General features: G+C 44.2%; 1 protein-coding gene and 1 pseudogene across 2 annotated transcripts; both read right to left on the reverse strand.

Moving 5' to 3' along the window:
- Positions 1–2,027: 2,027 nt before the first annotated feature.
- LOC147439131 (ATP phosphoribosyltransferase 1, chloroplastic-like) lies at positions 2,028–96,428 on the reverse strand. The gene is made up of 12 exons (XM_086484253.1): positions 96,086–96,428; positions 95,807–95,904; positions 54,839–54,898; positions 54,630–54,743; positions 54,458–54,523; positions 54,278–54,385; positions 54,119–54,202; positions 3,048–3,149; positions 2,850–2,963; positions 2,696–2,776; positions 2,499–2,618; positions 2,028–2,368 (listed from the first exon to the last, which is right to left on the reverse strand). The coding sequence occupies exons 1-12, from the start codon at positions 96,330–96,332 to the stop codon at positions 2,270–2,272; spliced, it is 1,293 nt and encodes a 430-aa protein (XP_086340379.1). The 5' UTR covers positions 96,333–96,428; the 3' UTR covers positions 2,028–2,269.
- A 42,957-nt stretch (positions 96,429–139,385) lies between these two features.
- Positions 139,386–141,539, reverse strand: LOC147439132 (putative CCR4-associated factor 1 homolog 6 pseudogene; annotated as a pseudogene). Its single transcript, XR_015184552.1, has 2 exons — positions 141,316–141,539; positions 139,386–140,379 (listed from the first exon to the last, which is right to left on the reverse strand). The product of XR_015184552.1 is annotated as a putative CCR4-associated factor 1 homolog 6 pseudogene (transcript).
- Positions 141,540–144,179: the final 2,640 nt, after the last annotated feature.

A 144,179-nucleotide genomic window follows, 5' to 3' on the forward strand; every position in this document is an offset into this window, starting at 1 on the left:
TAGTATACCACCTTGAGCACTAGTTGCCTCATAGAAAGTTGAACCATAGACCACACTCCATCCAAGAATCCCCATTCGTGTACTGTGAACACATGACATCCAAGATTTTCCTAGACAATGAACTTTGAAACACATCCTATCCATACTCCAGGCAACAACAATGGATTGTACGCACATCCATAGTGTTTTGTATGTGTTGCGTTGATTTGTTGTTGGCAGATGCATGTGCCTTAGAACTCCAACTCACGGGTTCACACATCGATAACTTGAACTCCAACATACGGGTTCAAATCATTTATAGGGAGCCCCTCTCTGCCACTCACAAGCCTTTCTCTGGCTGAAGCAGGGCTAGAAAGACTATGGCCACCACCACTTGTGTCATGTTGCTCTCCTTGGTGGAATCTTTGCCTTTGCAAACTTGTCCTCTTGCAAGCACTTGCATTCGCCTTTGGCTTTACATTCCCAAGCCAAACAAACCCCTTCTTGTACTTATAACAATGGCTCTCAAACCTCATAGGTATCAAGGGAACTAACTAAGCACAGTCAATGCGCTATCCATAGCCGAGAGTTGGATCAAGACCTTTGTTGGTGAAGCAGAGGATGCTTGGGGGTCCTTTTCCTAGCCTCTCAAAAGGCTGCTCCTCGGAGGTCATTTTCATTGCGTTTCAAAACATGTTGAGAAGCACCGACTGCCCCTGATAGGTCGCTTTCCTTTTCTACCCCCGATTGTCTCCCCGTCCATTGTGCGTTCCAAAATGCAATGTATTTGGAGCCCCAATCATTAACGTAGCAACAACTGCTAGGCTTGAGGCTGCCAATAGATTAAAGAGCCGAGACCTTGTCAAAGTCAGCGATGCAAAAGTGTGTACATTGGGAGAGAATGCACGAGAGAGAGACAGAGGAGAAAGAGACTATTGAACCAACCAACTCAACAATGAATCAGACTATATGGGGGTACTCCAATGCTTTTATATAATACTCCGGGGTCCTTAAAGAACCTCCCTCAAGGAATTTCCCTACCCAAAATTATTGTCAGAAGATAAGTAAAATAAATACCTAAAGACAAAATTACCAATGAGCACACATTGGGCCATTCACTTGAGATGTGTAAACTTTAACAACTTTCCATAGCCAGATCTACCTTGGGGTAGCCTCTTTTCATCATCTTACACAACTTTTCCACATATATTGAGCTGTTTTTTCATCAAAATAGTTCATTATATCGCATGACTCTCTATTTCTTTCCACTTTCTTGCAATTTCAACCGTCCCTCTTCCATCGACATAATGAGAAAGTTCTCTCCTTAACCTATGATGGCAATGGAAGAGTTTCATAACAAAGAATTGCATCATAATGGAAGATTTCAACCATTCAACGACTTCCATTGGGAAAGCTTTGTTCAATGTACTCAATGTAGGTATTCTCTTGTCCTACATGCTTGCAAAGATTGTGGCTTTCGTATGTGGAAGACAATTGCAAGCAGATGGAGAACGTGAGCACTTGAAAGAGTAGATAGAAAGAACAAATGGCTTAAAGAATTGACATCGACATTCACTTGTTTGCAATGCTGAATGTTTCACTTGCAGAGGTATGCAAGTCTGGGATTGTAATCCCCATGATACTATGTATAAATCCCCCATAAATAAAGAGAAGTTGAGGCAAGGGTCAACCGTTCCAGCTCATTGTGTGGGTTGTCTTTAAATTATACGAGTGTTTGCCCTCTTAGTGTCCACAGTGTGTGAGTCACGAGGTAGCAGATTCAATCCTCACCTAATTCCTGTGGCAACTCACATGTGAGACCAAAAAGACATTGTAACAGATTCACCACTTTGTATCAGTTTGGTCTCATAGGTCATTCTGGCCTTTTGAAGACGTTAATATAACATTTCATTTCATTTCATTTCTCTCTCTCTCTCTCTCTCTCTCTCTCTCTCTCTCTCTCTCTCTCTCTCGGTTTTCCCAAATTTCTTTTTTAAATCTAACACCTTCACAAAAGTTCCATAATGGTGACACATAAGAGCCAAACCTAACTTTCAACATATTTTAGTTAGCATCACGCGCATGAAACCAAACAATAATTGAAATTACACAGCTCTTCCAGCTGAATGCTAATATTTTGAGCATGTAAGAGAGTTGAAGAACTAGAATGTCTTCAATAACTTGCAAGATTCAAAGATAATGCCTCAAATTGTAGCTCTGAAAAGCAACTCGAGAATTTACAAAATTGGTGACTAAGAGTACACATAGTAAGTGCAACTATGGAAAATTTCTACTGAAGCTTGAGCTTATCCAGTAGCTGGCGCCAACGAGGAGGCTCTTCGTCAAAGATGTAAGTCAATGGAGATACAAGCACCCCACTTCCTCCAACCTAATTATGAACCAGTCATAAAACTATAATTCAGTCCTCAGAAGTAAGTACAAATCAATAACAATTGGCATGTAAAGAGAGCAGTTAATCCATGGAAAGAGAGAGACTTTCTGCATAAAAGTATCGGTACCTTTCTCAACTGCTTAACAGCATCATAAAGATAATTTTTAGGGACGCAAATGACCACTCCATAGTAATCCTCCTGGAGAGTCCCATTCCTTCCACTGAAAACTGGGCTGATTGTGGGACCCTTCACCAACAAAAACAGAATAAGAACCAGGGGCACTCATGAAAGGAAAATCATCAAGCTTGACTTAGATCAGTTACCTGCAATCCATGGAAATTTGTGCTCTTTAAAATGCGTTCAGCAACCTCAAGTTCTGACTTGCCACGCATATTGGCGACAACCTGCATGAATAGAGGGCTACCCGATCATGATGCAGCCAGATTTCTTTGACATAGAGAAATGATTTTACGTTACCGTGAATTGACCCCTTGCACGAAGATGAGCCTCCAAGCGCTCCAAAATCTCATGGGTTGTTTCTAATGCCCTCTCCCTATGAAGTAGAGCATGCTTGCTTGCGACAAGAACACCCTACACAGGTCAATCCAATTGTCAATCATCCTTCTTGCAATTTGATATCAAGAAAGACCAGAGTTTTTATGGCTGTTTGCTGACCTGGCTTTTTAGAACTAGACCACCATCAATTTGCTTAAGGTTATTCTCCCGTAAGGTTGTGCCACTGCTCACAAGGTCCAAAATGGCATCTGCTGTACCCATCTGCCATAACCATGCAGAAACTCTAATATTTTTTTTTTCCTCCCAGAAAAAGATCCTTCCATTAGTTAATAAAACTGCCCATAGGGCTACAAACCACCTCTACTAGAGAGGGCTACATCAAAAGCATGGGGAGACTCTCCCAGTGAGTAAACAAATTATGTACAATGAAATCACAGAATGGAGGAGGAAACTCTCCAAGTGAGTAAACAAAATATGTACAATGAGGCTAAATCACAAAATGGGAGGAGGAAATCTCTGCGCTCCCCCATGCGGTCGGAGCTGCCCTGAAGTCTCTCAAAATGACCCCTGAGAGTATGGATCATCTCCAGCCAAAAGTCACGAACAGTCTCTATGGGTGGGATAGGGCGAGCCTGGAAGATGCAAAAGCAATGGGCCCGCCAAATGAACCAAAGTGTCAGGCCACAAACGAGCTCCCAACACACCTCTCTCTCACTGCACCACTCTTGGGGGGTAAGCTCTGTAGCAAGCTGAAGTGTAGGTCGACCCCCCTGATCACTATCATCCTGCTGGTGGAAGATAGCTCAAACTGGAGCACAAGGCCCGTGAGGGTGGACTAAGCAGCAACACCCCAAGTGTACAGTCGCGCTATGGAAAGAGCTGGCATCAGCCGAAGAGCCCGAAGCCAAGCTTGCTGTGCCATGGGGCAGTCCCACAGACAGTGACATTGACTCTCCAAAGGATAGTCGCAAGCTGCACAGGCTGCCGAAAGGCCACTATGTACCAGCAAGCTACCCATTGTCGTAGCTCTGTGTGCAACTAGCCCCTGGAACGAAGTGACTCGCCTCGCTGACTGGAGTGCCACAACTGCGCCCAAAAGCCTGACAAGAACTCAGCTGTGAGACCCTCCTCCTGCCAATGAAGTGTTGCAGCAGAACGAGCCTCTCTCCGTGCTGCCAATATGTGACGTGTCGAACAATGTACTGAAAGAAAGGGATCCCAGGGTGGTCGGATGAAGAGAAGGGGTGTCTCTCCAAAACCACTCTCCAGGGTCCCACTGCGCTCGTGCCAGAGGGCAGCTCTCCCAAGCCCAAAGCCTCCAATGGTCTATCTCAAGGTTTGCAGGGTCGGGATCTGTGACACAGGTCCTCCCACAGATGCCCACTACTCGTATCCTCTGATAACAGCACTTTGCAACCTGTGGAGCCTCTGCTGAGACTCTGTGTAGTCGACCCTCTCCCTGGATCTTGAAGAATATGGGGGGTATAGACTCCGAGCAAGCACGAATTCCAATGAGGACCTCTAGTCGCGTGAAGGCCCCCATCCATCTGGGAGCTGTTGTCTCTAGAGGGGTGAGCACTCAGCTGGTAAAGCCTCTGTAATGTCCTGGCACATGCTCTGCACCCCTCTCATGCCCCGTAGCTGGATGCTCTGTACCTCCTCTGGCAAACCTGAAAACTGCAGCCAATCACCTACCGTGCGGGGTGGGCCCTTTGTCATGGGACCAAGAAACATGAGGCCTACTACCAACCAAGTGGCCTTTCTGAGTGCTAACCATGGGGTTCCAAACAAGGGGCTGTCTCAAGTGCTCCTCCGTGCAAGTGGGTTGGTGCTACTCCAAGCCACTCCGTAGTTGCTCCCAAGAGTAAAGCACGCTTACAGCAAATCGATCCTCTAGTCTCCTTCTCAGACCAACTGTGCGCATCTCTGTAAAGATCCACCTGATGGAAGGTCTTCAAGGGCCTTCTGCATGAGGCATGGACATAAGGATCATAAGTGTACTATGCACTAAATGCCCACTCTACATCTACATCAGCATTACAATCTTCTTTCACAGAATATTCTACAATAGCTACACTTGTAGTGGAACCAACCTCTTTCTTCTTGGCCTCTTTTGCCTTCAATTTAGGATACTAATTAATCAAGTTATCATTAGCCTTGCAATAATGGCAATGCATCTTCTTCTTGTCTTTTTCACCAGAATTCCCAGACGAGGTGCCGCCAGCAGAAGCATTAGGAACAGGTGATTTACTACTCCGCGAAGAACCATGCGAAGTGGCTACATTGTTGTTACCACCTTTTCTTTGCTACTACCACCTTTTCTTTGAGTAGCAATAAAAGCCTATTCAACCGCACAGTGTTTAGCCCTGTTTTGAAAGTGACTCTTGCAATAGCAATGTGCATAATGCATCAAACAAGTTGACGACAACATGATTTCCTTGGGTCATAAGTCTCCAAGTACTAGCAATAGTCTGGTAAGAATCTGGCAATGCATCAAGAACAATCTGCACAAGTAGACTGTCAGAAATGACTTCGCCTGCAGAAATGAGTTGCTCATTAATATCCTTAACACCAACAAGGAACTCGAGCTCTAAGCCGCTGTAGCAACAACTCCTTCCAGGGCTCCTCCCCTGGAAGTAGTCCTTTGACAACAAACTTCCCAAGAAGGGTTCTGTTCTCCTTTGCCGGGTCTATGATCCCTACCTCCCCCTCCCCCCCCGAGAATATGGTAGGGTGATGACATGCCAAGCTACTTTGGCCCGGGCTAACTGAGTGTCGCGCCCTGACCAAAGAAAGTTCTTGATCAACCTCTCTAACTGGCTGATACAGAAGCTCGAGAAGATCTAGCAAGAAATGGTGTACCACCTAGTAGCCAACAACACCTGGTTAGCCACTACAACTCTGCCTGCCAAAGAGAGCCGTGCCAAACTCCAATGTCGCAACTTCCTCTTGATGGACAAGAGGAGGGGAGCAGTCTACTGCTCAAGGGACAAGTCCACGTCCCTCGGGGAATCCATCTGAAACCCTCACCTAGAGACGAATCAGGTGTAGGAGCACTGCCAACCCACAAAGCAATGCCTTCCTCCAATTGATCAATGCGCCTGATGCACAATGGAACACCTCAAGAGCCCGCTCACACCTTTGCAGATTGGCCTCTTGGCCCTCCAAGTACAAAGCTGAGTCGCCGGCAAACTCGGCGTCAAGAAGCTCATCTGCTCTAATAGGGAGCTCAAGACCACACAAGCCAACCTGCTAAGAAGTCAAAAATCTGCTCATCGCCTCAGCATAGAACAAAAAGAGGAAGGGGCCAAGAGGGCAACCCTGTCTAACCAAACGCGTGAGCAAGAAGCGTTCCGTCAAGAGCACCTGACTGTGTGCACACCTGTAGAGAGCCGACACACCTCTGATCCAAGCATCAATGACACCTATCCTGCGTAGAGTGCCCTCCAAGAAGTCCCAGTCAACTCTGTCGTAGGCCTTCTTAAAATCGAACAGTATCACCAAATCCTCTCCTCGGAGACGCGCGAGGGCAAACGCCTCTAAAAAAGTGAAGATGTTGTCAAGGATGTTACGCTCCTTGACAAAACCTGTCTGGGTCCCATGTATAATGCTCTCTAGTAGTGGCTGGATTCTCAAGCTCAGAGCCTTTGCTAGAATTTTGTAGGATGAGTTGAGGATGGTAATGGGTCGCCATTGTCGAATCTCATTCAAGGAGCCGCCCTCCTTGGGAATCAGGTAGATCAAGCCCTCACTCATGCTGTCAGGCATCTCGCCACTGTGCAAAACGTACTGGAATGCGCTGCAAGATTTGAACCAAGCAAATCCCAGTACTCCAAGGAAAAGCTCGGAGTCAAATCATCCTCCCCTAGACAACTACCTCGGGGGAGTGCTCTGAGGGCCTCATGGAGCTCCTCTAGCTGGAGGGGAAGCTCGAGTCTATGTCGCATCTCCTTGGTAACAAGGCAAGGCATCTGTGCCCCAAACCTACTCTCTGCATGCATCTTGGTGCTCTGACTGAGGCTCAGTTGACAACAGATCGCGGTAGAAGTCACTAGCAACTGCACGTATATCCTCAGGCTCTAAAGCAACTGATCCATCATGTCTCCTCAACTGACTAACACTCGAATGCGCATGGCGTGGCCCCACTGTCTCAAAAAACACCCTGGCAACTTTGTCACCCACCTGGGTCCACTGAGATGCTTGTCGATGGAAGGCAAACTCATGATGCCGCTCCTCAATGCTAGTCAACTCTTGCCTAGCTTGCTGCATCTGCTCCTCCAACCATGGACTGTTTGAATGCTGCTCCTGCATCCTCTATAAGGAAACAATGCCCCGTCGAAGACGCTTCTCCTCCTCCCTAGCTGTAGCCAAGCGAGTTGCACACTCCTGAAGGAAGAAGCAACTAAGCTCTGTCAATCCAGAGGTCACTCTACCAGTAGGGGTGTCCTGCGTGTCCAGACTCTCTGTTCAAAGTGCCTCCACTCGCTCTCTAAGCTCCGGATCCAGCAAGATCCTCTCGGGGATGCATAGCATCGCACCCCCCCTCCTCTTTCTGTCTGTCACACTCCAATAGAGGTGTCCTGCGTGTCCAGACTCTCTGTCCAAAGTGCCTTCACTCGCTCTCTAAGCTCTGGATCCAGCAAGATCCTCTCTGGGATGCGTAGGATCGCACCCCCCCTCCTCTTTCTGTCTGTCATAGTGAGAATCACTGGCGTATGGTCGGAAAAAGTAGTCCCTACCAAGATGCAAACAGATATCCCCATGTCACAAATGTGGTCACTGGCGTACAAGCGATCTATCCGACATAGATTCACTCCTACCCTACGATTAGAGCGAGAGAAAGAAAGGTTGTTTGGGGGCCTCATAAAACCTGAGTGTTGCCAAACATCAGAAACCCTCATAGTCATACATAGCCGCTCCCAAGCTGCCAACTCAGCTCCGTGCACTGTAGCATGGCCACCTCCAATCCTGTGAGATGGGTCCTCCAACATGTTGAAGTGTCATAAAATCTAATATCTAACCAACCCAAATGATTTTCTCATATTAAATTGATCACTTAATGTGGGAGAATAAACGGGAACAAGTGTTAAGATATAGATATGTGCTTATAGATCTATCTCAACACGGGGCCAATGGTAAAGGGGCCCAAATGAGAGATGGTCTATCAAAGAGCAAGGCTAACCAATGGAGCATAAGACCTTAGGGTTAGCTTCATTGAAGACCTCCAATAATGTGTGTAAAAGTCCTTTGACCTTAGGTAAGCTAGGGCTGAGCTTGAGGCGGGAACCCGGCCCAAGCTCAAGGTGCTTGTCGTTCTTGAGGTGCTTGTCGTGCTTGAGGTGCTTGACTTGCTACTTGATTAAGGTGCTCGAGGTGCTTTGACATGCTTGCCTGAGATGCTTGTGGGAACACCCCTAGTTCAAGTGCATTGTCATGCTTGATGACTAAGGTGCTTGAGTACCAAAAGTCAAAAGTATCCCTACAAGAGGGGGGGCGAGCCCTTTTCCTAGGGGATAGAGAGAGCACACACACTCACACATGCAAGGAAGGCCCAAGCTTGAAGAGGTAGCAGGGACACATGTCGGGCCCCTACCTATGTTACCTTCATGAGATGCCTGAAGCCTATTGGTTGGCCACCCAAGGGGTCCAATAGTAATTTAGGAGATTTAATTAATTGATTTAGCATTTATCTAGCCCTCTCTCTCAAAGGGGAAAGGGGGGGCACTTGTCTCAAGGCTACCCCTACTGCTTGTAATGCCTCCTGCTTATGATTGGCTAGGCGTGGAGGGGTCCAATGAGCTTCAAGCATGAGCTACAAAGGGGGGGTCGACCCAAGCAAGCTAGGGGGATGCTTAGGGGGTATACTCACCCACACACACTCACAAACACTCTCATTGTGTGTTATGCAAAGTGCAAGAGCTCCCTCTCCAAGCAAGTAGAGGTTGAGAGCCTACACCAACACTCTTGGCTATGGAGTGCAAATCCAACCAAGAGCCATACTTCCATGCTTAAGCTTGCCATCTCCTTCTTCTTCATTACTATGCTATTATGTATGCTAGCAACAAGAGTTATGATAAGTGAGGAACTAATTCTTTCTCCTACGAAATGTTTCTTCTTCCTCTTCCCTACCCTCATTCCCTGCTAGCTCTCTCCACCTTCGAAGGTGTTTGAGGTCTTGGGACTGAGGCTTGGGATAGCTAAAGCTTTCTTCAAGTTTATGTTATGTTTGTGATGCATGAAGCTTTCCATCTTCATTGCATCACCTAGGTCACAAGGAACACAAAGACTGTAGTGTAACAAGTCTCTCTTTATGGGAGAAATCATAATACAAATACCTATTGGAGGGGGGACCGGCTCCACATAAATCCGGTCCTCAACTGTTGTCATGTTCTCTAAATTCTCTCTCTTGCAAAAGTATTGTTCATGCCAAGTTAACTAATTGCTATGATTATGTTGCTATCTTCAATTATGTTCACCCGTTATGCTCACAAAGTTATTTCTCAAAAGTACTCTCATTAATTTCCGCTATTCTCAAGTTAAATAGGCCAATTACATTACATTGGTATCAGAGCATTTGGTTTCTCTTTTCTTACTTAAGAAGAGAGGTCCTTAAGTAGCCTATAAATGGTTGATGTTGTTAATTATAATAGGGTAAGTGGAACTGGGATCTATTATCGGTTTTGTTGAGCCCACTATGTGGGGGATGGTGCACACCTCGGAAGCTTTGGACTTAATAATGGAGTCTTTTTAGATTTGCCTACGGCTTTACCATTATTGAGCCATAAGAAGTCCGAAAGGAGCTAGCCCTTGACAACTCTGCTATGATAGACCTACTCCTCTACTCTCTATAATTAACCACTTCGAGCCGTGGGTGTAGATACTTAAGAGCCGATTTTCAAAGGCTAAGAGGAGTGGCAACTAAGGTTTTGAATTGCCAAAGCATACACTAAGTACATACATAAATTTTGTTAACATGGCTGACAATAATCAAGAGAGTAGAATGAACATTGATAGCTTTGATTTTGCACATGAAGGTGCTAATGATGATGCTCCCATGTTTGTGAATTATCTCGTCACTAGGTTGCAGCAAGCTATGGGCAACCCTGCTTTGCAAGCCGAAGTTACTCAACAACTTCGTGCTTATGGAATTTCCCTTCCTCTCCAAGAGGAGAGAGAGCTTAGGAGGCCTCTTGAAGAGACCCCCAAAAGAAGACTCTCTCCCATTCGAGAGGAGGAATCCAAAGAGCAAGAAAGCAATGAAAGTTTAAGTTCCTCTGAAGATTTGGCTCCACGAAGACGGCGGTCTAGACGATCGCCTACTCCTCCCAAGAGGAAAAGATCAACACATAGTCCTTCTCCTCGTCACTCTGAAAGGCAAGAGAGGAAACAAAGGAAGAAAAGAGCTAGGAAGAGGTCACCCTCTTCTCCTTCTTCTTCACCTTCCTCCTCTTCCGATGAAAGTTATGGCTATTCTCCTAGAGAATACAAGAGGGGAGGACATCGCAAATCATTTCCTGCATGGCGAAGGTCACAAAAGCTAAAGAAGTTCAAGGAGGGAGGAAAGAGTATCTCTTTTCTCACCTATGATGGCACCTTCGGTGCTACCGACAAAGTGTTGGCCTTCATCCAGCAATTTGATGCGGCCTTTGGAGATGAGGGCTTCACAGAGTCCTTCAAGCTACGCCATGTAGCTATGCACTTCCAAAAATCAGCTCGTCAATGGTGGGCTAGCCTTCGTGAAAATGGTGAAGCCCCATAGACATGGAAAACTCTACAAGTTTCCATCATGAAGAAATTCCTTGCAAGCGATGCAAAGGACAAAGTGCTTACCGAATGGCGCAGCTTGAAGCTCCTCTCCCATGAGTCTATCCACAAATATGTAGACAAGTTTTGGGATTTACATCTCAAGGCTATTGTCTTTCAAAAGATAGACTTTGCCGAGCAAAGGCAGCAATTCTGTGCGGGATTACCTGAAGAGATGGCCGAATACATCAACTCTCAACGGCCTGGTACTATTAGTGAAGTAATCCATCACACCATGGTTGCTTCACGCATCAATTTCCATCAAGGGGCTAGACGTAATGTCAAGCCCATGGAAAACAAAGATAAAAATGATGCAAAGGGAAAAACCAATGTTCAAAATACTTCCCAAGCCAATTCCAACAACAACAACAATCGGTCCAAGGAGAAGGGAGTTTACAAAGGTAAAAACAAACTCTCTCCTGAAGAGCTTGAAGCTTTTCGCAAGGACCATAAGTGTTTCAAGTGTGGGGAGCAAGGACATGGCTATCATTCTTGCCCCAAGAAGAATGCTCGCAATGAGACTTCTAGGGCCTCTACCATCGAAGCTCCAAAAGAGGATGCTCATTGCAAAGGATCACCACTTTCCTATGCTTGGGGAAAAGTAAGAGAGCATGATGCCTTTATCTTGTTTGACCCTGGCTCTACTCTCAACTTCATATCAATAGAGTTGGCCACCAAGTTGAGCATTTAAGCTTTTGAGATGGGAGATATAGTAGTGGCTGATGCAGCTTTCAAGGGACAACAAGCCTCCGTTTGGTCTTTATGAATATCTAGTCATGCCTTTTGGCTTGACTAATGCACCAGCTACGTTCAATCGTTTGATGGAGAAATTTTTTAGACCATATCGTAAATTCACTGGAGTGTTCTTTGATGATATCATCATCTACTCCAAGTCTTTGGAGGAACATAAGCAACATCTTCAAGTGATTTTTCAAGCATTGAGGGAGAACAAGCTTTATCTCAACCAAAAGAAAAGCGAATTCTTCCTTCAAGAGATTCAATACCTAGGTCATATTATCTCTAAAGATGGTATCCAAATGGATCCATCAAAGTTAGAGGTAATAAAAGCATGGCCTAACCCAAGAAATCTACATGAGCTAAGAAGCTTTGTTGGTATGTGTGCATACTATAGACGCTTCATAGCAAAATTCTCTCAAGTAGCAGGACCACTACACGACTTAACTAAGAAGAACGTTAAGTTTGTATGGACTGCTAAGGAGCAAAATGCTTTTGAAAAGCTCAAAGAGAAACTTACTTCCCAACCAGTCCTTGTGCTTCCGGATCTCTCAAAGCCATTTGAGGTCCAATGTGATGCTTGTGGTGATTGCCTTGGATCAGTTTTGCTTCAAGAAGGGCATGCCATAGCATATGAGAGCCGAAGGCTCAATACTGATGAACGCGTCTTGGGCATTTATGAGAAAGAGCTTTTAGCTGTTCTACATGCCCTAGACACATGGAAGCACTACCTATTGGGGACTCCATTTATCCTACGAACCGACCACTAAAGTCTCAAGTATTTCATGACGCAAACCAAGCTTTCCGACAAACAAATGAGGTGGGCAAATTTTCTTTCGCAATTTAACTTCCATATTGCTCACATAGCTGGTAAGCACAATCAAGTTGCTGATGCACTCTCACGACGACCAAAAGTTAATGCGGTGTCTATAGCTACTCACAATGATCTATCTTCTATGATAGATGAGTATGCTACTGACCTTGACTTTAGAGACATAATGTCAGCCCTTGCTTTGGGGAAGAAAGAGGAACCATTCACCTTGCAGGATGGTTATCTTCTCCACGGAAATAGGCTATGTGTTTCCCATGCTCCTCCATATGCGGGGCATAGAGGTATTCAACCTACTCTCCGAGGAGTAGAGACGTACTTCTATTGGCCTACCATGCAAGTGGACATATAAGAGTGTATCAAAATGTGTAGTATGCCAAAAGACAAAGTATGATAGAGGGAAGCAACCTGGATTACTCCAGCCATTGCCTATTCCAAATTCACCATGGGAGAGTATATCCATGGATTTCATCTTTGGATTACCCAAGTCTATCCATGGGAATACAGGAATATGGACAATAGTCGACAGGTTTAGCAAGCAAGCACATTTTATTCCTGTCAAAAAGACTATTAAGGCACATCAAATGGCAACTCTCTTCATATCTCAGATTTTCAAGCACCATGGATTACCCACATTCATCGTGTCAGATAGAGATCCTAAAATGACCAGTAATTTCTGGAAAGGTCTCTTTGAAAATCTAGGAACAAGATTGAATTTCTCTTCGGCCTATCACCCACAAACGGATGGCCAAAGTGAGATAGCCAATCTTACGATACTCGATCTACTCAAGACTTATGTTACACAAGTAGATCAACGCTCACAATGGGAAAAGTATTTACCTCTTGTAGAGTATGCCTACAATAATACTGTACATACTTCTACGGGAAAACCACCTTTTGAGATCATTGAGGGAAGACCTAAAAGTCCCTTGCTACTCAAAGTACATGGGAAGATCTTCGCCGTTGATGAGTATAGCCGTGACCTACAAGAATCTTTTCAAAAGATTAGGGAGGCTATATCCATCTCTCAACAAAGGCAAAAAGCTGCTGCTGATAAGCACAGAAGAGCCTTAATGTTCAAAGAAAATGATTGGGTCTTACTCAAGTTTCCTAAGGCTCGGCTAAGGCAAACGACGGGCAAAAATCCTACGGGCCATCAAAAGTATTATGCTAAACTAGCAAAAAGATACTATGGTCCTTTCCAAATCTTGAAGCCCATCAATGAGACGGCTTATCAACTCAAGTTGCCCAACCATTGGCTCATACACAATGCCTTTCATGTAAGCCTACTTAAGCCCTACAAAGGAGAGTCACCAACTGAACCAATTATTGAAGACCCTCACGAAGTTGAAGACCAAGAAGAGGTGCTACAACCCGAAGCTGTCCTTCGGCATGAAGACAAGGTACTACGACATGGTAAGATTATCCGACGGTATCTTATTAAGTTCAAAAATTATCCTTTTGAAGATGCTAAATGGATGCAAGGAGTACAACTTAAGGATAGTATGAACCTTGTCAATGCTTACAATGCTACATTAGAGTAAGCAAATGTACAAATTTCTTTTAAATGACTCATGTTTTTGTCTTACTCTTTTTAATTGTGCACAAATTTAACTAGTATGCATGCTTAGAATCATGTTTGTGATGACGACGTCTCTCAAACACCAAGTAGAATTTGTCACTCTACTTTGGGAGAATGAAATGGACTAACAAGCAGACATGCTTGCGGCAGCTATGTCTCCCAAGCACCAAATGGATTAGTCATCTATCTTGGAAAGATGTCGTAGGGTAAAAAGGGATCCTCTACTCGCTAAGTAAGATTGACTAATGACTAAGGCTTTAACTCTTCTACCTCATAGTCGAGGACGACTATGATTTCAAGAGAGAGGTAATGTCATAAAATCTAATATCTAACCAACCCAAATGATTTTCTCATATTAAATTGATCACTTAATGTGGGAGAATAAACGGGAACAAGTGTTAAGATATAGATATGTGCTTATAGATCTATCTCAACACGGGGCCAATGGTAAAGGGGCCCAAATGAGAGATGGTCTATCAAAGAGCAAGGCTAACCAATGGAGCATAAGACCTTAGGGTTAGCTTCATTGAAGACCTCCAATAATGTGTGTAAAAGTCCTTTGACCTTAGGTAAGCTAGGGCTGATCTTGAGGCGGGAACCCAGCCCAAGCTCGAGGTGCTTGTCGTGCTTGAGGTGCTTGACTTGCTACTTGATTAAGGTGCTCGAGGTGCTTTGACATGCTTGCCTGAGATGCTTGTGGGAACACCCCTAGTTCAAGTGCATTGTCATGCTTCATGACTAAGGTGCTTGAGTACCAAAAGTCAAAAGTATCCCTACAAGAGGGGGGGCGAGCCCTTTTCCTAGGGGATAGAGAGAGAACACACTCACACATGCAAGGAAGGCCCAAGCTTGAAGAGGCAGCAGGGACACATGTCGGGCCCCTACCTATGTTACCTTCATGAGATGCTTGAAGCCTATTGGTTGGCCACCCAAGGGGTCCAATAGTAATTTAGGAGATTTAATTAATTGATTTAGCATTTATCTAGCCCTCTCTCTCAAAGGGGAAAGGGGGGGCACTTGTCTCAAGGCTACCCCTACTGCTTGTAATGCCTCCTACTTATGATTGGCTAGGCCTGGAGGGGGCCAATGAGCTTCAAGCATGGGCTACAAGGGGGGGTCGACCCAAGCAAGCTAGGGGGATGCTTAGGGGGTATACTCACCCACACACACTCACAAACACTCTCATTGTGTGCTATGCAAAGTGCAAGAGCTCCCTCTCCAAGCAAGTAGAGGTTGAGAGCCTACACCAACACTCTTGGCTATGGAGTGCAAATCCAACCAAGAGCCATGCTTCCATGCTTAAGCTTGCCATCTCCTTCTTCTTCATTACTATGCTATTATGTATGCTAGCAACAAGAGTTATGATAAGTGAGGAACTAATTCTTTCTCCTACGAAATGTTTCTTCTTCCTCTTCCCTACCCTCATTCCCTGCTAGCTCTCTCCACCTTCGAAGGTGTTTGAGGTCTTGGGACTGAGGCTTTGGATAGCTAAAGCTTTCTTCAAGTTTATGTAATGTTTGTGATGCATGAAGCTTTCCATCTTCATTGCATCACCTAGGTCACAAGGAACACAAAGACTGTATTGTAACAAGTCTCTCTTTATGGGAGAAATCATAATACAAATGCCTATTGGAGGGGGGACCGGCTCCACATAAATCCGGTCCTCAACTGTTGTCATGTTCTCTAAATTCTCTCTTGCAAAAGTATTGTTCATGCCAAGTTAACTAATTGCTATGATTATGTTGCTATCTTCAATTATGTTCACCCGTTATGCTCACAAAGTTATTTCTCAAAAGTACTGTCATTAATTTCTGCTATTCTCAAGTTAAATAGGCCAATTACATTACATGAAGTCCCCCCCAACACACCACTGCTTTGCATGCGGCAAAGACTCAACAACATGAGACCAAAACTATGCTCATGCACTTGCCACATTGAGCGCATATATGTTCAGGAAACCCATGAGGCAACCCTAAACCTGCATAGTAATCCAATGAGCTCTGCCTGACACAATAATACCTCTGCCCACAATGGCCTACTGCCAAGAATCCGCAATAATCATACATACCCCTCCCTAGATACCTCCAGGTCCAAATGCAATTGACCAAAACGTCTCCTAGCGACCACGCAAAATCTGACCACATCGTCTAATACGGCTCTCACACAGATGATGCTCCTGTAGCATAAGAAAATCAATCTCACCACTCACAAGGCATCGTTGAAGCTCATGATGCAACCGACCCCTCTGACGCTGAAATTGGGGCCCTCTTAATCCCTGCACATTCCATGAGACGATCCTCATGAAATCAATGAGAAAAAACAGATGCTGTAGCAGCAGCCAACCTCGCTATCTTTGAGGCCGGTTTGGGTGGGGGGAGTAATCCGCATCCGAACGACCTCTAGACAACCACGTCTGAAGTGACTATCCCACCCAGGCCCAAGGCGAGTGTGCAGCCCGTAGGGCTACATCCTTTGTCCAAGAATCCTCATGTACAAATACATAGGAAGGGGGACTCTGAGTGTCAGCAAACAAACGCACCACAATGTGCCTGCAACCTGCTGCATCCAGCGGCGTCACACTGAACTTGGCTAAAGGCCAAAGTGTTTGTACCAGGTCTATCACCCCTAGGTCCCCTATGTGGTGTGAGAACTCAATGGCCTGGACCTGGAGCTTGTCAAGAATTGTGTGCAGGGTCCACTCTGTAGGATCCCTCCTGCACAGCAGAAAGGAGAAACCTACCACTGTATCTAGAGCCTCAGTGCCTCGGGCTGCTAGAAAGAGGACGTAGAGTCGAAAGCAAGCCTCCCCCAGAATCACCAAGGAAGCATGTGAAGCTGTAATCGAAGAAGTCACTTCATCTGCGAATGTCAAAGCTGGTTAAACCCCGAGAGACTGCTGCAAAAGGAGAGGTCTAAACCTGAAGAGGCGGCCTCAGATAGGGTTGTCCCTCCCTAGCCATGCGACTCGTAGTGAAAGCACCACCAAGAGATCATCTCGCTGCAGATGTGTGTCCAATCCCCTGCGTCTGAGGAGGAGTGTGGGATGGGTCAGGAGATGAGGTTAAGGGCCCCACCGCGGAGACAGGAGCGGGAGGCGGGGGTGAAGGTGGAGGAGGGGGAGGCGGAGGAGGGTGGGGAGGCGGCCAAGCTGAGGTGGAGGGAGCCTCCTTAGGGGGGTCCTGTTGAAGGGGGTCAAAACGGTTCCATGTCGGAACCCAATGCTGTTGAGCTACAGGAGGTCAGCCACCAAGGGAAGTAGAGTGGCGAGCCCATCCCTATCGGCGGCGGCCAGGCACTTGCTGCCAACCATCAGTTGCTTGATCGTTGGCCTCTGTCGAGGTACCAGCCTGTGTGTCCTGGGTATCTATCTATTGGGCATGCTCAGCCTTGGCAGTCTTCGCATGCGCTGTGGGTCGAGATCTCCTGCGAGGACAAGCCTTTGCTGAGTGGCCCATCTCCCTGCAAATGAAGCACTGATTGGGGAGACCCAAATACTCCACACTTTGTCTAATCCAACCCCCGCTTACACGAGGCAACAGTATCACCTTCGGGAGGGAGTGTGTGTCTTGAACAAGAACCCACACAATAGGTAAACCTGCGGCCTTGGCCACAGCTAAAGCTATAGTGCGCGGTGACTCTAGAACTGTCCCGAACATGGAACCAATCTTGGGAAGAAGAGGGAGGTACTCTCTCCTCAGGCTTGGGAAGCAGACCGAGATAGGCAAGTCGGCCTCCTCCTCAAGCACATCTATAGTAGGGTCGAAATCATGATGCTGTCGCCTAAAGTAAGCTCTAGCTGCTCAGATACTGAGCCGGCTCATCGATATCACCTTGACCGTCATCTCTGGAGACTCGAACTCTATCTAACGATACCCTCTCCCGAGGATCTGGACATTGGTGATCTTGCCCACATCGGAGAGGAGTCGGGCCGGAAGTAAATCCCGAACCTCGCCTCGGCTGGGTCGAGTGCCAATATCTTGCAGATAACTGAGGAGGCTTGCAAGAGTTCCACCTTAGCCATCAAGCTCGCTTGCTCTTCTAGAGAAAGAGCAAGTCGAAGGGTCGGCTCCGCGGGGTCGGGCGAGGGGGCTTCTGAGGAGTTCCTCTGTGGTGGAGCAAGGGCCACCATTATGTGTCTGCTGCTGTAGAGGAAAGGGGACTGAATGAAGACAACCCTCTGCGAAAGCTCCGGCGAGCAATGTCAGAAATCCATCACTGTCGAGGCAGAGGCAAAGTGAAGTCTGGGGGGGGGGGGAGACTGAAGAGCAAGCAACGCGAGGGGGCAATGTGGCGGGCGATACACAGCAGCAGCGAGCGTCATGAGTTCTCTCGTACATTTTCACAACTCTAATAAATTTTCTTGGCCAACGTATTAAATATGATGAATCATTCCCTGTAACACAACATGATCAGACAAATGACAGCACTTGCATGATAAGAACAAATACCTGCCACTGTTACTTCTGACAAATGTAATACATACTGCAAATTGAGAGGTTGCATCAAATGACATTTCTATGTGAGCATGACATTTTCTGTAGAAAGATTTTACTGATGTCTTGAAAAGCGGGACTTGGCCTATGAGACGAATCAATGTACAAGCACAGTATGTCCTCTGTCATCCCCCCCCCCAAAAAAGGAAAAGCTGAACTGAAAAAAAAAGACTATAGCTAACTGATAAGCTGATGCTAGGACTCAAACTGGAGTATTCAATGAGTGGGTAAGTGGTACTGCAAGGTGACATGATGGATGGATGGAAGATGGAGCTCTACTGCTAGGGGCTCGGAATGCAGGACTGTATGCATATGGTATTCAAGCATGATGTGCAATCTAGCTAGCTCCATCCAGTACTATACTTTTACCCCTAACTTAAGGTCTTATTCAGGCTAGAGCCGCGACAAGGGGAGATCTCCAGCCGTCGGCAAGCCGTTGGGGCCAGGAAGCAAACTTCCCCTTCAGTTTTTCATGCCATGTCATTTATTCCATGTCCCCTCGTTAGTCACGCCACCTGGAGGTGACGTCCAAGAATCACTGGAGTGTCACCCCACACAGTGATGCACTCAAGGACCAAGGCCGAGAAGGACCTACCCTTTTTGTTGAAGTCCCCGCTGAATTTGCCCTGGTACTCCGGGATTCGTACCCAATAGAAAAAGCCACGTCCAATGGATGTCTGGAAGTTGAGCTAGGCGTTCTACAATCTCTCGGTGGAACTAGTCTCTGATGTTTGACATCTCTCGCTGAACGACATCACTAAAAACTCGTACAATCCAAAGGACATCTATATACATCTCCAGGAGCGATCCTGATATGATACAAATTGATTCTACTAAAACAGGTAGAACCTTGCAATCTATCAAGTCATTCATTCCATATCTCACGCCACTCACAGGTGACATCCAGGAATCATTGGAGTCACCCCACACAGTGATGCAATTATGGACCAGAGCCGAGAGGGACGTACCCTTTTTGTTCCAGTCCCCACTGAATTTGCCTTGGTACTCCAGGATTAGTACCCGATAGAAAAAGCCCCCATCCAGAAGGATTGCCATGCCCCAAGGGGGCGACTGGGGGTGTCGACAGCTCCCACAAGAATATGCCTTGATCTGATCTGAGTTCAGCTAGGCGCTCTACAATCTCTCGGTGGAAGTTGAAGTTGGAACTAGTCTCTGATCTTCGCTGAACGACATCACCAAAAACTCATACAATCCAAAGAACATCCTGAATGTGGTCTTGTATACATCTCTAGGAGCAATCCTGATATGATACAGATTGATTCTACTTAAAACATATCAAGTCATCTATTCCATGTCCCCTTGTTAGTCACGCCACTCGGAGGTGACGTCCAGGAATCATTGGAGAGTCACCCCACACTGATGCACTTGAGGACCAGAGCTGAGAGGGACGTACCCTTTTTGTTCCAGTCCTCACAAAATTTGCCCTAGTACTCCAAGATTCGTACCCAATACAAAAAGACCCATCCAACGGATGTTTAGAAGGATTGCCATGCCCAAAGGGGCGACTGCGAGTGTAGTATGGTGTACATCAATGAGGCGGTGTCAACAGCTCCTCGAAGCCTTGATTTGATCTGAGCTGAGCCAAGCGCTTTGCAATCTCACGGTGGAACTGATGTCTGATCTTTGTCATCTCTCGGTGAACGACATCACCAAAAACTGTACAATCCAAAGGACGTCCTGAACGCGGTCTTGTATACATCTCTATGAGCAATTTTGATATGATACAAATTGATTCTACTAAAACAGGTAAAACCTTGCAACCTATCAAGTCATTTATTCCATGTCCCCTTGTTAGTCACACCACCTGGAGGTGACGTCGAGGAATTGTTGGAGAGTCACCCCATAGTGATGCACTTAAGGACCAGATCCGAGAGGGACGTACACTTTTTGTTCCAATCTCCACAGAATTTACGCTAGTACTCCAAGATTCGTACCTGGTGAAAAAACCCCTATCCATCAGATGTCTGGAAGGATTGCCATCCTCAAAGGGAGCGACTGGGGGTGTAGTAGGGTGTACATTAATGAGGCGGTGTCAACAGCTCCCTAAAGAATATGCCTTGATCTGATCTGAGCTGAGCCAAGTGCTTTGCAATCTCTCGGTGGAACTGGTGTCTGATCTTTGTCATCTCTTGCTGAACGACATCACCAAAAACTCGTACAATCCAAAGGACGTCCTAAATGCGGTCTTATATACATCTCCAAGAGCGATCCTGATATGATACAGATTGATTCTACTAAAACAGGTAAAACCCTGCAACCTATCAAGTATATCATCGATCCTGGGTATTGGAAACCTATTCTCGATGGTAATCTTATAAAAGAGCTCTACGGTCTATACATATCCTCCAAAATCCCTCTTTCTCCTACACAAGTGGGCCGGGTGAACAAAAAAGTAAAGATCTATGCTCGATCAAGCCCTTCTCCAAAAGGTCATTAACTTGGCTCGTGATCTCTTCTTGTTGAGCTCTACTCACTATGGAAGATCGTCAGTTCAAGGGGTACTCCCTCGAATCCAAGTCAATGGTATGACCTTCAGGCCACTCTGGAAACAATTTGCATGAGATTGAAGGGAACTAGGGACAAATTCGAATCCTTCAGATTCACTCATTGGTTTAACAAAGATCGAGTAAGCAAAAGACTTGATTTCATTGATTTGGAAATGGTCAAATGCCAATACAATAAGGACTACCTCGCTCTTGTTTAACATCAATGATCACATCTTAGCCTTTGTTGTTCTTTAACTAGAATTTCCTAGCCCTAGAATCAACCTGCACATAGTTCTTGCGTCACAAACGGGAGCGCATGACAATATCAAATATACTCTGATAAATAGACTTTCACTTAAGACCGAAGCTAGTTGCAAAATCGAGCTCAGAAGATACATGCATCTGGAATGCAGAGCTCGTTGCTGCCCCCCCCCCTCTCGCACAGCCCGGACCGCCCACTGTCCTAGCTTCACATTTCCCTCACCCCACCTCGTAGCATCTTTTCCATCCAGCCCCCTTCACCCTCGCGCGCTATTTGTGGGATCTTTTCATCCTATTGGTGGTCTTCATCAACGTCCTCACCTTCTTATTTTCGCCAGCAGACACAAAATGGTTGCCCCTGCTTCACCTCAGAGGGATTCTACTAAAGCCTCCTTGTCCGACATTGCAGAGCCGACCCACCCTTCGACTTGCTTAGAGCAAGCGAGCTTGATAACCGAGGTGGAAAGGCTTCAAGCCAACTTGGTCATCTGCAAGATTGTTGGCGCACAGCCCAGCAGAGGCGAGGTTCGGGACCTACTCTAGGCCCAACTCCTCGCCGAAGTGGGCAAGATCATTGATGTGTAGATTCTCGAGAGAGGTGAGTCTTTAGAGATGGCAGCCAAAGTAATATCGATGAGCCCGCTAGGCATTCGGACGGGTCAAGCTTACTTCAAACAATGGCACCATAGTTTCGACCCGACTTCAAATGTGCTTGAGGAGGAGGTAGATCTTCCTATCTCAGCTTGCTTCCCAGGATTTGAGGCGGGAGTATCTCCCCTTACTTTCCAAGATTGGTTCCATGATTGGGATGGTCTTGGAGACCTTGCGCACTTCAGCATCAGTAGTGGCCAAGGCCTCAAGGTTACCCACTGTACGGGTTCTTATTCAGGACACACATTCACTTCCGAAGGTGGTTTTACTGCCTCAGGTGAGTGGTGGTTGGATCAGACAGAGTGTGGAGTATTCGGGCCTCCCAAACCAGTGTTTCATTTGCGAACAAATGGGCCATCTTGCCAAGGCCTGTCCATGCAAGAGAGCTCGGCCAACTCCACAGCCACATGCCCCTAGGGCTGGTCCCTCTTCAAGTTCCGAGGTCCCCCCTACAAGGGCTTTGGAGACCCAAAGACATCCAGCTCCAACAGCAACAGACAGCAGACTGAGGAGGGATGACACCAGGTTTGTGGCCGCCATCAGACAAGGCTAGGCACCTCGCCTGGGTGGCCGTCTCACAATTCCTCGCCAAGAGTGGGTTCCTACGGGAAACCGCTTTGAACCTCTGTGGCAGGAGACTGCCTTAGACCCCTCCACCTCTTCTGGGCAGGAGAACCCAACCCCCCCCCCCCCCCCCCGAATCATAGTCAAAGCCCATCTGCTTCAAGAAGTCTAGATGGATGAAATTTTCAATAGTTCCTCGGTCAACGAAATCAAGGCTTTCAAGCCATTGACTTTGCCATATGCTCGGCACAATTCATTTGTACTTTCGAGGTTTATATTAGGTAAAAGTCCAATAGCAGGTCTAGCTCTTTTAGCCGGAGGTGGCCCTAAGGATCTTTCTGCTGTCGGAGCGGAAGGTTGCTCTAAAGACGTCAAGTCTCTTTGAGGACATGTATTGAAGGTATGCCTAGTTTGAAAACATTCAAAGAATCCGCCTTCTTGTAGTAAGGTTTCTCGTTGACGCTGTGTCAGACGACGCCTTTGAGGTTGACTTTCATGAGATTCCTAGGGATTTGTTCGTCTTTGTCGGGAGTTCTGATTGTTTGCTGGAGTTGATTCTGTAGTGAACCCAAGCTTTCCTTTCGTAAGTTTGTAGCCGACCGTTGCATGGTCCATAAGCTCTTACATGGTTGATACTGTAACAGGCTTGGACACTCAAAGCGAGAAATCAATAGCAACACACAAACAGAAACTTCAAAATCACTGAACTTTAATAGAGAGAGAGAGAGAGAGAGAGAGAGAGAGAGAGAGAGAGAGAGAGAGAGAGAGAGAGAGAGAGAGAGAAAAGAAAGAAAGAAAGAAAGATTTTTAACGTCTATGTCAGGCCGAAATCGGCCTATGAGACAAATCAAATGTACATGGTGTGTATGTCATCCGTCTATCGGAAAGACAAATGAAACAAAACTGATACAAAACTGAACTGAATGTAGGTAGGTAGGGGAGTATCTGAGGAGGGATGGAGCTCTATCTCTAGGGGTATATGCATGTCTATATGCTCAAGGTAGTACAATCATGAGAATGAGAATGCATCAAGCTATCTAGCTCCATCCTGTACAAATGGGGGGATGTAAGATGTGGTACATGGGCGGGGCTGGTGCCAAGGCTACCCGGATGAAAGCTGTCGGGTCGGCCCTCATCTGAGCTACTCGCTCCTCAGTGGCACGGCGCTCCCGGGCTCGGATCTCCTCGATCTGTCGGTGGTGGGAGCTCGCGCCCCTGTAGCCTGTGACTCGTGGTCGTCGTCTAGCTCGGCTCACCTCCGCCTGTGGGAGTGTCACTCCCCTCTGAGTGTCTGGTGAGGGAGGGGCGGCAATCCTCTGAAAGAAGTCTGTGAGCTGCGACTGTCTCCCCTCTGTCTGTGTAGCTGTGCGTGGCTGTAGTAGTGTGTCCCGATGGCTCTGTATCTCTAGTAAGAAGCGTCCGAGCTGTCTCTGATCTCGAGAGTCCATGATCTCTCGGAGAGTGGGCTGTCCTCTGAATAAGGCCTCATACCTGCCTCTGATCTCAGTGTATGCTCTGCATCTACATACAAAGTGCTCCTCACTCTCCACCTCCTCTGTGCAGGCTCTGCAGACTCGCTCCTCCCTGGGAACACCAGTATGTCTCCCGATCTCAATCTCTAACCTGTGTGAAGCCACTCTCAGCTGACCAATCGCCACCCGTGAGCTATGTGGCATATATGTGTCCATATAGCGTGGTCTCTGTATGAACCCCCCAGACAGTATGGTGAGAAACTGGTCTCTGTAATCTGACATCCTCGTCCCCAAGCCAGGTGACTCCCAGACTCTCCTGGTGTATAGCTGCCACAGATCCTGTCTCAATACCAAGTTCCTCTCACTGCGAGAGAGGTGAACAGATGGTGAGTGGGGGTCGTACTGGAATGGTGGTAGTCTCTCCATGTCAAGACCGTGTCCCTCAAACCATGCTCTGACCTGTGAGTACCATGCTCTCTCATGCCCACTCTCTGATAGCTGTATAGCTGCCTCAAATGCTCTACGAGTAAGTCTGTTAGGAGGTAGCTCTCTCATCCTCTGGATGAAGCAGACTGTCTGGAATAGTGCCTCTACAGCCATAGGTGGTGTGGCGAGCTCGGCTCTAATAATGTCATGTGGCACTGTCTTCTTGCTGCGGAGCAAGCGTGAGATCATACATACCTGTGGCCTCTCAAGCTGTGTCCACTGGTCAGCTGTCAATCCTGGTGCCCATACTGCCGCCGAGTACATCAGGGCCGGGGTGACTAAGGTGTCGAAAAGCCACCCCTTCGTGCGGGGCTCCTGAAAGTGTGCCTGGTGGCATCTCCGCTCTAGCATGGTCAGAGCTGCATATCCTCGGGTGAGCCTGTCAACAGCAGCCTGCCTCATAGTGAAGGGTCCTGGTAGGCTGGTGAATGTGATGCCAAGGTAGACATAGGAGGTGACTACATCAACCTGTCCTCCTGCTGCTCTGAAGGTGGCAGCGCTCCTCACTGCACTGGATGTGTGAAAGATCATGACCTTGGTTTTGCCAAGGTTCACAGTCAACCCCCTGTGTGTGCTGAATTCGTCCAAGGCCTCAAGATGGCGTTGCAAGCCCTCGGGTGACTCTGAAATCAACATAATATCATCAGCATATAACATGATGTGGACCGGAGTACCTGCCAAGTCGCTCCCCTCTCCCCCTGCTCGTAGTATGTAGTCGGAGATCTCGTCGATGTAGAGCCCAAAGAGTGTCGGGGAGAGTGGGCATCCTTGCTTAACACCAATGGTGCTAGCAATGGTCTCTGAAAAGCCGCCTGGGCAACGAACTCGACGCGTCACCCTCTCGTAGAGAGTATATATGGCCCAAATCATCTCTGTTGGTACCCCAATGCTGTGAAGGCGCTGGAAGAGTCTCTCGCGTGGGACTGTGTCAAAGGCCTTGCGGAAATCCACAAAGCAGCAGTAAAGCCTCTTCTTCCGCGCCTTTGCCCCATCAATGAGGCAACGCAGAACGAAGATGTGATCAGTGGTGGAGAAAGCTCGTCTGAAACCTGCCTGGCCTGGAGCTCGTAAACCCTCGGTCTCTGCATAGCAGCTGAGCTGTGCCTCAAGTACTGCTCCATATAGCTTGGCCATCGTGTGGCCAATCATGATAGTCCTGTAGTTCCCTGGGTCCAGGGTGTCGCCAGATTTGTGGATAGGCACTATGGTGTGCTGTGTCCACTCCTCTGGGAAGCCCTCCCCTATAGCCCGGTTGAAGACATGTGCAATCAACGGGGCTATAGTGGAGGCCGCATAAATGATGTGCTCACTCTGTAATCCAGTATGGTCAGCTGATCGTCTGTGCTGCATGCGGCGTATGGCCCTCTCTACCATCTCTGCTGTAAAGAAGGAGGAGCACGTGGGGCGTGGCCCGTGTGGCTGTGGGATAGGAGGCTGCCCTGGCACCTCATAAAGGCGCTCTGCATAATCATGCCATATCTGTGGATCCTCAATAGCTGTAGTCGGACGTGGCTCGCGCAGGGTGCGCCAAGCCGTCGCGCTATCTATGCTCATGAATAGGTGGTATAGCTCAAGCTCCTGTGCCTCTTCGAATGCTCGCCGCTTTTGGCGCGAGAGAGAGAGAGAGAGAGAGAGAGAGAGAGAGAGAGAGAGAGAGAGAGAGAGAGAGAGAGTCGACACGGCACGGCGAAGTTCTGAGCCTAGAAGTATTGGCCCCAAAGACTGGCGCCCCTTTCGGTATTTCTTTATCATTAATCATTGCAAAGTACAACTTCCGAGGAACCTTTGCTCTCAATACTCTGTGACCAGATGCTCTACAAAATGAGGCCCCAGGGGCTCTTTTATTCTTACAAGGGATGCTCAAAAGCAGAGCCCCAAAAGCATTGTATCAAAAGCACTGCTAACCCAAAAGCGTCTGCTCCCAAAAGCTGCCAACATGAATCGCGGAAATCCGTACAACCTACCACGTGGCATAGCCAGCGCAAAACGCGGAATTTTTGTACAGCTTGCCATGTCAGCATGTCAGCGCGATTTACAGAAGCCTCTTTCAAAGTGCAAGCTTTTGGTCTTTAGGGATTTAGGCTCCTTGGCCGGGGTACCATAAGTTGGTACAACTATGAGCTTCAAGTTCTTTAATTTAGGCCTCTTGGCTAGGCTATGTAAGTTGGTAAGACTTTATTTGCATCTTTCACTAGAGGTTGGACCTCCCTCTGTCCGGAGAGCGTCCAGTCGGCCATGCTACGTCATCACTTTGTGACATACCCCCCTCTTGAAAGAATTGTAATCGCCCTTGATTACGTCTGTAAAATCAACATGAGCCAGAAACCAGTTCAGTACACACTGACTCTAAGCACTGACGCACTAGACAACACATATCCAGCACCTGCACAAAGATGACAGTCACTGAACATTCAAATCGCATCACACAAAGTCCATCGAGATATTGGATCATGATCTATCGGCAACGTGTTTAGCAATCACATCTAGATCTACCCCAGATCTCCACAGATGTCTCGATTGACTAATTCTTATTGCTACTCGTCTGGAATCACAAGACCGAAATGCTGCAATCATTTCGTCTTTCAATCATGCACTCAAACACTACTCACATGAGAGAGCACATATATATTGGATTCATTTCGGGAATTCCCAGTTCGAAGTACTTCTTTCATAAATTCATGTAGCAGAATACTATAAATCTATGAGACAAATAGTTTTGCCAAATAATCGGGCTTAACTGTCTTCTTTACCGGAATAAGGTGGGCCCGCTTATTGAATCTGTCGATGACTGTCCAAATGTCATCATGCCCACTCTGAGTCTTGGAAAGATCAAAATAAAATCCATGGCGATGCTTTCCCACGGACAGGAAGGTATGGGTAAAGGCTGTACGAGTCCTAGGGCCTTATGCCCGTCAAACTTGACCTTTTGGCATACTAAGCAACTGCGAATAAACTCGTCCACATCCTTTTTGAGCCTCGCCGAGTAGTAGTAGTGCTCAACACCCTTCAAAGTGGTATCTATGCTGTGGTGGCCCGAAAACAAAAAAGTAAACAATGGCACTCTATCCAAACCTTTTCCCTCAAAGGTTGTGTAACACATAACATCGTTTTCCGCATCAAATAGTCGTCCTATATGGAATAGCCTGCAATTGTCTCCCCACTATGTAATCAGGTAAAGATGTTTGCAAAATCAGGATCGGTGGCGTACTGATCTACCATATATATCCTCGAAGCTTCTATGATGAATCACGGAAATAGCCAAAACCAGGGGATTGCGAGACAACGCATCTGCCACTAAATTGTTCTATCCCTGAACATGGACTATCTGGAAATGAAATTGTGACAGAACGTTAGCCCATCTAATCTGCTTGAAAGCTGCTTCTGAGACAAGAAGTAGCGTTAACTCTGATGGTCCATAAAGGCAGTAAAATTGGCTATGAGTAGAAAATCTCGCCACTGCGTAAGAGCATGGATAACTGCCAAAAGCTCTTTCTCATAAATCTATGCAACCCCTTCAAGACGTGAAAACATCCTACTCTCGTAAGCTATGGCATGGATTTCTTGCATCAAGACTCCTCCCAAACTGCGACCACATGCATCGCAATAAACTTCAAAGAGTTTCTGCAAGTCTGGCAAGGCCAAAACTGGTCCCGTTGTCAACTTTTCCTTGAGAATCTAAAAAGCTGCAAACTCCGACGGTCACCCAAGTAAAGGGAACCCCTTTCTGAGTTAGCACATGAAAACTCTGCAAATTTTTGAATGAACCGCCGATAGTATGAGCACAAGCCCAGAAAGCTTCGAACTTCATGAACATTCTTCAAATCAGGCCAATCACAAATGGTCTCAACTTAGACCGGGTCCATCTTTACACCTTCCGCTGAGATGATGTGTCGCAAAAAGTGTATCTCTCACAAGAGAAACTCGCTCTTTTTTGCATTTACAACTAATTTATGTTGCCGCAATGCCTGGAAAACTTGTAACAAATGGTGTATGTGCTCTGCCTCACTCTTGGAGAAGACGACAATGTCGTCAAAGAAAGTGCCCACAAATGATCGGTACTCTTTGAAAATCCTATCCATCATGCGGTTGAATGTAGCTGGAGCATTGGTAAGGCCAAATGCCAGCGCGAATCACAAGGTCCGTACTGCTATCCGCGTGTGTCTGGACAGAACTGCCACGTCATCAATTTGTGACATACCCCCCTCTTGAAAGAATTATAATCGCCCTCAATTACGCCTGCAAAACAGACAGAGGCCATAAACCAGTTCAGTAGACACTTGACTCTAAGTACCAACGCACTAGACACGACATCTCTAGTACTTGTGCAAAGACGACAGTCACATCACTGCACATGACATCACAGGACATCACATGACAATCAATCACAGAAACATTCATTCCAAATCTCAAACCATGACTGCCAGTATTTAGCAACCACATCTAGATTAACTAATCTCAAAGAAACATTCATTCCAAATCTCAAACCACAGTATTTAACTAATCCCATATTGCGATCATGTCTATAGAGATTTTCGACTCAAGCACTATTGTGTGCAAGTAGTCATTCGCCTCAAGCATTGTCGTGTGCAAGAATCATTCGCAGCACTGTCGTGTGCGAGAAATCTTTTCCGGAGATCCCAATCCATCACTAAGTTCATACTGAACAGAGTGGTTCAGTCATTCATTCCATTGAATCAATCGTGATTCATAATTCGTTATCAGGTTCTTTCGGGAGTTGTCACTGCTCCAAAATCATGGTCTCATTCTTAATGCTGCTCTTTGTCCAGAATTAACAGATTCTTTCATAAAACATTAGTTTTATTCAAAATTTAAAATCATCTTCCAAAAAGTCTTATTTCACAAATTCATAAAGCAAAATAATGCTAGTTCATCCATCATTTTCTATCTAAAATCTGTTCTGAAACGAGTATCGCCTCGTTCCGCTAACCTTTCAATCTGCTAGTCATCTTGATTTGTGTGTCTTTCTGGGCCACCGTGTAGCGATATGTCCTTGTTCTCCACATTCAAAATACTTTCCTGCTTTGAAATATTCATCTCTCTCGTCTTTTGTTAGTGAAAGTCGTCTATCTCTTCGTCGATTGTTTTTGCAATGACTTGTTGGAGGTTCATCTGATGGGTAAGTCAAGTTACCCGAATGTCTAGCAAATCTCCGCTTTGCATGTCCCATCAATTGTTGTATAGACTAGGACTTCCTTTCAAGTTTCAAGACAGTAGTCTCGAATTTCTTTGGGAAGTCCACAACAAAACCGCTCAATCTGCTCCTTAAAACCGATCTTCTTAAAGGATGAAACAGATAGAAAAGTTTCCCAAAATCTTTCGCAGTAAGAATCCAAAGATTCTGTCTTGATCATCCAAATATGGTTCCAGTCAGGAATCATGTCTCGTTCGTATTCTTGCGTGAGCCATGAAGAAAAAAAGAGTTTCTTAAATTTCAACCACTTTGTCGGCGCTTGTTTCCTTAACAACAGAGTGGACCACCATGTCCGTTCATGGCCTTTCAGAAAGGATGCGGCCCGTTTGATCTTGGAGTGCTCAGTATAGCGGCCTCTAGAAAATGCTATGTCAAACTGTTGGACAAAGGCTAAAGCCTTGGTGTTGACCGCTGGGTCGACAACACAACATAACTCAAGTTTCGTACCAAAGTCTTATCTTTTGCGAGTTATGAAATGCTGCGGATTATGGCTATAAACGTCATTTGTAATGAGTAGTTATTCTAGTTTCAGAAGCCGGGGTGCAATGGCACTTCCAGATTGTAAATACAAAGCCATTTGACCCTTTCAACCCCATTTTTGGTTAAACCTAAGGTAGCCTTAGTATATAAGGTACCTAGGTCATTTTGTAAGGAGACTTTTAATCATAATCAAAAACTTTAGCGCTGTCGTGTACTGTGTGTGAGAGAGAAAGAGAGTGAGCGTGAGCTTCATCCTCTTGCTACGCCCGGCTCGCTCAACACATTGGAGATCCGACTGCACCATTGCTGTAGGCTCGAGGAGAGCTACGCGACAACGCCAAGCATTCCACGCGAGACGAAGCGCACACGCCAACGCATCTACGAGCTATTTGTGGCCGTAAGTGTATCAAACGATGTCTGTTTTCTGCGTGCTAGTAGTCTATAGAATCATGGCGACATAAGCTACGCATAGGTACTCATAAATTTCAGTTTCGGACACTTTCAAAATTCTGCTTTGTCATCCTACGCGTTTTCCGCAGATGGGTTTAGACTGAGGGTTTTGAGTGTAGAAGCTTAGGGACAGGTGTATCCTAGTGAGGGGATGGTGTTCCTTAAGTTTCGTACGAATCTGGCATGATTAGGTGAGTTACCTTCCGTATGTGTGTATGTGGCTAGGTGGTGTAGTTGAGAGCAGTGAGGTTCTTGATTGTGGTTTAGTTGGCCTTCCAGAGTGTTGTATGTGTAGGATGGTCTCAGCCTGACAAGCTAAAGAGATTTCCTCCGTGTGCCTATCGTGTCATCTGTGTCCTTGATTGACATTATGTTGATCTAGGTAGTGTTTGCATGCACTTCATGGGTGTGTGAGTCGCTCCAGTCCAACATTGGCGCCGCTGCCGGGGACACAAGGACCTAAGTAGGCTTCCTACTAACACTCGTGTGATGGTTGCTTGATTTAGTTTCGGCTAAAGAAAGCGTTTTTCTTAAGTGGATCCGAAAGAGGATATTCCGCGATCAAGTGGATAGCCAGGAAGCGTGTGTCTTGCTGAGGGTCTGCGACTAGATAGGTTTAGTTAGGATCTGTGGATTAGAGTAGTTGTTGGTGGTCGAGTGATTTGTGAGGTGATAAAAGCGTTTACTAGTTCGCGTGTGGCAGTGAAGTGTTTTTCTACTCATAGATGCAAAACTCCATATGATTTATAGGAGTAGCTTTAGGTAAGCGATCCGATTCTGATCTAGAGCTATTCAGCATTGAATTATCTAAAGTGCTTGATTGTATTTGAAATCACGGAAAAGTGTGCTTTTGAGGGTAAAAATGCATTAAACAAGCTTTTCTGGATATTTTTGTATGATTGATTGATGCCGTGCATATAAAAGAGCATTTGCAAGGGTTCTGTGAAGAAAACCTGCAATTCTGTAAACATACACATCCTATGCGTAGAATGTCTCAAGGGGGTTCTGGAGACCAAATTTGAAAATTTTGACTGCACCAGTGGGTTCAGAGGGTAGGTTTTACCCTAGTAACATATTGACTTGGGTGTTTTTCCCTATTTTTGTTGACCAAAAGCCAAAAGGCGGAGTCAGAAAACGTAAAATTTCAGAAAAGGCATAATTGAGTGATTTTTGCATGTTTTTGCAATTGTGAAGCATACTTGCACTTGCTCAGAGCATAAGGAAGCATCACGGACACTTCAATCTCAAAAAATCAGCAGTAGACATCCTACGCGTAGGATGTCTACAGGGTGATCTGGTGGAAATTTTGAAAATCTGAGGTTACCAGTGTGTTTAGAAGGTAGGTTTTACCCTATTTTCACCTGGAAAGTGAAAATTTGACCAAATTTTGACAGATCAAAGCCAAAAGACGAGAATTGCCAGACATCCTACCCAAATTGTGCCCAAGGCATAATTTTTGAGACCAAACCATAGGGTGACTTCATGTGCATGTTATACATGATGTTTTGAGTGCATGTGAGAGTTTTCAGCTCATTTGGATCAGTGAAAGGAAGATTGAACAGACTTTAGCACTTTTGACTGAAAAAGGCAAGAATAGCTAGTTTTGGGGTCTTTTGACATCCAAACCAAAATCTAAGCATAGCATTGGGTTACTGACATCAAGGGGAAGCTGTGGGACAAGTCTGGGGTCAAACAGGCCAAAAAAGACATCCTACGCGTAGGATGTCTTCACCATGATTTAGCACTCCAAATCAACCTCTGAGCATACCACAATGATCAACACCTTAAGGAGAGTCTGTGGTTCAAGTTTGGGTTCATTCTGAGCAAAAAGACATCCTACGCGTAGGATGTCTACTGCATAATTCTGAAACCAAAATTCTACTGTGACTATACCATGCTATTGTATAGCCTTAGGCAAGCCTCCTAGTCAATTTTGGTCCAATTTGGAGTTGATTTGACTGGTGAATTCATCAGAACAGACATCAGGCTTTTGGAACAGATTCTTGATCATTTGACCAACCTATAGGTGTCAGAATCAAAAAGTAAAAATAGCTGTGAGTTTAGCACATCAAGGGGAAGCTACAGTGCAAGTTTGAGCTGAAACAAAGCAAAAAGACATCCTACGCGTAGGATGTCTCCTGGGTCATAAAGTGGTCAAAATTCTACTTTGGCCATATAGGGAGGTTCTAAGTGTCTCAAGGATTCCAGAACTTTTTTCAAAGTGAATTTGGACCTTGTTTGGCCTATTTACCAACAAAGACAAGAATTGTCAGACATCCTACTCTTGGAGTGCACTAGAAGCTTATGCAACCCAAATCTTGACCTATTGGCATCCAAATTCAATTTTGAGCATACCATTGGGTTGCTGAGCACTAGGAGAATCTTGGGATCAAGTTTGGACAAAATCTGAGTAGTTAGACATCCTACGCGTAGGATGTCTCCAGCTTGATTTACGACTCCAAACCAACCTATGAGCACACCACTGTGATCAACACATCAAGGAGAAGCTGGGGTGAAAATTTCAAGTCATTCTGAGCAAAAAGACATCCTACGCATAGGATGTCTCAAGGCCATTTTTAGGTCCAAGTGAAATTCTGAGCATACCATTGTGTTGTTGGACTTAAGGGGAGTCTCTGGACCAAATTTAGTTAAATTCTGAGCATATAGACATCCTATGCGTAGGATGTCTCTAAGCCAGTTTTAGGGTCCAACTGTAATTTTGACCATACAGAAGTGTTCACAGTGTCACAAAGATCCCAAATCTTCTTTTAAAATTGAATTTGGACTCATTTTGACCATTCTAAACTGCATTTCACTGTTTTGGCCATAACTTTCACAAACGATATCGGATCGGAAAAGTTTTTATATCAAAACGTAGCCTGAGAGCGGCTCTACAGATCTTAGAGCAAAACTTGAACTAAATGTTAGGTCAACTTTGAAAAAAAACATCGTTTGAGGCCTCAAAATACATCCGGAAGTCAGGGGTGTCTAAAAGCGACAATTTGCGAGAATTGTGACGAAACGGTTGCAGTTTTGGACATAGTTTCGACTTTTCCCTAACCAAAGCACTTGAACACAGTGGACTAAGTCTACTTGAACCAAGCAAAAGCTCTTAAGCCCATAAATCATGTCTACCCTAGATTCAAACGCAGCTTACACAAGCTCGGAGATCCCTGCGATAAAGGAATATCCTCCCACAATGGATCTTCCAAACTTGCAATTGATAAAGATTCATCTTGTTGAGAGAGTTTGGATGATTGGTCATGAGAGTAAAGGACTATATAGATACATTGACAACAATGAGGTCAATCTTTATAGGTTTTATCCATACCTAGAAGAGATAACGGATTACAAGCTCTTATATGTTTACACATACGGAGTCGACTGTCAATGGAGATCTATAGTTGTCGACAAGTATGGACGAGAATACAGAGTTGTAGAAAGCACAAATCCACAGACTGTACTAGAAAGAGGTGGATATTTGGTCAATGAAGGACCACAAATCCCTCCACCAAACACGAGAATTCCTATAGGAATTCCAAGAAGAGAGCCACCAGGATTCCCTTCAAGAGAGATAACGAGAGAAGGATTGGGAGAGTCTCTGGTTAGACTCGTAGACAATCGACAAGTTGGACCATCCCAAGTCCAGAAATGGGTAAACAGAAAATACTCCGGAGATGAAGATCCGAGAGATAACATAACGGCTTTTAGAAGAGTGATTAGAGCAGAGGAAGTTTCAGATTTTGCGACAGTTTGCGGGATTTGGATTGACTCTAGAAGATGATGCAGCTACATGGTTCGACTCGGTGGAAAAATGGGATTTTGAGACCCTAGATGAGCTGTTTGAGGAGTTTATTGAAGAATTCTCGCCAAAAGGCATTGCTCACAACACGGTCTCGCAAATCCATAGATTCAAACAGAAAGAGAATGAATCAGTACGCAAGGCATCATTACAGCTCAAGAGATATGTTAAGCTCTGTCCGAGAGCGGAATTACCTACGCAAGCACGACTGATGCTGATCTTTATCCAGGGAATGAGAGATGAGGGCCTTCAGAAGGATCTGCATATGATAAGGAGGATGACGCTAAACGAGTTGATCAAAGAATCTCTTTATCTAGTGGATAACTGTGAGGCATACAAAGAAAAGGACTTAAAGAGTCAAAGAGATGACACATCCTCTCAGCACAGTGTTTCACAGATAAGTGAGTCCATTGCCAAGCCAACGGCACCTATTGATCAAGAAAAGCTTATCGACGACTTGGTCAAGAGGTTGATTCCTCTTGTAAGGTCTGGTTCGGGAGAGCTGAAGTGGTGTGAAATTGAGAGAAAATGGACGAACCATACGGGGGAAGAGTGCTATTATAGCATGGAAAATGCTAGGGAGAGGTATGTACAACCTGTTCCAGAAGCACCTACTCCACCTAGATACATTACGAGGAATGCGCTAGGACCGGTAGGAGTTTTAAGGCCACAGCTTGTCTTAGGACAACAACCTCCGCTGACAGGTGCTAGAATGCCGGTAGACATGAGATACATGCCAGGCCAGGAAGCATCAAATAAACCAACGCCAATACCAGCTACAATGTGGTATAGTAACCAATGTGAGTACTACCCTTCGGAGCAACAAAATGTGAGAGAAACACATGGAGTGGTGAGGCCGGTACAACCTCCACCTCCTGGGTTTCAGTCGAAAGAAAGAAGGTATGAAATGAACGAAAGGACATTGCGATTCATTGCAAATAGCGGCTTATCTAGGTCAAAGCTTGCTTATAGCCAAGAGGAAATGCTAAAAGAATCTCCTCAACCAGAGACAGATTGTCACAAAAATCGTGACAACCACTTGGTCAAACAATGTCCTCATACGGAGATCACTGAAGTAAATGCCTATTGCCTTGAGTGTGGCATCACTCACTTGATCCTCGATTGCCCGAAGAAACCAAACCAAATCAAGAAAATCACGACAAATGTATCAGGGATTGTTCAGCTCCCTAGTAGCTCAGAAAATGAAAATGTCGTACCAGTTCAAGTGGTTACGAGAGCAGAAGCTCAAAAGAAAGCTGATGAGAATCCAGAGACAAAGAACACGGAAAGTGACACGAGTCCAAAGACAGATGATGGACCAAAGATAGACGCACCTAGTCAGAAAACCAAGAGCAAACGAAATAGTTGGAAAACTAGAAAGACTAGGATGAAAGCACGCAGGGAACGAGAGCAAAAATCCCTAGCTGAGAAGCTTACCGAAGCTGAGGAGAAGATAAAACAACATGAGGAAAAGGAAGCACCTTCTCTTACACAGATGGTTAAACCTCTAAAAGAACCATCCACGGATGAGAAACCGAGAAGTGCTAGTTCAGGAGGATCTGTGTTGGCAGAGAAGGTTATTGAGACATTAGATGCCCTCTTGAAAGCCTATGATGTGAGGCTCAAAAACAAACAAACCCAAGAACACAGGTGGATGACATATCCCTATGCGGAACTAGAAAAGCAAAAATTTGAAATGTGCCAGAAAATGATTCAAACAGCCCAAGCTTTACTAGAACCACCAGTTGCAAAACCTGAGGATGTGATCCGTGTCATGCCTACACAAGTAATCCCACCAAACCAGGAACTAAAAGAGCCAGATTCTAGTCATGAGCACAGACCAAACCTCAAGGACCCAGCATTAGAACCAAGGATAGTACTGAATACCAAGGATAACTCTTCCGAGGGATTTCACCAAGCTATACCTGAGGATTATAAAGAGATAGATGGTCTTGACGAATTGTGGAAACAAGTCAGAGAGGCCAATGAAGCCGATGACCTAAGAAGACGAGTAGACAAGACTGGTGATGAACGAGGAGTGTTTCTACCACCAATACAGGAATTTGAGACTGGATCTCAAATGAATCCAGACGTGCGATCGTATTGGGGCGACAAAGGATCTGTACAATCTATGGATAGTCAACCCCATTCGCTAAGAACACTACTGTCCTACATGGGAGAGTACGAGACCAAGTCAGATGTGGTTGCAGTCCCATCACAGAGACCGTCTCCCAACAAGGCCATCGATTCAAAGGGGCTAGTAGATATTCTATCTACCCCAGTCACCTGTACAATAATGTTAGCCGAGTTGCTCAGAATAACACCAAACATGTGGGCTAATGTGGGTAAATGTCTAGAGAAATTTGGTGTAAAAACCCCAATGACTCAAACCGAGGAAGGCATCAAAGAGCTTGAAATGCCTCAACTAAATACTAGGCCAGTCCCATTAAACAAGGTAAGCGAGTATTATAAGGGAGAAGAGGGAAACACCACCCTTCCCGTGGAATTCAATAATGTAAAAACCATGGCAATCCTTGACAGTGGAGCTGGTGTGGCCATTGCAACCAAAGAGGTTTGGAAAAAATGGGGAAAACCTGCCTTGATATCCACACGAATGACCCAAACGGACACAAGGAAAAGCCCCTAGGATTGCTAGAAAAAGTACTTGTTACTTCTTGTGGCATTAAATATGAACACACTTTTGCTGTAGTTGATTTTGGCAAGAAGAACAACTATGACATCATTCTGGGAAGACCATTCATGCGACAATTGAAAATGGTCCAAGATTGGGGTTATGACCATATATATCTGAGACATATGGAAACCATAACAAAGATAAACTTGAGTGACCATAGCTATAGGGATGTGACGAGAACACCGGTTGAGGAGTTTGATTCTGCCACAGTAGCAGGATCAGAACGTCCAGCTTGGTTAGGTAAGCCTAAAGAACTGTGGATGTGTGGAGCTTCACAATGTGGTAGCTTGAAACGCGAGGAATGTATCCTAGAGCGGGTTATAGAGGATATGGACTATATCCCAGAACCATTTCCTGAAGAAGAGTTAGAGCCTTTTGGATGGGAACACATCTTGGCTACTCTGGACGTGTGCGCCGTGGAGGATGTTCCCACAACAAAGTTTTGTGATGAAAATGGCTATAATGTCGTTCCTTATTTTGCAGTGAGTGTAATCGAGGAAAACGAAGAGAACCAGACATCAACAAGCTCTCGACATAAGGAGCAAACAAAGAAATGTGGAGAATCAAAAGATGAAGAAGACGACGAGTTCTATAACTCTGTAGAACACTTCGAGCTTCAAGAAGATCAACGACCCGGAAATCAATGTCGTCGCTACACGAATAAAGTGCATCAAAAGTGGATTCCAAAGTCCTCGGTGAAGACACAACCACCACAAGCATCCTCATACATGGCTCCTAATAAGGATGCAAAGACTCAGCTAGGAGGAATACGACCAGAGCAACGAGCTAACAATGCTCTAATCAATGAGCTAGAAAAGTCCTCCAAGAAACTACCACCCACGAGCAAACAGACAGTAACTTTCCAATACCAGCCAAAAAATCAAGGGAAAGTACAAGAAGACAACCTTGCTGAGGATAGTAGCGATAATGATGAATCTTACGACATCGCCTATCATCAGCTCAGGCCATCACTATCACCAACCCCTTCAGCAACAACCATGACAAGTCAAAAGAACAGAACAACAAGTCAAAGCCAAAAAGCTCGACAAATCTGGATACCAAAAAGCCAGATCGGCCAAAAACAGATATGGATCACGAAGACAAAGATCTCTAATGACAAATCACAAGATCCAACATCAAAACAAAAACAAGGAAAGCGTGCACGAACGGGTAAGAATATCACAAAGTCGCAAGCTTTCACAACTCAGGTTTGGGCTCCAAAGAAGTTGATTCAAGCACAAAAAAATCAAGAATTCATTTGGATTCCAAAACAACCACAGTATCAACTTTCAAAGCCTAAATCCCGTCCCCAACCACGCGTACAAGGGCTGAAGCAAAGACCACTCTTGACTCACACAACAAAAAGGTGGATCCCAAAGAAGTCTCTTCAAACACAAACGAAGCACGGGCAAGTATGGGTTCCCAAACGAGAACTAGCAACAAAACAGCCAATAATCGCAAAGAAATGGGTCCCAAAGAAGCACAACAAAACTGCTGTTAGTGCATCGCCGCTTGAATTCTTACAATTCTTCCTACGATTACAGTACAGTTAGAAGAGAGCAAGTCGCTTCAATCAAGCAACGATACAGGAGCTTCAAAGACCATTACATTGCTTAGAATAGGAAGCCTCGCCAACAAATGCCAATAAGAAAATTGCTTACACCCACATCTTGCACAACATAAATCTTTTCCATGCATTGATTGTGTATGCATAATAGGGCTACATTACAAGGCCCGCATAGGCACAACTTTTAATCGCCCAAGCACAACACATACCCTTTGCGATACCCTGTCGTAAAGGATGACTCCAAATAGGAAGGGGGGAGGCATTCTGAATGCGGACCTAACATTATGACTATTAGAGGGCAATGTTTTGTGAGATGCATTGAATTTTTGCGTTTTATTGTGATAATTTTTTGACGAAATTTAGAGTATATGCCCTCATAGTAGTGTTACAGAGGAGTATGGGAACAAAATCCATATATGAGCCCCTAGGGACATGTGTATAGTGTACATAGCATTTAGATTTCTATTTGAATGATTTTTCTTTTGTTAAGTTTTTTTTAAAGATTTTCTTTCTTTATTATTAAGAAAAAAAAAACCATAATCCACATGAAGAAAAGACTGACGAGAGGCCTGAGCATTACAAAGAGAAGAAGGTACAGGGAAACGATGAAACTTCACGAAATATGTCTCAGCAACCACTACAACAGCCGAAGAACTTGTCACAAAGCAGTGTCAACAAGCAACCAACAAGTCATAAAAGTCAGAGTCGAGTAGCTAAGCCACAAAATGAGTGAGGTGTTAGTCCCAAAGCTTCAAGTAATATTCTCTGTGGTCTAAGCGTCTTAGCTATTCTAGGTACTGCTCAAGCTGGAAGAGTTGAGCATATTTACGTTGTGTCGCTCATGTTGGTATAGGTGAGCAAAAGAGTCGAAGTCTAAGTACTTAAGTCTGGTGAAGTGAAGGAGAAGGTCCAAAAGACACTCACGTACTGAGTACAGTGAGATACGAGTGGAGAAACTTCTACTTCGAAAACCCTTCTTGGAAAGGTGGAAGCTATTGAGACATCTTTTGATGTCACATGTGCTACATCACCCATCATCTCCTTCTTTCACATTGCATGCTTTTGTTGACAAATTTCTCATATGCATATAGAGTGTCCCATAATTGGCACTTGCATCAGGCACTCTTTCCGTGTTTCACCCAAGCACTCACCTTTCATGAACATGTACTTCACGTTCAACTGCTCAACTCCAATAAGAGCGTATACCAAAGGCATTTTTTTCCCACCGGGTTTTTTCCCTCTGGTCATCCAAGTTTCAGACCCTAATCTAAAGACACCTATCACCACCCTCTTGTACATATTCCTTCTACATCAACAATAAGGAAATGCTACTCAAATCAATTGACAAATGAATTGGAGCACCAATTTCAGATCATAGCATACTTCTCCTCAATGGCGAGTCGAAGAATGGCCTACAATGACAAAGCTGCAGCAGACAACACTAACAACATGATTGCACAGGAACAAAGAAGTCCCCAATGAAGAAGAGCAGACATAAAAGTAATCAGAGGATCTCAAAAGATGAATGGTTATGATGATAGATGTCCGCTGTAATGGATCATAGTTCTTATTGTCGTTCTACAAAGTTACAAGAAGTGCCACAGATGAAGCCAAAACGACAGCAAAGACCACATCGCCATTAACAATCAGGTCATGTCGGGGACGACATGAACGCGGAAGGGGGGAGTGTTGACCATTGGGTCACCAACACAACATAACTCAAGTTTCGTACCAAAGTCTTATCTTTTGCGAGTTATGAAATGCTGCGGATTATGGCTATAAACGTCATTTGTAATGAGTAGTTATTCTAGTTTCAGAATCCGGGGTGCAATGACACTTCCGAATTGTAAATACAAAGCCATTTGACCCTTTCAACCCCATTTTTGGTTAAACCTAAGGTAGCCTTAGTATATAAGGTACCTAGGTCATTTTGTAAGGAGACTTTTAATCATAATCAAAAACTTTAGCGCTGTCGTGTACTGTGTGTGAGAGAGAAAGAGAGTGAGCGTGAGCTTCATCCTCTTGCTACGCCCGGCTCGCTCAACACATTGGAGATCCGACTGCACCATTGCTGTAGGCTCAAGGAGAGCTACACGACAACGCCAAGCATTCCACGCGAGACGAAGCGCACACGCCGACACATCTATGAGCTATTTGTGGCCGTAAGTGTATCAAACGATGTCTGTTTTCTGCGTGCTAGTAGTCTATAAAATCGTGGCGACATAAGCTACGCATAGGTACTTATAAATTTCAGTTTCGGGCACTTTCAAAATTCTGCTCTGTCATCCTACGCGTTTTCCGCAGATGGGTTTAGAGTGAGGGTTTTGAGTGTAGAAGCTTAGGGACAGGTGTATCCTAGTGAGGGGATGGTGTTCCTTAAGTTTCGTACGAATCTGGCATGATTAGGCGAGTTACCTTCCGTATGTGTGTATGTGGCTAGGTGGTGTAGTTGAGAGCAGTGAGGTTCTTGATTGTGGTTTAGTTGGCCTTCCAGAGTGTTGTATGTGTAGGATGGTCTCAGCCTGACAAGCTAAAGAGATTTCCTCCGTGTGCCTATCGTGTCATCTGTGTCCTCGATTGACATTATGTTGATCTAGGTAGTGTTTGCATGCACTTCATGGGTGTGTGAGTCGCTTCCGTCCAACACTTGGAAGCATCTCGAAACCTTGAAAAGTGCTCAAACTTTACTGCATGTCCTCCCTCTTTGAATTCTTTGGGCTTTTTGCCCTTGTCATTGAGAAAATCATATTGATTGGCTCTGTAAAAATGCTTTCTTTTTGCATAAAACATGTGATCTTTCCGTCATTTCTTCCTCTTTCTGTCCTCATCACTCCAGTCAGAAGAAGATGAGCTGTCGGAGCTGTCAGAAGAAGATGAGGACGAGCTGAGAAATCCTTCGAAGCGTACTCGCTTCTTCTGCTTTCTGGCGTTTTTGAAAGTGGATTTTTGACCCAAGTAACTGGGAAATTAGTCCCCTTGTTATGTTTCTTTAGTTGCTTTTCAGACTGCTTCTTCGTGTCCAGAAGCTGATTGATTTGGGCTTGGAGCGCATCATGGAGTTGTTCTTCAGTAAACATTCTCGGAGTAGGAGGCTTCTTGATTGCCGGTTTGATTGGTGGCTTGGTGCCACTAAGTATGCACTTGAGCCATCGACTGCTGGGTCAAAAACTTTGCAAATTGGGGATCCTTGGCAAACTGAAGTAGCTGCTTTTGCACTCGTCAACCTGCTGTCGACGTTGCATCTCCAAGAGTTCATACTGTGTGGGCCGAGGTGGCCCGTACTCGTTCTCTGCTACGGCGCTTAAATTTTCCGTATTGCCTCCTCCCGCCTCAGTGGTGGCGGAAGAGGTTGACTAATTCTTTTCAGAATCCATATGTAATGTGGGAATCTTTATGGATTTATGCCCTATAAGACAGAGCGATGAAGACGGGAGCGCGCTTGATGCGCGATCAAGTAAGAGTGGGAGTGGCTAATAAGTGCGGGGTCGAGACGCGAAGATTCTTCAATAACAATTTTCAAAATTGTGCCCAAGTGATTTGTCTGCTCTTTAGTAGGACCGATATGTTTTGAGAAAAGCACACGCCTGATGCTCTGATATACCATTGTAACAAACTTGGACACCCCAAGTCTAGAATCTGTCGCGACACCAGAGAGAATCACTTAAAATACTTCACAACTTTAAAATCACAATTCAATTCAAGACGACATGGTCTCAGCATAGTTCTGTGCCCAGAAGTATTGGCCCCAAAGACTGGCGCCCCTTTCGGTGATTCTTTTATATTAATGCTTGATCAAAGTTACAACTCCCACAAGGTCCTCCGCTCTCAGACTTTGCGTCCAGATGCCCTGAAGAGCGAGGCCCTTAAGGCTCTTTTATTCTTACAAGGGATGCCCAAAAGCAGAGCCCCAAAAGTAGTTAAACTCAAAAGCAAACTGTTCCAAAAGTAAGTGGTCTTGAAAAACTGCCAAAAAGCATCAGCACAAATTGCGGAAATCCGTACAGCCCTACCACGTCAACAACCAGTGTGAAACGCGAAAATCCGTAATCTGCCACGTCAGCATGTCGACGCAAAACTCGAAAATCCGTACTGATGCCAGCCTGTCCGTACAACTCTATGCCACGTCATGTGCTAGCCATAGTCACACGAAACGGCGTTTCGGGGGGTCAAAACGGAAACGCCGTTTCTTGACCGTTTCGGACCGGAAGAAACCGCGTTTCGCCATGTGAAAATTGGCCAAAGCGTATTTTGGGAAAAAATCGAGCAGCGAACATTTATGTGATAGCGAACTGGGCTCTACTCTGTTTTCGGCTGCGTGCACAGTTTTGCAGACTGCACCCGCCTACAGATGAGCCCTCAAGCCCCTTTCCTAAGCGCATGAATGCGCGCGTCGGGCACACGATGTGTGTGTGTGTGTGTTTGATGTTTCTGATTTTGAGCATTAAGTTCAATTTTCGAAGTTTAATATTAGGATTTAGGACTTGTGACTTGTTCTCTTTAACTTTCTGAGTATACCCATGGTCTCTCTAGGCTCTTGGGCTACTTGTTTTATGAAATTCATTGTTTTTAAATTGGAAAAAAAAAGTGCTGTTAATCAACTGTTTCTGCCTCGGACGAAACTCCGAAACGCCGGTTTTTCCGTTTCCGTTTCGGGTGGTGACTATGGTGCCAACGTAAATCTCGGAGTCGGTACTGCTGTCCCGGTGTGTGTCCGGGCAGGACTGCCACTCATCAATTTGTGACAGACATAATTGACCTTTGATCATCATTTAGTTCTATCAAGAAGATCGAATAAACAAAAAAGACTGGATTTCATCAAGTGGAATGCACTTGCATTTCAATTTTACATCAAGTACAATCTCTTTGCCCTTCTCATTAAGACAAGGGCTTCCCGGTCTCCACTTTGCCCCATGCTCTACAAAGTTCAGCACTTTCGTCCATCTAATCAGGGTCAGCGGTCCCCACAAAATCTGGTATCAGTCTGGCTTTCGTCTTTCCTTTTCTTCCGCGCTCGTCTGCTGTTTTGGAACTCTCTGGCTTATCTTCTGAAGGTCCTTTGGTTCATCTTCTATTCAAGAGTTTTGTCCACCTCTTTCTACATGTACAGGTTCTGCTTTTCTGCCCTCGTCTGTCCTTTCAGCTTTCCTCTCGACTTGAGAGGAGAATCGATGCTCTCACCATCGAGAGTGAATCTCATCAGTCGGGTAATTCTTCAGGTGTTTCTCAAATCTCGCACCATGCGCCAACGGAAAAGAACAGACTGAACAACTTTAAGCACTTCAAATAACAACTGAACTGGAAGAGATGCACGACACACAAGACGCGGAGTGGCGGAGTTCCACTTCAAGAGAGCACTAGCCCCAAATCCTGGTGCCCTTTCGGTATTTCTTTATATTGCTTCAACTCAATACAAGCTGCAAGGTTGCATCCGTATGTACGTACGAATTCTATCCGTACAGTATGGATCCGTACCGGTGTTTTTTTTAATAAAAAAAATTTGCTGCCCTATTTCAGCTGATTAGGCCTCTTTTCAAAAAACGTCTTGCTGCGGCTGAGAGCGATTGGTTTTAGAAATTAGCAGAGATACAAGTACTGTGCAGTCACGTGTGTGCTCCTCTCTTGCAGGTGCCATGTAAAATGCACACACAAGGTGACCTAGGATTTACAGGGCCAGAGTATGATGATGAGGGCAATGTCCTCACAGAGGGAGAGATGGCCTCATCATCATCTTCATCATCCTCTGATGATGATGATGACCTTTGAGTGCAGTGTTGAGTGTGCGGTTTGTAGTACTTACTAGTTATCAGAGTCGAGACTTTAGACTTCAGCCTTGGATTATCATGATTCATTATGTATTTATTTTGATGCTCTTAGTTTTATGTGACCATGACAGCACACATCTGATACTATTTGGTTGTAGACATTGGTTAGCTAGTCTCAGCTTTGTTTTTTCATTGTTCGGTTAGAGTCGTGGACTCTAGTTTTTGGTATTTGTAATGGTCTACTGTTGATTTGCTAGTCTATATTTGAAGTCTTGGTGAATGCATATATAAATGTATGAAGTACTCTCAGTTTCATGCTTTGTGAAAAAAAGTACGAATTTTTACATACCTAAAAACTCAATCCATTCTGTACCACGTACCTTACGAACCGAAATTGTACCGAACACTACATACCTAACTACCTTGACAAGCCGGTACTCCCTTACTCTGCACCTCCATGCAGGGAAACATGCCAGAGAATGCGCTCGTGGCACATATTTAAAGGCCCTAGGGCATGAAAAGCATTATCCTAAACGCATCTGATCCGCTCTCCAAAAATCTGCTAGCGCATAATGCGTGGATATCTGTATTGCTGGCTCGTGGCAAGCTGCAATGCAAAACACGGAACCTGTCCGTACAACAACCACGTCAACCTATCAGCGTGATTCATGGGAGGGCCATACAATCCTACCACGTCATCAAGTCTTATGCAAATTCTTGGTGTGTTTATGTGTGGGTGGGTCTTGATTTTTTTTTACCGTCTTTGGGTCACTTGGGCCCCATCGAACAGGGGTCTTATAAGTTGGTAAACTTTTTATTATGTTTAAATGCCCCACTCGGCGAGGATCCGTAAGTTGGTAAGATCTTCAGCTTCTTTTACTGCTTCTAGGGTTTAGGCCCCTCGACCGGGATCTACAGGTTGGCTCTAGTCTTTAGTGGCTTGACACGTCAGCAGTTTGTAGTTAAAGAGAGAAGCCATGAATGGTGCCAAGGTGCCTGCGACGTATATGAGGTGCTCACTTTGCATGCCCGTGTTATATGAGAAGCGGGGATGCTGCATATGGTGAATAGCCCTCTCCACCATCGCGGATGCAAAGAAAGTGGATGTAGCGGGGTGCGGGTCTCAAGGCTCTAGAATTGGTGGTTGCCCAAGTACCTCATATAGTCTTTGTGCATAGTAATGCCATCTTTGCCGGTCCTCAATGGCGGTGGATTGGGGGGGGGGGGGGGGGGGGGGGGGGGGGGGCTTTTGTACTTGAGAGAGAAAGAAAGAAAAAGATTTTCAACGTCTATATGAGGCCGAAGTTAAGCCTATGAGACAAATCAAGTATACATGTGCCTATGCCCTCCATCTATCGAAAAAGACAAAACAATCCAAACTAGTAACGAATAAAAGAAAAAACATTGGTGTATGATGGGATCGTGTTTTTTTTTTTTTTTTTTGGGTGGGGGGGGTGGGGGGGGGGACATGGAGCTCTAGCACTACGGACATGTGCATGTCTATATGCTCAGGGTAGTACAATCATGTAGATGCATCAAGCTAGCTCCATTTTGTGCTAATAGGGGGGTGTAAAATGTGGTACATGGGGGATCGGGAGCAAGGGCTGCTTGAATGAACACAGCTGGGTCAGCCATCATCTGGCTCGTCTCTCCTCAGCAGCTCGATGCTCTTGGGTCTCAATCTCCTCAATCTGTTTGCGGTGGAGTCGTGGGACATGCCATCTAGTAACACGTGGGTGTCGTCTGCCCAGCTCGTCTCACCCTGTTGGAGAATCACTCCCCTCGGTGGAGCTGGGAGTAGAGAGAGAGAGAGAGAGAGAGAGAGAGAGAGAGAGAGAGAGAGAGAGAGAGAGAGAGAGAGAGAGAGAGAGAGAGAGAGAGAGAGAGAGAGAGAGAGAGAGAGAGAGAGAGAGAGAGATGAAATGAAATGTTATATTAAACGTCTTCAAAAGGCTATGAGACCAAACTGATACAATCTTGGTGGATCTAATACAATGTCTGGGTACAAAATAAAAATGAAGTAAGCGCCGAGAGGCTTTCTTATAACTATGGAGCCCAGGGCCTTTTTTCACCATGGTTTAGGGTATGCCTGGATGGCACTACTGGCCACCAATGTGGCTTTTTCCTCCTCCCATCTCGTGGATTAGCCCTTATTGTACTTACTTTGATTTCTCACCGGCAGAGTCTCCCCCATTTTTTGATGTAGCCCTCTCTCGCAGAGGTGGTTTGTAGCCCTTTGGGCAGTGTTGGAATAGGGTTGCAGGAAAACACACACAGCTTAGAGAAGACGAACCAAGCTCAAGGCACACAACAGAGAGTGTAATTACTTAGTGTGCAATGGAAAGATAAGATAGCCCTAGAGTGACGGTATATACAATGCACGAGGGAAAAAAACTCCTAGTGAGGGAAAACATGCCGCGGCGGTCCTAAGTGTGTTCACACACATCACTACCACATGTATATGGTAACAAATCCCCCCTAGGAGTGATGCAGTGAATGAGAGCTGACACATAGAGTATAGAGAAGTGCCATGCCCTTTGAAGAACTACCTGCTAGGTGCAGACTTTGTTGTCCAAACGGACCATCAGACCTTGCGATACTTCTTGACACAGGCAAAGTTATCTGAGAAGCATATGCGATGGGCAAATATCTTGTCCATGTTCCACTTTCAGATTGTGCATGTGGAAGGCAAGAAGAATGTTGTGGCTGATGCCTTGTCAAGGAAGCCACAAATTTCAGCTGTGTCAATTCCTTATCATCATGAACTTGATGATATGAGGGAACAATATGCAAATGATGAAGATTTTGCAAGGGTCTTCGAGCAGCTAATGGATGGACAACGTCATGAACACTATCTTCTCAAAGATGGGTTCATGATGATGCATGGCAGATTGTGTGTCACAAAGCCATTGCGACGCAAAGGTATGGAAGAGAGTCATGTCCCACCGTATGCAGGGCATCGTGGTATCGATGCTACAATTAAAGCGGTTGAGACATTCTTCTACTGGCCTACATTGAGAAGAGATGTGGATGCCTTTGTGCGAGAATGCCTAATATGCTAGAAGGTCAAGTTTGACAGGCAAAAGGCACCAGGGTTATTGCAACCACTACCTATTCCAGATAAACCATGGGAAAGTATTGCTATGGATTTTATCTTTGATCTTCCGAGAACGCAGACAAGAAACGATGGTATTTGGACCATCATTTGCAGATTCAGCAAGCAGGCTCATTTTATTCCTGTCAGGAAGAAGATAAAGCCAGATCAGATGGCACGCTTGTTTATGAGCAATATTTTCAAGTATCATGGCATGCCACAGTCGATTGTTAGCGACCGTGATCCACGCATGACAAGTTTGTTCTGGAGAGGCTTGTTTGAGAATATGGGCACAACGCTCAAATTCTCTTCGTCATTTCATCCTTAAATAGATGGGCAGTCAGAAGAGGCAAATTCTACTGTCCTAGATCTGCTGAAGTACTATGTGTCAGAGCATAAAGGAAAGTGGGAGCAGTATTTGCCATTGGTGGAGTATGCATACAATAATACAGTGCATTCATCCAGCTGGCAAGGCACCTTTTGAGATAGTTGAAGGTGGCAAGAAAGTTCCTCCCATACTGCATACAAAGGACAAGATATTTGAAGCAGATAAGTATGTTCAGGACATGGATGAAATGTACAAGAAGGTCAAAGTAGCCTTAGAAAAGACTCAAGCAAAGCAAAAGAAAGCAGCTGATCGTCACCGTCGTGAAGTGGTATTTTCACTTGGTGATTGGGTGCTTCTACGCTTTGAAAAGGCAAGGTTAAAGAAGATGAAGGGCAAGGAAAGACTGTTTCCAAAGCTCAACATGCATTACTATGGGCCTTTTCAAGTGTGCGACATAATCAGTGATGTTGCATATAGGCTGAAATTGCCTGACAGTTGGAAGATTCACAATGCGTTTCATGTGAGTCTTCTCAGACCCTATGTGGGTGATATGCCAGAAGATATGCAAGCTGAAGATCAGCCAGAAGTCAAGGAACTTGACGAGATCTTGGTCCCGGAACAGATTTTGGCACATAAAGAAAGAAAAGTGAAAGGCAAGGTTGCTAGGCGTTACTTGGTAAAGTTCAGAAACTATCCACCAATGGATGCTAAGTGGATGGAAGAAGGTGAACTTGCAGAGTCACCAACTGTGTTATCACTTTACCTTGAAGCCTTCGATTTGCAACCTACCTTGACCCCTTGAGTTTCAAAGCTACATGGATTGTCAGTGTGACAATGGCTTTTGAAACAAATGATGTACATGGTATTTAAAGTGAGCTCAAATCAAGTACATGTTACATGAATGTTAGAGCTGTACAGATTGTCAGTTTGGCAATTGCTCTTATGGAATGTCCAAAAGTATGGTTAGTGCTATAGAAGTGAGTATTTCTTGTCAGTTTGTCAAGGATACAGTAATTGCTTCTATTAAAGGGTACATGTGTAACTGCATTCTTAAACTGTCGGTTTAGGTATGCTCGAAAGTGTTACTGGGCCCAACGTGTACTATAAGACAGTGGCAAAATGTGAAGCTACCATTTTGTCATTGGAAAGTTAGTGACTCAAAGCAATGGTAGAGTGTGAAGCTACCACTATGTCATTGGGACAGGGTTCACACGCAGGCAATACATGTGTCGACGAGGTGTTGAATACACCAGGGTTGACAATGAGCATGTATGTGTCGTACATGTGTCGACGGATGTTGAATACATCAGTGTTGACTGTGAGCATGTACGACATAGATGCAAACGAGGATGTTTGAGATTTCAAGAGGGGGTTATGTCACCAGCGTGTGACTACTATCTATCCTTTTTGTTGATTTCGTTCTTATTATTTATTTACTTTCACTTTTTGGAAACACACCTCGGGAAATCTAACTGCCCTGCATTGCATAGCTAGTGTGGAACTGTTCAGAGGGAGTCCAGGCCTGAGGGCAAGAGAGCACTAAGGTTGGACAAGGACTATGGTTAGCCAAAGTGGGATCATTGACTAGCCAAAGTGGAATCCTTTGCTACAGAGGTTACATTTCAGTTCTTGATGTGGCTGCAGTGTACAAAGAGGGTCAGATGACCTAGAAAGATACAATGGCAGCATCTCCTAAAATTTAGGGAACTGCTATTTTGGGACCTGAAAATGTGTTCACGTCATTACCTCCGGAATGACAAGGGGAACATTTTATAACTCTGCAGTGAAGTCAACCGGGCAACCGGTCGGGAGATTTTTAGGCGGCAACCCCGAAACGGGAAATAACTTGTAAATGCGCTAAGTGGCACATTTCTGTGCACTTTCCTCATGCAACAAGAAGTGGCGCTGAATTTATAGCCGGGAGGCTCATTTTGCAAGTTCCTGTCACAGGTTCAAAGCTATGGAGTGCTTCCTTTCCCTCCTATGTACAGTGTGGTGCCAGGAGTGATGCCCTGCACGCTACGCACTGCCCTCTCTCTCCCCTATGGCAGTATGTTATGCCCCTCTAGTGGGCTTTTCAATTGACCAATGTACAGTTGTGTGGGTTCATGCGTGATTGCCGAGGCAAGAGCCTCTTGCACAGGTACTGGATTAGCTAGCGGCTAATCCCCCGCAGGTACAGGTGAATTCGGAAAGGTTTCACGCCAGAAATCTCGTTCGATTCAAAGGGCAAGTAGCCCTACAAGTGCGGGAGCTCGAGGACTTGCTACCGATGCGACCGGCACGCGAAACGGAGCCCGAAACAGTAAATTACAGCCTGCTGTGTATTTTTGCAGGTTTAGGGTTTTGGCCCTAAATGGTCCCTAATACCCCCGGGAGGTTTGGGGACGCGAGGGGACCGCTATGCAGGTGATCTGGCGCATTTTCGGGGCTGAAAACAGAGAATTCAGCGTGCTGCAGATTCTCGCCAGGTTTTGCAAAGTGCCCGTATGCATCGGGAAAGTCATTCAATGCGTGGGAATACTGACTGTGAAGGGTCCTAGTACAGTTATGCTGCCGAAATCGGGCCGGAACAGTTGAAATTCAGCCAAGCTTGTGCGGGGCAGCTTGTAGGGAACCACAGCGTTTATTCCCTCTTTTAAACAATAAAGAAATACCGAAAGGGGCGCCTAAGTTAGGGGCCAATCTGGTGTCGGTCTACTCATACAAGTGCAATCTAGCAGCCTGTATCCCTCTCCTCTTTGTTGTGTCTTGAAAGTACAGGTAAAGTGGGCGACGAATTAAATGGGTGAAAGCAAATAAGGTTTAAGTCTAAAGTCTACCGCCCTTTTTGAAGTTAACAGGCCGGTTTCATAGAGAGATACTTCTTTTAGCCGAGACTGAAGAAGGATGTGGAAGAGTTTGTGCACAATTGCTTGGTATGCTAGAAGGTCAAGTTTGACAGGCATAAAGCACAGGGATTGTTACAGCCTTTGCCCATACCCACCCGCCCTTGGGAAAGTATTGCAATGGATTTCATTTTTTATCTCCCAAGAACACAAAGTGGTCACGATGGTATCTGGACTGTCATTGACAGATTTAGTAAGTAGGCTCATTTCATTCCAGTGAAGAAAATAGTCAAGCCGGATCACTTAGCAAGACTGTTTGTGGCCCAGATTTTCAGATTACATGGCATGCTTGAGACGATTATCTCCGACAGGGACCCAGATTTACGAGTTTGTTTTGGAAGGCAATTTGGGAGAACATTGGCATGCGGTTGCAGTTCTCGTCATCTTTCGACCTGCAGACTGACGAGGAATCTGAGATTGCCAATTCAGTGGTTTTAAATTTATTGAAGTCTTATATCTCAGATTAGAAGACTCAATGGGAAAAGTATCTACCTTTGGTGGAATTTGCCTACAATAACACGATACACTTTTCGACGGGGAAGGCGCCATTTGAGATTGTTAAAGGTGCTGCGAAGGTTCCACCTTCCTAAGGAACCTTCCTAAGCACTAAAGATAAGATTTTTGAAGTGGATGAATACACGAGCGACTTAGATACGGCTTTTGCCAAAGTCCGCGAGGCTTTGCAGAAATCTCAAGAACGACAAAAAAAGGCAGCGGATCGCCATCGTCGTGATTTGAAATTGAAGGAGGATGATTGGGTGCTCTTACGTTTTGAGAAGGCACGCCTCAGAAAGAAGAAGGAAAAGGAGAGGCTTTTTCCAAAGCTTAGTATGAGATACTACGGACCTTTCCAGAACTCTGAAAAGATCAATGATGTCTCCTTCTGACTGAAACTGCCTGACACTTGGAGGATTCAAAATGCATTTCACGTGAGTCTCTTGAAACCTTTTAAAGGTGATGTGCCCGTTGATGGGGAGCCCGATGAGCAGCCTAAAGTGGAGGAAAACGAGGAGATCCTTGTTCCTGAACAGATTTTGGCACATAAGGACACAAAGAATAAGGATAAATTACGAAGGTAGTTCTTGGTTAAGTCCAAGAACTATTCTGCATTGGAAGCGAAGTGGATGGAGGAGGTGGACCTAGCAGATACTCCTCAGATTGTGAAACTTTACCTTGAAGCTTTTGGTTTAGCATAGTCTATTCCAAATGGAACCCAGAATTCAGCTTGGCCGTAGATCTGGTGCAGTGGGATGCACAAGAGAGGAGTTACTCCGCTCCTTTGTCAATAGATGCCTCAATTTTAGAATACTAGAGTCACTGGTGTCTCTTTGAACTTCAGGGATACTGAGAGCTGACAGTATTCTGCTGTGTAACTTTATAAAATGGAATTCCTGAATATGAAATTGTTCTTGACTTGTTTTAAGTGCAGGAACTGATAGACGAAATGACTGCAGCATTTTGGTCTAATTGATCTCGAATAGACATGGTTGCAATAGGGGTTAGTCAATCGGACATCTATGAGGTCCCGACTAGATCTAGATGTGATTGCTAGCTACATTGCAGATAAATCATGGTCTAAGATCCGAATGAATGTTGAATGTCATGTGATGTCTAGTGATGTCCTGTGATGTGACTGTCGATTGGTACATGTGCTAGATGTGTGTTCCTAGTACGTACGTACTAACAGTCATTGTCTGCTAAGACGGTTTATGGCCTCTGTCTGTTTTGCAAGCGTAATCGAGGGCGATTACAATGCTTTCAAGAGGGGGGTATGTCACAAATCAGTGACGTGGCATGGCTTGGCTATGGACAGCAGTACACACAGTCCTGGAAATTCCGCGCAGAGGCTGATGTGGCATTGCTGACGTGGCAGCCCGCGAATCGCGGCGCATATTGCGGAGCTGACGTGGCAGCACTGGCAGATTTTTGGGCGATGTTTTTTGGCAGTGCTTTTGCATGAAGCTTTTACGGCAGCCTTTGGCTATGCAAGAGATAAAGAGAGACCTTTGCTTTATTTTACATAAAGGATGGGAGAGAGAGAAAAAGCCTCTTTGCTTTATTTTATTAAGCGAGAGAGAGAGAGAGAGAGAGAGAGAGAGAGAGAGAGAGAGAGAGAGAGAGAGAGAGAGATCTGCTTTATTTTTAGAAAGCTTTTGATTTTCAGCTTTTGGGGCTTTGCTTTTGGCATCCCATGTAACCTTTAAATAAATGGGCTGGCCTCTCACAACTCAAAGCATCTGGATGCAGAGTCTCAGAGTGTGAGCGCCTGCCCGCACTCTTGTACTTTGAACTCAGATTAATACAAAAAGAAATAGCGAAAGGGGCGCTTGTCTTTGGGGCCAATATCACTAGGCACGGAACTCCGCCGGGCCAGTGTCGAATAAAATTGTGGACTGTGAACTGTTTTGAAGTGGTTATTTGGTGCTGTCGCGGTAGATTCTTGACTTGGAGTGTCCAAGTATGTTACACGACTCAAAGGCTAGCCGAGCATATCTGTCTCTGGGGAGGTCCCATAAACTATGCATGAAGGTTATTGATCTATTAAGTGCCCTCGAAGACGAGAGGGGGGGCAGCTAGCTCAGCTCGAATAATCTCATGTGGCACTGAGGCCTTAGCCCGAATCATCCGAGAAATTATAGAGAATAAAGGCCTCTCTATACATCTCCATCCATCAATGCTACCAGATCTGCCATGGTGGTCCACTGAGGGTCCCCATATCTGAACTTAAAGCATAGCTGAAGGCACTAGAGTGTCAAGAAGCCAGAGCTTTGTTCGAGGTTCCTGAAACTGAACCTGCTAACACATCCTCTCCAATCCCTCCCAAGGCTGCACAAGCTCTCGTCAGTCTAGTCTTTTCTGCTCTCCTCAATGAAACACCGGTCCACTGAAGACTACCCCAAGATAGGTGTATGCATCTGTATACTCCACCGTCTCTTGGCCATGTGTAAATGTGGGTGCTGACCTCATGACCACTGTGGTGTGGTGTTAAACACCATAACCTCGGTTTTCCCCAGGTTAACAGACAATGCACTATCATGAGCAAATGTGTACAAAGCATCTAAGCGATGCTTTACATTGCTGTGAAACAAAAAATTTATTTGTCATGACAAACACTATCTCCGGCAATATTCCCAAAAAGGGGAGCATCTGTATTGCCTGCTTCAAAGATAACATATTGATCAGTAGCATCATTATGGGTGTTAAACCAAGTTGCTCTAAGACCTGGACCTGGACCTGGACCTGAACAGCTGCACATCAAAGAAACAACCACTGAACCAGAAAGAAAATCTGCATGCAACTGAACATAATGACCTTCAACTTGCCTAGAAGTTACAACAGATATTTTATATCATAGTAACTGGGTCAGTTAGTAGTACAAGCAAGCATCCTCGACTAAAAACACAAGTCGTCATTCTCTAAGCATATCAGTTAAGTAAACAATTACAAGCACATGAATAAAGTTTAAAACTAAGAGTTGTAATTTAAGAAATCGATGTAACCCACAAAAAATTTGGGACCGGGAGCAGCACAACAAGGAAACTAAACAATGCCATTACAGGAAACCTCACCGCAGGAGCTGCTTCAAGTGCTCCGTCTGCTGTCAACAATTGTACATGCTCAAGACCAAGCTTCTTTATGAATTGCTCCCCTAGCTAAACAAAGAAGTTATGTAAATGCAACTTCGTATCATGTAAGTGACAGATGCAATCAAATAAATAAGAGCATACATGAGTATAGCCTGTAACAATTCGCAATGGCCTTTCTGTGGACCATTGTGGCATTGCCGCCAGTTCAGCTATAGAGGAAACATTTGCAAAGATTCCATAAGTTGGGATCTGCATGAGTGATCATGTAGTTAGGTTACCAGTTTGACTAATATTCATACTTCATAAATGGGCCCCACTTACACCAATAGATAATTGGCATTCACCAAACTCCAAAGCATCGTGCACAATGATTAGATCATCATCTCCCTGGCACCAACATACTTTAAATGAGTTAAAAAGACAGCAGTATAGAAAACTCTAAGCTAAACAGAAATATTTTACAGAACTCACACAAATTCAGAGGGTAAATCACCTGTCCATACTCACAAACCATGTCGTAACCAACAATACCTAGATCCACATCACCTGTCCTGATCTTTCGGACTACATCTGAGGCTCGCTGAAACCATACCTCCAAACCAGGCAGCTATGCATTTACCAATAAAACTTTTAAGAAACCAGCAAAAGAGCTAACAGTAGCATCAACAGTCACATTTTGCATGTCAGAGGCATGAGAATTACACTAGGGATATCTGCAATGTATTGACGGGGATTAGGTTTATGGACTGAAAGCTGACAGTCCTGCAAAAAACTGAATAACGTTAAGATCATCAAAAGCTTTATACTGCCCAAAGTAATAAAGTTTTAGGCCTGATTGGGCCAAGAACCCATTGCAACAGCAAAAGCATGTTCCAAGAAGCAGCAACACAAAAGAAACTAAGGTGGAATCCTTTTGATCTTGATCAAAGTACAAGAATGGACAAGGCCCCCTCAATGACTTGGGCTAACAAAGAGCTAATGAAGAATGACTCATACACAACCCCCGTAGCAAATTGAGAAAGGAGAACTCACGAGCATTCAGAATCACTCAATCTATGCTTCAAAACGTACGTTTTTCTTTTTTTTTCTTTTTCTGAGAAAAAGATCCTTCTGTTAGTTAATAAAACTGCTCATAGGGCTACAACCACCTCTACTAGAGAGGGCTACATCAACCATAAGGGGAGACTCTCCCAACGACAAACAGCATATGTACAATGAGGGCTAAATTAAGAGATGGGAGGAGGGAAAAGCCACACAGGTGGACGGTAGTGCCATCTGAGCTCACCCCGGACCATGGTGAAGAAAGTCCCAGGGCGCCAGAGTCGAAGGAACTCCTCTATGCGCTCCCGCATGCTGTCAGAGCTGCCTTGAAGTCTCTCGAACTGTCCCCTAAGAGTATGGATAAACTCCAGCCAAAAATCTCGAACAATCTCTGCTGGTGGCACAAGGCGAGCCTCGAAGATGCGGAAGCAGCAAGCCCGCCAAATGAACCAAAGTGTCAGGCCACAGATGAGCTCCCAACACACCTCTCTCTCACTGCACCACACCTGTGGGGTAAGCTTTGTAGGCAGGCTGGAGTGTAGGTCGACCCCCTGTATCACTATCATCTTGCTGGTGGAGGCTGGAGTGTAGGTCGACCCCCTGTATCACTATCATCTTGCTGGTGGAGGAAAGCTCAAACTGAAGTGCAGGGCCCGTGAGAGTGGACCAAGCAGCTGCCCCCCAAGTGTACTGTCGTGCTGTGGCAAGAGCTGGCATCAGCCGAAGGACCCGAAGCCGAACCTGTTGTGCCATACGACAGTCCCACAAACAATGACACCAACTCTCCAAAGGATGGTCACAAGCTGCACATACTGCCGAAAGGCCACTATGTACTAGCCAGCTACCCCACTGTTGTAGCTCTCTGTGCAACTAGCCACTGGAACAGAGTGACTCGCCGTGGCTGTCTGGCGTCCCACAACCTCGCCCAAAAGGCTGACAAGACCTCAGCTGTGAGACCCTCCTCCTGCCAATGAGGTGCTGCAGCAGGACGAGCTTCTCTCCGTGCTACCAGTGTCCTGAAAGAAAGGGACCCCTGGATGGTCTGCTGAGGAGAACGGGTCCCTCCAAAACCACTCTCCAGGACCCCACTGCACTCGTGCCAGAGGATGGCAGAGCTGCTAGGCCAGGATCGATGACACAAGTCCTCCCGCGGATGCTCGCTACTCGGATCCTCTGAAAACAACAATCTGCAACCTGTGGAGCCTCTACCGAGACTCTGTGAAGTCGACCTCACCCTCTATCTCGAAGAACATGGAGGGTGTAGTCTTTGAGCAAGCTCGAACTGCGATGAGGACCTCTAGTCGCGTGAAGGCTCCCATCCATCTGGGAGCTGCTGTCTCTAGAGGTGTGAGCCACACAACTGGTACTACTTCTGTGATGTACTGACACATGCTCTACACCCCTCTCATGCCCTGGAACTAGATGCTCTGTAACTCCTCTGGCAAACCTGAGAACTGAAGCTAGTCACCTAGACTGCGTGCTGGACCCTCTACCATGGGACCCCAAGAAACATGAGGCCTACTACCAACCAAGTGGCCTCTCTGAGTACTGACCATGGGGTTCCAAACAAGGGGCGGTCTCAAGCGCTCCTCCGTGCAGGTGGGCTGTTGTTGCTCCAGGCCTTGCCGCAGCTGCTCTTGTCACAAACGGGAGCGCATAGCAATAGAGAATATTCTCGGATAAATAAAATTTATCACTGAATACTGATTTATCACTTAATACTGAAGCCAGCGGATATAGAGAGAAATAAATATATAGAGAGAGAGAGATAGAGAGTGAGAAGATCGACACAGTACTGGGACCAGAAGATGGGCTTGTCCCCCCACCGTGATAGTATCTTTATTACCAAGGAGAGGTCTACACAAGCACTTGAACCGAACGTATTACCATGTTCGTTCTAGAATAAGACTTGATGGTTCCCGGAAGCCTCAGCTTCCTATTCCTAGGGCAAAACCCTATTCCAAGGAACTTCTGTTCCTTATTCCAAAATCCTCGAGAACCAAGGTTCTCGCCTCTGGATCTCGCCTTCCACGCTCAGGGCATGGAATCCCTGTAACTCTTTTTTGACTCTGTTCCAGAGTCCTTTTTCCTGCAAAACAACTCTGCTTTCCCGGACGCGAAGTCCGTACTTGGAAATCTCAATTTCCGGATCACAACTTAAGAGACTACCTCTCTCCGATCCGTGGATCTACTTCCCAAACTCTGGTACGAAACCCTTGGGCTGATCTGGCTCTAGTTCCTCAGAGCGCTTTCTCCTCCAGAGGCTCATGTCTTCCTCTGCTACTACTCCCTCACTAAAAGGAAGTACATCTGCAAATAAATACTTAGACATCATAGCATGAAAATCGTTACCTTCAAAGTCTCGACGCTCGAAACGCAACTAGGTTCTCAAAAAGCAATTCCCCAGAAGAGACCTCCACATAGAAAATCCTCTCTTCCAATCCTACACACAAGAGGTATGTTCTTGGGTTCCTTCTCGTAAATCAGCCCCATCTACAACGTTTATAGGCTGAAAACAGAGAAAAACAGCAGCTTGTCGCGATGGAAACACGCTTTGTAGGCACTTCTTCGCAAGGAAACTCGCGCATTGGGTCCTGGCGACATCTCGTACACTTGGGACAGGCATGGGCATCACCGGCAACGTCTTCTTTGCGGATGAAATCTGCAGCAGCATCTTCTTCTTGCAAAAACTGGTCTTCTCCTCTTAGTGAGGGCATGTGATGCTTTTATAGCTGTTGGCCACGGCACAATCGCGGCCGTCTTTTTTTCTTTTTTTAATAATAATAAATATGCGTTTTTCTGTCACACACACACACACACACACACACACACACACACACACAGAGAGAGAGAGAGAGAGAGAGAGAGAGAGAGAGAGAGAGAGAGAGAGAGAGAGAGAGAGATCGCTAGCTGGTTTTTGCTGCTTTATTTTCCAGGTGTATTTTAAAAATAACTGAATTTGCCCCAAAACTCAATAAAACCTTATAAGTTGAAAATAATGCTTTCACAACACTTCCCAGACGTCCTTGGATGCAATCACATGCATAGTTGCAATGCAGACATAGACTTCCTCGGGGGAAAGCATCTACTTTCCCGAAAAGCAATCCCGCTTTCTTAGAAAGCATCTGTTTTTCCTCAAAGTTTCCTCTGAACCCATCTTCATTCAAGTGCTTGCTTTTCCTTGTGCACAATTCTAACACGATTCGGAATTTCCTCCTGACTATGGATATTCCCTTTCCGATGCACCCGTCACCCACCTTGTGACACATCATGAATACCCATCACCTAGTCCCTTCCTACCGAACTTACGGTACAGTCTCCTTCACGATGTTGTATGTCACCCATCCTATGACGCATCAAAGATGTCCGATCCTAGATGGTCGGATACTTCTTCCCGATGCTCCCTGTCACCCATCCGATGTGACCCATCAGAAGTACCTGTTCTTGGTGGCCTTACAGATATTCCCTTTCACAGTGCTCCCGTCATTACTATGAATCATAGTTACCGGGAACGCGTTCCGTAGGCCTTGGAACGCCGGAACGCCGTTCCCTCCCCCTCTGCCAAGCTGGAACGCCCCGGGACGTTTTGCCGTTCCGGGTGACCACCTGATACCGGAACGGCCAACTCTCAAAAATGGGAAGAAATAGGCATTTTTTTGCAAATTTGCAGTGAACATTAGGTGTTTTTTTAAGTGTGCAAGGACTCAAAAATTAAAATGCACCCCCTCACACCCATTTTCTTCTCAAGCATTATTTGGGTGTTTTTTATGCCTCCCGTTCCGTGCCGTTCCCGTTCCGGACCCCGTCGCTGTTCCCTTTCCGCGTTCCGGGTAACTCTGCTCTGAATGACGCACTAGGAATACTTTGTACTTGGATGTCTCTAGCAAGAAAAACCCTCTCACTTAAAATTCCAATAATTCATTTAGAATTATTTTTATGTCAAATAAAGCCAATTTAGCAACATCCCTCTCACTTATAAAAAATTGTCCTCCACTGTAGAGGTCCAACTGAACTGCCGAGGAGAAACCGAAAAAATTCAAAAATCTTGCTCAATGGTGAGTTGAACTGGTCCTTTCTCAAAAGAGAACTTAAAAATTAGATTAGACAAAAAAATTCAATAATTTCAATACTTACCTTACTAGTTCATGTTGTTCCTCTAGTACCTCGAGGATATCCTTCACCAATCAACAAATTTACGAGCCATGTAAGAACTCATCATTCACGTCTTTCCAACATATCGGAAGTCTCCTTATCCAAAAATCTGTTAAGTCAATTCCGCCTTCTCATTCCCGAGAAGAGTTATCCACCTAGAAGTCAAGCTAGGTGTTTGTGCTTGCGCATAACCTTGCGCTAGTAGTCCTGAGGATATTAAACGTCTTGTGTCCTCCCGCATAGGGCATGCCGAGAGCATTAAGCTCATATGAAGCTTCCTGTGGCAGACAAAGTGTGCCATCTTACCAAAGTAAGTTCTTATTCCAGGCCTTTGCTTTAGGAAGGCCAATTGTTCTGATCTGAAGATCACTTGTGCATTGCCACACGTCTTTCCGCGTTTTTTTTCCTCCAGATCCAAAGTTTCCTTATCTGAGACTCTGTTAGCCGGATTCTGTCTTCTCAAATTCGAGAAGAATAATCTCCTAAAAATCAATTTAGGTATCTGTCCTTGCGCATAATCCTGCGCTATTAGTCCAGAGGGTATTAAACCTCTTGTGTCCTCCCACATAGGGAATACCCAAGTCATAGAGCATTAAGCTCGATGTCTTTCTTTCACAAACAGAGTTTGCGATCATATCAAAGAAGGTTCTCTTTCTGGGCCATTGCTCAACGTAGGCAGAAGGTTCCAATCCGAAAATTTCTTGTGTACGGCAGCACTTCGTTCCAAAAAAAAAAATCCTCTTGTTAGTTATTACCATCAGCAGTGTCTTCCCGACGCGCATTAGCGTCTCTCCCTTGCAAAATTACAAAAAAAAAATTCACCTTGCAAGCATCAATAACAACTTGCAAAATCTTAGGCAGATAAAATTAAAGCCATGCCATTTTGTGAACATAAGTTCAAACTCGGCCCACTTAAGGGCGAACCCGCTTTAGATCTCAATGATGTTCTCCCATATGTGGTTAAGGTAATTCTTACCATTTTTAAACGGTTGGTGAATTATACTCTTACGAACATAATAGTTCGAATTTATTCCAGCTACTTGACCTGCTCATGGAGAAACATATACAACAACCAAAAGTTGCTACTGTATGGTAAAGGCACATAGCGTACTCAATGATCAACGACCATCAGTAAACCTCTTCTCCGTAGAGAAACTCAAATTCCTTCTACCGAACACATCTCAAATAGAGATTCTCGTGTCGGAATATCCTTGCGCGCAAAAAGGCGCTCAAGAGAGTATAACAAACTCCCATCCAGTTACTGAAAAGGAAGTTGGTTCATCTCATTCCGTTCAGCAAAAAAAAATTCGAATGGTAGATCACCGCATCTTCATGTGTTATCCATGTACCCAAGTTGTGTTAAGAGTTTCGGTGAACCTTGGAAATTACCCTCCCTACGTAAGATCCTTAAGAGCGAAGACGCTCAACCTGATGATCCCTTGCCTCGATCTTAGAGCAAAACCCGTTCATCAAATAAATAAACTAGGATTTCAATCCTTGGATTCCTTGAGCACAGGCCGTAGCCGTTGCTTGTTCCTTTCCTTGTAAAGAGAGTTTTCATTCACTTGTGCGAAAACCACTACCATATTTTTCCCTTAACGGGTAAGGGGTGTAGGCTCATAGGGTACTCAAGCTTGATAAAAGCTTTTCTTGTCTTGAAAACTTGGAACAGTTCCTTCATAATGTCCTACCCGCAATAGCAGGTAATTTGTTGGGAAACTATCGGATACTAGATCAATCAATAACCTTCCGGATGGTTGAGCAAACCAGTTCATCGCATAAACAATGTTTCAATCTTGATCCTACTCTCATAAACAATCGAGAGTGATTGTCCTGGTTAGACACATTCATATACCTCATGCATATAAGCAAGACGCAGTTTTCGAATTCCTCAAAGATTTAACTTTGATCAAAGACCTGCCCTCTCACTTAAAGTTCGAGGGTCTTCTATTCAAAAACTCCGGATTTAGATTGAATTCCTTTACTCCAAATTTTCTCCGGATAGCAACGTATCCTTCGAGGAGAGGTAACAAGTCGCTGTTTCTGTGTTCAATGGTTCCCGTCCCACTGCGATGATTAGATTCTATGTACACTGAGGTGTACACTTTCAGCTTTTATTGCTGACTCCACCATCTGCTACAAAGTATCTCGCAGATGCGTCTACATAATTCGAGCAAAACTCCTTCATTGAATTTCTCCATCTTTCCTTCCTCAAAGAGGGTCAAGAGTGGCGCTACCTTGGCAAGAGTGAACCACTACTTGCTTTGACTCGCTTGTGTTCCTATTGAGCAAACCGATCCCAATCTTCTTGGATGCCTTCCTCAAAGCGTAGAAGGAAAAAATTTGTCGAAAAATTTAGTCTTGAATTGAATCCCAGTCTTGTTGTAAGTTCCTTGCAGAGCTTTGGTATACCACCAAGTACTTGCAATCCCTTGAGGTGTTTGGTCACATGCCTCACCATCGACGCTTCTGATAAATTGCCGTTTGCAAAGGCAACTTCAAACTGTCGAATGAAACTTCCGTCGAAAGTATCAAACTTGACTAGAGTGTTCATAGGTCTAGAGACCTTCTTCATATCCTTCCGGGATGGTTCTAGATTGATGTTCATGGATATCTTTTGGGTTCTTAAGGATCTTGAGGATTCCGCTCCTTGGATTCTCTAGGGTCTTGAGCATCATGCTCTTGTCGTCTTCTCAGAGAATCCCAAGTCTTGTGTCGACTTCTTGCAGATAGAAAAATTTTCCCAACTCTGCGAGCTTTTCGTGCAGGCCTTAGGGTTCCGCCTGCTTACTTCTCTCTTTGCTTGTCATGGCTTATTCCCGTATCTTCCCAGACTCGTCCTCCTTTACAGAGAAAGAGAGGAGACCATGCTTTGATACCTGTCACGTGGCACATCCAACCCTATGTGTCCGTGGACAAGCTACAAATGACCAGGGTTCAGTTCAGTCAAGTCAGTCTAGAATAGGAAGTGATCTGGCACTTTTGTGAGTCTGTTCGCAGACCGTGCATGTACAGACACTTAGATTAGATGCATATCCTCCGGTTGCACACAGCATGATCATCAGCATTCCCATGAGAATCCATTAGAATCCATCAGGGGAATTTTCCAGTGCATTAAAACCTATTTTCCCTATTTTTTGACATTTTTCACTTATTTATTAAGTGACTTTGTTGGAAAGTAGGTAGGGCAATTTTGCTTAGTTTGTATAAGTAGAAACCTAGCGCTAGCACTTTCTGGCAGAAGAGGCAGCGGGAGCACACGCTCAACAGGAAACTTCTCAGCAGAACCCCCAAGAAGCCCAGCGTTTTTACATCACATCAGAAGGCTAGTGTTTTTGGACCAGATCAGCCAGCGTTTTTGCATTGGCAACAGCCTGGCGACAGCAAGAAGCAGAAGACTCCCAGCGTTAGCAGATTCTCCACAGCAAGACCATTTTCAGCCCTAGCGTTTTTGGATCTGCAAGACACTTCAGCGTTTTTGCAGATCTTCGCGACGGAAGCCCCACAAGCATCAGCGTTTTAAGTTTTCAGCAGTCAGTACTTGCAGTAGAACCCCTGAACATCGCAGATCTCACCTTCCCGCAATAGTTCCTCGCCGCACGGTGGGATCCATCGAAGTTTGCAGTTTCAGCCTGGAAAACGCAGATTTCAGCATCTGCGTTTTCAGCGCGTCGTCGTCGTACCATCGTCATCGACATCGTCACCGATATAGACTTAGAATTCAGCAGATAAAGATTTACAGATTTCAGCCATTAGCATTTTCAGATTTCAGCCCGTTCAGATTTCAGCCTGTCTCGTCGTCCTCCTCATCGTCATCGACATCGTCGGCAAGTCCAAGCATTGTAGAGATTTGTGCAATCATAAGTAGACCGTTCTCGCCATAGAGAGTGGGGCCTTCGGAGGAGGGTTTTACATCTCTGGTGTCGTATTCTCTTCTCTATCTCTCGCTATCTCTCAGTCTCATGCACTTCCATTCGCAGCGTCCATTCACTTTCTTTGTGTCCATTGCACCCTCTCACTAAAGGAACGGAAGGCTCTCCCTTCCGTAAGTACAAGGAACCTTGAGCACAATTAGTATCAGAGCTTTGGAAGTGTTCTGTATCACTCAAGGAAAGAACCACATAATTTTTTTTTTTGCTTGTTGCAATCACACGTAACCCAAGTCCTCTTGGGCGTGTCCATTCCTAATCGTGTTTTTGAAGAGTGACAAGAAACCCAGGAAAGAAGGGCTTGTCCAGCCTCCCCTTGTGCCTCTTTTCACTCATTGAGAGCGGACCATGCACTTAGCAGCCGGCCAATCGACGTGAGGTGGGAAAAAGCAACCTTGGTGTGATCGCAAGGCCGCCAAGGGGTGCGCCTGCGGAAAAGAGTAGAACTCAGATGAAGAGAAGATCCTTCTCTAACACAGATTGCAAGCAAAAGAAGAACCGCAAGAACTCAAGAACCTCAAGACCCCCAAGAACCCAAGTTCCTCGTGAACTTAAGAACCCAAGACCACAAGAACCCACGACTTCAGAATCGTCATCACCCGAAGCGGAATGGATACTTCGCATGGAGGTGATGAGCATGAAAGTGGCGAAGAAGAATTTTCCCCACCAAGAGGTTTTTCTGACCCTCTCCCAAGGAGTACCCTAACTCCTATGGAGGTTTTCAACAAGATGATGATGGATTGAAGTTAGAACGCGAAGCAAGAAAAGTAGAAAGAATGGCCGAATTGGATCGTGAACACAAAGAAAGAAGAGCCAAATTGGATTGCGAGCGCGAGAAAGCGCGCTTGGCGGCCGAACAGAGAGCCCAACACGTGTACATGCACAGATTGCAAAGGATCAGGAGAAGGAGACTCTCTCAGTCTCTTCTTCTCCAAAGCATGACACACACGATTTACATGATGATAAGCGTGATGATAAGCATGATGATGATGAGCATGATGATTTAGATGATAAGGACAAGCATGATGATTTGCATGATGATCAGGATGTGATTTCTCACGAGCATGATGATTTGCATGATCAAGATGTGAATTCCCACAAGCATGATGATTTGCATGAAGATGATGTGATTGTTCACAAGGCTGATGTGTTAGTTGATACTTTCTCTAGTGAAGCTAACCTCATTGCAGATTCAATCAATCACGAAGAATCGATCTTGGCTTTCGAGTCGAGGTCCACAGCGCCCCCCAGGCAGATTCGATCAAACACGACGAACCAATCTTGGCTCTCGAGCCGTGGTCCAAAGAACCCCCAAAGGAAGTATTATGTGTTCGCATGATTAGTCAGCACGCATTGTTCGAGTGTTTCATTCGTGATCGTTTCCTGTATTTTAGTCAGCGTCTTTATGTGATTCCTTTTCCTAGGCATGCCATATTGTACGTTGAGCACGATTCACTCATGAATGAGCACGGATGTATGCGAATTTCTCATGAAAAGCTGAAAAATATGCATTCACGGACGTCACATTCCATGTCTCTTCCTTGGCATGACACAGTGCCCGAAAGAGCACAAGAAAGTATGAGCATCAAGCATGGGCATGTCCATTGTGATTTGCCACAGTTGATTGATTTAGATCAGAAACACAAGATTCAATCTCATTGTTTGTGTGTGTGTGGTGAACGGGTTGGCACTTCGTCTATTTGTTCATCTACATTGCATGCACAGTCTTTAGAGAAGACGAGATTTTTTCGAGTTACTTTACATGGAATAGCTATGTTCATGTTATTGTGTTGGAAGTGATTTCAGGGATTTTCAGCCATGGAGATTCTTGAAGAAGGTAGACGCATGACTCTCGACGAAGTTGAAGCATAGAAGGAGCCACAGATGACTGTGTCGCTTTCGGCGCGGCCCAAAGAAGCAAGCGTTGCAGACCTTTATGAAGTTCCAGTATCGCATGACCCACGTATCAGAGTGGGCCAACGAAGAGTCCTTTCCAGGATTCCGGATGCTATTGGCGATCTCCCTCGATGCCATACGGTTCGATACCAGTACCTCACTTTGAAAAGGAGGAGATGTCACGTGACATATCCAACCCTATGTGTCCGTGGACAAGCTACAGCATGACCAGGGTTCAGTTCAGTCAAGTCAATCTAGAATAGGAAGTGATCTCGCACTTTCGTGAGTCTGTTCGCAAACCGTGCATGTCCAGACACTTAGATTAGATGCATATCCTCCGGTGGCACACAGCATGATCATCAACATTCCCATCAGAATCCATCATAGGAATTTTCCACTACATTAAAACCTATTTTTCCTATTTTTTAACATTTTTCACTTATTTATTAAGTGACTTTTGTTACAAAGTAGGTAGGCCAATTTTGCTTAGTTTGTATAAGTAGAAACCTAGCGCTAGTACTTTCTAGCAGAAGAGGCAGCAGGAGCACACGCTCAACAGGCAACTTCTCAGCAGAACCCCCAAGAGCCTAGCGTTTTTGTACCAGATCAGCCAGTGTTTTTGCATTGGCAACAGCCTGGCGACAGCAAGTGAAACTAATTTGACTATTTTGTTTCTAATTTCTATTTTCTAGAATTAGGACCTTAATAAGAAATGTGCACAAGTTAACTAATAAGTTAAGGAATCACAGATCTGTAAGAAAAGCCATCAGGAAACAGACAACTCTGGTGTGTCATATAATGGGTGACAAGAAGCACCGTGAGGGAGTTGGCCTGTTAGTTCGGTGGGAGAAGACCAGGTAATGGTGGTCCCTGATGAGTCACAAGATGGATGACAGGTTCATCGGTAAGGGGACACACTAAGGGTCTAAGGAGGAAATCCGAACTGAGTAAGAAAATACGCGTAAGAACGCAAGCACAAGACTAAAGATGGGTTCAATGAAGCTTTTTACGAAAAGCAGGAATAATCGCGGGAAGGCAGACGCTTTCCCGCGAGGAACCTATGTTTGCATTGCATTCGTGCATGTGGTTGCATCCGGGGACGCCTGGGAAGTGTTGTGAAATGCATTGGTTTTAACTTATAAGGTTTTATTGAGTTTTTGGGCAGGTTCAGACCAATTTTAAAATATGCCGACCGCCCACTTAATAAGTGAGCAGCCACTTAGAAGATAAAGCAACAAAACCAGCCAGCGAATTCTCTCCCTATTTCGGGAAGAACAGCGGGAAAAAAAAAAAACCCCGACCGCGATCTCTACGCGAGCAGCTATTCGTGCCGTGGCCAGGGAGCTATAAAAGCACCACATGCCCTCACTCAAAGGGGGGTACCAACGTCAGCAAGAGAAGACTCTGCCGCAAGAGATCACAAGACTACGAAGCACGGAAGTCGCTTTTTCCCGCGCAAGAGCGACAAGTATCTATTGTGGATTCGCCATACGAATTGTTGTCGCGTGTTTGTGTGGTTTGTTTTGCAGGAATCTCCCGTCTTACGGGAGGGCCCTTCACGGGAAGTACGGCTTCACGCCTAAGTCCCTTACGAGAAAGTACGGCTTTGTGCCTAAGTCCCTTACGGGAAGGAACGGCCTTGTGCCCAAGCCCTTTACGGGAAAGCACGACCTTCGGGTCTAAGATTACAGAACGGAGGGGTTTCCTCGGGTTCTTGTGCTTGTATACGAATTCTCCCTGAATAAAAGAATACTCTTGACGGGGGGGGGGGGACCAGCCCATCTTCTGGTCCCCAATACTGTGTCAATTCTCTCTCTCTCTCTCTCTCTCTCTCTCTCTCTCTCTCTCTCTCTCTCTCTCTCTCTCTCTCTCTCTCTCTCTCTCTCTCTCTCTCTCTCTCTCTCTCTCTCTCTCTCTCTCTCTCTCTCTCTCTCTCTCTCTCTCTCTACTCGTCATGTTGAACTGTCTCTCTTAAATTCCGCATGATATTTATCTGAGTGAGCAGCTACGCTTCCGTATTTGTGACAGTGGTATCAGAGCGTGATCTCCTCTCTTTCTCTGTAAAGGAGGACGACTCTGGGAAGATACGGGAAGAAGCCATGACAAGCCAAGAGAGAAGTAAGCAGGCGGAAACCTAAGTCCTGCAGGAAAAGCTCGCAGAGTTGGAAATTTTTTTCTCTCTGCAAGAAGGCGACACAAGACTTGGGATTCTCTGAGAAGGCGACAAGAGCATGATGCTCAAGAAACTAGAGAATCTGAGAAGTGGAATGCTCAAGATACTTCAGAACCCAGAAGATATCCATGAACATCAATCAAGAACCATAGCCAAGAAATCCCGTCATTTCGGAAAGGATATGAAGAAGGTCTCTAGACCTAGGAATGCTCCAGTCAAGCTTGATACTTTTGACAGAAGGGAAGATGTCCTGAAAGCTACTGCTTTTATTCGACATTTTGAAGTTGCCTTTGCAAACGGCAATTTCTAAGAAGTGTCGAAGGTGAGGCATGTGACCAAACACCTCCAGGGGATTGCAAGTACTTGGTGATATACCAAAGCTCTGCAAGGAACTTACAACAACAATTCAAGGCTGAATTCTCCGACAAATTTTGTTTCCTCTACGCTTTGAGGAGGGCATTCAAGAAGATTGGGATTGGTTTGCCCAATAGGAACACGAGCGAGTCAAAGCAAGTAGTGGTTCACTCTTGCCAAGGTAGCTCCATTCTTGATCCTCTCTGAGGAAGGAAAGATGAACAAATTTAACGAAGGACTTTTGCCCGAATTTTGTAAACCCATCTGCAAGATACTTTACAGCAGATGGTGGAGTCAGCAATAAAAGCTGAGAGTGTACACCTTGATGTACATAAAAATACAATCCCCGCAGTGGGACGAGAACCATTGAACACAGAAACAACGAATTTTTGTTACCTCTCCTCGAAGGATACATTGCTATCCGGAGAAAGTTTGGAGTAACAGAACTCAATCTAACTCCTGAATTTTTGACCCTCAAACTTTAAGTGAGAGGGCAGATCTTTGATCAAAGTTAAATCTTTGAGGGACTCATAAAATGCGTATTGCTTTTATGCACGACATATGCACGTGTCTAACCCAGGACAATCACTCTCGAGTGTTTATGAGAGTAGGGTTGAGTCAGAACATTGTTTTATACGATGAACTGCTTTGCTTAACCATCCGGAAGGCCCATGATTGATCTGGTATCCGGTAGTTCTCCAACAAATTGCCTGCTAGTGCGGGTAGGAAATTATGAAGGAACCATTCTGAGCTTTCAAGCAAAGAACAACTTTTATCAAGCTTAAGTACCTTACAAACCAACACTCCCTACCCGGTAAGGGAAGACCAATCTTTGTAAGGAAGAGATGCTGCAGCAGATTTCAGCCGTAAAGAAGACGTTGCCGGTGATGCCCATGGCTGCCCCAAGTGTACCAGATGACGTCAAGACCTAGTGCGCGAGTTCCCTCGCGAAGAAGTGCCTACAGAGCGTGTTTTCATCGCGACAAGCTGCTGTTTTTCTCTGTTTTCAGCCCATCAACGTCGTGGACGGGGCTGATTTACGAGAAGGAACCCGAGAACACACCTCTTTTGAGTGTAGGATTGGAAGAGAGGATTTTCTATGCAGAGATCTCTTCCGGGGAATTGCTTTTTTGAGAACCGAGTTGCGTTACGAGCGTCGTGACTTTGAAGGTACGATTTTTATGTTATGATCTCTAAGTATTTGATTGCAAGTGTACTTCCTCTTCGTGAGGGAGTAGGAGCAAAGGAAGGCATGAGCCTCTGCAGGATAAAAGTGCTCTGAGGAACTAGAGCCAGATCAGCCCAAGGGTTTCGTACCCAAGTTCGGGAAGCAGATCCACGGATTGAAGAGAGGTAGACTCTCAAGATGTGATCCGGAAGTTGAAATTCCCAAGGAAAGGACTTCTTGTCCAAGAAAGCGGAGTTATTCTGCAGGAACAGGACTCTGGAAACAGAGTCGGAAAAGAGTTGTAGGGATGCCATGCCCTGAGTAGGACGGCAGAAAGGAAGGAACCATTCCGAGATTCCAAGCAAAGCAAAGCTTTCATTAAGCTTCAATACTCTTTAAGCCCACACCCCCTACCCAGTCAGGGAGGACATGGTAGTGCTTTTCGCACAAATGAATGAACACTCTCTTTATGAGAGAAGGAACAAGCGACGACTACGGCCGGTGCTCGAGGAATCCAAGGATTGAAATACTAGTTATTTAATGAGCGGGTTTTGCTCTAAGATCGAGCCAAGGGATCGTCAAGTTGAGCGTCTTCGCTCTAAGGATCTTACGAAGGGAAGGTAATTTCCCAGGTTCACCAAAACTCTAACACAGCTTAAGAATTATGTACACCTTTGGCTACATGGATAACACACGAAGATGCAGACCTATGCCAAGGAACTGGACGAGAGTTTGTTATACTCTCTTGAGCGCCTTTTTATGCGCAAGGATATTCCAACACGAGAATCTCTATTTGAGATGTGTTCGGTAGAAGGATTCTCTACAGAGAAGAGGTTTTCTGATGGTCGTTGATTATTGAGTACGCTATGTGCTTTTATTATTACAGTAGCAACTTTTGGTTGCGGTATATGTTTCTCCATGAGCAGGTCAAGTAGCATTTACACGCTGCTGGAATAAATTCGAACTATTATGTTCGTAAGAGTAAAATTTGCCAACCATTTTAAAATGGTAAGAATTACCTTAACCACATATGAGAGAACATCCTTGAGATCCAAAGCGGGTTCACCCTTAAGTGGGCTAAGTTTGAACTTATGTTCACAGAATGGTATGGCTAGAATTTTATCTGCCTAAGATTTTGCGAGGAATCCTAGATGCTTGCAAGGATGGCCTCTGCAAGGAAGAGACGCTAGTAGGCGTCACGAGAACACTGCTAGTGGTAATAACTTACAGGAGGAAAAGATTGGAAGGAAGTTCCGCCGTGCACAAGGAATCTTCGGATTGGAACCGCTCGCCTACGTTGAGCGACGGCCCGAAACAAGAACCTTCTTTAAGGTGATCGAAGACCTTGTTTATGAAGGAAGATATCGAAATTAATACTCTTATGATTTGGGCATTCCCTATGTGGGAGGACACAAGAGGTTTAATACCCTTTGGACTAACAGCGCAGGATTATGCGCAAGGACAGATGCCTAGATTGATTTCTAGGAGGATTATTCTTCTCGGGATTGAGAAGGTGGAATTGAGTTAACAGATTCTTGGATAAGGAAACTTCCAATCTGTTGGAAAGACGCGAATGACGAGTTCTTACATGGCTCGTAAGTTTGATGAATGGTGGAGGATATCCTCGAGGTACTAGAGGAAGGACATGAACCGGTAAGGTAAGTATTGAATTCTTGAATTTTATTTAAATTAATTTTTAAGCTCTCTTTTGAGAAAGGACTAGCTCAACTCACCATTGAGTAAGATTTGGAATCTTTCCGGTTCCTCCCCGGCAGTTCAGTTGGACCTCTACAGTTGAGGACAACTGTTTATAAGTGAGAGGGATGAAACTAATTTGACTATTTTGTTTCTAATTTCTATTTTCTAGAATTAGGACCTTAATAAGAAATGTGCACAAGTTAACTAATAAGTTAAGGAATCACAGATCTGTAAGAAAAGCCATCAGGAAACAGACAACTCTGGTGTGTCATATGATGGGTGACAAGAAGCACCGTGAGGGAGTTGGCCTGTTAGTTCGGTGGGAGAAGACCAGGTAATGGTGGTCCCTGATGAGTCACAAGATGGGTGACAGGTTCATCGGTAAGGGGACACACTAAGGGTCTAAGGAGGAAATCCGAACTTAGTAAGAAAATACGCGTAAGAACGCAAGCACAAGAATAAAGATGGATTCAATGAAGCTTTTTACGAAAAGCAGGAACAATCGCGGGAAGGAAGACGCTTTCCCGCGAGGAATCTATGTTTGCATTGCATTCGTGCATGTGGTTGCATCCAGGGACGCCTGGGAAGTGTTGTGAAATGCATTGGTTTTAACTTATAAGGTTTTATTGAGTTTTTGGGCAAGTTCAGACCAATTTTAAAATATGCCGGCCACCCACTTAATAAGTGGGCAGCCACTTAGAAGATAAAGCAACAAAACCAACCAGCGAATTCTCTCTTCCTATTTCGGGAAGAACAGCGGGAAAAAAAAAAAAACCCCGACCGCGATCTCTACGCAAGCAGCTATTCGTGCCGTGGCCAGGGAGCTATAAAAGCACCACATGCCCTCACTCAAAGGGGGGTACCAACGTCAGCAAGAGAAGACTCTGCCGCAAGAGATCGCGAGACTACGAAGCACGGAAGTCGCTTTTTCCCGCGCAAGAGCGACAGGTATCTATTGTGGATTCGCCATACGAATTGTTGTCGCGTGTTTGTGTGGTTTGTTTTGCAGGAATCTCCTGTCTTACGGGAGGGCCCTTCACGGGAAGTACGGCTTCACGCCTAAGTCCCTTACGAGAAAGTACGGCTTTGTGCCTAAGTCCCTTACGGGAAGGAACGGCCTTGTGCCCAAGCCCTTTACGGGAAAGCACGGCCTTGTGCCCAAGCCCTTTACGGGAAAGCACGACCTTCGGGTCTAAGATTACAGAACGGAGGGGTTTCCTCGGGTTCTCGTGCTTGTATACGAATTCTCCCTGAATAAAAGAATACTCTTCATGGGGGGGGACCAACCCATCTTCTGGTCCCCAATACTGTGTCAATTCTCTCTCTCTCTCTCTCTCTCTCTCTCTCTCTCTCTCTCTCTCTCTCTCTCTCTCTCTCTCTCTCCATACTCGTCATGTTGAACCGTCTCTCTTAAATTCCGCATGATATTTATCTGAGTGAGCAGCTACGCTTCCGTATTTGTGACAGCAAGAAGCAGAAGACTCCCAGCGTTAGCAGATTCTCCACAACAAGACCATTTTCAACCCTAGCGTTTTTGCATCTGCAAGACACTTCAGTGTTTTTACAGATCTTCACGACGGAAGTCCCACAAGCATCAGCGTTTTAAGTTTTCAGCAGTCAGTACCTGCAGTAGAACCCCTAAACCTCGCAAATCTCACCTTCCCACAATAGTTCCTCGCCGCACGGTAGGATCCATCTAAGTTTGGAGTTTTAGCCCGGAAAACGCAGATTTCAGCATCTACGTTTTCAGAGCGTCGTCTTCGTACCATCGTCACCGACATAGAGTCAGAATTCAACAGGTAAAGATTTGCAGATTTCAGCCCGTCTCGTCGGCAAGTCCAAGCATTGTAGAGATTTGTGCAATCATAAGTAGACCGCTCTCGCCATATAGAGTGGGGCCTTTGGAGGAGGGTTTTACAACATCTCTGGTGTTGTATTCTCATCTCTATCTCTCAGTCTCATGCACTTCCATTGACAGTGTCCATTCACTTTGTTTGTGTCCATTGCACTCTCTCACTAAAAGAACGGAAGGCTCTCCCTTCCGTAAGTAAAAGGAACCTTGAGCACAGTTCGGAGCACTCATCTTAAGAGAAGTTCAACATTCACTTCCGCTATACCTTACAATACCATTGTCACAAACGGGAGCGCATAGCAAGATAGAATATTCTCGGATAAATAGAATTCATCACTTAATACTGAAGCCAGAGGATATAGAGAGAAGTAAATAGAGAGAGAGAGAGAGATAGAGAGTGAAAAGATCGACACAATACTGGGGACTAGAAGATGGGCTGGTCCCCCCCCCCCCCCCCCCGTGATAGTATCTTTATTACCGAGGAGAGGTCTACACAAGCACTTGAACCAAACGTATTACCACGTTCGTTCTAGGATAAGACTTGATGGTTCCCGGAAGCGCCGGCTTCCTATTCCTAGGGCAAAACCCTATTCCAAGGAACTTACGTTCCTTATTCCAAATCCTTGAGAACCAAGGTTCTCGCCTCTAGATCTCGCCTTCCAGGCTCAGGGCATGACATCCCTGTAACTCTTTTCAGACTCTGTTTCAGAGTCCTTTCTCCCGTAGAACAACTCTGCTTTCCCGGACGCGAAGTTTGTTCTTGGAAATCTCAACTTCCGGATCACAACTTCAGAGACTACCTCTCTCCAATCCGTGGATCTACTTCCCAAACTCGGGAATGAAACCCTTGGGCTGATCTCGCTCTAGTTCCTCAGAGCGCTTTCTCCACAGCGGCTCATGCCTTCCTCTGCTCCTACTCCCTCACTAAGAGGAAGTACACCATGCAAACAAATACTTAGACATCCTAACATGAAAATCGTTACCTTCAAAGTCTCGACGCTCGAAACGCAACTCGGCTCTCGAAAAGCAATTCCCCGGCAGAGACCTCTACATAGAAAATCCTCTCTTCCAATCCTACACACAAAAGAGGTGTGTTCTCGGGTTCCTTCTCGAAAATCAACTCCGTCTACGACGTTTATGGACTGAAAACAGAGAAAAATAGTAGCTTGTCGCGATGGAAACACGCTTTGTAGGGACTTCTTCGCAAGGGAACTCGTGCACTGGGATCTGGAGACATCTCGTACACTTGGGACAGCCATGGGCATCACCGGCAATGTCTTCTTTGCGGATGAAATCTGCAGCATCATCTTCTTCTTGCAAAAACTGGCCTTCTCCTCTGAGTGAGGGCATGTGATGCTTTTATAGCTCTTGACCACGGCACGAAGAGCTGAGTGCAGGCTGCTCGCGTAGAGATCATGGCGGTTTTTTTTTATTTTTTAATTATATAACAAATATGCATTGTTCTGAGAGAGAGAGAGAGAGAGAGAGAGAGAGAGAGAGAGAGAGCTGGCTGGTTTTTGCTGCTTTATTTTCCAGGTGGCTGCCCACTTATTAAGTGGGCGGCCGGTGTATTTTAAAAATAGTTTGAATTTGCCCCAAGTGGATAGGCGGTGTATTTTAAAAATAATCTGAATTTGCCCCGAAACTCAATAAAACCTTATAAGTTAAAAACAATGCTTTCACAACACTTCCCTGGCGTCCCTGGATGGAATCACATGCCCAGTTGCAATGCAGACATAGACTTACTCGCGAGAAAGCATCTGCTTTCCCGAAAAGCAATCCCGTTTTCTCAGAAAGCATCTGTTTTTCCTCAAAGTTTCCTCTAAACCCATCTTCATTCAAGTGCTAGCTTTTCCTTGTGCACAATTCTAACACGATTCGGAATTTCCTTCTGACTATGGATATTCCCTTTTCGATGCACCCGTCACCCACCTTGTGACGCATCAAGAATATCCATCACTTACGGTACAATCTCCTTCACGATGCTCTATGTAACCCATCCTATGACGCATCAGAAATGTCCGATCCCCGATGGTCGAATACTTCTTCCTAATGCTCCCTGTCACCCATCCGATGTGACGCATTAGAAGTACCCGTTCTTGGTGGCATTACAGATATTCCCTTTCACAGTGCTCCCGTCATTACTCTGAATGATGCACTAGGAATACTTTGTACTTGGATGTCTCTAGTGAGAAAAACCCTCTCACTTAAAATTCCAATAATTCATTTAGAATTATTTTTATGTCAGATAAAGCCAATTTAGCAACATCCTTCTCACTTATAAACAGTTGTCCTCAACTGTAGAGGTTCTTTTTCCCACAGAAGAACTCTGCTTTCCCGGACGCGAAGTCCGTACTTGGAAATCTCAACTTCCGGATCACAACTTGAGAGACTACCTCTCTCCGATCCGTGGATCTGCTTCCCAAACTCGGGTACGAAACCCTTGGGCTGATCTGGCTCTAGTTCCTCAGAGCGCTTTCTCCTGCAGAGGCTCATGCCTTCCTCTGCTCCTACTCCCGCACTAAGAGGAAGTACACCTGCAAACAAAAAAGATCATAACATGAAAATTGTTACCTTCAAAGTCTCGACGCTCGAAACGCAACTCGGTTCTCAAAAAGCAATTCCACGGAAGAGACCTCTACATAGAAAATCCTCTTTTCCAATCCTACACACAAAAGAGGCGTGTTCTCCAGTTCCTTCTTGTAAATTAGCTCCGTCTACAACGTTTATGGGCTGAAAACAGAGAAAAACGGCAGCTTGTCGCGATGGAAATACGCTTCGTAGGCACTTCTTCGCGAGGGAACTCGCGCACGGGGTCCTGGCAACATCTCGTACACTTGGGGCAGCCATGGGCATCACCGGCAACGTCTTCTTTGCGGATAAAATTTGTAGCAACATCTTCTTCTTGCAAAAACTGGTCTTCTCCTCTGAGTGAGGGCATGTGATGCTTTTATAGCTCTTGGCCACGGCACGAATAGCTGAGCGTAGGCTGCTCGCGTAGAGATCGCGGCCATTTTTTTTGTTTTTTGTTTTATAATAAATATGCGTTGTTCTGAGAGAGAGAGAGAGAGAGAGAGAGAGAGAGAGAGAGAGAGAGAGATCGCTAGATGGTTTTTGCTGTTTTATTTTCCAAGTGACTGCCCACTTATCAAGTGGGCGGCCGGTGTATTTTCAAAATAGTCTGAATCTGCCCAAAACTCAATAAACCCTTACAAGTTAAAAGCAATGCTTTCACAGCACTTCCCAGGCGTCCCTGGATGCAATCATATGCATAGTTGCAATGCAGACATAGACTTCCTCGCGACAACCATCTGCTTTCCCGAAAAGCAGTCCCGCTTTCTCAAAAAGCATCTATTTTTCCTCAAAGTTTTCTCTCAACCCATCTTCATTCAAGTGCTTGCTTTTTCTTGTGCACAATTCTAACACAATTCGGAATTTCCTCCTGACTATGGATATTCCCTTTCCGATGCACTGATCACCCACCTTCTGACGCATCAAGAATACCCATCACCTAGTCCTTTCCTACTGAACTTACGGTACAATCTCCTTCACGATGTTCTAAGTCACCCATCCTATGACGCATCAGAGATGTCCCGGATGGTCGGATACTTCTTCCCGATGCTCCCTGTCACCCATCCGATGTGACGCATCAGAAGTACCCGTTCTTGGTGGCCTTACAGATATTTCCTTTCACAGTGCTCCCGTCATTACTCTGAATGACGCACTAGGAATACTTTGCACTTGGATGTCTCTAGTGAGAAAAACCCTCTCACTTAAAATTCCAATAACTCAATTTAGAATTATTTTTCCTGGTGTTCCAAGCGAGAAAAACCCTCTGGCTTCTTAATCCAATAATTCATTTATAATTATTTTTATGTCAGATAAAGCCAATTTAGCAACAGCTCCCAAGAGCAAAGCAGGCTCACAGCGAAACGATCCTCCAGTCTCCTGCTTAGACCAACACTGTGCATCTCTGTAAAGATCCATCTGATGGAAGGTCTCCAAGGGCCTCCTGCTGAGGCACTCGAGCTCTAAGCCGTTCAAGCAAAAACTCCTTCCAAGGCTCCTCCCATGGAAGCAATCCTCTGACCACAAACTTCCCAACAAGGCTCTGCTCTGCAGTGTTGGGTCTATGATCCCCAACCCCCCCCGAGAACAAGGTACGGTGATGACCTACCATGCTACTTTGGCCCGGGCTATTTGAGTGTCACACCTCGACCAAAGAAAATTCCTGATCAGCCTCTCTACCTGGCTGATGCAGGAGCTCGAGAAGATCCAGCAAGATGTAATGTACCACATAGTAGCCAACCACACCTGGTTGGCCACTACAACTCTGCTTGCGAAAGAGAGTCGTTTCGAACTCCAATGTAGCAACTTCCTCCTGATGGACAAGAGGAGGGGAGCAATCTACTGCTCAGGAGACAAGTCCAAGCCAACCTGACAACCCACGTATCGAGTTGCAGTCGCCCGGGGATCCATCTAAAACCCTCACCTGGCAGCCAATCAGGCGTAGGAGCACTGCCAACCGAGAAAGCCACTATCTTCCTCCAATTGATCGGTGCGCCTGATGCAGAACAAAACGTCTCAAGAGCCTGCTCATACCTGTGTAGGTTGGCCTCCTGGCCCTCCAAGTACAAAACCGAGTCGTCAGCAAACACAGCATCCAGTAGCTCATCGCATCGAATAGCGAGCGCTAAGCCATGTAGACCAACTTGCTGTGAAACCAAAAATCTGCTCATCGCCTCAGCATAGAACAGAAAGAGGAAGGGACCAAGAGGGCAGCTGAGCGTGTGAGCATGAAACGGTCTCCTCTACCTCCTACCAAAAGCACCTTACAGTGTGCACGTCTGTAGAGAGCTGACACACCTCTGATCCAAGCATTTGAGAAGCCCATCCAACGTAGAGTACCCTCCAAGAAGTCCCAATCAACTATGTCGTAGGCCTTCTCAAAATCAAGAAGTATCACCAGATCCTCACGCTGGAGGCACGCAGAACAAGTCCCGAACCTCGTAGATCTCACCTTCCCGCAGCACTTCCTCGCCGCACGGTGGGATCCATCGAAGTTTGCAGTTTCAGCCCGGAAAACGCAGATTTCAGCATCTGCGTTTTCAGCGCGTCATCGTCGCATCGTCGCCATCGACATCGTCACCGACAGAGTCAGAATTCAGCAAATAAAGATTTGCAAATTTCAGCCCTTGGCGTTTTCAGATTTCAGCCTGTCTCGTCGTCGTCCTCATCGTCGTCGACATCGTCGGCAAGTCCAAGCATTGTAGAGATTTGTGCAACATAAGTAGACCGCTCTCGCCATAGAGAGTGGGGCCTTCGGAGGAGGGTTTTACAACGTCTCTGGTGTCGTATTCTCTTCTCTATCTCTTAGTCTCATGCACTTCCATTCACTATGTCCATTCACTTTGTTTGTGTCCATTGCACTCTCTCACTAAAGGAACGGAAGGCTCTCCCTTCCGTAAGTAAAAGGAACCCTTGAGCACAGTTCGGAGCACTCATCTTGAGCAAAGTTCAACATTCATTCCGCTGCAACTTACAGGGATCCTCCAACATGTTGAAGTCACCCCTAATACACCATTACTCTGCATGCTGCAGAGACTCTACAATGTGAGACCAAAACTCTGCACGTGCACTTGCCACATTGGGTGCATAGATGTTCAGGAAGCCCAAGAGGCAGCCCCACTGAGCCCTGCCAGGCACAATAATACCTCTGCCCATAATGGCCGGCTGCTAAGAGTCCGCAATAGTCATACATACCCCTCCTTGGATACCACCAGGTCCAAATGCAGCCGACCAAAATGTCTCAAACCGTCCACGCAAAAGCTGACCACATCGTCTAATGCGGCTCTCACAAAGATGGTGCTCTTGTAGCATAAGAAGGTCAATCTCTCCACCCACAAGGCAGCGTTGAAGCTCTTGACGTAATTGACCCCACCAGCGCTGAAACTGGGGTCCACCTAATCCCTGCGCTGAAGCTCCTACCGTAATCAACCCCGCTAGCACTGAAACTGGGGTCCACCTAATCCTTGCACATTCCATGAGACAATCCTCATGGGGAACGAGAGAGAATTGATGCTGCAGTAGCAACTAACCGCGCTATCTTCGAGGCTCGCTTGGATGGGGAATAATCTGCATCCAAGCGTCCCCGAGATAGGCGTGACTGTAAAGACTGTCTAGCCCCGACCCAAGAAGAGCGTGCCTTGCGCAAGGCAACCTCCTTTGTCCAAGAGTCCTCATGTATGTATACATAGCATGGTGAGCTCTGCGTGTCAGCAAAGAAGTGTACTACAATGTGTCTACATCCTGCGGAGTCTGGAGGTGTCACTAAGAACTTGTCCAGCGGCCACAGTCTGTACCAGGTTTGTAACTCCCAGGTCTCCCATGTGGTGAGAGAACTCGAGGGCATGTGCCAACAGCCACTACAACATTGAGTCCATAGTCCACTCAAACTGGTCCCTGCTACATACGGGAAAAGAGAAGCCAACCGCCGAGTCCAGGGCCTCTATCCCTCTAGCTGCACGGAACAGCACATGAACTCTAAAACAAGCTTCCTCGAAGTCTAGTGAGGGGTCACCGAGAAACCGCGTGAAGTCGTAGGCAAAGAAATCCCATTTGCGACGAATGTCGAAACTCGTCAGTCCACAAGGAACTGCTACAAAGGAAGAGGTCTGCACTAGAAGGGAGGTACGCAAGAAGGGTTGTCCCTCCCTCGCCAAGCGACTCGTGGCAAAAGCGCTACCAAGAGATCTCCTAGCAGCCGAGGAAGGTCCTGCCCCATGGGTCAGCTGCAGGGTAGGAGCGGGGGGAGAAGTGGAAACAAGGGGGCTAGTGGGAGATGGAGTGGGGAGGCGGGGGGCGCTTGAAGAAGAGGAGCGAGGCGGGGAGGGGGGAGGAGGTGGGAGAGGAGGGGAGCTCGGGGGGAGGAGGGGCTGTCAAAGGTGAGGCTGAGGTGGAGGGTGGAGCTGGGATCTCGTCCTGCTGAAGAGGGTCGAAACGATTCCCGTGGGAACCCACTGCTGCTGACTTGGAGCCTGGCGAACACCCGGAGGGCCAGGCTAACGTGGTGGCCCCTGTCGAAGTCGACCACGAACCTGCTGCCAGCCCTCCTCTGCTTTGAGCCCTAGGCTCGGAGGGTGAGTCTGCCTAAGTACCTGTGACTCAGGTTGTTGCTGATAGCCAGCCCTAGGAGGTTGGGGCTGATACTGAGGTGAGGGTCGAGGCCTCCTCCGTTGTCACGTGCACATCTAACCCTATGCGTACGTGAACAAGCTACTTCATGACATGGGTTCAGTTCATTTCAGTCAGCCTAGATTAGGAAGTGTTCTGGCACTTTTGTGAGTCTGTTCGCAGACAGTGCATGTCAGGCACTTAGAGTAGATGCATATCCTCTGGTTGCACACGGCATGATCATCAGAACCCATCAGGAGCATTTTAACAGTACATAGACCTATTTTCCCTATTTTTGACATTTTTCACTTATTATTTTGAAGTGACTTTTGTTGGGAACTAGGTAGGGCAATTTTGACAAGGAAGTATATAAGGAAACCTAGCGCTAGCACTTTCTAGCAGAAGAGGCAATAGGAACATCTATTCAACAGGCACCTTCTCAACAAGACTCCCCCCCATCAACAAACCTAGCGTTTTTGCATTTGCAAGGCCTAGCGTTTTTCACCTACAGCAGCCCTGGCGTTTTTGCATGGCAGATCAGCCCTGGCAATAGCAGAACAGTAGATCCCCTAGCGTTTTTGCATCAAGACCACAGATCAGCCCTAGAGTTAGCAGATTTGCATCAGCAAGACAGAATTCAGCCTAGCGTTTTCGGATCAGCAGAGCAACTCAGCGTTTTGCAGATTCATCGAGACAAGACCACAGTCAGCACCAGCGTTTTAAGTTTTCGACAGTCAGATCCCGCAAAATGAGTCCCAAACCTCGCAGATCTCACCTTCCCGCAGCAGATCCTCGCCGCACGGTCAAATCCAGCATAGTTTGCAGTTTCAGCCCGGAAACGCAGATTTCAGCATTTGTTTTCAGCGCGTTGTCGTTGCATCGTCATCATCGCCATCGTCACTGACACAGAGTCAGAATTCAGCAGATAAAGATTTGCAGATTTCAGCCCTTAGCATTTTCATATTTCAGCCCGTCTCGTCGTCGTCCTCATCGTCGTCGACATCGTTGGCAAGTCCAAAGCATTGTAGAGATTTGTGCAATCAATAGTAGACCGCTCTAGCCATAGAGAGTGGGGCTTTCGGAGGAGGGTTTTGACAACATTCTGGTGATGTGTTCTTCTATCTCTATCTCTCAGTCTCATGCACCTTCATCCACAGTGTTCACCACTTTGTTTGTGTCCATTGCACTCTCACTAAAGAAACGGAAGGCTCTCCCTTCCGTAAATAAAAGGAACCTTGAGCACAGTTCGGAGCACTCATCTTGAGCAAAGTTCGACATTCACTTCCGTTGCACCTTACATTGGTATCAGAGCTTTGGCAGTGTTCTGTATCACTCAAGGAAAGAACCACAAGAACCACAAATTTTTTTTTTTTTTTGCTTGTTGCGGTCGCACGTAACCCAAGTCCTCTTGAGCGTGTCGATTCCTATCGTGTTTTTGAAGAGTGACAAGAATCCCAAGAAAGAAGGGTTTGTCCAGCCTCCCCTTGTGTCTCTTTTCACTCATTGAGAGCAGACCGTGCACTTAGCGGCCGGCCAATCAACGTGAGGTGGGAAAAAGCAACCTTGGTGTTAGCGCAAGGCCGCCAAGGGGTGCGCCCGCGGGAAAGAGAAGAGCTAGGGTAAGAGAAGATCCTTCTCTAACACAGATTGCAAGCTAAAGAAGAACCTCAAGAACCCAAGTTCCTCGTGAACTTAAGAACCCACGACTTCAGTATATTACCCAAAGCGGAATGGATACTTCGCATGGAGATGATGAGCATGGCAGTGGCGAAGAAGAATTTCCCCACCAGGCAGTTTTTCTGACTCTCCCCCTTCCCCATCTACGCCAAGGATTGCACTAACTCCTATGGAGGCTTTCAACAAGATAATGATGGACAGGAAGTTGGAACACGAAGCAAGAACAATAGAAAGAAAGGCAACAATTGATCGTAAGTATCAAGCAAGAATGGCAGCCATAGCACGTGAACACGAAGAGGGAAGGGCAGCCATAAAGCATGAACACACAGAAAGAAGAGCCTAATTGGATCGCGAGCACGAGCAAGCGCGCTTGGCGGCCGAACAGAGAGCCCAACACATGCAAGATTTGTTCCAACTCTTTTCTAATGTGCAGGCACAGATTGCAAAGGATCAGGAGAAGGAGACTGTCTCACTTTCTTATTTTCCAAAGCACGACACACATGATTTGCATGATAATGACCAGCATGATGAGTTGCATGATAATGATAAGCATGATGATTTGCATGATCAAGATGTGATTTCTCACAAGCATGATGATTTGCAGGCAGATGATGTGATTGTTCACAAGGATGATGGTTTCGTTGACACTTTTTGCAGTGAAGCTAACCTCATTGCAAATTCAATCAATCACAAAGAACTGATCTTGGCTTTTGAGTCGAGGTCCACAGAACCCCCACAGGAAGATTCGGTCAATCACGAAGAACCGATCTTGGCTCTCGAGGTCCAAAGAACCCCCACAGGAAGTATTCTGTGTTCGAATGATTAGTCAACACGCATTGTTCGAGTGTTTCATTCATGATGCTTTCCTGTATTTTAGTCACCGTCCTTATGTGATCCCTTTTCATAGGCATGCCATATTGCACAATGAACACGATTCACTCATGAATGAGCACGGATGTATGCGGATGATTCATGAAAAGAAGAAATGTTTGCATCCAAGGAATTCACATTCCATGTCTCTTCCTTGGCATGACACAATATCCGAAGAGCACAAGAAGGATTGAGCATCAAGCATCAGCATTTCCATTGTGTTTTGCCACAATTGATTGATTTAGATCAGAAAGTCGAGATTCGAGTCCATTGTTTGCGTGTGTTTGATGAACGGTTTGGCACTCCGTCTCTATGTTCATCTGCATTGCATGCACAATTTTTTCGAAAGACTAGAATTTTTCCAGTCACTTTACATAAAATGGGTATGTTCTATTTTTCTATTGAAAGTGGTTTCAGGAATTTTCAGCTTCGGAGATTCTTAAAGAAGGTAGACGCATGACTATAGACGAAGTTGAAGCATTGAAGGAGCCACAGATGACTTTGTGTCGCTTTCGGCGCGGCCCATAGAAGCAAGCGTTGCAAACCTTTAAGAAGTTCAAGTATCGCATGACCCACGCATCAGAGTGGGCTGGCGAAGAGTCCTTCCTAGGATTCCAGTTCTGTTGGCGATCTCCCTCGACGCTATACAGTTCGGTACCAGTACCTCACTTTGAAAAGGAGGAGATGTCACGTCCACATTCAACCCTATGTGTACATGGGCATGCTACTTCATGACATGGGTTCAATTCAGTTCAATTCAATCAGCCTAGATTAGGAAGTGTTCTGGCACTTTTGTGAGTCTGTTCGCAAACCGTGCATGTCCAGACACTTAAAGTAGATGCATATCTTTTGGTTGCACACAGCATGATCATCAAATTACCATCAGAACCCATCAGGAGTATTTTTACAGAGCATAGACCTATTTTCCCAATTTTTGACATTTTTCACTTATTATTTTGAAGTGACTTTTGTTGGGAACTAGGTAGGGCAATTTTAACAAGAAAGTATATAAAGAAACTTAGCGTTAGCACTTCTGGCAGAAGAGGCAGCAGGAACATCTGTTCAACAAGTTTCACCTACAGCAGCCCTGGCGTTTTTGCATGGCAGATCAGCCCCGGCAATAGCAGAACAGCAGATCCCCTAGCGTTTTTGCATCAAGACCACAGATAAGCCCTAGAGTTAGCAGATTCGCATCAGCAAGACAGAATTTAGCCTAGCGTTTTTGGATCAGCAGAGCAACTCAGTGTTTTGCAGATTCATCGCGAGAAGACCATAGTTAGCACCAGCGTTTTCAGTTTTTGGCAGTCAGATCCCGCAGAATAAGTCCCAAACCTCGCAGATCTCACCTTCCCGCAGCAGCTCCTCGCCGCACCATCAGATCCAACGTAGTTTGCAATTTTAGCTCGGAAAACGTAGATTTCAGCATCTACGTTTTTAGTGCGTCGTCATCGCCGTCATCATCGACACAGAGCTAGAATTCAACAAATAAAGATTTGCAGATTTCAGCCCTTATCATTTTCAGATTTCAGCCCGTCTCGTCGTCGTCCTCATCGTCGTCGACATCATCGGCAAGTCCAAAGCATTGTAGAGATTTGTGCAATCAATAGTAGACCGCTCTCGCCATAGAGAGTGGGGCCTTCGGAGGAGGGTTTTGACAACATTCTGGTATCGTATTCTTCTCTCAATCTCATGCACCTTCATTCACAATGTTCACCACTTTGTTTGTGTCCATTGCACTCTCTCACTAAAGAAACGGAAGGCTCTCCCTTCCGTAAGTAAAAGGAACCTTGAGCATAGTTCGGAGCACTCATCTTGAGCAAAGTTCAACATTCACTTCCGCTGCACCTTACATCCATGGACAGCAGGCCTTGGCGAGATGGCCCATCTGACGACAAATGAAACACTGATTTGGGAGGCCCGAATACTCCACGCTCTGGCGGAGCCAACCACCACTCACCCGAGGTAGTGGAATGACCTTCAGGAGGGTGTGGGTGTCCCAAACCAGAACACATACCGTGGGAATGCCAGCTGCCTTGGCAGCTACGAAGGCTGTCGTACGAGGTGTCTCCAGAACAGTCCCAATCTCTGAGCCTATTCCGAAAAGGAGCGGAAGGTACTCCCTCCTTACGCCAGGGAAGCAGATTGAAATGGGAAGGTCTGCCTCCTCCACAAGAACGTCGGTAGTTGGGTTGAAACCACGGCGCCACTGTCGAAAATGAGCTCGAACTACTCAGATAGCTAGGGGGTTCATCACAATGACCTTGGACGCCATCTCAGGGGTCTCAAACTCTACCTGGTAGTAGCCACACCCAAGAAGCTGAACATCGAGGATATTGCCCACCTCTGCTAAAAGGCAGGCCTAGAGGAGATCACGCACCTCTCCTCTACTGGGTCTGATGCCGAGAATCTTGTAGATAACGGAGGTGGCTTGAAGGCGCGCCACCTCTATCTCTAAGCTCACTTGCTCTATCGACGAAAGAGCAAGTCGGATGGTGGGTTTCACAGGGTCGGGCGAGGGGGCTGATGGATTATGGTGGATGGATTAGTGTGTCATTCATTACTAATACATGTGATTAGAGAGAGTTTAATTAAGAGATTAGCCTAATGCACAATAGATTGAAATGTAAACACAAATAGGCTTAATTATTCGACACATAGAGTATTTACAATGCCTCTTATCTAGGCACTACAAGTGGAGATCTTTCCACCAAGATATTTGTACAGAAGAGTCAAGGAGCAAGATTCTTTTGTCCCCTTTGACCCTACACATGATCACATGGCTCAACACATGATGGCTTGGCCTACAAATTCACATGACTCTGGACCACATGTCTGTCTACATGGCGGTCTACATGGATAGAGGTAATTCTCACATATTTGTGGTGCAACAAATCCCGCACACCAACAATCCTAGAGGTTATTCATACGTAGTTGTGGTGCAACAAATCTCGCACCTCAACAACCCTCCCTTTGTGGGTTTTGTTGCACTACTCAAACACATTCCTCCCCTCAAAACACACTAGGGTGAGACACACAAAACATAAGCCTCCCCTTGAACACAAATTTGTCTCCCCTAGAAACAAAGGGTGTAGGTACGCAAAATATCAGGGTGTAGGCATACACACAAGCCTCCCCTGGCACAAATAGAGGGTAAGGGACAATTGAGAGAATGCTTACAGTATATCATCATATACCAAGCCAACATTGTTGTCCTTCTCTTCGTCAAAATTTTCAATGGTGGCGAGGTTGATTTTTGCTTTTGCTTCAAGGTTGTAAGGTACGTAGTATTCGGTACGTGTTCGGTACGTACTGTACGTTGTACCGTATGGATTGGGCCATAAGGTACGTAAAATTCGTAGTATATTTTTTAAAAGCTAAAAATACAAAGAATTTCAAATTTATATACAACCTATCTAGTTTAAAAACACTGCACAATACTTAAACATAGCCACAACTTTCAAAAAACTCTTAAAATCACCCCACAAGTTAAGTAACCGCTAGATAACTCTGCAACACAATTAATGCACACTTCCAAGTTGAATACAAAACTTACAATCTTTCGTGAGGTGAGGACTCTAGAGTGCCTCCTTGCAGACTCCAAACACAAAGGGAGGGAGGGAGGGAGGGAGGGAGGGAGAAAGAACCTTATCGGTGGCGGCAAATCCTTCCTTGGTCTCTGTGCAGACACTGTGCAGAGACTCTGTTCTACTCTCTGATTCTCTGTTGTGATAATAACCTATATAGGATAGGTAGACTTATTAAAGGTCTCGCCCACCTAATCCGACCACGGGGAATAGACACCGTCGGCAAAAAAAAATTTCCAAAGGTTTTTTTTTCCAGAGGTTTTTTTTTTTTTTTTTTTTTTTGGGGGGAGGGGGGGGGTACGTACGGATACCGTACGGACGTACGGTACGGTACGGAACCATACCGTACGTACGTACGGAAACAACCTTGTTTTGCTTTATCATTTCATTTGAAATGCTCTTTGTGATTGGTAACCTCTAAAGATTTATCCTTGAGTCTGCAATACTTTGTAGCATGGTTGTTCTTGCCACAAATGCGACAAGGGTTGATTTCATAGTTTCGTTCTTTGTCCAGAGCGAGACTTGACCAAAGTCTCCATAGAATTGGCATTCTGTGGCGTAGATGGGGATTGGGGAGGATCTGGAAACAATCCTCTTGGTGTAGGGACTTCTTCTTCTCCAATTCCACTCTCATTACCTTCACACAAAGTATCCATTCCGCTTCTAGTGATGACCATGCCCTGAGTACTTGGATACTTGGGGTACTTGGGGTTCTTGGTACTTGGGTTCTTGGGATACTTGGGTACTTTGGTTCTTGGGGTACTTGGGTACTTGGGTTCTTGGGGTTCTTGGTACTTGGTACTGCTTGCAATCTACGTTTAAGAAGGCTTTTCTCTTACCCAAGCTCAACTCCTTTCTACGGGTGCACCCCTTGGCGGCCTTGCGCTCACACCAAGGTTGCTTTTTTCCACCTCACATCAATTGGCCTGCCGCAATATGCAAGGTCCGCTCTCAATGAGTGGAAAAGAGGAACGAGGGAAGCAAGCCCTTCTTTTCTCGGTTACCTGTCACTCTTCAAAAACACAAATTAGGTATCGACACGCCCAAGAGGTCTTGGGTTACGTGTGATCACAAGAAGCAAAAAACTTTATGTGGTTATTTATGATTCTTTTTTTTTTAGTCATAATACTGAACACTGCCAAAGAACTCTGATACCAATGTAATGTGCAGCGGAAGTGAATGATGGTGAATGCTCAGGATGAGTACTCAGTTCATGCCCAAGGTTCCTTTTACTAAAGGGGGGAGAGAGACTCCCTTTACTTCATGAGAGTTGTGCAATAGACCAAAACAGGAGAGAATGTGAACTGTGAGTGAAAGTGCTGTGAGTGATAGAGAGGGAGAGAGAGAGAGATCAGCACCAAGGGGTCCCAAACCACCTTCCCCTCTCTATTGCTAGAGAGGTATTTGCTTTAGATTGCACAAATGCTGGTACAATGGTTCTAGATGTTGGGATATTTGACGGTGCTAGCACTAAATGCGAGGTACTGCGAAGGAACTTGCTGCTAGATTGGCTTTATCTTACAGAAAAATAATTCTAAATGAATTATTGGAATTTTAAGTGAGAGGGCTTTTAAGTTTTCTCACTGGAGACATCCGAGTACAGAGTATTCCTAGTGCGTCATTCAAAGTAATGACGGGAGCACTGAGAACGGGAATATCTGTAATGCCACCAGGAACGGGTACTTCTGATGCGTCACATCGGATGGGTGACAGGGAGCATCGGAAAGAAGTATCCGACCATCCGGGAATGGACATCTCTGATGCGTCATAGGATGGGTGACATAGAGCATCGTGAAGGAGATTGTATCGTAAGTTCAGTAGGAAAGGACTAGGTGATGGGTATTCCTAATGCGTCACAAGGTGGGTGACGGGTGCATCGGAAAGGGAATAGCCATAGTCGGGAGGAAATTCCGAACTGTGTTAGAATTGTGCACAAGGAAAAAGCAAGCACTTGAATGAAGATGGGTTCAAAGGAAACTTTGAGGAAAAATAGATGCTTTCAGAGAAAGCGGGATTGCTTTTCGGGAAAGCAGATGCTTTCCTGCGAGGAAGTCTATGTCTGCATTGCAACTGTGCATGTGATTGCATCCAGGGACGCTTGGGAAGTGCTGTGAAAGCATTGTTTTTAACTCATAAGGTTTTATTGAGTTTTTGGGCAGGTTCAGACTATTTTTAAAATACGTTGGCTGCCCACTTAATAAGTGGGTAGCCATCTGATAAATAAGGCAACAGATCAGCCAGCCTTTTCTCTCTCTTTTTCTGGCAGAACAGCGGGAAAAAAAAAAAAAACGGCCGCGATCTCTACGCGAGCAGCTATTCGTGCCCGTGGCTAGGAGCTATAAAAGCATCACATGCCCTTACTCAGAGAGGGGGACCAATCTTTGCAAGGAGGAGATGCTGCTGCAGATTTCAACCATAAAGAAGACGTTGCCGGTGATGCCCATGGCTGCCCCAAGTGTACCAGATGTCGCCAAGACCCAGTGCGCGAGTTCCCTCGCGAAGAAGTGCCTACGGAGCGTGTTTCCATCGCGAGAAGTTTCTGTTTTTCTCTGTTTTCAGCCCATAAACGTCGTAGATGGGGCTGATTTACGAGAAGGAACCCGAGAACACACCTCTTCTGTGTAAGATTGGAAGAGAGGATTTTCTATGTAGAGATCTCTTCCGGGGAATTGCTTTTCGAGAACCGAGTTGCGTTTCGAGCGTCGAGACTTTGAAGGTAACGATTTTCATGTTATGATCTCTTGAGTATTTGATTGCAGGTGTACTTCCTCTTCGTGAGGGAGTAGGAGCAAAGGAAGGCATGAGCCTCTGCACGAGAAAAGCGCTCTGAGGAACTAGAGCCAGATCAGCCCAAGGGTTTCGTACCCATTTGGAAAGCAGATCCACGGATCGAAGAGAGGTAGACTCTCGAGATATGATCCGGAAGTTGAAATTCCCGAGGGAAGGATTTCGTGTCTAGGAAAACGGAGTTAATCTGCAGGAAGAGGACTCTGGAAACAGAGTTAGAAAAGAGTTGCAGGGATGTCATGCCCTGAGTCTGGAAGGTGAGATCCAGAGGTGAGAACCTTGGTTCTCAAGGATTTGGAATAAGGAACGGAAGTTCCTTGGAATAGGGTTTTGCCCTAGGAATCGGAAGCTAAGGCTTCCACGAACCATCAAGTCTTATTCTAGAACGAACGTGGTAATACGTTCAGTTCAAGTGCTTGTATAGACTTCTCCTCAGTAATAAAGATACTATTACGGGGGGGGGACCAGCCCATCTTCTGGTCCCCAGTACTGTGTCGATCTTCTCACTCTCTCTCTCTCTTTCTATCTATTTCTCTCTATATCCTCTGGCTTTAATATTAAGTGATAAATTTTATTTATCCGAGTATATTTTATATTGCTATGCGCTCCCGTTTGTGACAGTGGTATCAGAGCATGGTCTCCTCTCTCTCTCTGTAAAGGAGGACGACTCTGGGAAGATACGGGAAGAAGCCATGACAAGCCAAGAGAGAAGCAAGCAGGCGGAACCCTAAGTCCTGCAAGGAAAAAGCTCGCAGAGTTGGGAAAATTTTTCTCTTTGCAAGAAGTCGACACAAGACTTGGGATTCTCTGCGAAGGTGACAAGAGCATGATGCTCAAGAACCTAGAGAATCTTAGGAGCGGAATGCTCGAGATCCTTCAGAATCCAGAAAATATCCATGAATGTCGATCCATAACTATAGCCATGAAATCCCGTCATTCCGGGAAGGATATGAAGGTCTCTAGACCTAGGAACACTCCAGTGACCAGTCAAGTTTGATACTTTTGACGGAAGGGAAGATGTCCTAAAAGCTACTGCTTTCATTCGACAGCTTGAAGTTGCCTTTGCAAACGGCAATTTCTGAGAAGCGTCGAAGGTGAGGCATGTGACCAAACACCTCAAGGGGATTGCAAGTATATGGTGGTATACCAAAGCTCTGCAAGGAGCTTACAACAAGACTTGGATTCAATTCAAGGTTGAATTTTCCGACAAATTTTTTTCCTCTACGCTTTGAGGAAGGCATCCAAGAAGATTGGGATCGGTTTGCCCAATAGGAACATGAGTGAGTCAAAGCAAATAGTGGTTCACTCTTGCCAAGGTAGCTTCACTCTCGACCCTCTTTGAGGGAGGAAAGATGATGAAATTCAACGAAGGATTTTTGCCCGAATTTTGTAAACCCATCTGCAAGATACTTTGCAGCAGATGGTGGAGTCAGCAATAAAAGTTGGACGTGTACACATTGATGTACATAGAATACAATCCCCGCAGTGGGACGAGAACCATTGAACACAGAAACAATGAATTTTTGTTACCTCTCCTCGAAGGATAAGTTGCTATCCGAGAAAGTTTGGAGTAAGGGAATTCAATCTAACTCCTGAGTTTTTGACCCTCAAACTTTAAGTGAGAGGGCAGGTCTTTGATCAAAGTTAAATCTTTGAGGAACTCATAAAATGCGTATTGCTTTTATGCACGAGATATGCATGTGTCTAACCAGGACAATCACTCTCGAGTATTTATGAGAGTAGGATCAACTTGAAACATTGTTTTCAGAGATGAATTGGTTTGCTCAACCATCCGGAAGGTCAACTATTGATCTCGTATCCGGTAGTTCACAAACAAATTACGTGCTATTGCAGGTAGGACAGAAGAAAGGAACGAACCATTCCGAGTTTTCAACCAAGAAAAGCTTTCACTAAGCTTATGAACCAACACCCCCTACCCGGTCAGGGAAGACATGGTAGTGCTTTTCGCACAAGTGAATGAACACTCTCTTTACGAGGGAAGGAACAAGTGACGACTACGGCCTGTGCTCGAGGAATCCAAGGATTGAAATCCTAGTTTATTTGATGAGCGGGTTTTGCTCTAAGATTGAGCCAAGGGATCGTCAAGTTGAGCGTCTTCGCTCTAAGGATCTTACGAAGGGAAGGAAATTTCCCAGGTTCACCGAAACTCTAACACAGCTTAAGAATTATGTACACCTTTGAGTACATGGATAACACATGAAGATGCAAACCTATGCCAAGGAACTGGATGAGAGTTTGTTATACTCTCTTGAGCGCCTTTTTGCGCGCAAGGATATTCCGACACGAGAATCTCTATTTGAGGTGTGTTCGGTAGAAGGAATTTGAGTTTCTCTACGGAGAAGAGGTTTTTTGATGGTCGTTGATCATTGAGTACGCTATGTGCTTTAACCATTACAGTAGCAACTTTTGGTTGCGGTATATGTTTCTCCATAAGCAGGTCAAGTAGCATTTACACGCTGCTGGAATAAATTCGAACTATTAGAATATAGTTCGCCAACCGTTTCAAAATGGTAAGAATCAAAGAGGGTTCTCTCTATTGTGAACTGGGTTTGAACATACGTTCAGAAAATGCTATGGCTAGAATCCTATCTGCCTGAGATTTTGCAAATGGTCATTGATGCTCACAAGGTGAATCATTTTTTATGATTTTGTAAGGAAGGGACGCTAATGGGCGTCGGGAAATCACTGCTGCTCGTAATAACTCGCAGGAGGAAAAGATTGGAAGGAAGTGCCGCCGTGAGATTGATTTCTAGGAGGATTATTCTTCTCGGATTGAGAAGGTGGAATTGAGTTCACAGACTCTCGAATGAGGAAACGTTCGATCTGTTGGAAAGACGGGAATGACGAGTTCTTCCACGGCTCGTAAGTTTGATGATTGGTGAAGGATATCCTCGAGGTACTAGAGGAAGGACATGAACCGGTAAGCTAAGTATTGATTATTGAATTTTTGAATTTTTGTTTAATTTTCTCTCTTGAGAAAGGACTAGCTCAACTCACCATTGAGCAAGATTTGGAATCTTTCCGGTTTCTCCCCGGCAGTTGAGTTTGACCTCTACAGTTGAGGACAACTGTTTATAAGTGAGAGGGATGTTGCTAAATTGGCTTTATCTTACAGAAAAATAATTCTAAATGAATTATTGGAATTTTAAGTGAGAGGGCTTTTAAGTTTTCTCACTGGAGACATCCGAGTACAGAGTATTCCTAGTGCGTCATTCAAAGTAATGACGGGAGCACTGAGAACGGGAATATCTGTAAGGCCACCAGGGACGGGTACTTCTGATGCGTCACATCGGATGGGTGACAGGGAGCATCGGAAAGAAGTATCCGACCATCCGGGAACGGACATCTCTGGTGCGTCATAGGATGGGTGACATAGAGCATCGTGAAGGAGATTGTACCGTAAGTTCAGTAGGAAAGGAGTAGGTGATGGGTATTCCTGATGCGTCACAAGGTGGGTGACGGGTGCATCGGAAAGGGAATAGCCATAGTCAGGAGGAAATTCCGAACTATGTTAGAATTGTGCACAAGGAAAAAGCAAGCACTTGAATGAAGATGGGTTCAGAGGAAACTTTGAGGAAAAACAGATGCTTTCTGAGAAAGCGGGATTGCTTTTCGGGAAAGCAGATGCTTTCCCGCGAGGAAGTCTATGTCTACATTGCAACTGTGCATGTGATTGCATCCAGAGACGCCTGGGAAGTGTTGTCAAAGCATTGTTTTTAACTCATAAGGTTTTATTGAGTTTTTGGGCAGGTTCAGACTATTTTTAAAATACGTTGGCCGCCCACTTAATAAGTGGACAGCCATCTGATAAATAAGGCAACAGATCAGCCAGCGTATTCTCTCTCTCTTTTTCTGGCAGAATAGCGGAAAAAAAAAAAAACAGCCGCGATCTCTACGCGAGCAGCTATTCGTGCCCGTGGCTAGGAGCTATAAAAGCATCACATGCCCTTACTGAGAGAGGGGGACCAATCTTTGCAAGGAGGAGATGCTGCTGCAGATTTCAGCCATAAAGAAGACGTTGTCGGTGATGCCCATGGTTGCCCCAAGTGTACCAGATGTCGCCAAGACCCAGTGCACGAGTTCCCTCGTGAAGAAGTGCCTACGGAGCATGTTTCCATCGCGAGAAGTTGCTGTTTTTCTCTGTTTTCAGCCCATAAACGTCGTAGACGGGGCTGATTTACGAGAAGGAACCCGAGAACACACCTCTTCTGTGTAAGATTGGAAGAGAGGATTTTCTATGTAGAGATCTCTTTTGGGGAATTGCTTTTCGAGAACCGAGTTGCGTTTCGAGCGTCGAGACTTTGAAGGTAACGATTTTCATGTTATGATCTCTGAGTATTTGATTGCAGGTGTACTTCCTCTTCGTGAGGGAGTAGGAGCAAAGGAAGGCATGAGCCTCTGCACGAGAAAAGCACTCTGAGGAACTAGAGCCAGATCAGCCCAAGGGTTTCGACCCGAGTTTGGGAAGCAGATCCACGGATCGAAGAGAGGTAGACTCTCGAGATGTGATCCGGAAGTTGAAATTCCCGAGGGAAGGACTTCGTGTCCAGGAAAACGGAGTTAATCTGCAGGAAGAGGACTCTGGAAACAGAGTTAGAAAAGAGTTGCAGGGATGTCATGCCCTGAGTCTGGAAGGTGAGATCCAGAGGCGAGAACCTTGGTTCTCAAGGATTTGGAATAAGGAACGGAAGTTCCTTGGAATAGGGTTTTGCCCTAGGAATCGGAAGCTAAGGCTTCCACGAACCATCAAGTCTTATTCTAGAACGAACGTGGTAATACGTTCGGTTCAAGTGCTTGTATAGACTTCTCCTCAGTAATAAAGATACTATTACGGGGGGGGGGACCAGCCCATCTTCTGGTCCCAGTACTGTGTCGATCTTCTCACTCTATCTCTCTCTTTCTATCTATTTCTCTCTATATCCTCTGGCTTAAATATTAAGTGATAAATTTTATTTATCCGAGTATATTTTATATTGCTATGCGCTCCCGTTTGTGACAGAACTGATAGGTACTACTGAGGATGCTTGGTACTTGAGAAGCTAACTGCTGAAATCTGAAAACGCTGAAGATACTAGGGGATCTGCGACTGCGACGAGGCCATGAGCTGATCTGCTATCACCGGGGGCGACGATGGGCTGAAAACTGAAAACGCTAACTGATTTGAGGGCTGAAATCTGCGATGGGCTGAGGTGCTTTGAAAACGCTAGGGCTTTTGAGACTTAATGGCTGAAATCTGCGACTGGCTGAGGGCTGAATGCTGAACCACTTGTGCTGCAGGCGCGGAAGCCCTTCTTCTCCTGCTCTTTCTTGTGCTTCTCTAGTGCCCAAGGGGCTGCTTACATAACTGGCTGAGGGCTGAATGCTGAACCACTTGTGCTGCAGGCGCTGAAGCCCTTCTTCTCCTGCTCTTTCTTGCGCTTCTCTAGCGCCCAAGGGGCTGCTTACCTACCTCCAGGTTGCTCAATCGAGCAGGTCACAAATCAGCCCCACAATTCTTATTAAAATTGCCAAAGTCACTTATTATTTAAGTGACCTTATAAGAGGTGGCTCACACGCAGCTAAAAGGTGGTTCATATGCGGTGAACTGGGGTCCACATGCAGGGTAATGCTTATGCTTGGTGCTAATGGGATGTGCAATCAAAGGGTATGCAACTACTCTAAGTGCCTGGACATGCACGTCATGTATACAAGCTCACAAGGGCGCCTAAACACTTCCTAGGCTTACCTAAACCCTAGAGGTAGGAGTTACAGCTTGTCCACATGCACAAAGGGTTAGATGTGCATGTGACACCTCTATAGATTGATGCGTGCTAGCGGCACCAATCTCATGCAGAGATGCATCGTGTGATGCCATGGTGCTTAGGTGGTAGCAAATAGGAGTACACTCGGGAAGTACGTCCAAGACACTTAAATAGATAAGCAAGAAGTAGAGCGGGAGAGAGAGATGGAGAGAGCTTCGCGCACAAGGAACCAACGAGCACAAGGAAGGGCACACAGTGACAACAAGTCATGCCAGCACTCATCGGCGCTAAAATATAGGAGAGCACGGAGTTGAAAAACCTCCTCAAGGGCTAACCACACGACCCATAGCCAAGATGCATGGGTGGGAAACTTCCCAAGTACGTTCTCGGGATTGTGCCTCCGGCGCTAAACCTTCTCTCTTCTCTCTGCTCTTCTCGTCAGTGTCTCTGACGTTTTGCCATCATCATCGCCAGAGCCATCGGCTTCCATAGCGCTAGCAATTTCAACCCGCACATTTCAGCCATGCCTCATCAGCGCCATTGCAGATCCAAGTCATCACCGCTAACATTTTTAGTTTTCAGCCCTTAGCCTCTCAAATCCAAGCATTTCGTGCAAGATCCCATCAGCATCTCAACATCCAAATTCATTGTATCAACATTTGTGCATCTGAAGCAAATACCTCTCTAGCAATAAAAAGGGGGACCCTTACAAGGGGATTTGGGACCCCATCCGGTGTTAGTCTTCTTCTCTCTCTATCACTCACAGAACCTTCACTCGCAGTATCATTCTCTCGTCTCTCTGTAGTCTATTGCACATCTCTCACATGAAGTAAAAGGAACTCTCTCGTACGGTAAAAGGGACCTTGAGTACGTATTGAGCACTCATCCTTAGCACTCACCACCAATCACTTCCGTTGCGCATTACAACAACTTCTCTGAAGCCTCAAAAGCACGAAAGGTGGCAATATTCTAAAAGGCAATGCTCAAACATGGTGATCTACCCTGCTTCTGTACAGTAAACCTCCGAAAGCGAGAGTAAAGTTCAAGAAAGTTTTCACTTTGGCATGGTTGACCGAGCCATATGAACAAGACGTGATTACGGATTGGAACCATCTGATGGTGAGGAAAGACGACACCTTGGCTATGTATTGTCAACAATTTTTGAATACCTTTTTGCCAGTTGCTTCTTTTCGGAAGCTTTCTTTTCTGGAGCAGGTGGAGCAGTTTTGTTGTGGATTGGCAAAAGAGATATGGCGATATTGCTTGAAGCAAAAGTCCAAGAGCATTCAGAAGCTCATGGAACACGCAAATGATGGCTTCTCCATGCATCCAATATGCCAGAGATGTCTGGCAACCCGTTTACTATAATGATTAACCATTCATTCTTATCCTTGTTACACAAGAGAAACAAGGAGCTACACACACTTTGTTGCAAGAAGCTCCACCCACATCTCAATCTACTTTCTCTCTCTCTTTCTACGTATGTAGATGTGTAGATACCCACGCTTTGCTATCCAATTATAGTTAAAGGAGAAGCTAGTGATCAAGAGGTACCTTTAGCAAAGAAAGTGTGTCCTCTGCCATCCTGCCTTTACTTGGTAGCGCAAGGCGAACAACCGAGCGTTCACTCTTAGGTGAAATCTTGTTCTCACCTGTTTAAACGACAAAGCTAAATCAATAATCTTTTCTGCGTCCGAAGTCTAGTAAAATTGACTCTGCATGTGTGTGTGTGTGTGTGTGTGTGTGTGTGTGTGTGTGTGAGAGAGAGAGAGAGAGAAAGAGAGAGAGAGAGACGCCCACAAATTAGTAGCAGAGCAAGCCTTTTCCATGTACCTGCAAGTGTGGGCTGAGGTTGGACAATGGCTGAATTGGAAGAGCATCTGACGGCTCGCAAGGGGCATACACTGTAATGAGAAGCAGAAGATGGAGATGATGATAAAGTTGCAGACCTGAATTTTGCACCGGAGAATGATGCTGAAGATAAACTCTCTAAATGAGGGACCGATGAAGAAAGCGAAGAAGCAGACAGGTCTCCTTGGAGGTGATATGGTGACCACTGTTTCTGCAGCTGCAGAGCCATCGCGGGCAAGAGCTCGAGCTAGAGGAAAAGGTGGCTAGCACGACGTCGCTCGGGTATGTGTAATTTTTGTCCTGCGCCAGGGGTGAAGTCTTAGTGATGCCTCTCATTTTTGCTAATGAAAAATGGGAGACTATTTTTTAAAAAAATACACAATTTTTTAGCGATGCTTTATTGGTGCATAGGGGTAGTGGACATTTATTACCCTATTAAGGTATCCAAAGGACCATGAAGCTATCCAAAGAATCGCTTGGAGAGCACAAGCTATCTAAAGGATCGAGTACTTGGAGCTTGTGCGCTCTTCAAAATTAAAGCCCTTGCACTAAGATGATCTCCCTCTTATTACAATCTTTCTCTCCATTGCGTCCAAATGTCTTCATGAGACATAACTTAGACATACATGGTTGAAAACGTGCCCGCACTCCACGGACGTCTCCTCTGGACTCTGGACCTCTTGGGGACTTTCACACATCATCCATGGTTGCAACTTGGTTCATTTGACAGGTTGATATTGGTTCAGAGGTCAGTTTACAGGGGAAACTCTGCCGAATTTTTCCCAGGAAAGTAAACTACTGTGAAGCGTAGCTATGGCTGGATCACAGGACATTGCTCTTTACAATATCAAGAAGCTGGATGGAACCAATTTCCCATTGTGGAAGAAGCAGATTTGGCACGTGTTGGTACAAAAGAAGCAGATAAAACCTATAAAGCTCAAGGGGATAAAACCAGAAGATATGGACGAAGATGAATGGAGCGAAATGGATGAATTGGCACTTTCTACCATTATGCTGACTTTGGCAGAAAGCGTTTACGTCAATGTAGCAGACGAGATGTCGGCTTATCAAGCATGGTTAAAGCTGAGTGATCTTTATGAGAGGCAGAGTACAGCTTCACAGGTATACTGGCTTAAGAAGCTTGTTGACTTGAAGATGAAAGAAGGGACACCTATGTCCAATCATATGAATGAATTCAACACAATCTATAGTCAATTGTCAGCTCAAGGTGTCAAGTTTGATGAACCTGTTAGAGCTATGTTCCTGTTGATCACATTGCCGGAAAGTTGGGACACTTTTCGCACAGCTTTGAGTAATTCTGCACCTCCAGATGGTTTGAACATAGCAGGTGTAGAAGGAAGTCTGCTTACTGAAGAAACCAATAGAAAGACAATGGACAAAGGCAAAGAACAGCCTTAGTTGTCAGGGGAAGGACCAAAGACAAGTACAAAGGTGGAAAGAGGAATCAGTCTCGTAGCAAGTCCCGCAGTGCTAAAGGAAAGAGTGACATAGAATGCTACCATTGTGGCAAGAAGGGTCACATGAAAAGAGACTGCAGAGAATGGAAAGCAGAAAAAGGCAAAGAGAAAGCTGAAGACCATGGTGAGAAGAACAAGTCCTCAGTGAAGATTCAAGAAATAAATGTGACAAACACTGTTGTAGAGGATGACAGTCTAGTGTCAGGAGACATCTACTTCTTGAAGAATACAATGGACTTAGCTCTTCTTACAGCATCTGATGGAAATGCACTGAGTGACTGGATTATAGACTTAGGGGCATCACTTCATGTGTCTCCAAACAAGGAGTGGTTTACCTCTTATGTGACCACTAAAGATCATGTTCGGCTAGGCAATGGGCAGACATGTGAGATCTTAGGTGTTGGAGATGTTCAATTGAAGTTTCAGAATGGCTCTTCTTTCACGCTGAAGAATGTGAGACATGTTCCCGCAATTACAAAGAGCTTGATCAGCACAGGTTTACTTGATGATGCTGGCTACGTCACCACTTTTGGACAGAACATGTGGAAGATATCCAAGGGTTCTATGACAGTAGCACATGGAGTAAAGTCTAGAGGACTTTACATGATTTATGTATCAAATGTCTCTAAAAATGTAATCAATGTAACCGAGCAACCGAACGTTTCTTTGTGGCATAGCCGGTTAGGACATATGTCCAAGAAGGGAATGGAAATCTTGTCTCGTTCTGGTTATTTGCCTGGCTTTTCATTTAATGATTTTGAATTCTGTGAACATTGTCTGTATGGTAAGCAAACACAGCAGCCACATAAGCATAGAAGCAGTAGAAGAGATACACAGTTGGCACTTGTTCATAGTGATTTGTGTGGACCTATGCCTAACCTATCTCTAGGGGGAGCTTCTTACTTTATGACATTTATAGATGATTACTCGAGGAAAGTATGGGTTTACTTTCTCAAGCACAAGGATGAAGCGTTTAGTGTTTTCAAAACGTTTGTGACACTTGTGGAGAATCAGAGTGGCAAGAAGCTTAAATGCTTACGCACTGACAATGGTGGAGAGTATGTTTCAAAGGCCTTTCAGGACTTTTGTGAGTCAAAAGGTATAAAACGTGAACTTACTGCTCCTTACAATCCTCCTCAAAATGGTGTTGTTGAGAGGATGAATAGGACCATACAAGAGAAGGTCAAAAGTATGTTGTCTAATGCACAACTGCCAAATGGGTTTTGGGCTGAAGCTGTATCAACAGCTACTCATCTTGTAAATAGATCTCCTAGCAAGGTTTTGCAGAAGGATTCAGTGCCAGAGATGGTATGGTCAGGCAAAATGCCCTCATACAAGCATCTCAGAGTCTTTGGGTGTGAGGCATATACTCACGTTCCAAAGGAATTTAGGAACAAACTTGAGCCAAAGAGTAGAAAGTGCATCTTTCTAGGCTATGGTAATTCTGGTGAGATGGGGTACAGACTTTGGGATCCTGAATCCAGAAAGGTTGTCCGCAGCAATGATGTTCACTTTAATGAATCCAAATATCATTCTAAACCAGAGAGGGTTGAGGAGATTAGAAGAGTTGTCTTCCAAGAAGATGGACCTGCACGTGCAAGACAAAATGTCAGGGCTCAAGAGGAGCAAAGACAGGATAGAGTGGAACCATAGGTTGTGGCTGAGCCTGAGCCACCTATTGTGCGTAGATCTGGACGTGTCACGCGACCTCCTAATAGGTTTGTTCCATCTATGAACTATGTCATGTTGACTGATTGCAATGAGCCTTCATGTTACAAGGAAGCAGTGCAAATGAAGGACTCCGGGAATTGGCAATTGGCCATGCAGTCAGAGATGACAGCTCTGCATAAAAACCAGACATGGAAGCTAGTTAAATTACCACGGGGCAAAAAGGATCTACCCTGTAAATGGGTTTACAGGTATAAGATCACCGCTCATGATAGTCAGCCAAAGTACAAAGCAAGGCTTGTTGCCAAGGTCTTTAAGCAAGAACAAGGCATTGACTTTGAGGAAGTCTTCTCTCCGGTGGTCAAGATGACTACATTGAGATGCTTTCTTGCATTGGTTGCCGTATTAGATTTGGTGTTGCACCAAATGGATGTCAAGACAACGTTCTTGCATGGTGATTTAGATGTGGAAATTTACATGCAGCAGCCAGAAGGGTTTGTTGAGAAAGGCAAGGAAGATTGGGTATGCCAGTTGTTAAAGAGTCTTTATGGCTTAAAACAATCACCGAGGGCATGGTACCATAAATTCCACAAGTTTATGCTTTCTCAAGGCTACAAACGTAGTGAGTTCGATCATTGTCTATAAACAAAGAAGGCTAAGGATGGCAGTTGGCTGATCCTTATTTTGTATGTGGATGACATGTTGATTGCTGGCAAGCACTTGGAAGAAATTTCAGCTTTGAAGTCAAAGATGGCAAAATCGTTTGACATGAAAGACATGGGTGAGGCAAGTCATATACTTGGTATGCACATTGAGAGAGACAGATCACAGAAGTTGATTTGGTTATCTCAAACAGAGTATATTGACAAGGTTTTGCAACGTTTCAATATGGAGAAGGGAAAGGCACTGAGTGTTCCATTGCCACCATATGTGAAACTTAGCAAACAAGATTGTCCTGTGTCTGAGGAAGAATAGGCTGAAATGGATAAGATTCCATATGCGTCTGCAGTGGGTAGTTTGATTTATGCAATGATTGCTACTCGCCCAGACATTGCATTTGCAGTGGGAGTAGTAAGTCGATACATGTCAAACCCATGCAAGAAACATTGGGAGGCAGTGAAAGGAATATTGAGATACCTGAAAGCTACCAAGAGTATGCGTATATGCTATGGGAGTCAGGAGCTAAGTGTAAAGGGTTTTACAAACTCAGATTATGCAGGTGACTTAGACAACCGAAGGTCTACGTCAGGGTATGTCTTTACATTGGCTGGTGGAGCAGTATCATGGCGTTCTAGACTACAAGATTGTGTTACTCAGTCTACTATAGAGGCTAAATATGTTGCAGCATCAGAGGCATGCAAAGAATCAATTTGGCTTAATCGACTAGTAACAGATTTGGGAATCAAAGAAGAGATGCCTGTGTTATATTGTGATAGTCAAAGTGCTATACAATTGGCTCGCAATCCAGTTTATCACTCAAAGACAAAGCATGTGGATGTGAAGTATCATTTCATCAGGGAAATGCTCGAGGATAAGCAACTTCAGCTTGTCAAAGTTCACACCACAGAAAATCCTGCTGATCTACTTACAAAAGGACTTCCCTCAGAGAGCTTTGCGCATTTTCGCAAGCAGTTAGTACATCACTTCTCTACATCTCTTGTATATTAGCTTGTATAGTAGCTTCTCTCACACTTAAAGTACCACATTGGACTTTAAGTGGGAGGTTGTTGGGGTATAAAGCCCAATGTGGTCACCCAGGTAAGTGGCCGGGCCGCCAGGTATGTACACATATTCTTTTGTAAAAACCTAATAAGAACTCACTATGCTCTACACAATACAGTAGAGCGAGTTCACCATATCGTCGTGCTCTTCTTCTCACACTCTCTCTCGCGTCGCACTTCCGCTCGTACTCCCTCATGAAGACCTGCTTGTAGCCTCATTGAGCGTTTGGGGCTGTGGGAGAGAGAGCAAAAGTCACAATGTTGCATAGTCCTCTCTCTCTCTCTCTCTCTCTCTCTCTCTCTCTCTCTCTCTCTCTCTCTCTCTCTCTCTCGCACACTGTTACACAATGAACGAATGCAAGCCACATATGTCCAATAATCATCGCAACATAATGTCACACAGAAAGACGTGTGTGTGTGTGTGTGTGTGTGAGAGAGAGAGAGAGAGAGAGTGAGAGAGAGAGAGAGAGAGAGTGTGTGTGTGTGTGTGTAATGGAAATGGCCTATGAACTTTGAGAGTAGCGGAAATTAGAGAGCACATTTGTGGAATTACTTTGTGAGCATAGAGGGTGAACTTAATTGATGGTAGCAACATAAGAAAAAATTTAAGCAAAAAAATGCTTTATAAGTACGTAGCCCATGAAACTCCTAAAATGGTTTTCTCGTTGAGATCTATATCTGCATTATGGTAAAAATAGCATGAACAATACTTTTGCAAGACAGACAGTTTAGGGAACATGACAACACTTGAGGACCGGATTTATGTGGAGCCGGTCCCCCCTCCAATAGGCATTTGTATTATAGTTTGTCCCATCAAGAGAGACTTGGTACAATACAATCTTTGTGTTCTTTGTGACATAGGTGGTGCAATGAAGATGGAAAGCTTCATGCATCTTGAGCATAACATAAACTTTGCAAAAACCATTAACTATCCCAAGCCTCAATCCCAAGGCCTCAAACGCCTTCGAAGGTGGAGAGAGCTAGCGGGGAATGAGGGTAGGGAAGAGGAAGAAGAAACATTTCATAGGAGAAAGAATTAGTTCCTCACTTATCATCACTCTTCTTGCTAGCATATATAATAGCATAGTAATGAAGATGGAGAAGATGGCAAGCTTAAGCATTGAATCATGGCTCTTGGTTGGATTTGCATTCCATAGCCAAAGGTGTTGGTGTAGGCTCTCCACTTCTCTACTAGCTTGGAGAAGGAGACGGAGCTCTTGCACTTTGCACTTCACACTGTGAGAGTGTGAGTGTGTGTGTGTGGGAGAGTATACCCCTCAAGCATGCCCCCTACTTGCTTTGGTCGACCCCCTCTTCTAGCACAAGCTTGAAGCTCATTGGACCTTCCCAGGCCTAGCCAATCACCTACAAGAATCATATCAAGCAACAAGGGTTAATTAAATCTACTAATTTATCATTGGACCCCTTGGGAGGCTAACCAATAGGCTTTAGGCACACCATGAGGGCAACATGAGGAGGAACTCGACAAGTGTCCTATATGCTTTCTTTGAACCAAGGTTACCTTGTGTGAGGGTGTGTGTGTTCTCTCTCTACCCCCCTCTTGTAGAGCTCCCCCCCTCCTTGTAGGGATAGTTGTTGACTTTTTGAACACCTTACCCTCAAGCACCTTAGTCAGCAACAAGCATGACAAAGCACCTCAAGCTTGGGTAGTGTTTCCACAAGCACCTCGAGCTCCCTAGTCTACAAGCACGACAAGCACCTCAAGCACCTTAGTCACCAAGCACAACAAGCACCTCAAGCTTGGGCCAGGTTCCCACCTCAAGGTCAGCCCTAGTTTACCTAAGGTCAAAGGACTTTTTAACACTAACCTTTGGAGGTCTTTAATGAAGCTAACCCTAAGGTCTTTTAAGCTCCATTGGTTAGCCTTGCTCTTTGACAGACCATCTCTCATTTGGACCCCTTTACCATTGGCCCCGTGTTGAGATAGATCTGTAAGCACATGTCTACATTCTAACCCTTGTTCCCGTTTATTCTCCCACATTAAATGGTCAGTTTAATATGAGAAAATCATTTGGGTTGGTTAGATATTAGATTTTATGACTGAGAGAGAGAGAGAGAGAGAGAGAGAGAGAGAGAGAGTGGATAACACGCTGACTAGCCCAGGATCCAACAACTCAAGATAACCATGCATGTCGGAGATGAGGTAGGCTATTAGTCTGAACTCTAGAAAGAAGTGGAAGGAGTGGATGCCACTTGCCTTCCCTAGCTCCTGAAAAGCCTCGGCATATTGGACAAGTCAAAGTCGGTGTTGGCACACACGAAACAGGGCAAGGGATGCTCCTCAGGTCCCCCACCCCCCCCCCCCTCTCTCTCTCTCTTGCCCACGCGGCACACACACACTCTCTCTCTCTCTCTCTCTCTCTCTCTCTCTCTCTCTCTCTCTCTCTCTCTCTCTCTCTCTCTCTCTCTCTCTCAAACACAATGCAGGCATGCAAGCCACACATCCAATAATCATCGCACATGCACCATCATTTCGCATAGGAAGATGTGTGTGTGTGTGTGTGTGTGTGTGTGTGTGTGTGTGTGTGTGTGTGTGTGTGTGTGTGTGTGTGTGTGTGAGAGAGAGAGAGAGAGAGAGAGAGAGAGAGAGAATATGGATGACATTGATGCAATGCTAATAGAAAACCTAGGTTTAATGTAATCCCAAGTTCAAATTTCAAAGTTCACCTTTAAAAATAATCTTTGTAGATGGAAAAACCTACAAAATTTAGGGGAGTTTAGTGTATTTTTTTAGAAACACCTTCAAAATTAAAGGTCATGTGGCTCTTTCTATTCAATCTTGAGTGGGCTGGGAAGATAAAGAGGTTGGGCCCGGTTGTGCTATAAATTGCTTCGGCTAGTAGGATGCATACATATGAAGCGAGGTGCTACTACTATGTTGAAATTTTCTATTTTTTTGTAGCACACACTTGTACTCCAGGGAGAAGGGCAATAGCAAAGACACACGCAACTCTTGCACAGAGGCTTCAACGAGAGTGGTGAATGTCTGTGTGGATTATTTCACAAAACTTGCAGCTGTGGATAATAACATATAAGAGCTTAGCACCACACCAACCATCAAGGTCATGGAAATATCAATTGATAGCAAGATCTTCATGGCATGTCTCACTCTCTCTCTCTCTCTCTCTCTCTCTCTCTCTCTCTCACACACACACACACACACACACACACACACACACACACACACACACACACACACACACACACACACACACACACACACACACACACACACGCATGCACACACACACACACACACACACACACACACACACACACAACTCTTGAGATTGTATTAGGAATCCTCTTTTTCTTTTTCTTTTTGCTAACTCTCTTATAGTTCTTAGCTCTTGGTTTATGAATACATTGATGCACTTATCAAAAATACTACATCATCTATGATTTGTAAAGGTTAGTTCACTAGATTCTTACTCACTCCCCCTTTTTGCCCCATTTGAACTCTCGAGTCTTGTTGGTATCCTCCTACAAGGTGGTGAAAGAGCACCCTGGTGAGAAGCTTTTATGGCCAGGACCCTATGCAAGCATCATTTTATATAATTTATTGCAGATGACAAGGATAAAATGCTAGCACTACCTACCAATGCAATTTCAATATTCAATTGACACTCCTTAGGTTTAACAAATGTTGAGAATAAAGGACGTGCCATAAAGAGTTGCTTTGGTGGAGCTACAGTTTGCATATCCATCTAACTCTCCATGTAGAGGGCTTTCCCTTTGCACGATAGTGGTATCAAGGAAGGTTGATATAGCTTTGGGTCCATGCCTTGATCGTGGTTTTCAAGTGATCTTTTGCACAATTGTAGAAGCAATCTTGTTGTTTTGTGAGTATTTACAATGGGTGAGCTATGGTTTTGAAGTTGTTCATACCCTTAAAATCTTGTTCTAAGTAGCACAGAGAGTAACGTATCCTAGCAAGGCTTTCAAATACACAAGATTTGATTTTCTATCCCTATGTTGTAGGTAAACACTAAGGCTTATCCTCCTTACTATATGTGTTTACTTGTGAGACATGTCTAAAAATATATAGCGACTTTTTGTGTCTAGAGTCTTCTTATGTTGCATGAAAAAAATGATTGTTCAACTTCATCAGGTACCAATTAAGTTTCGATGTTATAAGTCACTTCAAATTCTAAACACATGTTCACTTTTCATGTTTATGTCCTCTAGTCTCCTTGAAACATTTGGCATGTCAACTTGTTATATGTCATGCTACAAAGTCTATGTGTACATTCATGTCATCAAAGACAATAAACTTTGTCCTTGTTAAGATAAAGGTCTTCCTTTAAATCAATAAAAAAGTTGGAGGCATAGTGAGCAATGTAAACAACCCATCACAAAAGTTTTTGGGGTAAAGGTAGAGTGCCCTTATCCCAGTCGAATGCACCATGGCCATACGATCACCCATCACTTGTACACACCTTATTCTTTACAAGATAGAACAATAAGGGGCTCTCTCTCACACATTGTGTTGAGTTGATCCACCCACATCTTGTGCTCTCTCTCTCTCTCTCTCTCTCTCTCTCTCTCCCCCCCCCCCCCCCCCCCACACACACACACACACACACAAGCACATTTGTGCACTCACAATTGGCATTAGAGCTATGGCTTGTGGATGACGAGGAGCATGGTGGTGTCAAGATCTTTGAGGTGATAGCTTGCTTGCTCTTGACGATGGAGAGATCAAGAAAGCTTGGAAGCTTTGCAAGAATGAAATTGGAGCTTGTGAGGTTAGCTGAGAGTGATGTACGCTCTTGTGGAAGCTCAAAAGACAATGTGGAAGATAGGGTGTAGGTGAAGGTGTTTCCCTAAAAACTGTGTGTGCAACAACACTATTTTGAAATTGTCATAATAATCAATATCTAATTCTCCTAAATGATTTTCTCATATTAAACCGATCATTTAATGTGGGGAAGTGCCAAGGGAGAAAAAGCTAGAATATTGGTTAAGCTAGCAGACCGGCCACAGTAGGGATCCAAAGGAGGGAAAATAGGGATCCAAAGGGGGGGCCATCTGCAAAAAGAGCCATGTGAAACAATGGGCCAAAAAGACCCTAAGGTTCAGCCCATTAAGACTTCCAAAATGCTAAGGTTCCAAAATTCAAAGGTTGTGTCCAAAGGTCAACCCTAGGGAAAAATGGATGCTTAGTGTGTGCCCTAAAAAGTCTTTGCACATCCCTACATGGGAGGGGGCGAGCCCCAAAGCTAGGGGATGAGAGAGAAAGCCACACACACACACACAGGCTCCCTTTACACAAAGGGAATGAGGGACACATGTCAGCTCCCTAGGCCAGATGCCCACAAGGTGTGCCCAGTTCCTATTGGAAGACCCTTGAAGTGGACCAATGAGAATTAAGCTAGAGTAAATCTAGTTTAATTAATTTAAAAACATTTAATAAAAGAAACCAATGAGAATTAAGTCTCCTAGAAGACTATTGGGCAGTCTCCCAAGGGGTCCAATGAGCATTCAGGAGCCCCATGGCTTGCCTGATTCCTATTGGCCAGGAGGCAAAGGGGTCCAATGAGAGTTTAGTTTAATTATTTAATTACCTAAAGCTCTCACAAAAGGGGAAAGGGGGACACATGTCAAAAGGCTATCACTTATGCTGCTTAATTCCTATTGGCTTGACCTGGGGAGGTCCAATGAGGGAAAAGCCAGAGTTAATTAGCAGCTAGGGCTCGCCCAAGAGAGAGAGGGGGCTGATTTTTGCTTGGCATTGACACACACACACTCACACTTGACCATGTGTGAAGGAAGAATACTCTATCTCCTCCCAAGCTTTAATGGAGAGCTCATCACCTACTCCAAGCTTGTGAGATAGAAGCCTACATCAACACTCTCTTGGCATATGGATGCAAATCCAACCAAGAGCCAAGCTTCAATGCATGCTCATCTTCTCTACCAAGCTAATTACTAAGCTAAGCTATGCTAATATGAGTGATTATGTGAGGAGATGTACATCTTTCTCGTAAGATACTTCTTTTTCTTCTCAATCTACTCTCATACCCTGCTAGCTCTCACCATCTTCGAAGGTGTGTGAGGTCTTGGGTCTGAGAACGGGGATAATTCAAGTTGTGTTTGATTAAGTGTTTTGCTTGGTGTATGAAGCTTCCATCTTCATTGCACTAGCTAGTCTTGAAGGAACACAAAGAATTGTATTGTACAATGTCTCTCTTGATGGGAGAAACCATAATACAAAGCCTTTTGGAGGGGGGACCGGCTCCATGCAAATCCGGTCCTCAACTGTTGTCAATAGCTTAATTGCTCTCTCTTTTGAAAGTATTGTCGATGCTATTTAACTAGGTGTTATGCTTTTTGTTGCTCTCTCCACCCAAGCACTCTTGTAATTCTCATTAGGAATCTATTCTAATGAAATGCCCACTATATTCATGCTAATTTCCGATACACATAAGATTTTAGGCCATTAAATGTTACATTGGTATCAGAGCTCAAGGTTTCTCTTTTCTTGCTCAAGAAGGGAGGTCCTCAAGCTAGCTACAAATGGTTGGTATTATTAATTGCCTGTGAATAAGTAGAATAGGGATTTTTCAGCCTTGCAGTGCGCCTGCCTTTGTGCAGTTAACGGGGCATCACCGTCGAGAGCTATGGTCTTAATAGTGGAGTCCTACGGGGCTTGCCTACGGCTTAACCACTATTGAGCTATTAGAAGCTTGACAGGAGCCGGTGCTGTTTTGGTGTCGAAAGACCCTCTCTTCTATTCCTTGCAATTAATGGTATTCGAGCCGCGGGTACAGTAGCTTGAGTGCTTTTTCTAAAGGGGTAAAGAGGAGTAGCAACTAGGGCTTGAAGTGCCAAAGTACACCTAAAAAGTTTACACCTAAAATCACACTCTTCTCCACGCCATAATTCAAAGAGGGATGATAAAAAGCAAGAGAAGAAAAAGGCGAGAAAGAGGACACCCTCTTCTCCATCTTCTTCATCCTCTTCCTCTTATGAAAGCTATCGTGAAGACGACAAAGATCAAGACAAGAAAAAGGCGAGAAAGAGGTCACCCTCTTCTCCACCTTCTTCAAATTCTTCATCTTCTGAAGAAAGTGATGGTGCAACTTTTGAACCATCAAAAAGAAGAGGCCATAGGAAATCCTATGCCGCATGGAAGAGGTCGTCCAAGCTGAAGAAATTCAAAGAGGGAGGGAAGAGCATTTCTTTCCTTACCTATGATGGCACCTTCGGTGCTACAGACAAAGTTTTGGCCTTTATCCAGCAATTCGATGCGGCGTTTGGAGATGAGGGCTTCACGGAGTCCTCTAAGCTACGCCATGTAGCTATGCACTTTCAAAAGTCCGCCAGACAATGGTGGTCTAGCCTACGAGCCAACGGTGAAGCTCCACGAACATGGAAGGCTTTAAGAGCTTCCATTATGAAGCAGTTTTTGGCCACCGATGCCAAAGATAAAGTACTCACCGAATGGCGAAGCTTAAAGCTCTCTCCCAATGAATCCATCCACAAATATGTAGACAAGTTTTGGGACCTACAACTCAAAGCCACTGTCTTCAAAAAGTTGGATTTTGGAGAGCAAAAGCAACAATTTTGTGCGGGCTTAACCGAAGAAATGGCGGAGTATGTCAACTCCCAAAGGCCACGTACCATATCGGCGGTAATACACCATACTATGGTGGCCTCGCGAATCAATTTCCAAACGGGGGGTAAAAGAAATAATAAGCCCCCGGAAAACAAGGGTTCCAATGAGCCTAAGGGGAAGGACAATGTCCAAAAGTCTCCTAAGGGCACTTCCAACAAAGCTAAAGAGAAGGGAGTTTACAAAGGAAAGAATAAACTCTCTCCTGAAGAGCTTGAGCGTTATCGTAAAGATAACCGGTGTTTCAAGTGCGGCGAACAAGGGCATGCGTACCGCGCTTGTCCCCAAAAGAACAACCGCCAAGACCCTCCTAGAGCTTCTTTGGTTGAAATCCAAGAGGAGGAGATTCACCAAACTCACCACAAAGGATCTCCTCTATGCCATGCTTGGGGAAAGGTAAGAGAACATGATGCTTTTATTCTCTTTGACCCTGGTTCTACTCACAATTTCATATCTATGGAGTTAGCCACCAAGCTAGGCATACAATCCTACGAGATGGGAGATATCCTATCTGCAGACAGTGCCTTCAAGGGGCAAGAAGCTTCAGTCACTCCCTTAATCGGGAAATTGAGGCTTCATGTCCAAGGCTATGTGGACAAAGAGGACTTCTTTATCTCTCCTCTCAAGCATGAGGATGTAATCCTAGGGGCACCATGGTTTGACCGCCTGGCTGCCCATGTTAAATTTCCTGAAAGGAGAATCTCCTTTAAGTTCAGGGAAAAGGACATGTATATAGATGCTAAGGAGATGGGTAACACCATCCCCATTGTACATACACCAGCTTTCAACAAGTCAATAAAGAGCTCTATTTCCGTGTACATGATTTTTGTTAAAGATTCTCAAAATGAACCTAATGCTTTAGCAAAAGAAAATAAAAGCAACCAAAAGGAATTAGAGTTATCCAATTTTCTCAAGGGGTTTCAAGATGTCTTTATTGACGACATCCCTTGTGAGCTACCTCCTAAACGAAGTAATGACGACCATGCAATTGAACTTCTTCCAGGAAGTTCACCGCCTAACAAACCTCCTTATAGAGTTTCTCAAGCTCAACAAGAGGAGATTATGAGGCAAGTGCATGAGTTAGTTGAGAAGGGCATGGTTAGGCCTAGCTCATCTCCATTTTGCTCACCTGTGCTATTAGTGCAAAAGAAAGACGGCACATATCGTATGTGTGTCGACTATAGAGCACTAAATAGGATCACTATCAAGAATAGGTTTCCCGTTCCACGGGTAGAAGACCTATTTGATAAGCTACAAGGATCGACCTACTTCAGTAGGATTGACCTAAAAAGTGGCTATCATCAAATAAGGATAGTTGATCAAGACATTGTAAAGACCGCATTTCGTACTACATTTGGTCTTTACGAATACATTGTCATGCCTTTTGGCTTGACTAATGCACCAGCCACATTTAACCGCTTGATGGAGAAGCTGTTCAGGCCTCATCGAACCTTCACTGGAGTGTTCTTTGATGATATTATCATCTACTCTAATTCATTGGAGGAACACAAGCAACACCTCCAGGTAATATTTCAAGTTTTAAGAGAGAATAAACTTTATGTTAATCGAAAGAAAAGTGAATTTTTCTTGCAAGAGATTCAATATTTAGGTCACATTATCTCTCAAGATGGAATCCAAATGGATCCATCCAAGTTAGAGGTAATAAAAGGATGGCCTAAACCAAGGAATCTTAATGAACTAAGAAGCTTTATAGGTATGTGTGCATACTATAGACGCTTCATAGAAAAGTTCTCACAAATTGCGGGACCATTACATGACCTAACAAAGAAAAATGTTAGGTATACGTGGTCTGCTAAAGAGAACAATGCTTTCGAAAAGCTTAAAGAAAAGCTTATCTCTCAACATGTGCTTACACTACCGGATCTCTCAAAACCATTTGAGGTCCAATGTGATGCTTGTGGTGATTGCCTTGGGGCTGTTCTGCTCCAAGAAGGGCACGCCATAGGCTATGAGAGTCGAAGGCTCGACCCTGTTGAGCAAGCTCTAGGCATATACGAAAAAGAACTCCTTGCAGTTCTACATGCCTTAGACTCATGGAAGCACTATTTATTGGGGACTCCTTTCATTCTGCGAACGGATCACCAAAGTCTTAAGTACTTCATGACGCAGACCAAGCTTTCCGACAAACAAATGAGGTGGGCAAATTTCCTTTCGCAATTTCATTTTCATATTGCTCACATTGCTGGCAAGCATAATCAAGTAGCCGATGCACTCTCAAGACGACCGAGAGTGAATGCGGTTTCCATAGCAACTCACAATGATCTATCTTCAATGATAGATGAGTATGCTATTGATCCCGATTTTAGAGATGTGATTTCAGCCCTTGCATTAGGGAAGAAAGAAGAACCATTTACTTTACAAGATGGTTATCTTCTCTATGGCAATAGACTATGCGTTACTAACTCACTACGTGAGAAAGTAATGTATGAATCTCATGCTCCCCCATATGCAGGGCATAGAGGGATTCAGTCTACCCTAAAGGGAATTGAAACATATTTCTATTGGCCTACCATGAAAGTGAACATACACGAGTATGTTTCCAAATGTGTGGTATGTCAAAAGACAAAATTTGATAGAGGGAAGCAACTTGGATTGCTTCAACCCTTGCCAATCCCTAATTCACCGTGGGAGAGCATATCCATGGATTTTATCTTTGGATTGCCTAAGTCTATCCATGGGAATACGGGAATATGGACGATAGTAGACAGGTTCAGTAAACAAGCTCATTTTATACCTGTCAAAAAGACTATCAAAGCCCATCAAATGGCAACCCTCTTCATTTCACAAATTTTCAAGTACCATGGCTTGCCAATGTCCATAGTGTCGGATAGAGATCCTAGAATGACCAGTAATTTCTGGAAGGGTCTCTTTGAGAATTTAGGAACAAGGCTAAACTTCTCTTCGGCCTATCATCCACAAACTGATGGCCAAAGTGAAATAGCTAACCTAACCATTCTTGATCTACTAAAAGCCTATGTAACGGAAGTAGATCAAAGATCCCAATGGGAGAAGTACTTACCCTTAGTAGAGTATGCTTACAATAACACTGTACATACTTCCACAGGAAAAGCACCTTTCGAGGTAATTGAGGGAAGATCAAAAAGTCCCTTGCTACTTAAGGTACATGGGAAGATCTTCGCTGCAGATGAATATAGCCGAGACCTACAAGAATCTTTCCAAAAGATTAAGGATGCTATCTCTATCTCACAGCAAAGGCAAAAGGCTGCTGCTGACAAGCACAGAAGAGCCCAAGCCTTTAAAGAAAACGATTGGGTCTTGTTAAAGTTTCCCAAGGCTCGATTAAGGCACACGACGGGCAAGAATCCTACGGGCCACCAAAAGTACTATGCTAAACTAGCAAAAAGGTATTATGGTCCCTTCCAGATTCTTAGGCCAATCAATGAGATGGCCTATCAACTTAAGTTGCCCAATCATTGGCTCATACACAATGCTTTTCATGTGAGCCTATTAAAGCCTTACAAAGGAGAGCCACCTCAAGAACCAACTATTGAAGATCCACCGGAGATCGAGGACCACGAGGAGGTGCTGCAGCCCGAGTCCATTCTCCGACATGAAGACAAGGTATTAAGAGGCGGTAAGACTATCCGACGATATCTTATTAAGTTTAAGAATTATCATTTTGAAGATGCTAGATGGATGCAAGGCATACAATTAAAGGATAACCTAAACCTTGTCAATGCTTACAATGCTTCCCAAGAGTAAGCAAATGTACAAAATGTTAAAAATGAACAAAAATTTTTGTCTTATAAGACTCTCTTTTTCTTTATTTGTGCACAAAAAAATGAAGTAGTATGCATGCTTAGATCAAGTTTGCGGAGACGACGTCTCCCGAACACCAAGTAGAGCTTGTCACTCTACTATGGAAGACTGATAGGACTAATGTGCAGACATGCTTGCGGCAGCCTCAGGCTCTCAAGCGCCAAATGGACTAGTCATCCATTATGGAATGATGTCGTAGGGTAACATAGGGATCCTCTACCCGCTAAAGAAAAGGACTCATGCATATGCTTTATCTTCTCTACACCATAGTCGAGGACGACTATGATTTCAAGAGAGAGGTAATGTCATAATAATCAATATCTAATTCTCCTAAATGATTTTCTCATATTAAACTGATCATTTAATGTGGGGAAGTGCCAAGGGAGAAAAAGCTAGAATATTGGTTAAGCTAGCAGACCGGCCACAGTAGGGATCCAAAGGAGGGAAAATAGGGATCCAAAGGGGGGGCCATCTGCAAAAAGAGCCATGTGAAACAATGGGCCAAAAAGACCCTAAGGTTCAGCCCATTAAGACTTCCAAAATGCTAAGGTTCCAAAATTCAAAGGTTGTGTCCAAAGGTCAACCCTAGGGAAAATTGGATGCTTAGTGTGTGCCCTAAAAAGTCTTTGCACATCCCCACATGGGAGGGGGCGAGCCCCAAAGCTAGGGGATGAGAGAGAAAGCCACACACACACACACACAGGCTCCCTTTACACAAAGGGAATGAGGGACACATGTCAGCTCCCTAGGCCAGATGCCCACAAGGTGTGCCCAGTTCCTATTGGAAGACCCTTGAAGTGGACCAATGAGAATTAAGCTAGAGTAAATCTAGTTTAATTAATTTAAAAACATTTAATAAAAGAAACCAATGAGAATTAAGTCTCCTAGAAGACTATTGGGCAGTCTCCCAAGGGGTCCAATGAGCATTCAGGAGCCCCATGGCTTGCCTGATTCCTATTGGCCAGGAGGCAAAGGGGTCCAATGAGAGTTTAGTTTAATTATTTAATTACCTAAAGCTCTCACAAAAGGGGAAAGGGGGACACATGTCAAAAGGCTATCACTTATGCTGCTTAATTCCTATTGGCTTGACCTGGGGAGGTCCAATGAGGGAAAAGCCAGAGTTAATTAGCAGCTAGGGCTCGCCCAAGAGAGAGAGGGGGCTGATTTTTGCTTGGCATTGACACACACACACTCACACTTGACCATGTGTGAAGGAAGAATACTCTATCTCCTCCCAAGCTTTAATGGAGAGCTCATCACCTACTCCAAGCTTGTGAGATAGAAGCCTACATCAACACTCTCTTGGCATATGGATGCAAATCCAACCAAGAGCCAAGCTTCAATGCATGCTCATCTTCTCTACCAAGCTAATTACTAAGCTAAGCTATGCTAATATGAGTGATTATGTGAGGAGATGTACATCTTTCTCGTAAGATACTTCTTTTTCTTCTCAATCTACTCTCATACCCTGCTAGCTCTCACCATCTTCGAAGGTGTGTGAGGTCTTGGGTCTGAGAACGGGGATAATTCAAGTTGTGTTTGATTAAGTGTTTTGCTTGGTGTATGAAGCTTCCATCTTCATTGCACTAGCTAGTCTTGAAGGAACACAAAGAATTGTATTGTACAATGTCTCTCTTGATGGGAGAAACCATAATACAAAGCCTTTTGGAGGGGGGACCGACTCCATGCAAATCCGGTCCTCAACTGTTGTCAATAGCTTAATTGCTCTCTCTTTTGAAAGTATTGTCGATGCTATTTAACTAGGTGTTATGCTTTTTGTTGCTCTCTCCACCCAAGCACTCTTGTAATTCTCATTAGGAATCTATTCTAATGAAATGCCCACTATATTCATGCTAATTTCCGCTACACATAAGATTTTAGGCCATTAAATGTTATAGAAATTCATTTTTCTCATTGTAGATTGCAAATCTAAAAATTCCCTCTGTTTTGATGCGGTCTATAGCTTTGCAGAAGAAACTTTTTGCAAATTCCTTACCGATTTGTAGATATTCAGTTCAGACTCACTGAATACAAGAAATTTAAGGTTTTTTATTTCACGCAATGTGTGAGTATGATGGAATTTTGAAAGCACGAGGGGTGCTCAGAGTTGGGTGCATAATTCGTCATAAATTCTGAGTTGAAGATGAAATTTCAACTTGTGCAAAGCTTGAGGTTTTGAGGTTTTTGCCAGATTTGGGTAAAGAAGAAGCGGGTAGATCGGATACCCATTTCAGAGCAAGGCGAAGTTGTCCACATCGGCACTACAAGTGGAGCTTCTTTCACAAAGTTTTCATCGGACACTTTGGCAACAATTTCATGCTCATGGTCTTTGCAGACAGATTTGCATATGGTTATGGTGCATGGTTGATGCCCATTGTACATACATTTTGGTGAGCACTTTTGAGTGCTTGTGAGCTCTCTTGAGAGCATTGTCTATGCATTGATCAGTTTTACAATTTGCACCATTGTTTATACATGGTCACTTTGTTGATGTACGTTGAGTGCAAATTGCTATTCTATGTGACATTGAGGAGCCGCTTTGGAATTTCTACTCATTGGCATTGAGTTGTGTTATGGTTTATGGTTTAGAGTCTTCTTTTGGAGACTATAATAGTCAAGAGCTTCTCCCACTTTGGCATCTTGGATGTAGTTTATGGATTGAGAGTTGGCATTGAGATTTCACTCATTTTGTAGGGGGGGGGGGCTCTGTCAAATTTTCCCTAGATTTCTTGCCATACTTTAGGCTTGATTTCCATACACATTTTTGATGTATTTACAATCATTGGATTGAGACGGTGATTCCCTCTTGTTGTGCTCAACTTTTCTGCCACATTGATGGCCATATGGTTGTTTTTGGACATGGATTGGTGTTCTTGTATCCACTATTGCAAAAGTGAGATTTGTGTATGCACGTAGCGGCTACAGGTAGACTTATGGTATGCACTTTTTTTAATTGATGAATATTTTGATCATGGGTCTACTACATGCATCCATATGAGGCTAATTCTAGTGGTGATGCAGCGAGCGTTGAGATATTTATTGTGTATAGATTGGAAAAGGTCATTGCACATGGCATTGATGCGATTGGCATCGATATACTAGCAGAGGTTATGTGTTTGTCATCAGCGTTTGGGACTCTCATGTACAACCTCTTAGTGTTGAGACCCAACATAACAGCTGCAATGGGAGTGTTTGTAGTCAGGGTTGTTAGTTAAGCGATGAATGACACTAGCATGATGCATTAGGGAGTAGTGGAGTTCATTACAGGATACCTACAGGGTATGCATACTCATTCTAGCAGGGATATATGATTTTGCACACAGTTAGAGCCTATACGGCAACATGCATCGACTATGGGAGAGCCAATGGGTATATGTTGAGACGAGATTCCTTCCTATACCTCTTGTATATACTACTAGATCCTATATTAGTACCACTTATCGGCACACTCACCTTTAAGTGGGAGATAATTGGGGTAAATATTATGTGCCTCTTATCCCAGTCGAAAGCATCAGAGGCACCCACTGCCCATCACTTGTACACGCCTTATTCTTTACTATGTAAGGAATATTATTCTTTACTATGTAAGGAATAAGGGATTGTCTCTCACAAATTGTGTTGAGCTAATCCACCCCACATACTATGTGCGCTCTCTCTCTCTCTCTCTCTCTCTCTCTCTCTCTCTCTCTCTCTCTCTCTCTCTCTCCCCTTATCCCTCTTTGCACACGCACCGCATTTTGCGTACTCACAAAAGTGGGTGTGCGAGATGTTGTCATTATTTTCAATGAAATGTAATGTTTATGTTTTTCATGTTTGATGATAAATAAATTCCAATACCTTCTCAATCATACATGCCACACCTCCTTGTCCTCTTCAATGATGTTAGGACACGGGTCCTAAGCAAGGTTAGCTAGGCATGCTCAGTTTAGGGGTCTCCTAAATATAACTCAAGAGGCCTACAAGAGGAGGTGGTTGGGTGGAGAAGACCATGTAGAGTTCCCCTTGTCCTCTTAGTTGCCTTGGATTTTTGGTCCACACCAAATAATATACATTGTATCTCTTCAATTGGAGAATCTATTGGGCATCATGCTCATATGCTTCAACAAGAATCTTAATATCTCCAATTGATTAGCTGGCTCATCTATGCCATGTTTTGCATTCCTTGGATATCCAAAGTAATTCCAAAAGCACATTTGCAACTATGAGTCAACCCTATAGGTCATGTGTCACTACTTTTTGGATGGCCTTGCTTCCTCCTCGGTTATTTTTCCTTCATGAAATCTTTTTCCTCCTCTCCTTATATGCTTAATGATGAGCATTTTTTTGCATGAGTGTGTGGTCTTTGTACACAAAACATCCCATCCTCTTGAGATAAATCCAAATATTGTCAAGGATAATCTTTTGCTCTCATTTATCAGCCATAGTGCATAAAATAAGCCTTCCTCTCAAGAGAGGGGCACCTTACTTTCTTTGTGTATGATAAATTGTGATTTTGGACATGCAAAAGTGGGTGCTAAAAAAATCAAATGGAAATTTCAAGAGATGGAGGTTTTCCAAATTCTCACCAACAGTCCCCTAGATAACAATGTTCTGGGAACGTCTTTTCCAGTATTTCAATTATTGTTCATCTACACCCTGCACATTCTTTTCTTCATCCGTAATTTTGGTGAGAGATGAATTGGAAACCGCATTATCCTTATACATGTCAATCCATGACTTCGGTAACTCCTTCATCCCATTACATCAAGTTGTGTCAAACATAATATTTGCATGTCAATCATGTTTTTGAGGTGTTCATTCTCAGTAACAAGAACTCTTATGGTCCCATTCTTCATTGAGAGTGTATGCAATTCTTTACCTTTCTTGTTAATGGCATCTTTCCATGAGTCCAAGTAAGGCATAATCCTTGGGGCGATCACTTTCAAAATGTGTATCATATCACGTGAGTTAATCGAAAAGTATTATTGATGATCCAAAATGTATACTTTTATGTATACATTAGAGGGGGATGTTGGCCTTTTAAATAGTCCCATAGTGTAATTTAATATGTATATTGAGGGATTATTAATAATCTCTTGAACGCATGTGATATAGGGAGCTTTTGATGAGTGACCGCCATAGGGATATAATCATAGTTTTCATTGTTGTCGATTGTGTGTTTGTGTTGGGATCCAAGATCTTTGGAGATTTGGAGTCATTTTCCACCATGTTTGTGGATCTTGTTAATGAAGAAGTCCCTTGCAAGTTTCCATAGACATTGCTGACACATTGAGCCAAAAAATGTTCTTTTGGCTCCATTTTTTGCTAGGTATTGCTTCATTTCTCTCTCATACTTCTTCATCTACTTTGTCTTGCTTGCTTACTTGCACAATTTATTATAAAGCTAATCAATTGATCCACAAAAATGTGGGAGATAAATATATAGGAAATTTTTCAGGGTGGTAGTTGCTACTCAATATGGTGTCGCGTGCCGTCTCTTTGTTGGAGTATGTTTTAATTGAATAAATTGCACAATAACTTAGGGTTTTCTTGGATTTATCTCTAATGTATATGTTGACTCATTTGTTGAATTTATAAAAGGAGTAAAGCAACATATGGACTCCACCAGATTGTTTGATGAAGATGCTCCAAAATCTCTTGCCTTCCTCTTTGAGTGCTCAAAAGGTGATATTTATCAGAACAAACATAAATTCAATAACATGATTTGAAGAGCATGTAGTGCTTTATTTTTGTGCATATTTTTTGTTCCAAAGTGAACTTCTATTTTTATAAAATTCACACATGCACTTACATTATTTGAATGGTGTTCTTTCCATATTCTCCATTACTTAACCTACTTGGCTCAATCTATATAAAAAATATTCACATGAAACTATCTCTAACCCAACAGCTTTGAGTTGCCATCTCTTCTATATGGTAATGACAAACTCATTGGTCTTCGATAATAAGTTTCTTACCAATTAAACATGGTTGCCAAAATGTTGAAAGGGAAATATTATAGCCATATGTAGTACCACATGCACTTCAATTGAATGCATATTACCATGTTCATGTCCTCGCACGTGATCCTTCATTAGCTTTGCTCATACTTGGCAAAGCTTTTAGTTAAAAAACGTAAACCTTTGCAATGAACAAAGTTTACGGCGATGTTCCTTGCAAGTCTAAGGGTCGAAATGAGAGACTCATTATTAAGTGTATGTATTCTTTATTAGGCTCCTCTAACCACTTTTCTATGCAACAATCACTTCTTGTGCATTTTTTTTTTGGGTGAAATGCTCTTCTTAATCATGCCCTTGATTCATTGTCCATCCCATATCTGTGCCGATGTGCATGTTTTATAATGAGTAATTTTTTTTACTCGGCACATGTTTTATAATGAGTAATTTTTAAAACTCCACACCACTTGCACTTATACATATGTTCAAAACACTATGTATATGGAACTCATTTTAGTGTTACTACCATTTAATATACGATATTGGTTTCACTTGCTTGGCCACATTTCCATGCAACTCATTTAAGCCCATCTAGCTCTAATTTTTTAAATTTAGACCACTTTCCATGAGAATCTTTGCAGCTACAAATACCATCATCACCATACACTTATACTTTCTACACAAATAAGCACCTCCATAGTTCATCTTGTGTTGCATGCACACTCGTGCCTTGGAATATGATGCATAGCTCCACTTTTAGGGCTTTCTTTTCAGATTACTAACAAATAAAACTCTTATTCTTTTTTAAAAAAAAAAGCCTAAGTTCCATCTTACTCCCTATGGGTGGACCTTGCCCTCACACCAAAGTTGCTTATCCCCACTTCACAATTATTGGTTTTGCCGAAGGAGAAAATTCTAGGGGATCTCCATTGACATGCCCAATTGTGGAAGTTTCTTGCCACTCTTCAAAAGATTTATTTTTTTTAAATTTATTGTGTGACTCTCATTCTCTCTCACTCTGGCTTCTCATCTACAAGAGAGAACCCGTGTATGCTGAAAATTGGGCTCTAGTGTATTTCTAAAACCAGCTAAAATTGCAAAAGTTTGGCTAATTTCCAAGCTTGCCTTTAAGAAAACCAAAAAAATCATAAGTTTGTGTTAATATTGGCAAAGCTTCAAATTTTGACTTAAAGACAGGTAAAGGTTTAAATAAGGCCTTCTTCACATTCACACGTGATTTTTGGCTATGTAACTATGTTCTTTCTTGCAAGTCACTTTTCATTGCTTTCTAAGAGGGAAGATCAAATAAAGAAAGGAAAAAGGCAAACAAGATTTTGGTGCTAGGCTTGAACCTTTACCTATAGCAGGAGAGCCAATGCTTTTCGTCTCGAAGAAAAATTCCTCTCTCTCTCTCTCTCTCTCTCTCTCTCTCTCATTATCCTTCCTCTTTGAATCTCTTTAAAGGACTCTAGACTCACTAGAGTGTAAGGTGACAAAAAGAGAATGATATATGTAGTGGTGTAAGGATAAGCCCAACTTGTGGCACCATGTGGGAAATCCCTCTAGCCACCTAGGAAAGGATAAGTGTTGACATGATCCAATAGCAAAAGGATGCAACCTAGACTCACTAGAGGATAAGGTGACAAAAGTAGAATGATGTACATAGTGAGTGTAAGGGTAATCCCAACTTGTGGCACCATGTGGGAAAGCCCTCTAGCCACCTAGGAAAGGATAAATGTTGACATAATCCAATAACAAAAGGATGCAACCCATCGAGCCAATGATTGTAAAGCACCAAGCCTATATGGAGACTACTTTCTAATCAATCAATTGCACTTTGAGTCGTATCATTGTGTCTATACTCTCTCTCTCTCTCTCTCTCCATATATATATATATATATATATATATATATATATATATATATATATATATATATATATATATATATATATATATATATATATATATATGTGGAACTCGCATTTAGCATTGTGTGTGCATTTGCAATTTTTCAATTAGTGTGCATCATTTGTGTTCACTATAAGCCCATTTTGCATTAGCATTCTATCATCGTATTGTGCATTTGCTTTTGTGGTATATGTGTGTGCAAAGACATTGTTGAGAGCTTTCAATCGAGCCCATCCAAACCAATTTTAAGCTAGGCTTCATCAATTAATGCCTTGAACAAGCTCTATTCTCTATTTTTAGCAGATTTGAAGCTCAAAATTGTGTGTGTGTATGTGTGTGTACATGCGTGCGTGCGGGTGCCTAAAAGGCATTTAATGGACACCATATCTTTGTGGAAAGAAGGCTCCAAACAGCTCGAAGGTCAGCCCTACCCGTGGTGGGAGCACCCTATTCATAGGGCTTTGACCACCCCCTTTTGAGGGGCCACACACGCAAAATAAAGGTTCAGCCACACCCAAATTGGGCACCCACTGGGCGAAACTTAAATAAGGAGTAAACTGTATTGCATTCCTTTTTTGGGTCCAAGTGGACTGGCCAACCCTTAGCACTTGATCATCGTTCGTCCAATGGCTCTATACACGCGTATCATAGCAAGGGACTGCGAACAAATTTTTAAAAAACTACCCCATCTGACCACTGATGCCACCCACTGCGGTAAACTGTTTTGGAAATCTTTTTTAAGTCTACCCCATAAGGGCCCCCCTTCTTGCGGCCCGGTTTCACTGAAAAGGCCATACGACCCTTGCTCTCTTACCTTTGCAAGAGTTTAGTCCCGCATGGCACTCTTTCATCGGAAGCTTTACAAGCTTTCAAGGGGCCATTCCTGTGAGTAGGAGCTTCAAGGCCTAGAGCTTCCAAAGAGCCATTTCCCATGAGTCAGATCCAAGGGCCTTAAGGCCTCCAAGCCAAAGGCCACATAAGGGGTTTTCCCTATGAGGCAACGCCACTGCGGGGCTTTCCCACAAAATTTCACCACCCTAGGGTCCCAAAAAGAAAAGCATATCCTCTAGAAGAGGGGTTTCCGACCTATAGCACCAAAAAATGAATGAGATTCATAAGAGGAGCCTCAACTCAAGAGGCCCTCACAAGGCAAGCTCAGAAACACCACTAGCATCATGCTCAAGCACAAAGGACACTCCAATATGAATGCATCACAAGTACATGAAGCTACATATGAAATGTATGTAACATTTCTTAGCAATAGCACCATGCACAAAATCACGGGTTCTAGACACTGCCTGTACGTCGAGTATATGGTAAGACCGTCCATGATCATGAGCACACACATGAACACTGCACATCATATGTATGTGTGTTTTACACCATCGGCCATGAAGGCTGCACCTTCAACACAATGGAACAATGAAAATCGACATCAACATGAAGATCAAGACATGAAGATAATGACAACATCGAGACAACAAACAAATAGCCTGTTGTAGATTTGTGCAGGGGAGAAATTCCTCCAAACTACAAACAAAAAATAATCCTGTGAATTTGTGTTCACATAGTTGTGTGTCATCCTCATGTGTGATAGGGAAGCTTTGTGTGTCTACCCTTGTGATTGGGAGACTTGTGTGCTTACCCTTTTGTGCCAGGGGAGGCTTGTGTGTCTGCCTACACCCTGATGTTTGTGTGCCTACACCCTTTGTGTCTAGGGGAGGCAAATTTGTGTTTGAGGGGAGGTAGTTTGTGTGAATGTAATACCTTTTGTATTTTGTGCAACAATACCCCTATCTGTGTGAAACCTATGTGTCAGCCATGTGAACCAAAATACATGGTCTTTGTAAAACCCAAGTTTGTGTTAGGAAATAGGGCGTAGCTTAGTAGATAACTAAGTAGATTACTTAATGGAGAGAGATAATTTACACACACAAGAGATTATAGAGTAGAGAGAGAGAGTGTGTGTGTGTGCACACAATATACGTGGTTCACCCAATGTGGGCTACATCCACGGGAAAACAACCACTCAATGGATTTAGTACTTCAGACAAGAAGTAAGTTACAAAGGAATTATACCCTTTTGGAGCTCCCGCCTTGCTTCACTCTCACCACCTCACATCAACTTCACAATGCATCACAATGCTTCACAAATCCATTTTTGTGTGTAGAAGAGGCCTTCTTTCATAGGCCAAAAGGGCTGCCCTCTCTCATGAGAGACAGCCATGTGTAGCTGCCCTTGTGTAGATAGGTCCAAATCAGACCCTCTAATCCGCCCATGTGTGTGGTCGCTCTTGAGAAGACAAGTCTGCTTTTGAATTCGGCCACCGGCCATTGACTTCTAACCACCGGCCAACCGACTGTTCGTTTTTCGACCACTTTCCGGTCGCCGTCCGGCCATAATATTCCGACGAAAAGGAATATTTCAGTAAAATTTTGGTTTTCGGCAAGTTATTTTTCTTCACGCACGATGGCTTCTCCTCATAATGGGGGCCTTACAAATGTGCATTTTTACCACAAAAAATCACAAGGGGTAAATCAGGCTCCATACTTAACAATCTCCCACTTGGAGACTGATCTCCAAACCAAACCTGTGACTGCTTTCCATCTTGGCTTCTTATCCTTAAATGCTGATTGAAGATGAGCAGAAGCTCAACTTCTCCTTGTTGACCACCTTTGCAAACATGTCTGCAAGATTTTCACTTGTATGCACCTTTCCTAGCTTTAGCTGTCCCTCTTCCAAAAGAGTGCGTATGAAGTGATATCTCACCTCAATGTGCTTTGTCCTTGAATGAAAGGCTGAGTTCTTTGCAAGACGGATAGCACTTTGGCTATCATTGTACAAGACACAATTGTCTTGTTTGAATCCAAGCTCTTCTAAGAATCTATGAAGCCACATAATTTCTTTGTTTGCCTCCATCATTGCTACATACTCTGCTTCCGGTAGAAAGTGAGACCACTTTTTGCAGCTTTGAAGCCCAACTTACTGCTGTGACTCAAACCGTGAAGACATAGCCAGTAGTGCTCCTTCGAGTATCTTTGTCACCTGCCATATCTGCATCAGCATACCCTTAAAGAAAAATATCAGTTCCTCCAAAATACAAAGCATTTGTTTTTGTCCCTTTTAGATACCTAAGTATCCACTTCACAGCTTGCCAGTGCTCTTTACCTGGGTTTTCCATGAACCTACTTACAACTCCCACTGCATGTGCAATGTCTGGCCTTGTCCAGACCATAGCATACATAAGAGAACCTACCGCTACAGCATATGGAACTTTAGACATATAGGCTATCTCCTTTTGTGTCTTTAGACACATATCCTTGGTTAGTTTAAAGTGACCAGCCAAAGGTGTAGAAACCGTTTTTCCATTTTGCATTGCAAACCTTTCTAGTACCTTCTTGATGTAATCCTCTTGATATAGCTTTATTGTCTTCTTCGTCCTTTCCCTTGATATCTTCATACCAAGTATCCTCTTTGCAGCACCTAAATCTTTCATTGAAAAAGATTTAGAGAGTTCTTCTTTTAGGTCTTTGATGTCCTGTATGTTAGCACTTGCAATCAGCATGCCATCATTATACAACATTAGGATGACGAACTTCCCATCTCCCAAATTCTTCGTGTAGACACAATGATCTGAGTTGCATCTTCTGAATCCATGATCTAACATCCACCGATCGAACTTCAAGTACCATTGTCTTGATGCTTGCTTTAAACCATACAAGCTCTTCTTTTATGTGCAAACCATTTTCTCCTTACATTTTACTTCATACCCCTTTGGTTGAAGCATGTAAATTTCCTCCTCTAAGTCACCGTGAGGGAATACCGTATTTACATTCATTTGCTCAAGATTTAGATCATGAGCAGCCACAAGGCTTAAGACAAGCCGAATTGAGTTCATTTTTACAACAGGAGAAAGTATTCCATTGAAGTCGATATCTTTCTTTTGAGAAAACCCTTTTACCACAAGCCTAGAATTGTACCTTTTCTTCCCACATTCTTCTTCCTTCAGCTTGTACATCCATTTGTTTTGAAGTGCACGTTTACCTTTAGGCAACTCAACTAGCTCCCATGTTTGGTTGCGATGTAGTGAGTCCATCTCCACTTGCATACTCTTTATCCATTCTTCTTTGGATTCGTGATGCATAGCTTCTTCGTATGATTCTGGCTCTCCAGAATCTGAGATCAAGAGATGGTTGAAGGATGGAATGAACCTTTCTGGAGGTCTACTTGCTCTTGTAGATCTTCGGGGAATATGTTGAGGCTCCTCATTTGGTTGACGTTGTTGCACATTGTCACCGTTTGTAGTCCTTGAGTCTTCACCGTCCTCAAGCTCCATGTACTCATCACCTGTTTTTTTTCTTTCCAAAGTAATCTTTGTATATATTTTACATCCGTACTTCTAAAGATTTTACCAACTTCAGGATTCCATAGGTGATACCCAAAGTCACCTTCTCCATAGCCAATGAAGAAACACTTTTTGGACTTTGCATCTAGCTTTGACCTTAGGCTTCTATCTATGTGCATGAAAGCCTCACACCCAAACACTTTGAGAAATGCATAATTCATTGGTTTACCTGTCCATGCCTCTTCGAGAACTCCCCCATCCAATGCCGTTGAGGTTGACCGGTTGATTAAGTATACAGACATACTTACAGCTTCCACCGAAAGCTCAAGCGGTAGGCCTACATGTAGACGTGTGCTTCGTGCTCGCTCCATGATTGTTCTGTTCATCCTTTCTATAATCCCATTTTTTTGTGGTGTCCTTGGGGTTTTCTTTTGCCTCCGAATGCCATTGCTAGCACAAAAGCTTTCAAAAGCTTGGCTGCAATATTCACCTCCATTGTCGGATCTGAGGCATTTAGCCTTGGTACCTATTTCATTCTCCACAAAGGCTTTCCACCTTTGAAATATAGAAAACACTTCGGATTTATTCTTCATGACATAAACCCATGTTTTTCTAGTCGCATCGTCTATGAATGTTACATAATACAATGAGCCACCAAGTGATGGTGTACTTGCAGGACCCCAAACATCAGAATGAATCAACTCAAGTTTTTTATTTTTTCTTTTATTTCTTGATTTTTGAAATTTTATCCTCTTTTGTTTACCATAAACACAATCTTCACAGAACTCTAAGTCCACTTCTTTCAAACCTGGTAGAAGCTTCTTTGTTCGAAGGATTTGCATTCCTTTGGCACTCATATGCCCAAGTCGATAGTGCCACACCGTACTGTCGACTTTCGTAGCTATTGCACAAGTTGAAGGTTGCATGCTAACAGTACACAAGTAAAGTGTACCGGAATTTTTCCCCTTGGCAACCACCAAAGATCCCTTTGAGATCTTCCACCGTTTGCTTCCGAATGCAATGTTGTGACCTTCATCCTCCAATTGTCCTATAGAGATCAATTTTTTGCGAAGAGAAGGAACATGCCTAACATTTTTAAGCTTCCATTCATTTTCGTTAGCAGTTTTGACACAAATTGTGCCTTTGTCGACAATTTCACAAGCTTCATCATCTCCCAAGTATACATACCCAAAGTTACCTTTGGTGTAATCTTGAAAATGTTTCTTGTGTGGTGTCGCATGGAATGAAGCCCCGGAATCTACTATCCAGGAATTAGACACATCGTCTAATGATAGAATTAGAGCATCTTTCTCTACTTTACCTGCAACATTGGCCTCCGATGTTGGCTTGTTTTCTTGAGACTCCGACTCCTTCTTCTTCTTGGACCAGCAATCCTTCTTGATGTGGCCCTTCTTGCTGCAGTTCCAACATTCAAGGACTAACTTTGTGCGTGACTCGCTTCGTCTTGAGCGATCACGACCCTTGGTTTTTGAACCTCTCCTTAGGCCTTCCTCTTGTTTCCACTGAAAGTGCAGCACTTGATGATTCTCCTGTGCTTCTCCTTCGCATTTCCTCCCTTAGGAGAACGCCCACAACATCATCAAACTTAAGAGGATTTGTGCTAGAGATAGAATTACTTACAGCCATCACAAGGCTGTCCCAACTATCCGGTAGAGATGATAGTATAAGGAGAGCTCGCACTTCGTCATTAAAATTGATTTTCACCGATCCAAGCTGACTTATGTTTGTGTTAAATTCATTTAGGTGTTCTGCAACTGAACCATTCTCTGCCATCTTTAGATTGAATAAGTGCTTCATGAGAAATACCTTATTAGATGCCGATGGTTTCTCGTAGAAGTCATCAAGTGACTTCATCAAGTCCTCCGTGGTCTTCATCTCCAAAACGTTGAAGGCCACCATTGATGCCAAGCTTAACTGGATTGTTCCGAGTGCCTTTTGGTCAAAGACAATCCATGCTTCATCTGCCATCGTTGCGGGCTTCTTTGCAAGATCGCCTAGTGGCAAATAGAGGTCCTTCTGGTAGAGATAGTTTTCAATCTGCATCTTCCAATGTTGGTAATTTTTAATGTTGAACTTCTCAATCTTGAGCTTCCCTTCCTCCGCCATAACTCCCACTCCATTCAAAGAATCCTTTCCTTGAGATAATTTAGCTACGAGCAAACCTTGCTCTGATGCCAGTTGTTAGGAAATAGGGCGTAGCTTAGTAGATAATTGAGTATATTACTTAACGGAGAGAGATAATTTAGCTACACGAGAATATAGAGTAGAGAGAGAGAGAGAGAGAGAGAGAGAGAGAGAGAGAGAGAGAGAGAGATCACAATATACGTGGTTCACCCAATGTGGCTACATCCACGAAAAACAGCCACTCAATGGCTTTAGTACTTCAAACAAGAAGTAAGTTACAAAGGAATTATACTCTTTTGGAGCTCCCACCTTGCTTCACTCTCACCACCTCACATCAACTTCACAATGCATCACAATGCTTCACAAATCCATTTTTGTGTGTAGAAGAGGCCTCCTTTTATAGGCCAAAAGGGCTGCCCTCTCTCATGAGAGGCAACCATGTGTAGCCGTCCTTGTGAAGATAAGTCCAAATTGGACTCTCCAATCCGCCCATGTGTGGCCGCCCTTGAGAAGACAAGTCCGCTTTTGAATTCGTCTACCGGCCAACCGACTGGTCGTTTTTTTACCACTTTTCGGCCGCCGTCCGGCCATAATATTTCGGCAGAAAGGAATATTCCGGCACTGGCCATGAAAATTTTGGTTTTCGGCGAGTGATTTTTCTTCACGCACGATGGCTTCTCCTCATAATGGGGGCCTTACAAATGTGCGTTTTTACGAAAGAAAATTACAATGGGTAAATTAGGCTCCATACTTGACAGTTTGGCTTAAGGGGGTGATTATAAGGGTAAGCCCCAACTTGTGGCACCATGTGGGAAAGAACTCTAGCCACCTAGGAAAGGTCTATAATCTTGTTTCTTTTAGCCATTGAGAGCCTAAATCCTCTTCTTTTCTATGCATATCTTTGAGAGGATGAGATCTTCATTCTTGTCATACGCAACCGCACAACTTAAGGTGATACTATTGCGGTTGCAACTCAATGCACATAGTCAAGTGGACCTGAATGGATCCTCTCTCAATCCAGATAGAGAGAAATGTGCTTCTTCGTCTGCTTAAACCCTACAAAATGATGTAAATAGTCTAAATTTCTCCCTATGCATTGGAATTTGTGGGTTTTATCTTATGCTTTGTACCTTGTTCATATGCACCTTCTTTACTCTACTAGGATGCCAACGTGACACGAGTCATATGATTGACCATGTGACAACATGTGGTTACTTTTCACCTAGGATGATGATGTATATAGTGAGGTTTCCTCCCATGATGTACCCTTGGTGTCTGATAAGTATGGAGCCTGATTTACCCCTTGTAATTTTCTGTGGTAAAAGCGCACATTTGTAAGGCCCCCATTATGAGGAGAAGCCATCGTGCCTGAAGGAAAATCACTCACTGGAAACCAAAATTTTCACGGCCAAGAATCAAGGGCAACTTTAGGGGCCTCGGGGGCGGAAGCCCCCGATACTTTTTTTTTCCCTTCGTCGGAATATTCTTTTTCGCCGGAATATTATGGCCGGACGGTGGTCGAAAAGTGATCGAAAAATGACCGATCGGTTGGCCGGTGGCCGAATTCAAAAGCGGATTTGTCTACACAAGGGCGGCCACACATGGGCGGATTGAAGGGTTCGATTTGGACTTATCTACACAAGGACGGCTACACATGGCTGCCTCTCATGAGAGAGGGCAGCCCTTTTGGCCTATAAAAAGAGGCCATTTCTACACACATTTTATAGTGTGAAGTTGATGCAACAAGGTGAGTGTGAGGTGGTGAGAGTGAAGCAAAGCGGGATCTCCATTAAGGGAATAATCCCTTTGTAAACTACTTCTTGTTTTGAAGTACTAAAGCCATTGAGTGGCTGCTTTCTTGTGGACGTAGCCCACATTGGGTGAACCACGTATATCGTGTGTACTCTCTCTCTCTCTCTACTCTATAATCTCTTGTGTGTGAAATCTATCTCTCTCCATTAAGTAATCTACTCAAATATCTATTTAGCTACGTCATATTTCCTAACAGTGTCACCATCTATGATGCCTATATAAGAGGTTTGTAATTTCTCTTTTCGAATGCATAATCAAGAGTTATTTTAGAGTCTACATTATTTGTCTCTACTCTCTTTGAACACGTACGAGCACACACACTAAAGTACTGAAAAATGCTTGCTGGAAGCCAATTTTTTTCACCCCCTCTGCAGTCCCCCCCCCCCCCCGGCCCCTATTGGCATGATAGGGCTTTTTTTGACTGTTCTACCTGCCTTATAATGGGACAAAGTGCTTGTACAATAAATATACGTGCCTTTTAAAAGGGCGTGGAAATCTCCTGCTATCATCATACAGGGAAGGCGGCCCCTTCCACTCTCGGACTATGAACCCCCCTCTCCCCAGGCGATAGTATCCGCTGGTGCTTGAGGGGATCACACAGTAGTGGGCGGCTTGGCCCTTTCGTCTCGACTACTCTGGATGTGTGCAAACCAACCTATATAAACTAAGGTGAGGGCACACCTTGGCCCTCACTTAGCCTGGGATTAGTTTTTTTGTTCTGCTCTGTGTCGTTACTGCCTGAACTTTCTAAAGCTATGGAGCTTGCCGCTCAAACATCTCAGGTACTGTGGTTTACTAAGCTCTCATTTGTTTCTATTGAAAGTCTAAATAGTGTGTAACACTGTACATGGTAATATTTGCTACGCCTGGGCATTATGTTTGGCCTTGGGACCGCTTGTGCATAAACAGTGACTGATCGTGGTGTTTCTGTTGACTGTATTAGTGAAGGGACCACTTGCATAAATCTGGGTGTCGCTACAGAATGGTATAAATGGCTCTGTTTTTAGTCGCTGCAGGACTTCACCTTCGCTACCGGTTAAGCTCTGTTCTTAAACCGGTGCAAAAATCTCTTGCTTAATCTATTTTTTTTAAAAGGGGGCATGATTGACAGATTTGGAAACTATTGGTTTTTCTCTTTGGTAAACTATTGCCACACCTGGACTTGTGTACAATATTTTCCCTCATGATTTCATATGAGGCGAAGGTTTGGGGTGTTTTTGTAGCTCATCTAGTACCTATGGTTGTTGAAACAGTAAGGCATCTTACTCAAGCAGGGCCGGACACTACCGTTCTTTATGGGATGCTAATGACTTAATAGAAATCTTGGGATTTTGAAGGTAAGTATATGGCTGTTACTTTCAGCTTTGGCATAACTACAGAACTATGTCTCGTGACATGAGGTTCCACTTGGTAAAGATGAAGTTTTTGATACTCTATTGATTGGTCATACTGTCATTTTACTGGTTGTAAAAAGGGAGATATTCATTACCCTCATCTAGTAACTTTGGTTAATGAACAAATGATTAGGCATCTTATACAGTTAAAGTCGTTCGTGACCTCTCTTTGCTTAAAAGGATGCCAATGATACTTTGAGATTGCTACTCCTGAAGGTAAGTATATGGTTACTACTGCAAGCTTAAGCATAGCTACCACGCTATGGTTAAAAAAATAAACCTCACAATGGTTTATTTTTCTAAAGAAAAACTCTTGATATTTGGGTTCTTGTTGGGCTTCACAGCTCTGAGTAAAAGGTAGAATGTAACACTCATTTTGGAAGTAATAAGACTGCTAAATAACCTAGCTTGTCTAAAGTAATTAAAATCTGTAAGATGGACATGGATAACAACTGATAGGGTCCATTGATACCTGTAAAACACATCCAAGGCTAACTGAATTGTTGTCTTTTTTGGATGGATGGAGGTAAGGACTCTATCTTATCTTAGAGGGTTTTCTTTTCTTTGGCAAGCTACACTACTTTACTGAAGCACTCATTGAGGACTGGGGAAGCTCTTTTACTTGCTTACTGAAAGAGGATCTCTTTCCTACAATCATTGTACTTAAATAATTCTAATGCGGAGTTATTTTTGTACTTATCTATTCATTATTTCCTGGCCAGGTGTCTTTTGAATGTAAAAATTCAATTATGTCTTATTAGTTAAGATTTAAACAGCTACACACTATGAATGCTATACTCACTAATCCTCCATAAGACCTAAAAGTGGTATCAAAGCCATCTAGTGGTTAGCATTTCTTAATCACATTTGTGAGAGCGCTAGGTGCGGAAGCAATGTACGGTGTGTGTGGAGTGCGAGGGAGGAGAAGAGTAGAAAACACACTGTATAGGTGGAGCAACCTCCAAGAATGTGGTGAGGAGCTCCTTATTCTTTGTGTATATGAAGAACAAGGAATGTGTATGTCTCTACATGGGCGGTCGGACACTGGACGTTCAGCCTCGGGCAAAGGCGCAATGCCTTTACCCCAACAATCTCCCACTTAAAGGCGATGCGTTCATAAGTGAGTTCTACTAGCTAAACTACTATTATATATAAGAAAATAGGTGAGACTCTCTCAACCTATGTCCACTGGCTCGCTCAATCGATCTACATGCAATCATATCGACTTTAGGGATAGACACACGTGGGTACTCACACTAGAGTCTGCATGTAAATCCCGCAGATAACTTTGTATGGTCTGCAAAACTTCGTTATGCACCATGCTAGTGTCAGTCATCGTACGACTGAAAATACCTGCTGAAAATGCTCCCACATCAGGTGCTAGGTCGGGTCCAAACACTGATGAAATCTGTGCAAACCTAGCTGTCCTAGCCTCCCCTGTGCTATCTGCATGTACTGTATCATCAGGACTACCCATCGCGTATGGATGTGTGAACACTGACACTAGGATGGCTACGTCCTCTCACCCATAGGAGGAACTATGTGTCCTAGCACCAACTCATTAGCCTCTAGCATGAGCATATCAAAAAACTCCATGTCCTTCATCTCTGCCTACAGAGACCCTAAAAACACTTGTTGTGTCTCACTAGAGCACTGCCACTCTACCTCTATCTCTACAGAGTCTACTAGCACATCCTACACATCTAAATACTCTATCTTGTGAGCATGGATGGAGCTCACCCATGAAGGAGACATGTCTTGTCTCTCGCTCAATGCATGCCATCAACAAAACTGAGACCATGTTATGTCAAACCTCAGATACATGCATATGATATACCAAGACATTGTGGGCTCCCCTAGCAATCATTAATGAACCACACTGCATCTGGAAAGACTGCTCTCTCATCAGTGTTTGACACCCACAATCTTCTAACTATCTCACCGAGATCAAGCTTTGTCTCAGCTAAGGAACATAGCGCACATGTCGTAGCATGTATGATGCACCACTGGTCAATGATAAGCAAAAATCTTCTGCACCTGCAATGTCAAAATTTGGAACCATCATCCAAGTGCACACAACCAAAGCTCCCACTAGAGAAGGTGCTAAACGAGTCACGATGTGGTGTGACGTGGAAGACTGCATCCTCATCTAGCAACCAACGTGGAGAAGTGTCACCTCTCAAAGACACGTAAGCAGGAGGAACGCTAAAAGCCAATGTGACATCACTGTCATTGACATATGAAGCCACCACTCTAACATGTGTCAAAACCTCATCTGCACCATGCATACATCTCCGCTGATGTCTCATATGTCTAAAACAACGGCACTTAAAAAGCCATGTGTGACCACAATGCCAACATTGCATGTTTTGGAAACTACAAGACCGCCATCTCTCACGAGTCATCACTGCTGTCTCTAAATTGTCACACATATCTACAAACTAGATGCGAAGAAACCAAACTATGGCAAGAAATTCTAGGAGAAATCTGGTAGAGTGTAAACTGAGCAAAACCTTGAGAACAATCTCTACCATAAACCATGCCAAACTGGCAGCAGAGTGGGAGATAAATTGACCACTACACAATCATGGAAATCATGATCAAACGCACCAAAACCGATGCTCACATATGCATAAAATCAGCTCCACAATCTGCAATATCTGCAAGCATACGATCTCAGACAAACAACTCAATTGAGCATAAAGCGCATTACCATGTACGCAAATAGTGAGCAAGCTAGCTCAAAATGCATCCTACAAGAGAAATTACATGCAAAAATTTGAAAAATACCTATGAAATCTGTGTGACTGGCAAAGTCTATAGCCACGTGAGCAAATGCAACTCTCACTCCTATGAGAGTGTGTACAAGGCTATTAAAGTGGGAGTCAAACTCGACCACTAAACCATCAGAGAGAAAAACTGCAAATATGCATAAAACATGGCAAGAATCTTGAAAAAATCATGCAGAGTTTCCCCTGTAAACTGAGTAAAACCTCAAAACATCTCAGTCATAAACAATCGGCAATACAAACAATGCGTAAAATGCATCAATGATGCCATTTCGGTAATGCACAAAACAGAGACTCGGTCTCTCATCCATAGATGTCATGCACCAAGTCAAAAGTGACTAAACGCTCTCCAACCACGACAAAGAGAAGCAAGACAAAACCTGTGGACCATAATAAAAAACGCATAAACCTTTTTGAGACCGATCTATCTCAATCACAAATCCACAGATGGCATACATGTACCATAAGCATGGCAACCAAGCTCACCTTTACATGAGTAGCTCTATGTACAACTCCACTTAACTAAAACACCTATATACCTATGAACCTGGTACCTACAAGCTATATCCGCAAATGCATATACAGCATAAAATACACAAAATCGTTCTAAAACCAATTTCTAGAACGCCCCACACATTCATACATGTGTACAAAATTGCATCTAGATGTGTCACAATCCGAAAGTCACATCCAAAATCATCACTTGTATACACAAAGCAAGGTGAGTTCCCTCTCAAAAAGCACCAAAGTGTGGCCTACATAGGTGTAGATGCAAACGCACAATGCTCTGCAATGTAGGAATCAAACTGCCAAGCTTCAATATATCGAGATTGTTGTAGGCTGCTGCAAAAAATTCAGCGCTCAAAAATTTAAAATTTTGATACAACAAACGCATCCAAAACGTGCCAAAACCCCAGGATAGACTCCTGGATCACATGTATCCAAGTCCGGGTGTGAGAGATATGCCAAAAACATCCATTTTCAGCCCAAAAACGTAGCACAAACTTGCTATTGTTGCACCTGCTGTAAATTTGATCATAATTTCAGAAAATAGACATCACCATCGTGTCCTTAAGGTGCCAAAACCCCAACCTAGACTCCTAAAATCATGTCTATCCGACTTCGTATAATGGGGATATTGAAAAAACACTATTTTGGGAGCCAAAAATAGCAAAAAATGAGTTGCAACACTTCTTGGTCATGCTTCTTCTCTACAAAATTCAGCAACGGCTTGCTAAACAAGCTGTATACAAGCTGAATATACATGCCTAAGCTCAGATTTGCAATCTGGGCTTCTCTTGCACTGCAATCTGTGTGCACACCATGCCGACATAGAAGCTTCCGTGTACACGAGCAAAACCGCTTGCAAACCTATGATGCGCACACGTTGCCAAGATGCTCCCTTCTTCCTTCTCTTGAATATTTTCCATCAATATTCTTGTTGTTGCAAAGCTATCGACTCAACCATCGCACTACACCCGCGCAAAATCGAAGCTCTGACACCACTTGTGAGAGTGCTAGGTGCGGAGGTGCGTGGGAAGTGTGAGGGAGGAGAAGTGTAAAAGACACTTTGTGTGGGTGGAGCAACCTTCAAGAATGTGGTAAGGAGATCCTTATTATTTGTGTATATAAAGAATAAGGAATGTATATGTACATACAGTGGGCGGTCCGGACATCGGACGTCCGGCCCTGAGCAAAGGCGCAATGCCTTTACCCCAACACATATTAGATCCTTATTATCTCTACATAGTTTCTCTCTGGATAATCTACACGCTTTCTAATCAATCTATGATTGTGGGTTATGTACATGGTACTAGCCTCATCAAGTGTTTGATTAAGTTAGTGATTAAGTGCATGTACCACTACCCTCATCAAGTGTATGATTAAGCAAGTGATTGAGTGCATCAACTCTCTATCAAGTTCATTAATTGAGGATTCTTCAATCTCTTAATTAGTGTGTGCATAGCCACAGGTTTGTAATTTCTTGCATTTTATTATCCTTAATTGGTTAGGGCACTTATGAAGATCTGGATTCTTTTTGAGTGTTGATTTAAGGCCAATGTTTTCTCAATAAAGCAATTGTTACATCCGCTAGTGAATTTTGAAATTGCTTGCAAATCACCATTGGATCCTTCGGATCAAAATTTCTCAACTTTCAAGGCTCACACCATCACCTATTGTTAGATCCTCTTGGCCAAATTCATCAAACATAGTAGCAATCTTGATAGCAAAATTAATCTACCAATGGATCTGTCAGCTTTCTAACACACACGTTGGCCAATGCTCAAAGGGAAATATATGTGGGCCTTGGGTATCTTGTCCCGATGAAAACATCTTGGAAACTATTAACAACCACCTCTTAGACTTGGTTTGAAACCTTTTTTGGGCACACCAACATAGGTTGTGGCCAGCTAGAGCGATGTAGAGCATGGTGCATCAAAGTTTCACCACAGGTGCATTAGTGAGAATGCAGTAGTAGCAAGACACATTCTTAGGAACCTTGACTTTCTCAAATATAGCAAGCACAAGCACTTGGAAACTAGTGTACCAAAGCAAGCTCTCAATCTTGGAGTTTACAACCTGTATATAGCAATTAGGAGAGCATCTTGAAAGAACATCTTTGTTCACTAGCATCATGAGGCAAGCAATCCAAATACAACAACACTCTCATATTTGATAGACAAATCACTAGATTTTTAAAAATATTTTAATTCTTAAACAATTGCCTATTAAGAGGCCTATCACACCAAGAGCTTTCACAAATATTGTTTCATGCGGAGGCTTAACACCAAAGCTACAAAGCATTGAGCATCATAGTATTATTTTATACTCATTGCAGAAGCAAAATATCATTTCACAAGCATTGCACACAAATTTAAGCTCAATGTATAGAGGTGATGATCATGCAAAAACACACGGATATGTATGTTTGAATACCTCTTAAGGAAGAGATGTTACTTCTTGAGATGCTTTTCACGAAGCAATGAAAGGAGAATATCATCGTTGAGGGGAGGAAGTGATCAAGCCGATATCGTGCATCGTGATCGTGGAGAAGATGAAGAGGAAAAAGAAGCAGCACAAGTTAGAAGCAACAACCATGTGACTATGATAGTGATGTTCTTTTAATTTTTCTTTACCTCTTAGTGTATCTTGCTGGAGACTGTTGGAATAAGAGTTGCAGGGATGCACACATAGCTTGGAGAAAATGAAGAAGCTCAAGGCACACAAGAAAGAGTATATTTCTTAGCGCACAATGGAAAGATGATTTAGCCCAAGAATGGTGGACGTATATACAATGCAAAGGGGGGAAAACCTCCTAGTGAGGGGAAAAATGCCTCGGCGGTCCTAAGTGTGTTCACACACATCACTACCACATATATGGTAACAAATTCCCCCCTGGGAATGAGAGCTAGTAGATAGTGTATAGGGAAGTGCCATGTCCTGAGTACATGATCAATCCACAAAGAGAAACAAGGCCAAAGTTTTCCGCAAAGCTTCAAACTTCTCGTGAGGCAATGCCTTTGTGAACAGATTTGCAAGGTTATCCAATGTGTCTGCACATAAGCCAAGCTAATCTCGCCTTCTGAGAGTCTCTCTGGATTAGTGATAATGCACCTCAATGTGCTTTGTGCAAGCATGAAAAATTGGGTTTCTTGTAGCCGCCAATGCGTTGTGACTATGTCGGCAATGTGTAGACGATGTTGGCAGTGTCCTGTCCAGCACCCAAATCAACCATCAGGCGTTTAAGCCACACACACTCAACCGTAGATTTCAAGACTGCCCTATACTCATCTTAACAACCAAAAGTGGGCACAGTAGATTGCTTCTTGCTCAACCATGAAACAAAATCCAGTTGTGGACACTTTGGTGTCATAAGAACCAGCCCACTCAAAGTTCAAAAAAGCATGCAAATCTAGTGGCAATGATGTCCCCTTGGCATAAAGCAACCCAATATGTAAAGTGCCACTCAAGTAGTGAAAGATCATGTTGATAGCTTGCCAATGCTTAGACCCTTGGCTATGCATAAATCTATTGACCTGTGAGACTGCAAAATGAATATATGGCCTCATATTGCATACATAAATAAGGCATCCAAGAGCAGGTTGATAAAGAGTGACATCAGCAAGATCTCCAGCATCATGATTAGTGGTTCATGAAGACATCATGAACCACTAATCATTAAATCATCTACATATAGAACGACGATGGGAAATGCATCATCCACACGCTTGACCTACAAAGTGCTTTCAGTTGGACTGTTACAAAAGCCTTGTTTTACCAAATGAGTGCCAGGTTTCTCATACCAAGCACAAGGAGGCTGCTTCAATCCATACATAGTTTTCTTACATTTGCGCACTATATTTGCTTGTCCTTTCTTGACAAAATCGAGAGGTTGCGTTAAATAGACTTCCTCAAATATATCACCATTCAAGAACGTAGTAAAAAGGTTTGATTAATGTATATTCTATCCAAAATGAATTGCTAATGCACATAGAAAACAAACAGTAGCCATACAACAAGTGGAAGCAAAGGTCTCAATGCCTTTCTGCTATGCATAACCTTTTGCAACAAGTCTAGCCTTGTAGTGATCAATCTCACCATCCGCCTTACATTTCAACTTGTAAACCCACTTTGTAGCAATGGCCTTTTTGCCAGGTAAATCACATAAAGTCCATGTGTCATTTCTATAAGTGCATCATATTTTGATTCCATGACATGCATCCAATTTTTTGAATTATGTACTTCATCAAAAGAAAGAAGTTCCTGACTATCACATAAACTAGAAATAGCCAAAGGATAACAATCTGACGCATAAGATGCATGGCGAGAACCTGAACGAGTATGATTAGACATAGGTGCATCCAATTTACCATCAAAAAAATTATGCACCAACCGTTCTGGTATACCTCTAGCATGTCATTCTCAGCCCTTTCCACATTATGTACATCATGTACATCTGCATCGATAATAGGCTGATACATAATATTTTTAGAAACCCCTGTAGGCTGTACATTCGTCTCATTAGAATTTACATTCAAGTTTTCACAATTAAAAGAGGCGGCAAAGTGTCATAAATGTCATGTGAGCTTACATTATTGTCTCTGGTACATGATAACAAAGGCTGAACAGAATCTTTCACAAATACAATATCTCACAAAACCAAGATACATTTTGTTTGCAACTGGTGTAACCTATAAACTTTGCCTTAAGTACTGTAACCAACAAAAATGCATTTAATAGCCTTATCATCCAGTAAATCCTAAGATATGAGGGAGAAGAAGAGTATGTCAAGACAAAAATTGAGTTCACAAGAGGCTTGATTTAAGCCAAGTTTTTGAGGAGGGCAATCAAAAAGTGAGCTCCTAAACCAACCAATGCAACCAAGGGAAAAGGGTAAGATCAATGCCTTGAAGTAAGATCAATACCACAATATGTACAACCATTCATGTGTGTGTGTGTGTGTGTGTGTGTGTGTGTGTGTGTGTGTTTTGAGAAAGATCTGTGATGGTAGGCTTACTAGCACTTTAAACAGCACATTTTCATGAAATACCAAAATATGAAAAAACATATTGAAATGGGTCCAATGCTCCATCATCCTTAGTGCCATTTGACCATAGTAGTAACAATCGTACCTTTTATCTAGAGAAAGCTCACAACCACCTTTAAAGGAAAGTGAAGTATAGAGTCATGGTATGGTAGTTACGCACAATGTAAAATATCTGTCAGCTCCATCATCCTTAGTGCCCACTAAATACCACAGCTAAAAGTTGGGCAAAGCCACACTTTTTCAATTCGATTGTTCAAATCACCCTAAAAAGGTAAGAAATGGCACTTTCCCCACCAACATTTTGGTACAATGTCACCATCTCATTGACAACACCACAAGAAGCCACAAACTGAGAATTTGAATAGTCACTCACGATTTCCATCCCCACTAACATCGGCAATACCGAATGAAACATATAGGAGGTGGTATTATCTATATGTTCACACCACAGGATCATATTTAGTCGCTGGATATCATACTTTTTATAGTATTGATTTAACACATTCCAATCACAAATGAACATAAGGCTTTTATTAAAAATTCTGGCTAGACCAGTGTGATAATTTTTAGACACAAGATCTGAAATAGTCTTCATCAATGAAAGCTGACATCTTGCCATGATAATCCTCGTCAGTTGGAAAGAGCTTTCCTAAGAAATGCACAATATCTACAAAGCTCTGAATATTTTGGCTCACAAGTTAGTTATAGAAGGTATTTGTTCAAGTTCGAAGAAGACTAAGAGGTCAAACACAATGTTAAGGACAAAGTGGCTTAGTTAAAGGTATTCACCTCCTTTGCGGTTATGTCAACAGTCCCAAATTATATGCCCAAAATTCATTCTCAAACCAACCCTTTGGAGTACTCAAGCGTTGCACAACAGGCTCTGTGCCCGCGCATCTGCGAGCACGAGTCATACACACAATAGCAAGAGTTAACTTCTCTCATATAATGGACACTCACAGAGAGAACCTGTCAAACCACAACATTCCAGAAGACAAGTGGAATCATGACACTTCTGAGAGAGAGAGAGAGAGAGAGAAAGAGAGAGAGAGAGAGAGAGAGAGGAGGGGGCCCTGTGCCACAAAGGTCCCAAGTATGAGTCCAGGAAGTACTCTGCATTTGTAACAATTCTCTTTCAATACAATTCTGTGCTTTTATGGTTAAAGAGAACCAAACACAAGACACAGATAAAATAACATAACATGAACATATCAAGTGCTCGACATTTCTCAAACATGCAACAGAGAGACCATCAACAGTAAGCTTCTACATTATCCAAACCTAATCCATACAATACTCCAGAATACTTCTCTGTCGAGCCATTAAAAAACTCATCCTTCAGCTTGCGGAAAGCACACGACGTTAGCAAGCTATCAGAACCTGCTTGGTGGCAAGAACCAAACCTCTCTACTTCCAGTATCTCTGCAAGCCTATTGAGCCCCCCATGTAGGTTATTGCAGAACTTCATTAAGTACTTGATGTCGTACACTGTTGGAAAATATATGCTAAGCAAGCTGAAGAACTCTGACTCTCCTGAAGGCAGATTTTGGCAAGTCAACAACTTGAGGAGATACCCAAAATCGTAGCCACTGTGGAAAGTAATCCAATGCATATTCTCATTCATCACAATGCCCGATGACATAAGCAACTCCCCAAACCTGTTCGAATCGATGCCCCTCTCTTCATTTTTCCCAAAATCCATCCCGCTTTGCCGTAAAAGATCTATTGAGTCTTGTGCATACACATCCTCTCGCAAGTTGAACTCTCGAAAATTGAACTGCCAAACACAATACTCATCGGTTCCACACCTTGGCAAGGACCCATTTTCATCAGAGAAGGTGAGACCCAACTGTATTAGCTTCAGCATATTGACATTGGCACGTAAGGTTTGGTAATGATAATCTGCGCTCGACTTAAAAACCCCAACTGGCCTCACCACTACACCAGGAAATTCTGTGTCCATTGCCAAATATGGGTAATCGTCAACAATATTACGAATCATTTCTATCTCTTCTTCAAGATTGTCTTCCCAAACCTCACGGATTCGCAGACCATTCACCATCTTTGACATGACAGACATAAGACTTAGCCTGCAGCCAAATAGACCATGAGATCAAAGATTGGTAGCAGAAAACTTGCTAAACAAACTAAAAGGGTTGATAATTTAACTCAGAATTTGCAAAGGCAATCAACTTTCAATCCCAGATCATAATACAAAAGCTTCAAACGACATTTGTAATCTGCAAAATGATGGTATTTTCAGAAGGTTAAGTAACCGATAGGAACGTGGATGAAGAGGCTAAGCCTGAATAGCATTACTATCCAATGAGATGAAGCAAATTTTTACATTTGAAGCAACATAACAGTTTATGGCATCCTACAAAAATGTGAGAAGCATGCCACAATTGCCACCACTTGGTATGGGGTAGAAAATTTAATACAGCATTCAACCATGCTGGGTAAAAGATACTCCTCCTAACATAAGACATAAATGCATCCCACTGAATAGAAGGTGCATGAGTGAAATTTGGGCCTTTGGCCTGCCCAAAATTAAAAAAGGCATGCCTGTTGTACATCAGGCAGTATGTGATGATTGCACTGGCATAAACATGATCCTACACATAGGTCATAGTGCAATCGGATCAAATACAAAGGAGGTAAGGTTTAAGCCTGCAAAAACCAGAGCTTAAAATTTCAAGTGTGGCATAACATGCATCAACAATTGATGCAAATCTCAAAACAAGAGGGTGATGAGGCATGAAATCTTTGGAAAACAATGATGGAAGGTCCAAAACATGCTCTCAGAGGCTATTACCTTCACAACGTGGTCCAAACATATGCAAGGCCATGCAGATGAACACATACAAGTAAGTCCACAAATGTAGCACAAGAAGGACAAGAAACCCAATGCGCCACCATAACTTCAACTTTGCTTCCGAGCGGGACTGTCAAATACATGAAGCTCTCATGGAATCCTATGAATCCATGCAGATCGGAGTTTGTTGTTAGAAGAAGTGGACATATACCTTTGCGTGCTTTTGGATCTGGGGAGAACACCTCGCAATTAGATCAAAGACACCGCAGAACACCTACGTAGCCTCTTCTGCTGTTATCCTCCTTGGCCATTGTACCTCGTCCAAGTAGGTTAACAAACACAGAGATGACAGAAAACGCAAGGTTGCGTGAAGATGGGACCCGCGTGGAGTGTGCAGCATGCGTGAGTGTGGGGATGTGTGTGGGTGCGACCGTGAGAGTCGAGACAAAGATGAGAGATGCAGAGAAGAGTCAGAAAACCCAAGAAAGGTGAAAGCGGCCCGCACTCACTGCAACGGCCCGCACTCTCCAGAAGAGGGAGCCCCGGCGGGATTGAGAGGTTGTATCACTTGTATGAGAGAGAGAGAGAGAGAGAGAGAGAGAGCACCCTGCGCAGCCCTGAAGAGAGATAATTATTAGAGAGAATTTTAGAGAGGGGGGTAGTTTCAGCCTTCGCAAAGGACTCTCTCTCTCTCAACCTTTACCGTGGGCAAAAGAGAAGGCCCCCGTCACATTGGGGCAGGCAAAACGCTGAGATGGTGAGCCCTTGTTCAATGCACGAAAAGCAAAAGGCGGTCCGCAACTTTTTAGAGGGCCGGCCTTACCAGCCCGGCCATCTGTACTTGTCCGAGCACAAACATGGATCGTGGGCCTTGAGCTCTGGAAGTCAACAAGAAACGCACACGTCTTACCCTCAAGACTAAGTGACACAGGCATGGGGCGTGGGATATAGAGTGAGACCATCGAGCACTGTAGATCTTGTCGACGCCACCAAAAGTAATCTCAGGTACAAAAAGTAAGCTCGGGCACGCGAGATTACATTTTGTACCCAAGATTACTTTCGGCCACATTTTGTATAAGAGTAATCTCCATCCCATACCATCACAAAAAACCTGCAGGTGCTCGTGGATAGGACACGAGAATCGCAAAGGTAAGGTCATGGGTTCGAGGCTTGGGTGCAAAGTAATCTCGGGTACCCGAGATTACTTTGCCATGATCTACGGCTCTCCTTCATCCCACTGTAGATCCCACCCCCTGAATGAACATGTCACTTAGTCCCCAGGATGTCCTACCACCTGGCCATAGGCCATTCACTGAAAAAGTCCAAAATTTTGTTTATAGCCCAGTGTGACTGTGAGGCCATCTGCCATCCAAAGGGAAAATGGGTGGGTGCCCCAGTGTGACAGGGGCCTAAGGCTGTGTTCAGACGAGAGCGGCGGCATCGCATATGCTTTTGATTGCCTCCGCTCTCAACGGCAACACAACTTGTAAAGAATCCTATGTAACAGCAACACTCAACGACAACAACCTAGTGGCATGAGCGATTGGCTGCTAGTGAAGAGAATAATATTCAACTCACGGAATCCAAATTTTGCACTGAAAAACACACGGTAGGGTGCACCTTCCGAGGGGGGGAGAACTCACCAATCTCGTGGTGAGTCTGGAACATCAAGTTTTGTATTCTTCAATGGCTGTCAGCCACCTGCACTAGGCACGCGGTAGAGTGCACCTTCCGAGGGGGGGAGAACTCACCAATCTTGTGGTGAGTCTGGAACATCAAGTTTTGTATTCTTCAATGGTTGTCAGCCACCTGCACTAGGCACACCTTCCCCACCATGTTTCGCTGCCTTGTTTGAACCTAGCCTAACGTTAGGGGCTTGCAACAATGGCATTGCACTGGAAAGCTTCTTTTGCACTCCTCCTAGAAGCCTTAGGGAATGCCCAAGCATTTGTAATGCTAGTATGGCGTGGCAAACTCACTCAAGCCAAGCTACCCCTTGCCTCCTTTTCGCTTGCTCGAGGAGCCCTTGCTACAAATAATCATTGGCTATGCGCGTATGTTGTATGTGTCAATGCAAGGAACTTGCCAATACACTGTGTGCGAGCCATAGATGGCTCCAAGCACACAACTAGCCTAAACTAGTAAGCTCAAAGATGGTGATGGTGTGTCACTCACCGCTCTACGCTTGCTGTCGTGGAGGATTCCTCGTCGCAAAGAAGAAGGAGCCGCTGCTGCGCTGCGCTCAACCGCTTCGCTGTTGCCGTGCCATCGTCGCAATGCTCGATCGCACACACTCTCTCTCTCTCTCTCTCTCTCTCTCTCTCTCTCTCTCACGCATATACACACACACACAAGGAGATGAAGAAGAAGAAGATGGAGATGGAGCAAGAGCAGCCTTCAATTGCACAAATGAGAGAATAAGTGAATTTTAGGTTTAGTTGACTTTTATATGAACTCACCCCATTCACACTTGGGCGCCCATGCTTAGCCAACTAATCCCTTCAATGTTCCAGTTAGAGTGCGCCTCTCATCGGCGATCACTCTTACCCTTTTCCTATTGGACTGACAAACCCGGTACCTGAGTCTACCAAATAGATAATACAGCGTCCGTCGTAGGTGATAGGAATGTGCGTGAGGGTTAACATGCCCCCCTTCCTGATGTAGATTCCGTCCTCGGAAGCTATTGAGTTGAAGCTCGTTCGTTGAGGTGGAAGAGCATTTGAGATGAATGTCCTTAGCCTTTTTTAGTCACTGCAAAATCAAACAACATTGGCACAGTAATTGCATTCTCATATACAATTAAAAAGCATATGCAGTTTTAGGCAGGCAAATTGATTGGTAGCATAATTCTAAACCATTTGTCAGCAAAAAACATTACATTGCAATATAATCAAACGCATAGACAGTTGTAAAGGTAAAAAATTAAACAAGTCTGGGGTCGCTAATTTAACGGTCGAAAGGCACTAAAGATCGACTATTAATACCATGGGCAAGCTTCTCAATTTTCTCTAGTCAATTAAGTTGTTTAATCACGAGAGCCAAGTATTTCATGTCCGAGGGCTGACTAGAGGCTAT

The sequence above is a fragment of the Adiantum capillus-veneris genome, chromosome 16 (assembly GCF_014529385.1).
Source record: "Adiantum capillus-veneris isolate H3 chromosome 16, ASM1452938v2, whole genome shotgun sequence".
Classification (NCBI taxonomy): Eukaryota; Viridiplantae; Streptophyta; class Polypodiopsida; order Polypodiales; family Pteridaceae; genus Adiantum; species Adiantum capillus-veneris.

Bases quoted from the DNA above. Each gene is read 5' to 3' on its own strand.
- LOC147439131 (XM_086484253.1), bottom strand. From the start codon at position 96,332: ATGGCTCTGCAGCTGCAGAAACAGTGGTCACCATATCACCTCCAAGGA. The intron at 54,203-54,277 runs GTATGCTCTTAT...TTCTTTGTTTAG, and splicing joins TTGTTACAGGCTATACTCAT to CTAGGGGAGCAATTCATAAA. The intron at 2,964-3,047 runs GTCAGCAAACAG...TGACCTGTGTAG, and splicing joins GTCTAGTTCTAAAAAGCCAG to GGTGTTCTTGTCGCAAGCAA.